This window comes from Antechinus flavipes, chromosome 4 (genome assembly GCF_016432865.1).
Source record: "Antechinus flavipes isolate AdamAnt ecotype Samford, QLD, Australia chromosome 4, AdamAnt_v2, whole genome shotgun sequence".
NCBI lineage: Eukaryota > Metazoa > Chordata > Mammalia > Dasyuromorphia > Dasyuridae > Antechinus > Antechinus flavipes.
This window is the reverse complement of record NC_067401.1, coordinates 1,938,056-2,060,739: the sequence shown is the minus strand read 5'-3', so window position 1 is coordinate 2,060,739 and position 122,684 is coordinate 1,938,056. Positions and strand designations below refer to the sequence as shown.

At 56.9% G+C, this 122,684-nt stretch overlaps 4 protein-coding genes across 8 annotated transcripts; 3 read left to right on the top strand and 1 right to left on the bottom strand.

Annotated features, from left to right (window-relative positions):
* The first annotated feature begins 1,045 nt into the window (after positions 1 to 1,045).
* Positions 1,046 to 25,105, top strand: LSS (lanosterol synthase). The gene is made up of 22 exons (XM_051998344.1): positions 1,046 to 1,170; positions 1,421 to 1,577; positions 1,722 to 1,860; positions 3,986 to 4,094; positions 4,257 to 4,378; positions 5,663 to 5,759; positions 6,754 to 6,889; positions 7,609 to 7,717; positions 9,504 to 9,622; positions 10,258 to 10,355; positions 10,707 to 10,734; positions 12,253 to 12,309; positions 14,783 to 14,854; positions 15,620 to 15,670; positions 17,012 to 17,161; positions 17,745 to 17,841; positions 18,155 to 18,260; positions 18,585 to 18,650; positions 18,802 to 18,885; positions 19,510 to 19,680; positions 20,339 to 20,417; positions 20,511 to 25,105. Exons 1-22 carry the CDS (start codon positions 1,157 to 1,159, stop codon positions 20,646 to 20,648), a joined length of 2,199 nt encoding a protein of 732 aa, XP_051854304.1. The 5' UTR covers positions 1,046 to 1,156; the 3' UTR covers positions 20,649 to 25,105.
* A 2,421-nt stretch (positions 25,106 to 27,526) lies between these two features.
* SPATC1L (spermatogenesis and centriole associated 1 like) lies at positions 27,527 to 44,020 on the top strand. 4 transcript variants are annotated; one of them, XM_051998313.1, is made up of 7 exons: positions 27,527 to 27,640; positions 28,996 to 29,228; positions 35,875 to 35,958; positions 38,854 to 39,204; positions 40,575 to 40,625; positions 43,173 to 43,324; positions 43,626 to 44,020. In XM_051998313.1, the coding sequence occupies exons 1-7, from the start codon at positions 27,549 to 27,551 to the stop codon at positions 43,950 to 43,952; spliced, it is 1,290 nt and encodes a 429-aa protein (XP_051854273.1). In that variant the 5' UTR covers positions 27,527 to 27,548; the 3' UTR covers positions 43,953 to 44,020. The 4 variants fall into 4 exon arrangements, with proteins under 4 accessions (XP_051854273.1, XP_051854276.1, XP_051854275.1 ...); XM_051998316.1 differs by lacking the exon at positions 35,875 to 35,958; XM_051998315.1 differs by lacking the exon at positions 40,575 to 40,625.
* Positions 44,021 to 45,673: 1,653 nt separating this feature from the next.
* Positions 45,674 to 60,202, top strand: FTCD (formimidoyltransferase cyclodeaminase). The gene is made up of 14 exons (XM_051998310.1): positions 45,674 to 45,786; positions 47,227 to 47,410; positions 49,322 to 49,450; positions 50,331 to 50,419; positions 52,407 to 52,586; positions 53,580 to 53,717; positions 53,995 to 54,126; positions 54,584 to 54,645; positions 55,130 to 55,259; positions 56,938 to 57,099; positions 57,914 to 57,957; positions 58,291 to 58,429; positions 59,122 to 59,217; positions 59,994 to 60,202. Exons 1-14 carry the CDS (start codon positions 45,733 to 45,735, stop codon positions 60,078 to 60,080), a joined length of 1,626 nt encoding a protein of 541 aa, XP_051854270.1. The 5' UTR covers positions 45,674 to 45,732; the 3' UTR covers positions 60,081 to 60,202.
* Positions 60,203 to 83,004: 22,802 nt separating this feature from the next.
* On the bottom strand, positions 83,005 to 114,344 carry COL6A2 (collagen type VI alpha 2 chain). Of its 2 annotated transcripts, none has more exons than XM_051998308.1 (28): positions 114,138 to 114,333; positions 108,317 to 108,466; positions 105,860 to 106,452; positions 105,641 to 105,661; positions 105,459 to 105,524; positions 105,127 to 105,180; positions 104,991 to 105,035; positions 104,094 to 104,120; positions 103,655 to 103,681; positions 103,529 to 103,573; positions 102,208 to 102,261; positions 101,660 to 101,722; positions 101,139 to 101,201; positions 100,737 to 100,826; positions 99,632 to 99,694; positions 99,012 to 99,074; positions 98,762 to 98,824; positions 97,736 to 97,798; positions 96,670 to 96,720; positions 95,927 to 95,962; positions 95,366 to 95,428; positions 94,879 to 94,941; positions 94,678 to 94,713; positions 94,145 to 94,190; positions 93,359 to 93,511; positions 92,571 to 93,029; positions 91,819 to 91,857; positions 83,005 to 84,921 (listed from the first exon to the last, which is right to left on the bottom strand). In XM_051998308.1, the coding sequence occupies exons 1-28, from the start codon at positions 114,151 to 114,153 to the stop codon at positions 84,323 to 84,325; spliced, it is 3,111 nt and encodes a 1,036-aa protein (XP_051854268.1). In that variant the 5' UTR covers positions 114,154 to 114,333; the 3' UTR covers positions 83,005 to 84,322. The 2 variants fall into 2 exon arrangements, with proteins under 2 accessions (XP_051854268.1, XP_051854269.1); XM_051998309.1 differs by lacking the exon at positions 83,005 to 84,921 and adding an exon at positions 87,518 to 88,957 and having other exon boundaries at positions 114,138 to 114,344.
* Positions 114,345 to 122,684: the final 8,340 nt, after the last annotated feature.

Here is a 122,684-nt window from a genome sequence, read left to right as displayed (position 1 = left end):
TCCTGGGGGGGCCTCCTGTGAAGCAGGAGCCAAGCGCCCCCTTGTGTTGTGGGTGGGGAAAGCGGGTTTGTTGAAGGCAGGCCTTGGCCCGAGTGACTGAAGGGACTGTGTTGACCAGGGAGGCGGCTCTGGGCTTGGGGATCCTCCCGCGGAGGCCGGCCCCGGAGCTCTGTTAGGATCGGGGCTGCCCGGCCAGGGCTTGGCCTCCGCCTTTTATTTTTGGGCAGGATTTGCTTTTCCCCTCAAGTCCACAGAAACCTTTTGCACATTCCTTCTCCAGGATGTTCAGTTCCACACTCTGACCCTCCTGACTCCGGCCGCCGCCTAGGCCCCTGGACAGTGTCAGCCCCCCCCCCCCCCAAGTGCAGGCTCTCAGGGCGGCCTGAGGCAGAGACCCCGGTCCCAGGACAGAGTCTGGCGGGGGGAGAAGGGGCGTGGGCCAGGAAGCACCTCCAGGGCAGCCGCTGCCCCCACTTTGGGGCTCTCCTCGGCACAGATCCTGGAGGGGTCTGTCGGGCTTATTTTACACAGGAGGAAACTGAGGCACCAGCCCCGGGTCACCGGCTACTCTGAGCACTTGAACTCCAGCTTCCTGACTCCCAGCCTGGAGCTCTACCCACTGAGCCATCCAAGCCCCCATTATACAGAGAAGGAAACTGAGGCCCAGAGGCTCCCGAGACCCCGCCGCCCAAAACGGGGGGGAGGGGCCAGGGCCGCGGGAAAAGAGCCTCCTTTCCCAGCCTCGGTTTCTCCGCTTGAGCAATGGGAAAGGGTTTATCAGAGATGGCCCCGCCCCCAATCACCCGCCTCCTCCTCCTCCTCCAATCCCTAACGTCCCCGCCCGCTCCACCGTTCTCAACTGTCCCGCCGCAACCATTGGCACGCGAGGTCTGCGGAGGGCCCCGCCCCCGGCGCGCTCCCATTGGCTCGGCGCTCCTCGCCTCATATGGCCCCAGAGTCGTCCGCGGGAGACTGGTGGGCTGGACTACAAGTCCCGGCGTGCCACGCGGCTGCCGGTTTCCACACTGGGAGCGCGAGCGACCAAGCCGGTTAGAGCCGTCACCGGCCGCCGTCGCTGCTGTTCGTGCCGCCGCCAGCCCGCGCCCGCCCCGCGCCCAGCCCGCGCTCCGGAGAGTCCGAGCCCCGCGCCCGCGCCATGACGGAGGGCACGTGAGTAGAGCCCTCGCCTGTGGTACAACTCGGTAGCCCAACGCTCGCCCGGCGCCAGTAACGCCCACCCCGCCGGGCTGGTCGGTCGCTCGCTCTCTAGCTCCGGCCTCAGCCCGGCCCGGGCCGCACACAAGAGGCGCCTGCTGTGTGCAAGGGACAACGGGAAGGACCCCGGCCCCGCTTTGGGGGTCCTGGGGCCGCGGTCTCCTGGTCCTTCGGCTCATCCGCCCTCTTCTCCCTCCCACCCCAGATGCCTGCGGAGGAGGGGCGGCCCCTACAAGACGCCCCCGGCTACGGAGCTGAGCCGCTGGCGCCTGGCCAACGAGGAGGGCCGGCAGCGCTGGACCTATGGCCCGGGGACGGACCCCCAGAGAGCCCTGGAGGCTCACGCCGTGGGCCTGGACACGGTGGGGGCCTGCTGGGGGCGGGGGCGGGGCCGGGGAGGGGGCGGGGCCGGAGAGGGGGGCGCGGCCGGAGAGGGGGGCGCGGCCGGAGTCAGGGGCGCTCCCGGAGTCTGAGGCGCTCCTGAGCTCCCCGGCCTCTCTTTGCAGACCAAATTCTTCCCGGAGCTGCCCCCCGCCCGCTCGGCCCGAGAAGGGGCCTGGAAGGGCATGAAGTTCTACTCGCAGCTCCAGGCCGAGGATGGCCACTGGCCCGGGGACTACGGGGGCCCCCTCTTCCTGCTGCCAGGTCAGTCCGGCCTTGGGGGCAGGTGATTGTGTGTGCGTGCCCGCGCTCAAGGGGGCAGGCGTGTGAGTGGGTGCCCGACTGGGCTCGGATCCCAGAGGGCTCGGGGCCGTCGGCCGCTCTGGGCTCGGACCTATTCCCACCTGCAACAGAATGGCCCCCGGGCAGGAATCCCAGAGCGGATGAAAGCCATCCCGCCCCTCCGGAAGGGCCGGAGTCCCGCAGGAGGCAGTTGGAACTTCTAACCAGAAACAAGCCAACGGACACCTAGAACTTCAGGAACTTGGGAGCGCAGACCCAAAGTAGATTCTCTCCCCTCCCCCCCCAGTCATGTCCCTTTGGGGGCCAGGGAAGCTTGCAGGAGTTTTCCCTGCTCATTAGCCCAAGAAAGCAGCAGTAAGACCGGCCCCATAATTCCTTTCAGGAGTGCGCCCCGGGAGAATGAGCAAACAAACAATACCGCCTTAGAAAAGCTCCTGCAGCGATGGAGCCCCTTAGAACAGGGACAGCCATGAGGAACCCCTGGGGAAAACAGCTTAGATGTGAATGCAGCTCCTGGTTTTGGAAGAGGACCCTGGAGCGACCCAGAGCCTGCCCCAAGAAAGCAACTCCCTGGAAACTGGTGTTCAGGAGGCAGCAAGAAATGTCAAGTCAAAGGACTGAAAAAATAGAAGAAAATAGCAAGCACGACAAAGCAAAAAGTGACCTAGAAAATGGGTAAAGGGAAGAGATTTTAAGAGCCCCTCAAGTCTTGACCAAAAAAAAAGCCCCCCAAAACCCCAAATCATATCGCAAGCCCAGAGCTCTTAGAACCAGAGGGCAAAGGAGGAAGTGGAAGCATCTATTGGTTACCCCCTTTGAGAAATCTCCAAGCGAAAACTTGAAGGAACATCTCAACCAAAACTTGAGCTCTCCGATGAAAGGAAAAAACCCGACACTGCAAGCGAGTGCTGAGGAGGCACAATCAGGACCATGGAGCATGGACTAGTTGCTAACATCCAGAAGCGAAGAGTCCAGAAAACAAAAGATCTGACTCCGGGTTCAGCCCTCTCCTCTGCACCACCCAGTAGCCGGGGAGTGGAAAGGGAAAGGCAGGGTCGGGGAGGAAAGGGAGAGGAGGAAGGACAATTACTGCATAGAATCAGGGTGCACAAGTACAAGTCATGTCAGAGAAAGGAGTGGGAGCATATTTGAATTTCTTGTCTGAACTGGTCAGGAGGCCCTTCTCCCCCCCACTCCTCTCGCCCCTGATCTCTCTCTCACACACATTCACTGGAGGAAAGGGGGCTAAGTGGCTTTGAGGAAAAATTTAAGGGAGTGTTTAGTCAGAAGCAAAACAGCCTAACCCTAACTCTAAATACGCGCTTTAACAGAATGTGTAAAAATAAAGGATTCACTTAATAATCATAGCTATGAATGGGATAACTGATAAAATGGTAGAGCATAGAGGAATAGCCACACTCCAAAAATGCACATGGAGCAGGGGCTTAAAGGGGCAGGAGCAAACTATGCTTTGGATGCAGCAAAATCGGGCCCAACATCTCTCAAAAAACAGCAAAAGTGAGGCAGTTACAAAAAGCAGAACTTAAATTTTGATGGAAGGTCCTGCAAAATGAATTCATCAGTACTACGTGTACCAAATGGCATAGGATCTAAATATTGAATAGCTTTTTAATTTCAAAAGTTGAACATTCACCTTTGCACACCCTTGTTCCAAATCATTCTCCCTTCCTCCGCACTCCTTCCCTTAGACAGCGAGTTTTAGAAGGCAATGGGACAGGTGAATGGGATGAAGACATAGATCACGTGAGCCCCTGGCTCTAGAGGGCGAATGAGAGCTCGAACCCTGAGGGGAGCTTGCCGCCCTGACAACCTTGAGCTGCACTTGGCAGGGCTCCCAGGGGTAGCCCTCTCTCCTGGGCTTTGAACACTTGTAAATAGAGCTTTTAAAAGACAGCAAGGAGCGTTGTCAGCTCCATTTTACAGACCCGGATACTGAGCCCCAAGTTCAAGGACTGGGCCTTCCCAGGTCATACTGATCACAGAGGCTGTTTGACCTCCCTATTTTGAAGTCTCGACCCTGTTCTTTGTACTACTTGCAATGTTAAATATGTTTTTGCTTACACAGGACTCCTGATCACATGTCGTGTGGCCAACATCTCCCTCCCAGCTGGGTACGGAGAGGAAATGGAGCGCTACCTGCGATCGGTGCAGCTTCCGGATGGCGGCTGGGGCCTGTGAGTCTGCAGAGCATCCCTCCCCTACTCGAAGCCCTCTTCCATCCAGCCTGCCCCGGCCCCAGACCTTTTGACTGCTCCCGTGCCTGGGGGTGGTCTCCCCCCGCCGGAGGCCGGGAGCCACAGGGGGGTCTCAGCATGTCTCCGCTCCTTTTTGCGCAGGCACGTGGAGGATAAGTCGACAGTGTTCGGCACGGCCCTGAACTACGTGTCTCTGCGGCTCCTGGGGGTGGGACCGGACGATCCCGCCTTGGTGCGGGCCAGGACCAACCTTCACGAGAAAGGCGAGTGTCGGGGCTGGTTCTGGGGCCTGACTGGCTCCTGGGGCATCGTGTTGGCTTTTTTTCTTTCCTCCCCAGTTACTTGTAAAAAAACTTTTCAACATTCATTTAAAAGGTTGAATTTCAATTCCCGCCCTTGAGATTGAGTGCGGCTGCCCCAGCCAGGTTACACACACGCAATCGTAGAAAGCATTTCCTCCTCGGGCATTTTGTAAAAAACAAAACTTTGACCTCCACCCCCAAAAGAAAGGCTGGAGTCCTGGGTGGGGGGTTCTGGGGGAGGGGGTGGGTCTTACCTCCTTGTGCTGGGAAGAGATTCCACAGAGTCCTCCCTCTGCCTCTGCTCTGCGGGCTCGGGGGCTGCCGCCAGAAAATGGGGCAACAGCAGCTGACACTCGGGTGGGGACGTGACCTTCCTAGTTTGAGGTTCCAATCGGCCTCGGGGATGGGGACTGGGATCACCCCCATTTTCCAGAAGAGGAAGATGTCTCAAATAGTGCCCCTCTCCCTCTTGGGCTCCTGAAGTAGCCCGTGGCCGGGCTGCCCCACTCGGCTTCATGAAGAGTGGGCTGGGAGCACGTAGGGAACCCTGCACCCCGCCTTCTCTGGCAGGCAGGCCTTGATTCCCCAGTGCTCCTGTCCACCTCACTGGGGGAGCCCGAGCCCAGAGTCTCTGCCCCTCAGGGCCTCCTGAACCCTCTTGAAGTGCTAGCTTGCCAGGCGAGAGCTTGTTGGACATTTGTTGGTCGTCTCCCCCCCTCAGAGGGCAGGGAGAGGTCAGGCCCCCAACTGAGGCGTGTTCCAGGGCTTGGGCGGCTTCTGGGGAAGCGTCCGAGCCCTGGTGTGGATGTGGGCATCTTGTCTCCAGGGGCCGTCAGGTGCCGGTTATACTGGACTGGCCTTCGAGGGGCTGGGGTATGCAGGGTTTCTGGGCAGGTGTACGGAGATCAGGGAATGAGCCTGGGACTTGGAGCCCTCAGCTCGGGCCAGAGTGGGCACCCCCTCCCCATGGTGGTTAGGAGGTAGGGGTTTGGACTCCGAAGGGGATGATGAGGCTGTGACCCTCCCTCATGATGCTTCGTTAGCTCGTCCTGTCGGACTGACTGGGGCCTTCTGGGCTGCCCGGTACTGGATGTGCTGCAGCAGGATCAGCTTTTTTGTCCTGACTTGGAGGCCACGAAGCTCAGTGGCAGCCGGACGTCCCTCGGCCCTGGCTCTGCGGCAGCAGTTGGGGGGGAGAGGAGGCGGACGCCGGAAGGCTGATGGCTGGTTCTTGGTCTCTTGTAGGCGGGGCTCTTGGAATCCCTTCGTGGGGGAAGTTTTGGCTGGCCATCCTGAACGTTTACAGCTGGGAAGGGCTGAACACCCTCTTCCCTGAGATGTGGTAGGTCGCCGGGTCCCCCGAGCTGCCGGGTCCCTGTGCCCCATTGGGGCTCCGCACTGTGCCCTGCTCCGCTCTGTGCCCCACTGGCAGGGACTGTTGGCAAGCTCCCAAGGCCGCCCTCCTGCCCCGGAGGCGTAGAGCCGATGGTCCGGGTCTGTCTGGTCTTGCTCTCCCTCCGGCCAGGAGGCTCCCTTCTTCCAGCTCTGCCCCCACATGTGCCCAGCTCTCCCTCCTGAAAGGAGCCTCCCCTTCCCCATCCAGCAGCCGGCAAAACTCCTTGCCCCGGGCGCACGCGGCACCTTGTTTCCTCTGCTTGTGGCCCACGCTCCCTCGGCACCCGGCTGCCGGGTCCCGGCCTGTTCCGCCCCCAGCCGCTGACCTCTGGCCCCGGGCCCAGCTGGGTGTTTTCTCACTGCTCGGAGGCTCCCCCATCATTCCCAGCGCCCTCTGACCCACGTGTCTGACTCAGTTGGCGACCCTGCTCTGGGTTGGACCTCTTGGTGATCTCTAGGCTCCTTAAGCCTGTTTTGGGCCATTTTGTCTTCTGCCTCTGGGACAGACACTCTGACTGATCCCCTTCCCCCCCACGGGGCATCCTTTAAGCCCAGCACAGCCAACTCGCTTCCTCCTCACGCTGTGTTCAAGGTGGGACGGGATGACCTTTTGTTGAGGACGTTGTCAAGGAGACACCTGCAGAGGCCCATCCCCGCCCTCGGAGGCCCCTGGCCCCTGCCCTAGGCTTCGGTGCTGGTCCCCCAGGAGACTGGGCTTCACGAGGCAGGGGCCGTCTCTCATGTACACTTGGCAGGCCCCTCCCCCCCCGCGCCCCGTCCCGTGCAACATCGCATGTGGTCAGTGTTGGCCTGGCTGCCCCCCAGGGGGAGCGGGGGGGAGGAGGGAGCGCTCCGCGCTGGGGGCGCCCTGTGCCGGTCAGACAGCTCCCCAGATGGCGCTTGACTCCCGGGCAGCAAGCGAAGGTTTGTGTTTTTGGCAGGCTCTTTCCTACCTGGGCCCCCGCCCACCCCTCGACGCTGTGGTGCCATTGTCGCCAGGTGTACCTGCCCATGAGCTACTGCTACGCCATGCGGGTGCAGGGCCCCGAGGACGAGCTGGTTCGGAGCCTCCGGCAGGTGAGGGCCTCGGCTACGGGCGCACGGGGCATCGGGCGGGAAGCGTCCTGGAGACTCTGGCAATTGGAGAGCGGCCGTTTTCGGGCAAAGCCCCCGGCCAAACGTCGAGAATTCTGATTGTCTCGTTACGGGAATCTCTGTCCGTGGTCCTGGGCTGTCTTCCCTATCCGTGTTTGTGTTCTGAAAGTGACCTTTATCTCGAAAGAAAAACGGTGCAAGAAAGCAGGGCTGGCTGAGAGCCGGGCTGCAGGCGGAGGCCGGGGGAGGCCTTGGGGAGGCCTTGGGCCTGCTCTGGCCTGGCTTGCCCTCATGGTCCCGCCACACCTCGGACCAGTCTCCCTGGCGAGGGGCCCAGCAGCACACGTGGCTGTGGGGCAAATGTGGAGGGCAGTCCCTGTCGGCCACCGGGCACCTGCTGTGGGCGGGCACCCGGCCGGAGTTAGGGAGGTGGCAAGCGTTTACGAGACCCTTCCTCTGTACCCGACCCCTCGTTCAGTTGGAGGAAGGCAGAGAGAGCCTGGATGAGCTCGCCCCTCACATGGGAGGAAAGAGCCATGAACAGGGCAGTGTGGGAGCAGGGGGAGAACCGTAGAGCTTGAGGGGCAGCTGTGGGACACCGGCCAGGAGGAGGATCATTGGCTGGGGGGAGGACCGGGGCCGTGCAGGAGCTCAGCTCTCGGGGCTGGATGTGGTCACTGATCTCTGGTCCTACTTTTCAGGAACTTTACATCGAGGATTATTCCAGCATAGATTGGCCGGCCCACAGAAATCACGTGGCCGCCTGTGACCTCTACACGCCCCACAGCTGGCTGCTCCGACTGGTCTATGGTAGGTTGGCCCCCTCCTCCCAGGACTCGTGCAAGGGGGGCTGGGGGCTGGTGTCTATTAACCTCAGGGTCAGCAGTTGCTGCCATGTGTCTTAGTGGGGAAATCACTGGTGTAGAGCCTGAGGGGAGTGTCCCCCCAAGGCCTGGTCTCATCTCCCTTGAGCTTCCGGGCAGATGAATGACTGGAATGAGGTGGAGGATGGGAGGCGGCTCTCGGCCCAACCCCAGTCTGGACCTCGTCTCGTGTGTCAGAAGCACTTCCAGGCAGGCTGGACCAGAGGGGAGCGGAGGGTGTCACTTCTGTCTGCGGGGACGTTGTGTGGGGAGCACGCAGCAGGAGTCTCGGGGGCCGGAGTCTGCTTGTCTTAGGCTAACATTGGAGGCCCCCGGAGCGGCCCAGACTGACCTCTGGGATCCTGCCGGGCATGGCTTCGATCAGGACAGATGGCTGAGAAAATGCTGAGGCTCCGGTGTTCTGGTCCTGCTCGCCTGAGCGCGCTTTGCCAGCGCTCTATGAATCTGAAGCCAGGGGGCTTTTTGCATTCACCAGCCATGATCTGGTTGCTGGATTCTGGCTGAGCCCCCGCCCCCACTTCCAGGGCTGTGTGACCAGAGTTTGTGTCTTGTTTTTGATGCCTCTTAGCCGAGACCCGGTTCTGTTGGCGGCTCCTTGGACGTGGGCTCCCCCGCAGCTGTAGTTCTCCTTTTTGGGCCTCTTGGCCCGAGGAACCCCAGCTGCTGAAGCTTTGCTGCTTCCCATGACAGCTGCCTGTCTACCCGCTTTGGGAATGGGCAGTGCTCATTCTGACCTGGAGGGTCGTCTTCTGTAGCCTCGGTCAGAGGAAGTGGCTGCAGGGTTGGTGGCTGCTCCCATTTGGCCGGATTGTGCATCTGTGGGACGCAAGAACCACCTCTGTCTCCCATCTCCCAAGGGCGCTCGGTGCGTTCTTCCTGGTTCCTGTAGTTTGTTCACATCATCTCTGATCTTGAGGGCGCTGCAGGAGGCAGACATCAGGGCCTCGACGGGAGGGGGCCCGGGGACTCGCTCCCCTGCAGTCCGGTGGCGCCACGTGCCTGTTTCCCCATCGGATGGTGGTGTTCTGGGGAGTTGGCGAGATCATCTTCTCCCCACGTGCTTATTCCCGCGATGTCAGCCCTCGGGAGCCCAACCGAGGCCTTGGCCGAAGCCTGTTTCTCTCTTGTCCCATGAGGCATCTCCCTCTGGGGGGCTCCCGTCGCCGTCTCGGAGCCTCAGTGCCTAGGTGGACGAGTAATCCTTTCCTCGCCCGTGAGAGGGGATCAAGACCACCTTCTGGAAGGGTGGCCTGCAAGCTGGCTGTTAGGGGCAGCCCAAAACACTTGAGGCCGAGGGGTGAAGGGATGTTGGAGGGCATGCTGGCAAAGGCCAAGAGGAGGGAATCAGGGTCCTGAGATCCAAGATAGGGGCTGCCTCTGCTGAATCCTGTCGGCCTTTTGTTCAGGGCACCCTCCTCACTGCCCCACATCTGCCATCCTTCTCGCACTAAAGGCCTTTCTTGGCACAGGTTCTTATCCCAGCACAGGTTCCTGGCCTGGCATGGGTTCTCTGCCTGGCACAGGTTCTTGGCCCAATGTGGGGTCTTGGCCTGGCATGAGTTCTCTGCCTGGCACAGGTTCTTCACCTGGTACGCGCCGCCAGCCTTACCTCCAAGAGGGTTTCTACCTCCTTTCCCCCCTTGGGGGGAGGCTGCCTCCCGGCTTCTCCCGAGGGAGCTGGGAACATGTCTTCTTGTCCCCCCTCCCTTCAGCGGTGCTTAACCTGTATGAGCGCTACCACCTCCCGAGCCTGAGGAAGCTGGCGGTGGCCGAGGTGTACGACCACATAATCGCCGACGACCGCTTCACCAAGTGCATCAGCATTGGCCCGGTAGGCTTCCACGTCTTCTCTGTCCTCGGCTGGGTGGTGGGGCTGCCCTGAGCCCCGGGGGGCTCACTGACGCTTCTGTGATCAAGAGACCGAGGTTTGGAGTTCGAAGCGGAGTGCCCCGTGGGGCCAGCTCTAGGAGCTAGCGAGAGGGGGCAGGTGGCCTGACCTTCTGAGCCTTGGCTGCATCTCTATAGAGGACCGAACTCCTGACAGCTTGCTGGTTTTCCTGGCCCCAGACCCCAAATGGCTGGGCAGTCCCTAGAGGAGGACTTCCAGGGCATTGTTGAGGCCTGTGTTGTGTTGGGGAGTGAGAAGGATCTTGGGGACGAAATCATCTCACCCTCCCTCTTGCCCTGTTTCCATCGGGAAGCAGTGGCCAGAATGGCGTTGGACCCCTGGCCTTCTCACTCCTCCACTCCAGGGCACGCTCTCCAAGTCACTGGCCCTTTTGGCTGGACATTCCCCAGATCCCAGGAGTGATCTCAATGTCAAATCTGTGAGCCAGAGTGAAGTTTTGTTTCTGAGGAGAAAAGATGTTTTGAGACGCGACTCTCCATGGAGGGGTCATTCAGAGGGGTGTGTCTGGTCACTCTTCAGCCATAAAGCCGCGGCCACATGTGATCTCTCTCTGGCAGATCTCTAAAACGATCAACATGCTTGTTCGGTGGTACGTGGATGGGCCAGCCTCGCCGGCATTCCAAGAACACGTCTCCAGAATTCCAGATTACATGTGGTAGGTGTGAGTGAGGAAAAGGCATTTGTTCTGCCTCGTCTGTTTGTACAGTGATGGATCATTAGAGAGAAGCTCTAGGGGAGGAGGGGCCATGGGGGGGCTTGATCTGTTGAGGGAAAGTGCAGAAGCGGGGTCACTCAGGGACCAGAGAGCAGACCGTGGCTGGTCAGGATGGCTGTAGGTACAGGATGGCTCTGGTGGATCATCCAGTGAGTGAGACTCATTGGCCAGGCCTGATTAGAAGAGTGCAACGTCTGGTTGGAGGACTCAGACCCTTGGGAGTTCAGGCAGGTGTTCTGCTTCATGTAACCACCTTGAGTAATCACTTTGGTTTTGTCACCTTCCTCCCAGGTTGGGGCTCGATGGCATGAAAATGCAGGTAAAGGGCCTTTGAAATGAGGGTCGTCTTGTGGGAAGTGGGGGGCTGTGTGAATTTAACCCCATGAATGAATTTTAGTTTTGAGATAGGGAAGTGCCTCCTTCAGGATCACAGAAGACATTAGGAAAACTTAAGGATGTTGGTGCTTTTATGTGTTAGTATGAGCTTGTTGGCTGCACATGGAAACTTGTTTGCCAGGGTAACGTATCGGCCAATTGACAGTAACAGATCCACAGTTACTTCTCTCAGGCCTAATTAATCACTTATTTCAATGGACCAATGCTTAGGGTAATAGTTTTCCTGATAATGAACCAGTTCTGCATTCCTGATATGAATCCCAATTGGTCACAGTGTTATTATCCTTCTAAGTTTCTGTAATCTCTTGCTAATATTTAAATTTTTTGCTGAAATATTCACTAGGGAGATTGGTCTGTAGTTTTCTTTGTCTGTTTTGGCCCTTCCTGGTTTAGGTATCAGTGCCATATTTGAATCGTAAGAGGAGTTTGGCAGTTTAAAAACTTTACCTGTTTTTCCAAATACCTTACATAGTATTGGAATTCATTGTTCTTTAAATACTTGGTAGAAGTTACTTGTGAATCCACCTGACCCAGGGGCTTTTTTCTTAGGGAGTTCATTAATGACTAGTTGTTTCTTTTTCTAAAATGGGACTATTTTTTCCTTCTGTAAGTATTCATTTGTTAAATTGTCCGACTTGGCTTCTAGTTGGGCAAAATAGTTCCTAATCATTAATTTCTCTTTCATTGGTGGTAAGTTCATCCTTTTCATTTTTGATGATTTGATTTTTTTTAAATCAAATTTACCAAAGGTTTATCTATTTTGTTTTTTCATAAAGCCAACTTAGTTTTATTAGTCAATAGTTTTCTTGATTTCTATTTTGTAGTTTCAGAATTTCTAATTTGGTATTTAATGGGATTTTTAAATTCTTTGTTTTTTTAGTTGCATGCCTAATTCTCAATGGACCAATGCTCTTTGGATACTTCCATTGAGATGATGGCTTGAGAAAGGCACTGGCTATATAATGAAAAGGATGAAGGGAGCAAAGCTGAGGATTTATCCATATAGCAGCCTCCTTGGATCCTCGTGAGAACCTGTCTTCCTCACATGCCTCTCTTTTGCCTTACCTGCTCACATTAAAGGACTCGAGGAAGCTCCTTTATGCCAGTTGTCAAATTGCTAACAAAGTTCCCACATCTTGTCCTTCCCAAGTTCTTGAAACTCTGGGATTTTAGCTTGGAAGGGAGGAGGTAGTGTTGGACCATGGAGGCCCTAAGTGGAGCCCTGCAACTGTGTCCAATCGCTTTTTCATCCAGAAAGTCTCTTTATCCCAGGTGCACCCAGAAAAATGATTTGAGATGGGCTCTTGTGGAACTGGTTTTTTCCTCATGAGCTTCCTGAGTAATGATGGGGCCTAGGTTTTGACTAGGAGAACCTGTCCCGGAAGAGGATTTCAGGCATCTTCCACACTGCAGACTCAATTCCTTTCCTTTCTCTCTCCAGGGCACCAATGGCTCTCAGCTCTGGGATACAGCATTTGCCATCCAAGCTTTCCTGGAGGTATTTTCCTTTTCTTATTCATATATATTTCCAACTTCCCTGTGGACTGTGGGCATGTGTCCTCCCAGTACTGCTTCTTTCTCCAAATGTAGAAGCACCAGAATAGGAATTCTTTTTTCTGTGTCATAGAACTCTTTAGCATTGTGCTGAAGGCTGTGGATCCTTTATCCTTTTTAGGATAAAGTTTTCAAATGCATTAATTAAAATACATAGTATTACAAAGGAAATTATACTGAAATACCATAACCAGATTGTTTTCAATCCAAGTTCATGGCCTCCAGGCCTTTTTCTCTTGTTTGGTACTGTTAAATGACTGTTTGCTTTAGTAATAAGTTGGGAATCACTGGCAAAGAGGAGGTGAAATTGCCCCCTTTTTGCTGACAAGCACAACACTTATTGACACAAGCCCCAGCTTCAGTGGAATGGCAAGGTACAAAAGAAGTCCTCACAAATCTACCACATTTCTATTTTACATTAACTCCCTAAGAGGAAGTCCTAGAATGGGATCCATCATTCAAAGTCAGCTTCAGAATGCTGAGAGGTCAGCTACATGGTGAACAAAGAAATAACTTAAATAATGGGAAGGGGGGAGAGAGTCGTTGTGCATGGTTAGACTGTGCCAATATAATCAATAAGCATTAAACGCTTAGAGCGTGTAGCAAGCCCTGTGCTAAGTGCTGAGATATTCCCTCTAGGAACTTTTGTTCTACTCATGGTACATACATGGGTAAATTTGAGACTTAATATTTGTATATATTTATAAGCTGAATTTACAGATTGACTCCTCTGGCAATCAGACTACCAAGATTCTAGTTCACAGAACTCAACAAAAAAGTAAGAAAAAGTGCAGGAAAAAAAACTGGGGTCTATAAACTCTTAGAAAAATCTGTTGACAGTTTGAGCCACGTAATCCTGTGTATTTTGTGCATTTAATAACACGGTGAGAAGAGGCCTGTCGGCTTCAGGAGCCAGATACTGAGCGTAGGACCCAGGATGGTGAGGCAGAGACTGCAGGCGACCTTGGAGCACAGGGACCCAGCATCGCATCACCTCGAGAGCCACCATCGCTCGGGGAAGATGAGGCAGAAATTCAGTGTAGATGAGGAGGGAAGGTCAGACAGATCCCTGACCTGCTTATTGTGAGGCGCAATCGGGAGAAAGCCCAGCCAGGCTCCTCAGGGAATGGGAAGCACCAGGCCGCGATTCCCCCGGGGGGGACCGGTTTTGCTGACCTTGGGATTTCCAACAGTGCCTGACACAGAGGGCGTTGAACCATTTCTCTCATATCCGATTCTTGGGGACCCTTTTGGGGTTTTCTTGGTCATGGAGTGCTTTGTCATTTTCTTGGGCTCATTTTGCAGAGGAGGACTCTGAGGCACACAGGGTTTAGGGTTAGGTGGCGGCTAATAAGTGTCTGGGGCCAGATTTGAACTTGGGAAGATACCCATGTGTGGCACAGAGAGGATCACCAACTCTGTGCTGGGCCAGTGGGTGTGTCGGGGATCAATTCAAGAGGCGAAATCGGATCGTTTTAATTACGTGAAACTAAAAGGATTTTGTCTAAAACAAAATCGGAGGAACTGGGAAAAGAAAGGAAGACTTGGACACAAGTCTCTGACAAACGTTTGAGAGACAAGCCAGGGAGGGAGCTGACCCAGACTCGCCATGTCCAAGATCAGTGGGTGAGCCCTTGAAGGACGTGAACAAACCGACATTGTTAAGCCCCAGATCGTGGCTTAGTCATCTAGAACAACATGAGGGTCTCGCTGCACGTCCGATTGTCAGATGCCAGGGGAGGACCGTCAGGGCATACTAATTAATATATTGTCGGAGCTGTGCATTGGTCCAGCCCCTCCTGTTTGTCAGGCATTGTCCTGAGCCCTGAGGGTGGCAGAGAATAAACGCCCCTGTCCTGAAGGGGCTCACGATCCAGTGGGGGGGAGGACAAAAAGGAAATACATGCAAGCTCTGTGCAAGATAAGTGGGAAATACTGAGCGGAGGAAGGCCCTGGAATGGGGAGGTGCTGGGGAAGGCTTCCTATAAGAGTAGGAATTTAAGGGAAGCCTGGGAGGTCAGCCCACCCCCAGGCAGAGGAGGGGCGCGTTCCAGGGGTGGGGATGGCCCGAGCGAGGGTCTTTTTGCACTGCATAAAGGTCTCGTCAGTAGACATTAATGACGGCTCTTTTTGGGGTGGCCGAGTACTGGGCACCAATCGGGGAAGGCCGGGGACTGTTCATGGCCTGTTGTGGGACATGTTGGGAATGGGGGAGATCGCGTATGAGCGAGGCCAAGGGAGGCCCGGAGAACGCGCTCGAGAAGACGCGGGGACTCCAGGGGGCGTGCAGGACAGATACGTGAAAATGGGGTGGGGCAAGAGCGGCCCTTGTAAGCCCGCCTGGGAGGCCTGGCGAGGAGCCGGACACAGGCTGCCCCGGTCCTCCCCTCATGCTCCGCTTTGCTGCTCTCTGCTAGGCTGGGGCTCACCACATGCCTGAATTTTCATCTTGCTTGAGGGATGCCCACGAGTTCCTTCGGATCACGCAGGTGAGTCCGGCTCCGGTCCATCCCCAGGACATCGCGCTGTTTGACTTCTTCTCTTACTGGTGGGGAGGGAAGCCTGACCTGGAGCCTTGGCCAAAGGAAGCTGCGGCGAGGGGCTTGTGGCCTGGCTCGTGCGCTCTCTTCCCCCTCTCCCCTCCCTCCCCCAAGCTGGTTTTCTTCTGGTCCTCAGCTCATTGGCAGCTGGGTCCTTTCCGGCTTGTCCAAGAGATAAGGCTCCAAATGGTCTCGGCTCTTTGCAGAATTCCGTGGATTTCTGTCTGGATTGAGTCTGATCACCTGCCATGGTAGTGGCTGCAGCAATGGGCAGCCTCCTGCCATACCCCTGACCTCTCTAGTCCCACTAAAGCGCCCCTCTCAAACCTGGTCTTGGGGGCCTGCTGAATACTAGGGTGAAAAGCCAGAAGCCCACTTTCCCTCATGGACTGGCCTTCCCTGTAGACATCACTCTTTAATCTTGTCCGGGTGATCCTTGTTCTATAGAGAATAGCCCTGTTAGCAAGTGTTGCCATTCTGCACAGCAAGCCCCTTTTTGCCATGATGGTATAAGCATTGGCTTCCAGGAAGAGTGGGTGCAAGGCAGCAGGGTGGGATGGCAACCGTAGGCTGGGGGGTTGGGGAGCAGTAAGGGGGAGGGTGGATGGGGATGTGGGGAGGACCTGGGGTGGGCGCCGGGGCAGGGCTTAGCGACATCATAGCATTTGTTTTATCCACTCTGAATTAACTTGTGTGATGTGGATTTTTGTCTAGATTCCAGATAATCCTGAAAACTACCAGAAATATTATCGTCAGATGAACAAGGTAACAGTGCTCGGGTGCGCCTCAGAGAGAATCTTGTTTGGGTTCTGAGCGTTTGCTGCCTTCTGTTGGTCGTCGACTCTGTGGCTGGGCATCCATGGGAGGCTCTTCACCCCCAAAGGGGTCCTTGCTGGGCGAGCTTCCCTGGCAGAGCCTGCGCCCTCCAAGGCCGGTGGCCGGCCGTCCCCGGGAACCTTTCCCATCGCCCACGACTCCCGTCGGTGTGGCCGCCTCTGTGAGAGGCGGTGACTTCTCTCATTTGGATGAGGGAAGGGCACCAGCATGTATGGAGCCCCCCTTGTATGCCAGGCACTGGGGATGGAAGAAAGGGCAAAGGCAGACCCTGCCCTCGAGAACCTCGCCCTCCAATGGGCAGACGTTACTTGGGAACAAATAGGCACAAACGAGCTCGAGACAGAACAAGAGCGAAGAGGGCTCGGGGAAGGCTTCCTGGAGGAGAGAAGAGTGCTTGGGGGCGGGGCGAGTGCTGTCTGGCAGGAGGGGGCTCGCTTGGGAAGGCGCCTCGCAGAAGATTTTGTAGGGGCCCAGAGGTGATGGGAAGTCACTGGAATTGATGGATTGGGTGGGAGGCGTACGGGATGTGCTCAGGTCTGAACTTTAGGGAGGTCTTTGCAGGGGCTAATGGAGGATGGACTGGAGGTCCACAGGTGAGATGATGGAGGTCTACACCAGGCTGGGGACAGGGTCAGAAGAGAGAAGGGGCTGGGAGATGGCGCAGGCTGGGAGGGGGGAAGCCAACTCAGAGGGATGAGACTGTCCAGGAGAAAATGACTCCAGAGGTCGAGACTGAGAAAAGGCCATGGACTGGACCTACCATTGGTCAGGGCAGAGAGAACAGTTTGGGGGGGGGGGCGGGGAGGGGATTAGGAGCCAGTGACTGGGAGGAGTGTGAGGATGATGAATCTCTGCGTGTATTTGGAAAGAGTGCGAGGAGAGACGGTAGAGATGGCGGCCTCTTTCCTGGAGGCTCCTTGAGCAGAGGAGGGGAGGTCCGGCCTCGGCCCTGCCCCCCTTCCCTTCCTGTCCGAGTTGGAAGCCCATCTGAACTCAGCCTGGTGGACGTTGGTCGAAGGTGTCGTGCCCGCTTGGGGTTAGCTTTGGGTCCTTTGGCCGTTCTCCCGAAATGACCGTTTCCTAACCTGTAAATTGAGTGGTCTGGTACAAGTTTCGGAGAGCTGCCAAACCGATGCTGGCTGGTCCTTGAGGCCGCCTCTTGGTGCCCAGGCTGACCGGCTCGGGCGGATGGGGGAGGAGGGCAAGAGGTCAGAGGTCGGGAACAGGCCCCCTTTCCGCGGGTCACATGGAGCTCTCTTTGACTTGTAGGGCGGCTTCCCCTTCAGCACACGGGACTGTGGCTGGATCGTGGCTGACTGCACGGCGGAGGGCTTGAAGTGTCTGCTCCTCCTGCAAAAGAAATGTCCTTTCCTCAGAGAGCCCGTCCCCAAGGAGAGACTCTACGACGCTGTCAATGTGGTGAGTCCCGCGGCCCCGAGCCAGTGCCCGAAGGCTTTGTCCCGCGAGGCCCCGAGTGTCCTGGGCAGCCCGGCCTGGAGGCTGTCAGGTCCCGACAGGCGGATGTGGCTAGAAATGAGTGGGAGCTGGGGTCTTAGCCAGGAACTCTCCCCTCGTTGCTCTGGATGTGGAGTGTCCAGCACAGGGCAGAGCAAGGGGCTCGGCTCTGGTGGTCACCGACTTGGCTTTTCCTAGACCCCAAGTCACTGAAGGTTCCCTTTCACCAGTAGCTCCAGCTTTGGTCAGCTGCTTCCATCTGTGGCTGTAGCCGCTGGGCCCATCGAGGCAGCTGAGCTTCTGCTGCTTAATGCAACACCCTGAGTCTCCTGCCCCTTGCTAGGAGCCCGGCCCCGTCTGCCAGGGCGTCCTGGCGCTCTGCGGGGGTCTCGGGAGCCCGGCCCCGTCTGCCAGGGCGTCCTGGCGCTCCGCGGGGGTCTCGGGAGCCCGGCCCCGTCTGCCAGGGCGTCCTGGCGCTCCGCGGGTTTTGGGTGGGAGTCTGGCCGGTAGGCTGCAGCCTCAGGTTCCTCCTCCCTCTTTGTTGTAGCTGCTGAGCATGAGGAACTCGGACAGTGGGTTTGCCACCTACGAGAAGAAGCGGGGCGGCCGGCTGTTGGAGTTACTGAACCCCTCCGAGGTGTTCGGTGAGTCTCCTTGTTCAGCCTCGCACAGGGGAGAGAGAATTCAGCCCTGCACGGCCCCCTGGGCCCCGGTTAGCGGCCTCTCGCCGCCTCCCCGTCCTTCCTCGGGGGGCTCCACTTAGGCCGGGGGAGGCGAGGGAGCTGCTCCAATCAGCTGTGGGAGTGGGGGCATCTTTGTCACCCCCGCCTTGGAGCTGGGAAGTCCCACTTGGGGTCGCAGGGGCCCGTCTTCCTCCGGATCGGGCCTCGGCAGTGCTGTGGGTGGGCCCCCGGCCACGCTGACTCGGGGGGTCTCGCTTGGACTCCGCCTTCCCAGGAGACATCATGATCGACTACTCGTACGTGGAGTGCACGTCGGCCGTCATGCAGTCGCTGAAGCACTTCCAGGACTGTTACCCCGAGTACAGGGCCGAGGACATCAGGTGAGGGTGGACGCGGCTCCTTTTTCACCTTTGTCATTCTCGGCGAGATGGACCCTCCCAGCCCCGGCCTGGGCGTCAGGCGGTCTCTGCTGGGCCCCCGGCCCCGTTTGGTCTCTTGAGAATCCGGACTTTCTCCAGACTCCGCCTTTGTCAGACTCTGGCAAAAACAAAAGCAGAAAAGGGCTGTCACGTCTACTCCCACGGTGCCTTTTCCCCCCTTCCTGGTGCCATGGGCTGCGGGCCCCCGGGGGCCCCTGGCCGGAACTTGGAGGAGAAGTGGGCCTTCGGGCCCGGCACTGACAGTTGTCTCTGTCCTTGGCCCAGGCTGACTCTGAGGGAGGGGCTGCGCTACTGCCGGCAGGTGCAGAGGGCCGACGGCTCGTGGGAAGGGTAAGTTGGGCCTTCTCTCCTCGCCCTTGCTCGGCACAGACGCTCTTAGGGCTCCCACGGGCGCTGCTGGCTGGGGCTCTCTCCCAGCAGGGGGCTGTGGGGGGGACTCGGGGCGTGGAGCTCCTGGGTCACCCTCTGTCCCTTCGGGCAGGTCCTGGGGAGTGTGCTTCACCTACGGGGCCTGGTTCGGGTTGGAAGCCTTTGCCTGCATGGGCCACACCTACGACGCCAGCGGGTAAGCGGCACGGCCTGGGGCCTGAAAGCAAGGGAGCTGCTGGTGGCGGTCCCGGGTTCGGGTCCTGCCTGTACCGGAGCCTTTTTTGCACCGAGGGCTTTCAGCTTGTGCTCTGCCCAAGCAGCCCCGCCCTAGGGAAAAGCTCTTGGGAGGATTTCTCTGGGCGGGACCCCGGGAACACCTGGGCCACAGTTGGTGCTTCCTGGTCAGCCAGCTGCTCCCTGAGGGGGGAGGCTGCTGTGGGGCGGCTCGGTGGCCATGGCATGGAGTGCCCCCTCGGGGCCTTGGCGTGCACGGGCAGCCTGGCGCTCCCCACCCGAGCCTTCCCTCCGCTGCCCTTGCACTCTCCCCGGGCTGCCGGCTTTTATCATCAGCTTCGACCCCCTCAGGTTTTCACCCCGGTCTCGTGGCTCATAAAGCTGCTGCCCCAGTGACCTCCCTCCGTCCCAGCTCGGGCTCCAGTGTTAGACTGACAGCACGGAGCAGGGGGCGTGGCGTGTGCGAGGGGGTCCCCCGTGAGGGGGGGTCTCGGCGGTTGCTGATTGGCCGCAGAGCGAAGCCTCCACGTGCGCAGGGGCCGAGCTCCCTGTGGGCGGGTGACTGATGGCTCTTGGCTCCGGGCAGGGAGGCCCCTCCAGAGGTGGTGAAAGCCTGCGAATTCCTGCTCGCCAAGCAAATGGAGGACGGCGGCTGGGGAGAGAACTTCGAGTCTTGTGAACAAAGGCGATACGTGCAGAGTGACCGGTCTCAGCTCTTCAACACCTGCTGGGCCCTGCTGGGGCTGATGGCGGCCAGGTAGGAGGGAGGGCCCTGGGGGCCCCCTGCTGCCTCCGCGGCCTACGCGGAAACGAGAGCTGCTCGCCTGGGTGCGAGGGGGAGGCGGGGAGGAAAGCTGGCTGACGGACCCTCCCCGAGGGCTCCGCCTCCTGCGCAAAGGCCTTGGGGCTGGGGTTCGGGACTCCCCGGGCTAGCGGTCGGGGGGCTGCGGCTTGGAGAGGCCCAAGGCCTCCTTTGTTTGCCCCACATCTCGCTGAGAGTGAGCATTTCCTTTAATCACTGATGCTGAGACACCTCCTGAGGTCCAGAACGACTTAGAAGCCCAGAAGCCCTGACCACTCGTGCCTTCTCCCCTTTGTGGGTTTCCCGTCTATATCTGCCAAGAACCTTGCCTCCCCCCCCCCCCCCCATTCCGGGGAGGGGGGCTACTTGTGGCTGCCCTGGATCCCTAGAGCGAATGACCCACTGACCGGGCTCGCGCACCCTTGTCGTCCCAGTCTTTGGCAGACGGGGTTTGGTCGGTTGATCTGGGCGGCCATTCACGCCGAGGGCTTTTCCTCTGGGGGTCTCAGCCCCTTGGGCCGGATCGCTGCGGGGCCCGAGTTGGGCTTGGGCCTGTGGTCTGCTGTCCCTTTGCTGGTACGGGGACAGCTGACTTCTTCCTTTTTGGGGGTAGGCATCCGGACACTGAGGCCATCGAGAGAGGAGTGAAGTGTGTGCTTGGAAAGCAGCAGCCCAGTGGAGACTGGCCTCAGGTAGGGCCCGGCCGGGGGTGTCTGGGACTGGGCGGGGGCCGTTGCGCCCTATGCTGGGCCTGGGGGACTGGGCTCTCCTGTCTCTGTCTGTAGGAGAACATCGCTGGGGTCTTTAACAAGAGCTGCGCCATCAGTTACACGTCTTACCGGAATGTGTTCCCCATCTGGACTCTGGGCCGCTTTTCCCGCCTGTATCCCCAGAGCCCCTTGGCCGGCAAGGTGGCGATGTGAGCCCCGAGCGCGGGCAGCCCCGGCCAGGGACCTTGGGACGTGGGCACCCCGTGGCCGGGGACCGAGGGGATGTGCCCTTCGAGGCCCGTTCTCCTGTCCCGCCGACGCTTGGACCTCTCGCCCCGGTCACCCTCCCCTCTGTCCTCTAGATGGCCCCAGGTCCGTCTGTAAGAAGGCAGAGAAGGGAGCGGGGGCGCAGCTCTAGAGCGGACCCCTCACCGTGAGCCCCTCGTGCGGCACGAGTCTTGCTCTCTGTGGGAGGCGCTCGGGCTGCCCGTGGTCTCACCCCTTGAGCGAGCGGATCCTTGCCGGACACCAACTGCAGGAACCCCGGGACTTGCCACGGAGTCTCTCGGACGTGCGCCTGAGGCGGTCGCCCGCTGTGGCCATCTCCTGTCCGGGCAGGGACTCTGGGCTTATCTTGTACTACAGCTTCTCCTTGACTTCCTCCGACCTGAGTGCCCAGGACACCCCAGACGAGCTCTCGGTGGCCCCCAAGATGCTGCTGCGGCGTCGGGCGGTTCGAACTCTAAGGCCGTAGCCTAGACTTGATCGGGACGCCATTGGCAGAGACCGTCGCCCGCCCAGAGCCTCTCTGGTGAATCTGGCTCTTTTAAGTACTTAACATAACATGCCTAAGATAGGGACGGACTCGGTTTGCACCGCCACGGGGCTCCGTTTCTGCTCTTTGGCCTGCTCCCGCTCCCCTGAAATCCTGCTGTTTTCTCTCATGCCAGGGGGTGGAGGGGGGTTTCCCCACTTGTCGCCCCCATGGAGAACACAATGAGAATCATTCTTCACTGCCCAGCAGGATGCCCGCTTCCCTGGGGAGCCTCGGCGGGAGCCCCCAGGAAGGTTTTACAGAATTATCCGGGGAAAGGGAGGAGCCCTCCCTCCTTAGGTTGAATCTCTTGATTGGAGACTCTATCGACGGATCAGTCTCGATGTAGCATCAAAAGCCAGACAGGTGCTGGGCAGCTGTGGAAGCGGAGCCCCCTCCCCTCTCTGGGGTGGGCTCTGGGGGCCTCCTCGGGCAGGGCTTCCCCCGGGGCCGCGCTCTGGGGGCCTCTGTTGTTGATTTTTCATGAGTCCATGTATCCTTAGGGTTTTCCCGAAGCCCGAGCGCTTTGTTATACACGAGTCAGGTTTTTTCCTGGGTGTCCGTGGAGCCCACGCGAAACTGGAAACCATCTTGTTTTCTTGACTCTGAGGATCAGTAATGTTCCTGAGCTCTTCGCGAGATGGTCCTCGAACACCCCCTGCCCCCATCCACTTCGTTAGTCGACCTCTGATCCAAATTGATGGAGACGCACCTCTCAAAGGCCAATGAGGTTTGTGCTCACTCCTAAATTCCCCAGCATGGTGAGCACTGCTAGAAGCGCCTGCTCCATGTTCCCTGGCACAGTGAGTGCCGCTCGGAGTGCCCGGGACGTATGCCCTGGCATGGTGAATGCCACTCGGAGTGCCCAGGACGTATGCCCTGGCATGGTGAGTGCCGCTCGGAGTGCCCGGGACGTATGCCCTGGCACGGTGAGTGCCGCTTGGTATGTCCGGGATATATGCCCTGGCACGGTGAGTGCCGCTCGGAGTGCCCGGGACGTATGCCCTGGCACAGTGAGTGCCGCTCGGAGTGCCCGGGATATATGCCCTGGCACGGTGAGTGCCACTCGGAGTGCCCGGGACGTATGCCCTGGCACGGTGAATGCTGCTAAAAGTGCCCCCCTGTATGTTCCCTGGTGAGTGCTGGCAGGAGTGCCCATGGTACATTCCCTGGCACAGTGAGGGCCTCTAGAAGTGCCCACAATTCATGCCCTGGCATGGTTGAGTGCTGTTAGAAGTGCCCTCTGGATGTTGCCTGGCGAGTGCTGCTAGGAGTGCCCACAGTATGTCACCCTGGCATGGTGAGTGCTGCTAGGAGTGCCCGCTGTATTGTATGTTCCTTGGCAAGTGCCCTTGTGTGCCAAGTGCTGTGAGGAGTGCCCAGTGAACATCCCTGACGAGTATGCTTGGGGTGCCCGCCGTACATGTCCTTGCTAGGAGTGCCCGCCGTGCCCACCCAGAGATGATGAATGCCGCTCGGCAATAAGTGCCCTGGGGTTTGTAGGATTCTAGGTCTAGAGCTGGAGCTTCTCGACGATTGCCCGTGTTCTTGTTTCAGATTCAGGGTCTCCTTTTATTATCTGTATTTTAGAACCTGCTGATTCTTGAATATCTCTGATTTTTGCTCCTCATGGAGTTATTTTGCTGTACCCCCCACCCCCACCCCCCGCCGGGTTCTTTTGAATGGGAGGCAGAGGGCATTTCTCCCTGGCAGGCGTCGCCAGCTGGGCCTTCTGAGCTCCCTCAGGACCTCGTGCCCTCTTGGGAATCCCCACTCCCCCGCCCTCTTGCACTGCTGCCTGGTGCCAGGGGAGGGGTTGGATCTGGGGGCCCGAGGGTCCTCTCATGGGCCTGGGGGCCCTCTTCGTTGGGCCTGGGGACCCTCTCGTTGGGCTTGGAAGCCCTCTCATTGGGCCTGATTGTCTAGGCTCTTCCTCCTGCGGTTGCTCTCTGCCCCCCGGCCCCGAGGCCGCCTGCTGTCTCTTCCCCAGAGTTCCTGCCGCTTGGGCGGGTGGGGATCTCGGGGCCTGCTGCTGCCGGCCCTTTCCCGGCCCTGCCGGCTCTGGCTCCGGCTCCCAGCGGTCAGCGCGGGGGGTGGTCGTCCCCGAGCTGGGCCGGCGCTGTCGGGGCCCAGAGTGTTTCTGGGCTTGGGAGGTTCGTCATGGAGCCCGAGGCTGTTAGCACCCCATCTCTTGATCTGTGGCTTCTCGGGACGGGAGCTGGAAGGGAATGCAGATGTCCACACCCCAGAGCGCCCCCCGGGCCGCGATTCCAACCCAGACGCTCTGATTCCAAATGCACCCTTGCCCCTGCCCCCTCTGTCCCCCAGGCCGCCCGTGGGGCCGGCCGGGCTCCCGGGAGAGGCCTTGGCCGGCCTTGGCCGGGCCGGGCTCCGTTATCATCCTCTTTGTCACTTCTCAGCAACTCCCCGGAGACGGGGGGCCAGAGGCGCCCCCAGGCTTTTGGCTCCGCGCGGAAGCTTTTTCTTTGGCTGCGGTTTTCTTGGATTTTGTGGCTTCTCGGGTTCCCGCCCGCTGCTTGGGCCCCATCGTCTCCTCGGCGGTGCTCCTTAGAAGTCTGCAGCCCGGGGTGGGCGTCCCCACCTTTGTCCCGGCATCCCAGAGGGAGCCGCGGAGGGAAGGGGGAGAGACCCCCACAGAGGTGGCACGGACTGAGCAGCAACGGCCCCGAAGGCTCGGGGTAACTGGGGGGGGGACCCCAGCCCTGTATGCAGCCCCGTGGGCGGTTAGCAACTACCTGGACAAGAAGCCGAATCTCCAAAGGTGGGGAAAGGCTGAAAAGCCGGAATCGGGAGCTCAGGGGTCAGCTGCTGGCCGAGGGGGCCCGGACGCTTTTCGGGGAACGCTTCCCTGATGACGCGTTTGTCTGAGACTGCTCCAACGGTCTGGGGGCCGTCTGTGGGCCGGTGAGCACGAGGTGGGGTCTAAGGGCGTTTCAGTCAGGTGATTGTAAATTCAGAAGACGAGCGGCTATTTGGGAGGGTTTTTTTCTTTTGAAAATGGTTGCCTGTTCAAATTCTTGGCCGTCTCTCGGGAATGGATCAGACTCTGCGGAGTTTGGGGTTTTTCCCTTGAACCCAGTACTTCCCTTTGCATTTTGGACATGCTCGGGCTTTTGCGGTTCTGCAGAGTTTCACAGGACGGGAGCCACCGGTCCAGGTTCCTTAAATTGACTAATTTGGTGGGAATTGCAAATGTTCCCACCTCCCCAGAATTGGCTTAGGGCAAACATGTCAGCGTCTAGGGGGGCCTTGGGTCCCTTGGATCAGTGGGTAGGGTGTGAGTTCTTGGGGGCCGGGTCCTGGGTTCTGGCTCCTGGTACAGTCAGATGATCCGTTTGGAGGTTGGCGGGGTGGAATGGGGTGGGGCGAGCTTGCAGATTATTTTGCTCTGTAGCTCGGTGCTGTTGAGCAGCTTAAAGGGGGAGAAGATTTCTTAACCTCTGTATTTTGGGGATTTTCTTGGATCGGTCCAAACCCTGCCAGGTTCAGGTCTCGAGGGCATGGCTGCAAATCACTGTGCACACGGTCTCCCTAAATGGCTCAGACAAACGTGATCCCTCTGTGTGGTGCTCAGAAGGAAACCTGGGTTTCCGTTCACGTTGCCTTATTTCCCAATTCATTTGTACAGCAGCTGTGCGATGTGGTCCTTCACGTCCCTCCCATCACTGCTGGACTCGTGGGTCTAGACCGGGCTCTTGACCTTTCTCTTTGTCACTCCCTTTGGGCTTGGGTAGGGTAATTGTGGGTTTGCTCTGGGGTTGTGTTTCACTGACATGATTGGGCTGTTAAAAAGCTCTCGGATACTCTAAATAAAATGTTGGATTATTTCACACAATTGTCTGTTTTTTGAATTCTCATCCCTGTGACCTCGTCCGATTGTCATGGGGGGGAGTGACTCGCCTCTCTCACTCCGCTCTTGACGGGGAAGCCTCTGCTCTAATCACTCTTGGTTTGAGGGAAGAACATTCTTAAAATCTTAAAATTTTTATAAAAAATCTTAATGAGGAAAAGCCTCGAACATCACACGAATGGCTGTTTTTTGTCCACAATCGTTTTCTGCCTTTTGATGTCGATATGGGATTTTCATGTTTAAAACATCGATCCTGTTGATCCCAATCTCCCACTCTTTGATTTTATCTGTCCCTATTTTTGCGTTGACATGGATGAAACTGGGCTTCTTTGAAAATGAGCCCCACGACCGGCTTCTCGGTGAACCTTCCACACTTCGAAGGCTCCTTATGAGGGAGAAGGAATGATTCTCGGGATTGGATCCTATCCGGTCACTGCCTTTTGGGTGCTTCTCCAGGGACGGCTTCTTTGGCGAGCTGGCTTCCCGGCCCATTGGGTCCTTTTGCATGTTTGCTGGCACTTGGCACTGTGTAATATATATATTTTTTCTTTCTTCACCGTTTCTTCCTTCTGACTGTTCCCTTGATAGTCACGCCTCTTTCAAAATTTTCAATTTTATAATGTTTTGGACCATAGTTAACTGTGGAAAACCGAACTTGGATCCAGCTCTTCTCCCCCCCCTTCTCTAGATAATCTGTCACCCTGGCCCACTCATGGGGAGAGGGTTCCACTTTTCCCTCCTTAGAACCTGGGGTTGGGGGCGGGGTGGATGGTGCTAGGATTCTGTCCCTCCCCCAGGAGTCCGTCCTGCCTGCTGGCAGACTTGGTGACCCCGTCGGCTTTCTGATGCGGAGCTGGGAAGGCGCCCGTGTCGTGTGATTTACCACTTTGGCTCAGGACTCGGTGGTTGTCCTCCTGTCACCCTCTCCCTCGATCCCTTGGGTCCCATGTTCAGGCCAAGGTGTCCTGCCCGCCTTCCCCAGACGTCTCCATCTGCAGTCAATGCTCCTTGGATCACTCCGGGGGGGGGGGGGGTCTCCCACAATGTAGTGCAAAATGTCTTGAGGGTCCTGTAATCCCAGCAAGAGTGGTCCAGTGTGCCCTCCCCCTCCCCGGCTCCCTGTTTACAAGGGGTTTCCAAGCTTGTTGGTGTAAAAACAGGCTATTCCCCCCCCCCAAAAAAAAGTGTCATCCCTCTTCCTGGGTCTCCTGCAAGAGGGGAAGGAAGAATCTTGTCCCCTGGCAAGCAGTTGGGCCTGCCCACCACCCAGTGCTTCCATGCAAAGGGCCCCTCTCTCCAAACTGGTCCAGGAAGAACTCGTGCTCAGGCTGAGCCTTGTACACGCCCTCATTCCTTGCCCTGCTGCTGGCCCTGGCACCACGGACGTGGCAGACTAACGCACTGAAGACGGCGTGCCCCCGGGAGCCTCGCCCAGGGCCCGTTCCAATCCTCAGTCCTCGAGTGCCCCCCACCTGCCTGATCAACTGTCTCTGGAACCGCCCACTTGTGCTGGCCCAACCAAAGCTCTTGACCAAAGCAGAGGCAGCAGGAGGGGGGGTACCTCACTCTGGAACACGGTCCCCCCAGCTTTCCAGCCTGCTTATCAAGCTTATTGAGCTTGCTGTCCACTAGGACCCCTGGGTTTCTCCAGCTTCCTGCCAAGCCCACCTAGCCCCCGAGAGGTGCAAGCGTGGATTAAATCAGGCTTTATGAATTTTTATTACCCCCTGGATAGCTAGCCTGTCAAGACTAGAATCCGCTCCCTCCCTACGGACCGATGCACAAAGCTGCCGCCTGTTCCTGCTGGGCTGGGACGGCTCCTGGGGTCCCGGCCTTATCTTTCCCACCAATAGGGACCACAACTAGTCGCCTGGGCTCTAATCCTGGGAAGAGAGGCGCTTGTCCCTCTCCCGGGCTCGCGGAAGCCAGGTTTTGGTGATAGTTGGGAAATGGGGCCAGTGTAGATGGATCAGGGAGAGGACGGAGCAGGAAGCTGGGGGACTGGCGTGAAGGAGATGGGTCCGTGGATACAGAATGGAGAACCCACCGTCAGATATAATTGGGGTCAAAGCTCAGTGGGTGGGGGACAATCACATTTATAATGTAAGCAAAAGTCATTTTGTTTAAAGGCAAAAAGAACTAGAGGCTGGTCTCGGGTGACTGTGAAAAGGAGAACCGTAGAGGTTCCCAAAGAGGGGGAGGCAGAAACGACGGGACACGTGAAGGGGAGGGAGAAGCAAACGCGGACCCAGCGGCGGCGAAGGGGGGAAGCCATTGGCCGAGACACAAAAGGGAAGAGGGATGGGCTCCATTTGGAGGGCCCTGCAGGCCACCCCAGGCCCAGGGGAGATGTGGGCAATTTGGGGGGCATCTGCACTGAGGTAATAATTGAAGCCGTAGGACTGTGAGATCACCAGAGTGGGGGAGGATGGAGGGAGCCAGAGGGCCAGGAGGACATGCACTTACTGGAAGGAGGAAGACCATGAGGGTACAGTGTCACAACAGCCAAGGAAGGAGCAGGTCCAGCACCTTTTGTCTTGTCTCCAGTTGGGGTTTTCGTTAGCTCGTGCTGTTCCGATTCATAGGAGTGGGGTGACCCAGGGAACGTGGTTGTGAAGCCCTGGGCTTTGGAAGCACCGAAAGCACTGCCTTGTCTCCAGCATTGCCGCTAGAAGGGACCCGCTCATTTGTCATCCACTTTGCCCTCCGCGTGTGGATGGCCGGAGCCAGCTCCTTCACGTTGGGTCCTGAGGGGGCTTTGCAGGCTTCTGGGGTCCTCCGTAAGAGGGAGAGCTTCACATCGGCGGATGGGGTTTGCTCCGCTTCGGACCCGTGTCAGAGGAGCCTTTGCTAGGCCCCGATACTGTTGGCTCAGAAAACGTGGGGACTCCTCGAGACCCCAAGCTCCTCAGAGTTAGGCAGTGGACGTTTGGCCCTCGTGTGCGCGGGAGTTTAGGTCCAACTGAGGACGGTAGAGGGGTGGGCGCTTTGGGGTTTTGGCCTTTTTCTAGCACACTGCGTCTGTCCCATTATCTAGATACTACACTGGTCTCCTTCATCGGGATCCAAGCATCGTGTTCATCTGCTAAATTCTAGATTCGAGAGAAAAGTAACCAAATCCCTCTGTCCTGGGGCGTGGTTCCGTGGCCCTTGAAAACCAGAACAGCAGAAAATCCAGGGTGTTAGGAAAGCTTTTGTCGAGAACCTTGGAGAGGGACGCCCCGGTGGGGTCTGAGTGGGGGGGACTCGGTGGCTCCCCAGGGGAAAGTGAGGAAGCCGAGCCGGGCAGAGCCTGGGGAAGGCTGACCGAGGGGTGGGACTGCTCCAGGTGCTGCTTTTCAAGGACCCGTCCGTATTTTCTCAAATGGCTCTTCTGTCTTTGAGCTCCTTGACAAGCCGAGCAGGGTCTGGGGATGGGAACGGGGACCTGGGTCCAAAGCTTCATAAACTGAGGTTTCGTGTTTTCACCTTTAAAATGGATGAGGAGTTTTTTGGTCCATCCAGTTCCACATGCGATTCTGTGGCTCAGGGGACCTCATCCCGTGACTCACCTTTGTACATGGACGCATGTGACGGTCGGGCCCACTTTCTGGGGGGCACCCGCTTTCCGCTGGCCAGCCGGACCTCCAGGGAGGTCTTCAAAATGTCCTCAGTCCTTGATGCCGAAAACCCAAAAACCCGGGGAGGGGGAGGCTTTGGGCTCCCCCCGGGTCCCCTGAGACTACGCCTGTTCCTTTAAGGTTGTGTGACATCATAAGGCCGCGGAAGCCCCATTACTTGTCATGGAATATTATTTGCCGACTTCCTGAGTATGACCTGAGAGCCATCTTTCCACCTTAAAAGTAGTCAAGTCGTCTTGTTTCATTCTCCTTTAGGGAAGAGAAGAAGGATATGGCCGAGGGGAATGAATTGATGAACAGGCTCATGAGCGAGAATGCCGACCTGAAGAAGCAGGTCCGACTGATGAAGGAGAACCAGATGCTGAAGCGGCTTCTCAACGAGAGCTGCCACGAAAACAGCAACCGAAATCGAGATGCTCGCGACAACCGCGACTTTATCTTCCCCAAAGTCCCAGGATACCCCGAGGCCTGCTCCCCCGGGGCTGGAGGTAAGCGGGGAGGCGACGGGGCGCAGGGGCGGGGGGGCCGAACTCGCCGAACACGGCACGTCTCGGTTTGGGGCCGTTCCTCGCTGACCGTTGTCGAGTACCTAGAGCAGAGCGCCGTGGAGGGTGCTGGGGGTACAGAGATAAAAAACCCCCAGGGCACAGTCCCTGTCTCAGGGAGCCTCCAGGCTCGTAGAAGCCGGCCCTTCCAAGGGACCCGGGGGGCCAGGTCAGAGGTCTGAGGAGGGATGATGTTTCCTTGAAGCAGAGAAGGCCTTCCCACGAACCCAGCTCGGAAGGGTTTCCGCAGAGGGCCAAGGGGTTGCTTCCCTTGTGGAGAGAGGAGGTGCTAAGGCGGGGGAGCCGCGTCTCCGAGAACTCGCCAGCGCCTGTGGGCAGTCGGGCCCCACCCGGAGAAGGGGCTCTGTGGGGCCCGCCGGGGCCTCGGAAGCCCCGACTGCGGCCGGCCGGGTTGACCTCACTGGGGGATTTCTTCCCGCTCCTCTAGGGCAAACGGATGCAAGGAAAGCCCACTGGTGCCCATGGCTTCTCGGGTTCTCCTCCCGCCCAGTCCCAATTCAGCCACACTGGACGCTCGCCTGCCCTCTCCCACATTGGTGCCTACCCAGGGTCACAGAATGAACAGTCAGGCCCTCTTGGGGTTGAGGGGAGGGGGGAGCATGAGGGAGCTCCAGGCACTGGAGCCTTTGCCAGTCTTCCTTCTCCATCTGCGGCCAGAGGTCCTGGTCAGGGTGTTAGTGCCCAGGTCTGCTCCCCCCCCCCATGAGTCTGTGAGCCCCTTGAGGCAGGGGCCTTTCTTTCTCTAAGAAGTAAGCCTCCAGGCCAAGTGGGGGCCCCTCCCACCACCCAAGGGCCTGGGGTCAGGAGCTCTGGAAGGGATGTTGGAAGTGGGTAAGTCGGCCGGTTCTGCCCCTTGCTGGCCCAATCTCTGAGATTCTTCAGCTTTCCCTCTCTAAACCGGAGTAATGGCGCCTGGCCTCCTGCCCTCCGGGGCTGTGGTGGGCTGCAGGGATGTACACTGAGGTGGGCTGGCTGCCCCCCACGAAAAGACAGGACCGGCCCTCCGGGGGCCTGGGTTGTGACGGAATGGGGAAGCGGGCTCTGCTTCCCCAGAAGCATTCCTGCCTTGGGGCCCACCCGTGGGACCCTCGCACGAGGCCGCGGCCTCCCTTCCCAGAGCTCCCTTCTTCCTGTGGGGCGTGACTGAGTCAGGGACGATGAGCCTAGTGACCTGTGCAGGGCCGCTCGCCGGGCCGCTCCCTCACCTTTCAGAAGGAACCTGAATAAAGGGACTTTTTCGTTAAGTGGCGGAGCCCAGTACTCGGGAGAATGCTGACCCCCAGGGTGCCTTGTGCTAACGCCCACGTGGAATCCAGTTGAGCCCGGGGCCTATTGGTTGCGTTCCGGCCCTTCCTCTGCCGCCATGCTTTCTCTAAGCTCATTTAGAGCCGTGGGGGCAGAGGAGGGTGGGCAGGCCCCGGGAAGCTGGGAGAAGCCATGGGCCCGACCGCCTGGGGCCCACATTCACAGCCAACTCATTGCCTTCTCTCCTCGGGAGCCCCAAGCGAGCCTGTGGAGCTCGGGTTGGCTCCTGGCCATGAATGGTTGCTTTCTTTCCGCGACCTGGATTGGGGCCGGCTCCGTGAGGGTGGAAAGGAGAAGCGCCGGCTTGGTCAGGGCCTGAGCTAATGGAGGGAGAAGTGCAGCAGGAGGCAGGGGCGGGCTTGTTAAAAATGTGAGTCAACTTCTGTTGGGGCCATCTGGGGGTCTTTGGGGCTCTGCGGGGACAATGCTGACCCCAACTCTGTTTTTGCAACTTTTGGCAGGATAGAGTGATTGAGTCAGGGATCTCGGGCTTGAGAGAGAATCTGATATTCTTAAGGGCTGTCATTTGGAAGAACCGTCAGATGCCGTGGGAGGACCCCTTTGTAGAATTTAAATAAGAACTAGTCCATGGTAGGATGTCCCGCCCCTTGAGGGCGTGGTCCTCATCATTGGCCAGAGGGTGAATAGCCCGCCCCCCAGAGAGCGTGGTCCCCATGACTACCAAGATGCAAAATGGCCCGCCTCTAAGGGCGTGGTCCCCATCACTGGCCAGAGGGCAAATGGCCCGCCCCCTGAGGGCGTGAATCCCCATCATTGGCCAGAGGTCGAATAGCCCGCTCCCAGAGAGCGTGGTCCTCTTGACTACCAAGATGTAAAATGGCCCGCGCCTAAAGGCTTGGTCCCCATCACGCTAGAGGTGGAATAGCCCTTCACCTGAGGGCGTGGTCCCCATGACTACCAAGATGTGGAATGGTCCCCATCACTGGCCAGAGGGGAAGTGATCCGCCTCCTGAAGGCTGGTCCAAAGAGGACATTTCAGGAAAGAGGAGGAGGAGGAGGAAGGAGATTGTGGGACCCGGGTGGGCTCGTGCTGAGAGGAGGTCCCTTCCACTTCCTGAGTGTCAATGACCTTCAGGTTTTAGGAGGAATCTGAAATAGTGGAAAGAGTTTGCCACAGGGTGAAGAGATGAATGAAGGGGGAAGGGGAGGGGCAGGGCGGGGATTTAGGTGGGCGGCGGAGGTGGCGGCAGCATTCAGAGCTGGCTTACAAACCAAGTTCGCGGGGAACCTTTCTGGCTTCCCATAAGGGGTTCCGCGGGGGCAGCGGAGGGTGGCCGAGTGCGGATCCCTCTAAGCGCTGTCTCCCTGGCCGCCGAATACCGCTCTGTTCTCGACCTTTGCGGGATCCTTTGCTGTCACCGGCATCCTTGGCAAGGCGGGGCTGCCAGTTGTTCCATTCCCAGAATGAACTGGGTCCTGAGCTGAAAAAGTGGTTGAAAAAGTAACCTGCACTTCCGTGTCCTTTTGAAAAGAACCGAACTGTTCTGTGCCAGCCTGGGAAAAGCCAGGGTTCTCCACAGATTGTCGGGTTCAAAAGCCTTGCGACTTCCTCCTGCTTGACCCGATCAGCCAGCCCCACGGGCTGCCCTAGTGAGACCAGAGGAACAGTAGGAAGACTCAGTTTCCCCAAACGTTTTTAAGCCATTCTGAGCCGAATTCCAAAGGGGGAGAACATCTTCTCAGAAGATCCCGGCTACTTGCTCATTGCCTGCGACATTTAAAAAAGATTAGCTGGGGGCGAGCTTTAGGCTCTCTCCCAGACGCCTCGGCTGGAAGCAGAGAGGGCTGCGCCTCAGTGTCCCCTCTCCCGGGTGTCCATCCAACGGGCCCTCCTACCACAGGACCTGCTTTTGGATTTCATCCTGGTGCCCCCCGCCCTGTCAGTTCGCTCGGTCCGCCTCAGTCCCAGCACCGTTTGGACCTGATGGGATGGTCGCCTCTTGAGACCCCTTTGCTCTTGTGTCATCTTCACTCGCGTTCCCCCTTCCTCCACTCCTGCCCTCGGGATTCCAAACAAGCATTTCAGGAAAATGTCAGAGAGACACCATAACTGGTCACATCCCTCAAGGAGATGAGCCTGGGGTGGGCAAGGAGCCCCCCCCAATGGCGTCCAGAGGCCGGCCTGCTTGCTTCTCAGCTGCCCGGGGTCTCCTTTACTTCTCAAACCCTTCCCCACCCACTTCCTCCCCTCCCCCCCAAGTCACCAGTCACACTTCTTCCAAATCCAGAAGTCCTTTCACCTTCCCCCTTGCTTCCAACACTGCTGCTAGTTTCTCAGGGAGCAAACACGGCCCGAAGACCTTGATCCTCCTGGAGGGGGCTCTATAGCCTCATTTTAGCTCCAGGAATGGTTTGGAGATGCTGCCCCAGTTCTCCATTCCCCTTGGACCTGGGCTGGAGGAGGAGAGCCCATATTCATGAGCCCCTGTTCTCCCGTTCCCCCGGCACCCCAGGACATTGTGGAAGAAGTCACACGAGAGCCCAGGCGGGGCCCTTGCCAGAACGTAGTCTTCCTTTACTTTTCCCAAACTGATTCTTCCCAATGTTCCCCTTTCTTACATGCCTCCAGCAGCTCAACAGAATCCCTGGTCTCCAACATTTCCAAGAAAACAGGGTCTTTCCCATGGCTCCCGAGCTTCCTTCTCCGAACCCCTCTATACTGTTGCCTTGCTCTCCTTCCTCAGAGACACGACCCTCGTCCAAGGCCCAGCCCGCTCCTTGTCCATAATGTCCTCCCCTGCCCTCACCTTTGTTTTAGATTTTTTTTTATTAAAGCTTTTTATTTTCAAGACATATGCACGGATAATTTTTCAACATTGGCGCTTGCCTAGCCTTGTGTTTCAGATCTCCCTCTCCTTCCCCACCTCCCCTCTAGATGGCAAGTAAGCCAATACATGTTCAACGTGCTAAAATATGTTAAATCCAATTTATGTAAACATATTTGTACAGTTCTCTTGCTGCACAAGAGAAAGCAGATAGAAAAGAAAAGAAAATGAATAAAAAAACAAAATGCAAGCAAACAATAAGAGTGAAAATGCTGTGTTGTGACCCCCCTCACTTCCCACAGTCCCCTCTGGTTGTAGATGGCTCTCTCCATCACAAGACCATTGGAAGTGCCTGCCCTCTCTCCTTTGGTCACCGAGATTTTCAATGTCTGGCTTCTGGCTTCTTCCCTGCTGCCTTACAAGCTTGCCCAGCTAGTTCTCTAGCTTGGCTCGAGGCTTCACTGGACGCCAACTTCTCCTCAAGCTGTGGAGCTCTCCTTCCCTTCTTTCCATCAGTCACCTGCACACACGCCCTCTGAGGACTGTCCTGTCTCAGCTTCTTGGGCCCCGCAGCCTGGGAGTCGTCCTGGTGTGTCCGGAGCAGATGACTCCGGAGGAGAGAGAGGCAGGCGACCTTGCCCAGCCCGCCTCCTTCACCAGCTCCCTCCCACTCGGGGCCTCGCCTCCCTTGTACCGGCTTCGTTGGGTCGTCCTCGGCGGTCTCTCGTATCGCTATCGATGGCGGGCGCCTTCTTCAGTTTGGTTTTTGTGTTCTCTCTGGCTCCCTTGAGTTCTCGCAGATCTCCCAACCCTCTGGCAAAGCTGGTCCTCTCCTTTTCTCCAATCAGCTCCCCTGGTCCCATTTATCCCCTCTGTGTAGATGATTCCTGGTCAGCGCTTGTCTCCTCATCTCCCATGGGAGACCACCAGATGTTTCTCTGAATATCCCAGAAGCAGCTGAAAGTCAGTGGAGTTCATCCTCTCCCGCAGGTGGTCCTGCCTTCAGGGCTGGCGCTCTGTCCACTACACGAGCTGCCCCCGCCTCCCACCCCTGTTCTCCCCTTCTCTGCAGGGTCTCATCACCTCTTCAGCGCACACACTCATCATTTTCCCTCACGCTCGACTCTTCCCCGTCCTTCACCCTTCAAGGCCACGTGGCTGTTGACAAATATCCAGAGGCAGTGCCTCTGACTGGGCGGCCGAGCCCTCGAGGAGCTCCCGAAGGCCCCCTAAGTCAGACTCCAGCCAGCTTTTCTAAGCTCGGTGGCCATCGCTTTCCCTTCATCTGATCCGAGCGCACTGGCCCTGCTCCCCGGCTCCAGCTCTGTGTCGCGGCTGCCTGCGGCTCCCAGCATGCTCTTCTTTCCTCCAGCTCTCGGAATCATGTCCTCCAGGAAGCGTTTCCCGAGTCCTGTAGTTGTTGGTGCTTCCCTTCCCCTCAAATAAGCATCCACAAATACGAGAAGGTGCACATATGTCTATGTATTTAGAAACCAATATTTGTGTGTAGCATATACACACGCGACATTTAAGTAAGGATTTACAGGGCAGCCAGGTGGGGCGATGGATAGAGCATAGCCCTGAAGTCAGGAGGACCTGAGTTCAAATCTGGCCTCAGACACGTCCTGACCGTATCCCTGGGCAAGTCATTTAACCCCAATTGCCTCAGCAAAAAACAAAAAACAAAAAAGGATTTACATACACTTATGTCTTACAAGTATATGTATATGTATCGCTATTTACAAACACACACACGCCACACGCACACACATGCAGCTGGTTACATGTTGTGTCTTCCCAGAAGAATGTCTTGTAGGAAGGAACTGTTTTCCACTTTGCCTTTGTACCCCCAGAATCTAGTGCAAGAGCCTTCCTTGCACACAGTAAGTGCTTAATTAATGCCTCTTGGGTTGGGGTGGTTTGGAGCCGATCCCCAAGGCAGGTGTGTTCCCTCCTTTCCGGGAATGACCCACCATGCTGTGTTCCTCATCTCGGCTTCCCTCCTGGCTTCTTGCAGGGGGGTCACCCTCCTCGGGGTCCCTGAGCACCTGGGCACGGCGAAGGAGACTAAGAGGGTCTCAGAGGACCTGGGCAGAGCCCTACTCTTCTCGGTGTCATTCAGGGCAGTCGCTTCTGGTGACAGCCCCATTCAATGCCTGCTTCGGGGAAGGTGCCCGTGAGGCATAGGGGGTGCAAAGACAAAGATGGCACAATCCTTGCCCTCAAGGTGTTTACATCCCATGGTGGGGGGGAGGACCGCTGCCGGACAAGCGAGCCAGAGTCATTTCAGGAGGGATGGAGCACCAACAACTGTGGGGATGGGGGAAGGCTTCCTGTAGGAGGTGGCACCCGAGCCGACTCTCGCCAAGCCAGGGGGAAAATGGGGCCATGGGGGGCAGAGCCTGAACGAGAGCAAGTCTGGGGGGCGGGAGGGAGAAGGGCGGAAGCAACGTCAGTCACTTCACGATTTTACCTAGGGCCAGCCTTGAGCCCGGAACCTCTCGTTTCCCTCCTGTGCACTTCGGTTCAGTCGTCTGTAAAACAGTCATCTGCCTCTCAAGGTATGAAACCTGCTTATCCAAGAAGGAAGTCTTTGTCTCTGTAGGTCTCCAAGGGCTGGCCATGAAGCCGGGATGGCGGAAGGGCCCAGGGCTGATGGGAGGGCCCAGCACTAACAGGTGGGGGGGCATCTCATCTCTGTAGGTCTCTGAGGGCTGGCCATAAAGCCCAGGGCTGATGGGAGGGCCCAGTACTAACAGGGGGCCATCTCAGCTCTATAGGTCTCTGAGGGCTGGCCTTGAAGCCCAGGGCTGGCAGAAGTGCCCAGTTCTGGTGGAAGGGCCCAGGGCTGACAGGAGGGCCATCTCGTATCCGTAGGTCTTTAAGGTCTGGCCATAAAGCTGGGCTGGCGGAAGGACCCAGCACTGATGGGAGGGCCGTCTTGTGTTCGTAGGTCTCTAAAGGCTGGCCATAAAACATAGGGCTGGCAGAAGGGCCCAGAGCTGATAGGGGGACTGTCTCGTCTCTGTAGGTCTCTAAGGGCTGGCCATGAAGCCCAGGGCTGACGGGAGGGCTGCTTTGTGTCTATAGGTCTCTAAGGGCTGGCCATAAAGCCTACGACTGGTGGAAGGGCCCAGGCCTGATAGGAGGGCCCAGGATGGCAGGAGAGCTGTCTCGTCTCTGTAGGTCTCTAAGGGCTGGGCATAAGGCCCAGGACTGGCGGGTCCCAGCGTTCTGACTCTGGCTGAGCCAGCTTTATCAGAGAAACCAGGAGTGACCGCGCTGGCGAGATTGTGGCTCTCAAATATCAGCCCAGCTCTAGGAGGAAGGCCTTGCTGAGCGCGGTTATTTGGGTCACTCCATGCTGGGTCCCAGGGGAACAAAGTCCCTCAGCGGAGCGGTCTCTATTGCTCCATATTGTCCAGTTGTGAGCACGTGGGATGGGGAAGGGGAAAGGGCAGTGTCTGCCCGGCACTGAATTAATCTCATGGAAGGAGGTGGTAGGGGGAGATGGCATTAACAACTGCTGGTGGGCGTCAGGGAGGATTCCCTGCGAAGGGCGGCCGCTGAGCCCAGGACGGGCAAGTGTGGGAGGGATGACCCATGCGAGTCGGGAAGGACTTAGCTCTCCTCAATGATACAATGATCCAAGACAACTCTGAAGAACTTAGGATGACAACGTGCTCTCCATCTCCAGAGAAACAACTGATGGAGTCTGAATACAGACTGAAGCAGACTTTTTTTTTAATTTAAAATTTTTTCTTGTTTGTTGTTTGTTGTGAGGTTTTTTTTGGCCTTTTTTTTTTTAATGTGGAAAAAGATGGAAATGTGTTTTTTTTTAATAACTTTATTGACAGTACATATGCTTGGGTAGTTTTTTTTACAACATTATCCCTTGCACTCACTTCCGTTCCGACTTTTCCCTTCCCTCCCTCCACTTCTTCCTCTAGATGGCAGGCGGTCTTTTACATGTTAAATATATCACAGTCTAACCTAGGTACAATCTATGTGTGCAGAACCGAATGGTTCTCTTGTTGCACTGGGAGAATTGGATTCAGAAGGTAGAAATAACCCGGAAAGAAAAACAAAAATGCAAGCAGTTCACACTCAGGAAATGTGTGTTATGTGACCTGTATCAAACTGTTTGCCTTCTCAATGGGGGGAAAGGAAGAAGAAGAGAATTTGGAACTCAAAATTTTAAAAACAAAAGTTAAAAAATTGTTTTTAAATGTAATCGGCAAAAAAGAAAATACTAAATAAATAAGCAGAAAAAAAAAGAGGCAAATCTGTAAACGACAACCAAACAAAAACCTGAGACCCACGGGACCAAATGTAACAAGAAGAAATTTCATAGAGAAAAATGTAAAATCTTATGCTTGGATCACAAAGAAGTCAACTTTGCAAGTACAAAAAGGAGGCAGTGCTTGGGAGCACTGGAGGATGAGCCGAGGCTCTGAATGAACCCCCAGTAGGAAATGCAGGAGGTCCTCAGCTGCCCTGAGAGTCTGCATGGCCGGGACCAGGGAGGTAGGGGTCCAGATGAAATCTGTGCTGTGGAAACATGGCCTGATTTGGGGGAACTCAAGACAGAGCTTGGACAAGGGAACACTTGGCAGGACCAGTGGTAGAGGCGTGGCTCGTGCCCTCCAGTAGAGGAACTGAGGGGGAGGGACCAAGCCATTAAATGTCAGAGATGGGATTTGAAGCCAGGACCTGAACTCTGCAGCTTGGACTCTTCTCAGAGGTCCCGCCTGTTCAGTGACAATCCCCCAAGGGCTGTGGAGGGAGTGGCGTTTCCTTGAAGACTTAGGATTGGGGGCAGTGAAGGGGAGGGATCTGCTGGGGGAAGTGGGGAGTGGAGGGAGTGGGGATGGGGGCAGATTCAAGCTGGATCTCAGGAATAAGAAAACTTACTGATGGTGAGAGTCGCCTCCAGGTGATCTGAGCTGCCTCAGGGTTGCTTTCCCTGGACAGCTTCTGGAAGACATCAAATGGGGCGTGTGTGAGTGATAATTGTGTGTATGTGTGACACTGTGTAACATTGTGTGCATGTGTACATGCTACTGTGTGTTACACTGTAACAACATGTTGTGACGTTGTATTGTGTTACACTGTAACATTGTGTCGTGACATTGTATTGTGTTACACTGTGACATCATGTTATGACATTGTATTGTGTGTTACAGTGTAACATTGTGTTGTGACGTATTGTGTGTGGCATTGTGTGACACTGTGTATGTACTGTGGCACGTATGACATTGTAACATTGTGCACATGTGTACCCAGTGGGTGTACGCATCGTGTGTGAGACTGTGTGACGCTGCGCGTATGTGTTGTGGCGTGCGGGACGCCGTGACATTGTGTGCGTGCGCTTTGTGCCGCCGCGCGTGTCCGGGGCGGGGGTGGCCCCTGCGGCCGGCCTGCCCGGTGACCCCCTCGTGTCCCTTCCGTCCCAGTTGCAGAATACGGGAGGCTCATCAACGTCCCCGAGGCGTCCACCCAGCTCCAGCCCTCGGCCCTGGAGGACCTGCTTTACTCCCACATCAACATTTCCAACGAGGAGGACACCTCGTCTCCCACCTGCAACACCCCCTCCCAGGTGGCTTTTAAGGGCTTCCTCAGCCCCCCCGACATCTACTCCTCGAGAACCACCGAGAGGAAGCTCAGCCAGCTGCTCAGCAACATGCAGGACTCCATGATCGATAAGCCCATGGCTGAGTCCAAGGAGATCCGGCAGAAGAAAGTCTGCTTCTCCGAGAGTGGCCTGCCCGGAGGGGACAAGATGAGAAAAAGCTATTACTTAAATGGTACCGGGACTTTGTAGGGAGCGGGGGAGGGGGGAAGGGGGGCTGGGGAGCACAGAGCCCCTCTCATCCAGAGGAGAGGATTCTGGGGTGGGGGGGAGGCTCCTGCCTTCATGGCGCTTCTAATCTAAGAGACGAGACTCCTGTGACAGCCAGCCTTTCTCCAATCCCTGAGAGGGAAGGGCCGGGAGTGACCAGGTTCACCTTTGACCTCTGGGCACCCTATCTCTGTTGGCACAAAGGCTCACCCTCTGGGTGTTTTGCTTCCCACATATGTGAGGTGAGTGCTCTGAAGCACCCTGAAGACCTCAGATGTCGGTTATTCCCAAGAAGGGCACTTAGGGTTCCCTCAGCAAGGCCACTTCTGGCAGGAGCCCCCCATTTGATCTTCCTGTCCCTGGGCCCTGTTCCCCAGGGCCTCCCCCCAGAAGCCTCTGTGTAGTCAGTTGGCAAACAGGAAAGGGGCGTATGGCATCTCTTCTGCCCTCCGACCTCTGGGAAGCCCCAGTCCCTCTAGTTGGGAATTCTGGGAGACGAAAACCCTCTGTCCAGCCCTTGGAAGTTGGGGGCCGAGCTGGCTGGGGGCTGAAAGGGGCCTGCCGGTGTGCTGCCCAGTGAGTTAGGAGAAGGGCAAAGGTCTAAGGATCAATGCAAAGTTTACACGTAGATTCACAGAAGCCTGGGTAAAACTTCTGAAAATGAGCTGAGAGGCTCGGGGCTGGGTGATGGGGGCTCGAGGCTGGGTGCCGGGGGCCCGGGACCACAAAACCAAATCTCCTTCCCAGCTTCATTAGTACGGAGGCCTTAGGACCCACCACAAACAGGGTGTGTCTGGGCTCCACTGTAATTCCCAGGAGGGGCCGGCAGAGGAGAGGCCGAGGGCCCTCCGGCCGCCATGTGGGAGGGCAGAGGGTAGAGCCCCGGGACCTCCTGTGGCCTTCAGCTTCAGGTCACACGTCCGCTTCCTTCACACACCGGTGACATTGTCTAGCACATTGTCTAGCCGGGGATTATTGGAATCTTTGAGTGCCGGACCTCAACCCGTCCAGATTTTACGGTGATTTGCCCAAGGTCGGAGGGCAGAGAAGGCCCCCTGGGGATTCCATGATCTTACCATGACAGCGTGGCTGCTTCGACAACCCACCTGTGTCTTTTTCCTTGACTTCCCCCCAACCATGGCTCCCTCCCTTCTCTTCTCCCCGACCTTCTTTCCCTCTTTATCCCTGACCCATTAATCTACACAGCTTAGTCCAGTTAATCTGAGTGCCCTTCTGTACCCCACCATGTCCTAAGCCACCTTGTCCACTCCCCTAAATCTCCAGGTCCTTCTACACCTCCCTTATGCTATTCTCTCCCGCCTTATTTCTTAATAGATTCTGGAGGGTGCTGTGCCCTTCGTGGTGCAGTGTTGTCTAGTAAACCAGGTGAGCAGGTTTTCGGGGTTATGAGCCCCCCAATGCCTCTGTGTTGGTTCTTCCCCTGCACCTCGTTTGTATGACCTAATGACCACTTCTACCTTTTCCTAGACGGCTTTGCTTTTCGAGTCAGAACATGCTCAGCTCTGTCCCAATCTTTCTTTTGAGCTGCTCAATTACTGGTCTGCATCTTAAACCTCATAAACATATGGTATACAGTTTGTCCATGTTCAGTTTCTTGAAATTGATCTTTGATATTGGCTTTTATATGCTAAATTTTCTATTAAGTTTGGGCTTAGTTGAAAGAAAGTCCTGAAAATCTACAAGTACATTGAATGTCCATTTCTTTTTGTTCAATATTATGGATAATTTTTATGAATAAATTTTTTGTCTGCAAGCCTAGTTCTTTTGATTGCCAGTATATGGTATCCTAGGATCCTGTGATCTTTTATTGAGGCTGCTGATAAATTCTGTACAATTCTAATTGCAGCTCCAGCATATTTGATTTTTTGTTGTTGTTGTTGTTTCTTGCAGAATTTTCCCTTTGATCTGGGAGTTTTATAACTTGACAATAATATTCCTATGTGTTTTCCACAAAGGATTTCTTTGAGGTGGTGATCCATGGATTTTTTCTATTTCTCCTTTCCCCTCCTGTTCTATCACTCCAGGACAATTTTTTTGATTATTTCTTGCATTTTTGTGTCAAGGTTCTTTTTCTGGTTACAGCTTTCTGGTACCCCAGTTTTTCTTAAATTTTCTCTTCTTGATCTGTTCTCCAGAATCGTTGTTTTTCTTGTAAGATGTTTCACATTCTGTTCCATTTTTCCATTCTTTATATTTTGTTTTGCTATTTCTTGGTCTTTTATAGCTTCACTGGATTCCCCTTGCCCATTTCTGTTTTCAAATAGTTATTTTCATCTTTAAGACTAAATCTCCTTTTCTAGTTGATTTAACTTTCTCCCTCTCTCTGTCTCCCCGTCCCCCCTCCACTTCTCTTTCTGTCTCTTTCTTTCCCTCTCTCCCTCCTCTGTTTCCCTCTCTCTTCTGTCTTCCTTTCTCTTCCTTCTCCCTTGACCGCTTTCTGTCTTCCTTTCTCTTTCTTCTTCCTTGACCGCTTTCTCCCATCCCTGATTCCGTCTATCTCTGGCTGTTTCTCTGTCTCCCTCTTTTTCTCTGTTTCTCCCTCTTCTTTCTGTCTCTCCCTTCTGCTCTTTCTCCCTCCCCCTCTTCCCTTCCCTCTCTTTACCTCCCCTTCTTTCTCTCCCCCATCTTCCTCTCTTCTCCCTCCCTCTCTCTTTCTTCTTCTTCTTCTTCTTCTTCTTCTTCTTCTTCTTCTTCTTCTTCTTCTTCTTCTTTTCCTCCTCCTCCTCCTCCTCCTCCTCCTCGTCCTCCTTCTCCTCCTCCTCCTCTCTCTCTCACTCGCTTCTCTCTCTCTCTCTCTTCTCTCTTCTCTCTCACTCTCTTCTCTCTCTCTCTCTCTCTCTCTCTCTCCTCTCTCTCTTTCTCTCTCCTCTCTCTCTCTCTCTCTCTCTCTCTTCTCTCTTCTCTCTCACTCTCTTCTCTCTCTCTCTTCTCTCTTCTCTCTCACTCTCTCTCTCTCTCCCCCCCCCTCTCTCCCCTCTCTTCTCCCCCCCTCTCTCTCCTCTGTTTCCCTCTCTTCTCTCTGTCTCTGTGTGTTTCTCCTAGAGAGCACTTTCTGTCTCTCTCTCTGTCTCTGTCTGTGTGTCTCTTTTCTCTCCCTTTCCTCTGTCTCCCTCTCTCCTAGAGAGCTCAAGTTCCTGTGCCCCTTGTCTCTTAGCCCACTTCAGGGCTGCTGTGATCGACTCTCTTCATGCCATTTGAGGGACACTGGAAGGAAGGTGGAGGCTTAGAGAGCCGGCAGGTGTAGACAGCTCTTTGTATTTGGCCCCAGAAGACAGAAGAAAGACCCCAAGGGGCTGATGGAGGTTGGATGTTGGGAAGAATTTGCAGACAACAGTCTAGCTGCCCTAGGGCCTCGGGGGCTTCCTAGAAGGTGCTGCCGGCCTCCTCCCCGCTCCTGGATGTCATCTCCATCCCTGACCCATTATAGGCCCCTAGAGAGTGAGAGGAGAAGGGGAGAGGAGAGATTGAACAAGCTTCCTCATCAGTAAGGGGCACTGTGGGGGATTTTCCCTAGGAACTTCCCAGGGTGCATTTGGCTACTGAATCAGGAAATATGGGAGAAAGCTGGCCTCGACACAGGAAGGGTGGTCTCCCTTCCTGGCTGGGTAGCTTCTTTGTGCTCTGGGCAACTCCAAAGCCAGCCTCTAGTTTGTAGAACCAGACTCCATGATGGGAGGGAATTCTTATGCACACAGTCCCTGTTATCAGCGAACAAGATAAACCCCAAACAGCCGATATTCTTAGTGTCTTGGCCATAGATTTGGCCCCTTTTGTTTACAGGACAGATTAGCATTTTCAGACAGTTTCTTAAAAGGAATACAATGAGTCCAGCGACTCTTCCCACGAGGATCCGCCCTGTCAAGGCCTCCCTCTTAGCCCCCTTTTCTCCTCTTCCCTCCCCACTCCTCCCAGAAATACAGAGTTTTACCAGTGCTGAGAAGGACGGGAGGATCGTGGGAGAGATCGCCTTCCAGCTGGACAGACGAATCCTGGCGTATGTCTTCCCGGGTGTGACACGGCTCTATGGGTTCACGGTGTCCAATATCCCTGAGAAGATCAAACAGGTAGGAGGCTGATGGAGGCAGGGAGGCTGGCGGGGGCAGGGAGGCTGACCCAATGAGCCAGTGATTCTCTCTGGCCGGCCTTGGGTTTGGGACCCCTGCAGCCTCCCAGAAGGTGAGCTGCTTCTGAACTTTAGTGTAGGAGATTGGAATTAGAAATGAGCTCACTGTGGTGGGGGCGAGGATGAACCCCCACAACCGAGCACCCTTCCTCTTTGGCTCTGAGTCCGAAGATAGTCTGGTGGGGGGAGGGGGGACACGCCCCCCCAGACCTCCTCACTCCGGCCGCCCCCCCGCCCCACAGACCTCCATCAAGTCCCTGGACGGCTCTGTGGATGAGAAGAAGCTGCGGGACCTGACCCACCGCTACCTGACCCTGACCACGCGCCTGGAGAAGCTGGGCTACAACCGCGAGGTGCACCCCGTCTTCAGCGAGTTCCTGATCAACACGTACGGCATCCTGAAGCAGAGGCCCGACCTGCGCTCCAACCCCCTGCACAACAACCCGGCCGCCCTGCGCAAGCTCGTCATCGACATCGTGCCCCCCAAGTTCCTTGGGGACTCCCTGCTGCTCCTCAACTGCCTGTGCGAGCTCTCCAAGGAAGACAGCAAGCCGCTCTTTGCCTGGTGAGCGCCGATGCAAAGCCATACTCAGATCCTCAATTTTTTTACAATACAAGTGCTTGAGTTAGTGTGCCAGCTGCGCCTGCTGGGATCATTGCGGCTCCTGCTGGGGGGCGGGGGGGCCACGAGCCGGGCCGGGGGACCCGGAACATGAGTCAGACCAGGGGACTGGGGGGGTCCAACCCAGGTGGGGAGATGGGGGGGCAGCTGGGCTGGGGGACCAGGAACATGAGCCAGGCTGGGGAATCAGGAACACAAGATGGACCAGTCCCCTGGGGGGGTACAATGCAGGCAGGGAGATTGGGGGGTGCGAGCTGGGCAGGGACATTGGAGGGTACAATCCAGGCCAGGGACATTGGGGCAGCAATCCAGGTGAGGGGATTGGGGGGCACTAGGGGCGCTGGGGGCCCTGGGCTCCTGGGGCAGAAGCAGCTTCAATTGCCGGAGGCACGTGGGAGGCCAAACCAAGAGACCCCTTCGGGCGCTCCCAGTGTGTGCGTGGAGCTGGCGGCGCAGGCTGCCCCGAGGCTGTTGGGCCCCTCGCTGGGCTACTCTCTCCCAGGGTGTCTGTCCTGACGAGAGCCGGGCTCCTTCAGAACCAGGATGGCCTCTCACCTCGTAGGGGTTCTGAGCTCTTTGTCATTCATCTATTTGCCATTTAACAAGTACGGGGGAAACCAGAGGTAAATCGAGGCAGAGAAAGCACAGTTACTCAGTTGCTCAATGGGGAGAGGCCCCTGCAGAGGAGGCCCCGAGTCTGGGTCTTGGATGGAGGCGGTTCTGGGGAGATGGCACCGTCTCTCTGGGGGGAGGGGCGGGCATCAGCGCGCCAGGGCCCGGAGTCCCCTTGGACGCGTCCCAGTCAGTCCTCGCCCGGGAGCTCCGGGGTCACGGCCGGCCGCTGGCAGGCGCCTTTGCTCCCTCGCCCAGCGTACCAGGTGGATGCCCGTGACCGATCGCCTGGCGCTTCCCAGGGGGCACAGCCGGCTCTCTCCCCACCCACCAGGGGGATCTGCCCGTCCTGGATGAGGGCCCTGGGGGCCGCCTGTGGGATTCTGGGCAAATCCTTTAACCATTCCCCATCGTCTGCCCAGGGTGGTCGTGCACAGGGGTTAATGTCTGCTCTGAGAGCTTTCGGGGCGGTTTTCCCATTATACAAAGAATGACCTGGGCGGGGAGGGCCAGCGTGACTGGATGAAGGTCGCCCCTGGGCGCAGGGAGCTCCTGGGCCCGCATTGCCCCCTGAGCAGCGATCCCCTGACCCTGCCTCGGCTACTGATACGGGGCCAGCGTTCCCAGCATCCTTCCTTAGACCAGGCCCTGGTGAACACCCGAGCGCCCACCAGCCTGAACTCTGCCCCCGCACGTTTGGCCCCAGCTTGGGGGGGTGGAGCGGGCCCAGGGACCCTCCCCGGATGCATCTGTCCCCTCTCTCCGGGCGACTCGGCGGCTCAGACCTCCTGCTCCTGCCTGCCCGGAGCCGCCCGGGGACCCTTCGGGGCCTTGGTCCGTCCCCTTTCCCGCACCCAGCCAGAGGGGAGGGCGCCGGCTCTGCCAGGGACGGTCTCTGCCCTTCCCTCCCCCAATGGCGTTCACTTGTTTGAACAAGGAAAGAGTCCGGTCTCTGGCCACCCTGTGGCTTCGGGTAGTTAATAAGAAGCCATGGGACGGGTAAAGTTTAGCGGGTCCTGCTATAAAGGAGCCCGGCCCCCTTGGGAGAGCTCGCGCCCGGATCTCAGCCGCTCCGCTCCTTGTCGGACCCCCGAGGCACGTCCAGGCCCCCCAGGATGTCGCAGCTGGTGGAGTGCGTCCCCAACTTCTCTGAGGGGAACGACCGAGAGGTGAGACGCGCGGCTTTCTCCCTGCGGCGCCTGTGAGGACCCCGGGAGGAGAGAGGGGCCCGGTGGTGGGCCGTTGGGGGTGGGGTCACGGTGGGAGGATTCACACCCAGCTCCCAGGACATGGGCGGGCCCTCACTTCCTCCTCCAAGTGGTGGGGTCAGCCTCAGTGACCCCACAGTTCTTGGTTTCAGATATTGGAGCCTGTGGTTTTGTGCCTGGGAGCCCCTCACTTTCTCTCTCTGACCTCAGTTTCCTCCCTTGTAAAACGAGTGGTTTGGACTGGACGGCCCTCGTCGCTCCGGGTGCAAAGCTTGGCTTTTGTCCCAGGGGCCCCGGAGCCGGCTCCATTCCCTGGTGGGGGCTCCAGGCCGGCTCTGCTCCCGCCTGTGCCCCCCCGCCCCCCGCCTGCTGGCCGAGGCCCGGCTCCAGAGGCAGCAAAGCCGGGATCGTTTCTGTCCCGCGAGCCCCGGGAAAGCCCGTGTCCCTGGGAGACTCTGGCTCCTCCTCGGCCGTGGCCGTGCTCAGGGCCTGTCTGGGCGCCACATCCGGGCTGGGGTGGGACTGCCCCCTCTCCCCCACCTCCCCCCATTACAGCCTCCCGGGGAAGCTTCTCCCGCTGGGGAAATCCTCCCCTGATTGGACGTTCCGGGGTGGGGTACCCCGGCTCTAGACAGAAATGACCAGAGACCGGCTCGCTGGCTCCCCTAGAAACGAGCACGAGCTTGATTTTTAGAGTCTCTCCAGGGCTCCCGGAGCGTTTCTCAGCGGGGGTGGGGCCAGGCTCCCTTGCCAAGCCGGGGTCTTCCCTCAGACGGTGTGGGCGGGAGAGTCTCTGGACGTGGGCGGGGGTCTGCCCCCACCAGGGGGTTGATGCGGATCCTTGGCCCTGGGCTCCCAGAAACGGCGGCCATGGCCGTGGCCGGGGACTCCCCCCCCTCACGCTCTTTGTGTCTGGACAAGCCTGGGGGCTCCGGGGGGTCCCCACAAGCTGCGGGCGCAGCTGGTGCTGAGAGGGCCCGAGGGAGGGAGGGAGGGAGGACTCTTAATCCCTCCCTAGTTCACGGTGCCCTCTCTGGACCTCAGCTTGCTTATCTCCTGGCTGGGGGAGAGTCGCTGGTCTCTGAGGTCAAAGGATCAGGGACAGCACCGTGTAAAGGCCCCTGCGCCCCTCGATTCTGCCCCGCGTGGTTGCAGGGAAGACCCGGCCCTCCCTCTGAGAGGCGGGGCGGCCCAATGGCTCCGACCGTGGCTGCCGAGGCCCTCCGGCCTCTCGGCTGGACGTTCCCCTCTGGTGAACTGGGCTCTGCGGCACCCCCAGGCCTTCCCCCGGGGACGGTCTGGGGGCCAACCGAAGCCACGCTCCGGGAAAAGGGATGATCCGATGGGGAAACTGAGGCCCGGGAGGAGGGAAGCCGGTGCCGGAGCTCCCGACTCTTGCAGGTCATCGATGCGATCGCCGGGGCCATCTCCCAGACGTCAGGCTGCGTCTTGCTGGATGTGGACGCGGGCCCTTCCACCAACCGAACCGTGTACACCTTCGTGGGCCCCCCGGAAGACGTCGTGGAGGGGGCCTTGAAGGCCGCTCGAGTGGCCTTCCAGCTCATTGACATGAGCAGACACAAAGGTGAAAGGGACACCGGGCCCCTGGGAGGGGGCATGTGGTGCAGTGGGGAGGGCGCTAGGGCCCAGTCAGGGAGATCTGGATTTGAATCTCACCAGCAGCATTGGGGGCCTTAACCCCTCCTGCCTTTCTTCCTGCTCATCTGCCAGGGCTCCAGTCAGTGTGTGGCTCAGGGCCCGTGGCTCCTCTCAGGAGGGGCCCTGGCTCAGAGGGGGGGCCCTGGCTCAGAGGGCAGAGCCCTGGCTCAGAGGGGGGGGGCCCTGGGCTCAGAGGGGGGGCCCTGGCTCAGAGAGGGGGGGCCCTGGCTCAGAGGGGGGAGCCCGACTCCTGGGAGGGGCCTGGATCGAGTGTTTTCGGTCTCCTGCCTCCTCCAGTGACTTCGGGCATTCCTCCTTGGACAAAGCTTAGCTCCAGCTCAGGGGGAGAGCACTGAGGTCCGGGGCAGGGCCTCTGCCTCCGCCTCGAGCGCCCCGCGTGCCCTTGGTCAGGACGTGTCCCCTTGGGCCCCTTCCTTGGTGCACTGAGGGCTGGGGCCGGCGCATCCTGGAGCGCCCTTCCCACTCGAGAGCCTGGAGCTGGACGGTCCCTCGTGCATCCCAGAAATAGGGAGGGTGACGGCCAGGGAGGACGGGGACTGAGGCAGGATCTCCGGCTCTGGGTGGGGGAGGAGCTCGAGCTCGATGGGGGATGGGGCCCCACATCTTGGCGTTTCTGGATTTCTTAGGCAACTGGTGATTTGGCGCCTGCCTGGCTGCTGGACCGCCACGTCCTGGGGCCGGAGGTGTGGGAAGGTGGGGACGGGGGGACCAATGGCCGCCGGCTGCCCCGTGCCAGCCTTCACAGCCAGGCTGAGCAAACAAGGCCTGTGTAATCGCTAGCCTGGCAGAAGGCCACAGGCAGGGGCTGGAGGGGAGAAAAGCAGAGGAGGAGCGCGAGGGACTCGCAGACAGAAAGGTTCCAAAGTCCCCCCGTGTTGCCTGGCCGATGCTGACGCTGGGCCTCAGGGGAAGTGATGGAGGGGAGAAGAATATACTGACAAGGATCGCTCTGTTCCCTGTGAATGACAAAGTCGCCGTTCCCCGGGGACCGAGGACACAAAGTCGCCGTTCCCCGGGGACTGATGGGCAGCGAATCCTGCAATCCCAGACCATGAGATAATCTGCAGAATCCAGGGGATGAACATCCCAGAGGCCCATGGGCCCTGCTGCCACCCCCGCCGCCCACAATTGCCCAGACGTAGCTTTGATCCACAGAGGTGACCGAGGATGCGGGCTCCTTTTCAGCCACTCTGTGTGTAACCTCTCGGCACCTGTGAATGTCCTTGCTGCCTCTGTCCTATTACAATAAAAACTTCTCGAGGGTAGGGGCTGTTGGGGCGCTTTCTTTGTACCCCTGGTGTTTAGTATGGTGCTTGGAACATAGGAAGGGATGAATTAATGAAATGAAGTGAATGAAAAGCTAACTCCTTCTGCTGAGACCATTTCCATCCAAACCCTGATAATAATAGAATAGGGTGGCAAAGCCCATCCCTCACAAGAACTCCCGGTTCCAGGATCATTCCCATCTCACAGATGCAACTGATGCTCTGAAAGCTTAGCAGATGTAAAGCTTTCAGCGACCTCAGAGTTCACCTTGTCTTTTTGATAGATAAGGAAAGGGAGGCACAGAGAAGGGAAGTCGCACAAAAATTGCTAAAGCTGAGATTCAATTCCAGATCTCCTGAGTGGGAAGAGGACGGGTCTTGGGTCTGGCAGCCTAGACCCAATCTCAGCATGGCTCTCCCCTCTGCACCCGGAGGTGGGGAGGCAGACCCCTCCATTTCTGTGTTTCTGTGATCCTAGCTTTCTTTTCCTTTCTTTTCCACCCGTGCCCCCCCCATTGCCTTGTCCATCTTCATCCCGATTCCACACATAGGTGAACATCCCCGAATGGGCGCCCTCGACGTCTGCCCCTTCATCCCAGTGAAGAATGTCACGATGGACGAGTGTGTTTTGTGTGCTCACGCCTTTGGCCAGCGACTGGCGCAGGAGCTCGGGGTGCCAGGTGAGTCGGGCAGGAGATGCGGTCTGCTCCCCATCCTGGCTTGTTACCTGTTGGTTGGAGAGTCCAAACGTAAAAGTGGCTCTTATTTTGCCCCTGGAAGTCATTTCCCCTTCAGTCCCATCTCCCACCTTGGAGTCCTCCCTCAGAAGAGACAGGTTGCAGTGACCAGACCTCCCCGGCTGTCTCTCTTTGGTTTTAGTTTTAGGTCTTCTGGACCAAATGTGGCCATGACAGGGAACTTGGCGCTTTGTGTGTGGTTTTTATTTATATTTGGCTAAGAACTGGCTACTTTGTTCCGGTTCCCCTTTCTTCACCTGGTTTCAGACTGGTCAAAGCTGAGGGGAGGCTATCACCAGGCACCCTGATCTAGCCATTTCATTTCCCATACCCTCAGATGAATTAGACTCCATTTTACAAGAGACTTGTGCCAATGGCAGTCTGTTTTTCTCCTCCTTAAGCTTGTAGGGGTCATGGAAAAAGCCTGTCCTGGGCTCCTGGCCCAGGTTTTGGCCTTGATGTGGCCGCTCACTGGCTGCGGGACTCTGGATCATGGACCCTCCTGTGAACCAAATCACCCCTCTGGGTGTCCCCATCTTAAAATGAGAGAGATGAACAAGCTAGTTTCCAGTCTCTTCTTCCTGAGCCTTCTGTTTTTTTGTTTTTTAAGCAGATAGCAAAAATAATTTCATCTCTGCTCCATCCCAGAGAGTGGGTCTAGTGGCGTCCAGTCAGTCTGATCACTGTCAGGGGGTCCTCTCATGATGTCCATTTAGGTCGTCCCACATGGTTCCCTAGTGGCGTCCTACAGGCTGTGCTAGGAGGCTCCCTGGTGGTGTCCTGCTAGTCTAACCACTATCCCGCAGTCTTTCTGTCTTCACAGTTTATTTGTATGGAGAAGCGGCTCAGCAGGAACAAAGGAGGACATTGCCTGCCATCCGAGCAGGCGAATATGAAGCTCTGCCTGAAAAAGTGGGTTCCCTCTGGGCTGTGGTGCCACAGTGTGTATATGTTGGGGGAAGCATGGAGCTGAAACTTAGAAACAGTTATCAAACATTAAGTCCCCCATTAGTCCAGCGAGGGAGACAACAAAAACTATGAATAGCAAGATATATACAAACAAACTCGGGATCCTCACCAGGGGCAAGGCATTAGTTGGAATGTGTGGAAATGGGAAATGACACTTGCAGAAGATGGGATTTGAACTGAATTTTGCAGAAGGCCAGGTGTTGACTTGCTGAAGAGAGGAGCATCTTAGGCAAGGAGAGAGCTGATGTGAAGGGAGGGATTTGGGACTTTACCAGGAGCCTGGTGTTCCTGGATCACAGAGTATGAGAACAGCGTGGGATAGGAAGGGGGCCTGGAGGGGGCAAGAAATTAAGGGATAATAACATTGGAAATATGGGAGGGCACCAAGTTGTGAAAGGCTTTAAGAGCCAAGAAATTTGATACTAGATCCTGGAAGTAATTGGGAGTCACAGAAGTTTATTGAGTATATGTGTGTGTGTGTACTGTGTGTGTGTGTGTGTGTGTGTATAGGGGCTGGGTGGGATGAAACAGACTGGAGATTTAGGGAGATCACTCTAGAGCTGAGGGAAGGCTGTATTGGAGGGGGGAGAGATGAGGCAGGCAGTCGCCCCAGCAGCTATTACAATAGTGCAGACATGAGGTGTTGAGGGCTTGGATCAAGATGTGGACAGCGCTAGAGAAGAGAGAAGGGAATGCATTGGAGAGATGCTTCAGAAAGATGTGCAAGGGTGAAATCGACAAGAGATGTTGCTACAGAGCTGAAATCTACAAAGATGTAGAGCTGAAATCCATAAGAGATATTACAGAGCTGAAATCAAAGACATAGAAGGTGAAATTGACAAGAAAAATACAAAGGTGAAATCGACAGATGTTGTAAAAGTGAAATCTACAGAGATGATACAGAGTTGAAATCCACAAGAAATGTTTCAGAGATGTATCAAATGAAATCCAAAATGTAGAAAGGTGAAATTGACAAGATTGCTAAACTGAAATCTACAGACCTGAAATTCACATGAAATGTATCTATCAGAGATGAAATCAAAAATGTAGAAAGGTGAAATTGTCAAGAGAGCTAGAATCTACAGATGCTACAAATCTGAAATCCACAAGAAATGTTTCAGAAATGAAATCCAAGATGTAGAAAGGTGAAATTGACAAGAGATATTGCTAAGCTGAAATCTATAGAGATGCTACAGAGCTGAAATCCACAAAAGATGTTCCATATGTGAAATTGACAGGCCTTGGCACCACATGGGGGCAATGAGAGTCCAGGATGATTCCGAGGTGGTGAGCCTCAGGGACTGGAAGGATGGGGAAGATAAGAGGAGCAGGATTTGGGGGGAAAGACTAACTTCTGAGACAGAGAAAGAGGAAGCAGGGAGAGAGAGTCTGGGGGACAGAATTGCAGAACTGCATCATCTTAGGTCTGTGAAGGAACTTGAAGGACCAGCTAATCTACCATGTTCTCCTGATATTAGCTCATGAGAGCTAAGCCAGAGTCCTGGAGTTGGAACCAGGGGAACTAAACTGCAATCTCACTTATGCTACTTACTGCCTGAGTGGTCTTAGGCTAATCTTTCCCTCTTTGAGCCTCAGTTTCCTCATATGTAAAATGGGAGTTTGGGGGTAGATTGAGTTTTGACTCCAGCTCTGACTCCTTGGTTCTATGGCTTGCTTGGTCTCCTGAGCCCTATCACTGTGGGGCCTGGAAAGAGCTGTCCTTTTTCCACGTGCTTGGAAGAGAGCTCAGATCATAAAAGGCATTTGGAGAGGGACAGACAGGGGTGGGGTGAGCAGGGCAAATGCTGGTTTTCAGAAGCATGTCTTAAGATTTTATGGCTGATGGACAAACAGGTCCACAGCCACTCCCCAAACTCAGACCCTCCTACAATTCTGGGTTCCTGCACTCCAATGCATTTTGTCCTTACAGCTCAAGAAGGCTGAGTGGGCTCCTGATTTTGGTCCCAGCACCTTTGTGCCCAGCTGGGGAGCCACAGTTACCGGGGCTCGGAAGTTCCTCATCGCATTCAATATCAACCTTATCTGTACCAAGGAGCAGGCCCATCGGATTGCCCTGAATATCCGAGAGCAGGGACGGGGGAAGGACCAGGTGAGGGGACCTAAGGGACCTCAGTGGAGCTTCACATAATCCTGCCTGAGGAGCAGCAGGAGCTTCCTCGGGGAGGTTGCCATGATGGCATTCGACCTATGGAAGAGAGGCTGTGAGAATACTGAAAATAATCCTGACTGGGACCCTCTTGGGGACCTGGAAGACCCTCCTAGTCCAGGCTCTTTTGGTAGCTAGCTGTGTAACTGTGGGCAGGATCACCGCTCTCTGGGTCTCAGTTTGAGAGAGTAAAATTAGGGTCTGGACTAGTCAGCCTTTAGGGCCCTTTCCATCTCCCTAGATCAATGATCAATATGAAGGAGAAGCGCATTCTTGTTAGATATAGAAAGGGAAGAATACCTGTCTGAAGTTAGTGAGGAGAGAAGCACTCACAGGGGATGTGAGGGGTGGGATGAATGAGTTGCTATGGCTCATTTTGCCCAATCTGTGACTATGATCCAGACTCCCTTAGCCCCAAGGTCAAGGATAGCACTGGAATAGGGTGGTTGGCTACTGTATTGTTCCCTTTTTTAATACTTAAATCTGTTGAGATCCAGGCTGGAATTTGTGACAGTCTATGGCCTGATATTGAAATCTACATTTTCTTTTCCTCCATATTTGATCCAATTTCCTCAACAATGTTTAGTAAATAACAAAGCCTTTCTTGAGTTTTTTTGCCCTGGGAACGCTGGGCACCTTTTGATTCTGTTTGGGGCACTGACGTTCTCTCTGGTCTGCTTTTTGCTCTGTACATCCCTGTCCTGCCCATGCCAGAAGCCCGTCAGGTACTTTTGTACAAAGTGGGTCGGGGCCAAACCGTCCGATCCAAACAGCCTCTCAGAAAGGGACAAGGAAGCAGACCTGTGGTGGGAAAGTCCCTGGGCTCAGTAATAAGAGAAAGGAAGTGGATTTATCACAGCCAGACCTCCTTGAGAGCAAGGCAAGGGGAAGGAGAGGGGCACACCCGGGATTTGTGACACAGCTTTCCTTTTGTAGCCTGGGCGGCTGAGGAAGGTTCAGGGCATAGGCTGGTACCTGGATGAGAAGAACATTGCCCAGGTGTCTACCAACCTTCTGGATTTCGAAATCACTGCCCTCCACACTGTGTATGAAGAGACCTGCAAAGATGCCCAGGTGAGCCCCAAGCTTGGCACAGCTGCCTGCCTATTGCCATGCAAGTGAGCCCCAAAGTTGGTGTAGCTGAATGCCCTTGCTTCCTAAGTGAGCCCCAACATAGATGCACTGGCTGCCTATAGGCATGCAAGTGAGCCCTAAATTTGGTGCACTGGCTGCCCTTTGCCTCCCAGGGAGCCTCAAGGTTGGTGCAGATGGCTGTCCCTTACAGAGGGCCATCGCAGGCCCTCTGAGCCTGGAAGTGCCTTGCTGATGTGGTTTCCTTCTGGCCTGCCAGGAGCTGAACCTGCCGGTTGTGGGCTCTCAGCTGGTGGGCCTGGTTCCTCTGAAGGCCCTGCTCGATGCGGCAGAGTTTTACTGCAAGGAGGAAAGCCTCTTCATTCTGGAGGAGGAGCACAAAATCCGACTGGTAGGCCACGCCCTGGCTGGGCTTAGCGTGAGCCACAGACTCCTGGGAAGGGGGGTTCTAGCCATTGCCTTTTGCCATAAGCTGGGTGGAGGGTCGTGGTGTCAGGATCGGAGTCTGGCCTAGACCCAGGTTTCTAGCTCCTGGCCCAGAATATGGGGTTAGACATGGGGTTAGATGGGGATAGACGCATCCTTAGTGTTTATGGTTGTCAGGCCCTACCAGGCAGTGCTTCTGTCCCAGTGAAGGGGGCCCATCCTTTCCATGGCCCCACAGCTCATCCCACCGAGGAGCCTAAATGAGCCCCTTGCCCACTCTCCCCCTTGTCCCTGCGCCTGGAGTCTTTACTCCCACTCTGTCTCCCTCAGCCCCTGAGAAATGCCTGGTTTGGGGGCCTCCCATGACCTTGCGCTCTCCCTTGGTTAACGAGGTGGCTCCGTGTGGTCTCTTGTCATTTCAGGTGGTGAATCGATTGGGCCTGGACTCCTTGGCCCCCTTTCATCCAAAGGAGCGCATTATTGAGTGAGGAGCCCCCATCCCACATGCTAGAACGGGGGGAAAGGCCCGGGACTCCCGTGGCTGGTGTAGCCCATGGGCAGGCCCAGAGTCATTGTTACTGCCTAGAGGAGAGAGCCAGGGCCAGAGGTGCTGATGAAGCCCCCCTGCACCCCCCACCCCGTCCTTCCAGGGTCAGAGCCTAGGATGTCCAGATGCGGGATTTGAGCCATGCGACCCTGGACAAAAGGCCTCCATTGTGAGGGGGACGTGCCTTTCAAGCTGGATGCCTCAGGACCAGCTCGCTCTCAGTGTCTGGGCAGGACTTTTCCTCCCGAAAAGGGAGAGGGAGAAATCCCCAGCAACCTCTACTTCCCTAAGTGCTACTTCCATGGCCAGTCAGTGAGCATGATTAAGCACCCACTATGTACCAAGTAGCTCACTATGGGGACACAAATGCTTCAGTGGTGTACACTGGGCCCTCACTTTTCTCTCACCTCTCGGCCCTTAGGTACATGGTACAGGATGGTGCCGCGAGCGGGAGCCTGGTCTCCAAGTCGCTTTGTGCTTTTGTCCATGATGTCGGGGCCCGTTCTGCAGCTCCTGGGGGTGGCTCTGTGGCCGCAGCTGTGGCCGCCATGGTAAAGACTTCCCTGGCCACGGGCCGGACCTGACTTTCTGTCTCTCATACACTGACTGCTCCCAGGAGTGGTTGTCCCACCTTGGTTAGCCTTCTGGCTCAATCCAATTCAGCAAATAGTTATTAGGCCCCTTGGAGTGCTTCAGAAGAATGTTTTGGTGAGGTGAGATCCCTACCTTTATGGACCTTGAAGTCTTCTCTTCCCCAAGGCTGTCCTGGTCCCCCAGAGCTAACCCATACCCTTGGGACTCCTAGCCAGAGTAGCCAATTTGGTGATCTCCCTCTGGGTAATATTTAAGTGACATTTGTCATGGGGCTCATGGACTGCTGGAAAAAAAGCCAATTTTTAAAAATAAATAAAAGAGCAAAGTGTGGGGACCAAACCTGAGATTACATTGGTGTAGGAAACTGCCTGGGGTCAGAAACTATCCCAAGATGGACGGCCTGCCTAGATGGATCTATATCTATAACCATATCTATATCTATATGTTTCTTTATATCTATTTCTATATCAGCTTTTATATCTATATGTTCCTATGTCTATATCTGTATCTATATCTATATGTTTCTATATATCTGTATCTATTTCTATATCTGTTTCTATATTTGTATCTGTATCTATATCAGTTTCTATATCTATATCTGTATTTATATCTATATCAATAGCTGTTTCTATATATATATATATCTGTATCTATATCTATATGTTTCTATATCTATATCTGTATCTATTTCTATATCAGTTTCTATATATCTGTATCTATTTCTATATCTGTATCTATATCAGTTTCTATATCTATATCTGTTTCTATATATCTGTTTCTATATCTATATGTGTTTCTATATCAGTTTCTATATCTATATCTGTTTCTATATATCTGTTTCTATATCTATATGTGTTTCTATATCAGTTTCTATATCTATATCTGTTTCTATATCTGTATCTATATCTATATCAGTTTCTATATCAATAGCTGTTTCTATATATATATCTGTATCTATATCTATATGTTTCTATATCTATATCTGTATCTATTTCTATATCAGTTTCTATATATCTGTATCTATGTCTATATCTGTTTCTATATCAGTTTCTATATCTATATCTGTATCTATATCTATGTATCTATATCTGTATCTATATCTGTTTATATATCAATTTCTATATCTATATCTGTTCCTATATCAGTTTCTATAGCTATCAGGAGTCAACCTTTGGGAGATCATATATAAAGAGGCTTTTTGCTTCGGGTTAAAGAGTTTTTACTTCAGAACATTCCCAGGGGTTGACTTCTCCTTCTGGAGGCAGGGATTAAGGGAGGTGTGAATTCGGATAGCTCATACTAAACCCTGAGATCTCCCAAACATGTGAACTCCAATGAGTAAAGGTGTGAACACAAGCATTGTTTCTCATTTCCACTTAGTACCTTGTTTCTTCTGGCCCATAATATCTCCTTGTAGGATCAGATCAATCATACTGAACCACGCTAAATTAGATAATTATTGTCTCTATCAACTCTAATGACTTGACACTTTGTAAAGATTCCAACACAGCCGGTTCCAGCTTCCGGTCTCTGTTGGACCTTCCCTACCTCCACTACTTAAGCCCCATGTGAGGAAAGGAAGATGGGCTAGTAGAAAGAAGGAAAGCAGTGGGTAAAGGCCACATCTTTTCTCAGGGGGCAGCGCTGGGCTCCATGGTGGGGCTGATGACCTATGGCAAGCGGCAGTTTGAGCACCTGGACCCAACCATGAGGAGGCTCATCCCTCCTTTTCATCAAGCAATGAAAGAGCTGCTGGTGATGGTGGACACGGACTCAGAGGCCTTCAATGGCTACATGGCAAGTGATGCCTCCTGGAAGGAGTCTTTGGACTTAAGGAAGAGGCTTCATGCGGCACCTAGGAAGCTGGGCATCCTGGGTGATAATGGGAAAGGGCTTTGGGCTAGAGGCCTCGGAGAAGCCCGGGATCTGAGAGTAAGAGCTGGAGCTGAGGACCGAGGTCTCCTTTCACTGACCAGAGAGGTCATGTGGGCGACCAGCCAGAGCTGAGACCCAGGTCAAGCTCCTCAGAATGCAGAGCCAGTGTTCTAGGCCCGAGACCCAGGCTGGGAGTGTTGTGGTCATGGCTACCCTGGTCAGGCCAGAAAGTGACCCTGGATCAGGGGGTTTCCCCAAGTTCTCAGTGTCCTTTGCACCCCTCAGGTGGTTTCTCAGACTTTATTGATTCTTGCTAGCTGTGCTGCCTGGGAGTGGGGCCCTGGCCTGGCATCTGGAATCCTTGCCCCAATTGATCCAGATGGTCCAGCTTGTCCACAGCAGCCCCATTCTGGGAGCTTCCTGGAGTCGTTACTTTTCCCATCAGTAAAATGGGCACCATTCTCTTCAAATGATGGGGTCTTGGCCACTCTCCACCGTGGGCCGAGCTCCTTCCCTCCAGGGTTGGCTGGGGCCGTGAGCCTAGGGGCCGTCCCGCAGTTGGTCACGACGTTGTTCCTGATCACTCCCCAGAACATTCTCTTCTGCCACAGCGCGGGTCCTAGAGGCAGGGGCTCTTGATTCCTGGTGACTGGCAGAGTGCCTGGTGCATGCCAGGCCTGGTACCAGCTGGGAGGCTGACTGATCTGCTGCTTTCATGGGGTTTGTGTCTTTTCAGGAAGCGATGAAGATGCCCAAAAACACGCCCGAGGAGAAGGAAAGGTGGGTGCGGCTATTCCCGCTCTGGGGAGATGGCCAGGAACCTGCCGGGAACGGGGGGCTGCGGGGGGAAACGCCAGCAACGAGGGAAGGGACTCCTCCCCAGCTGGCTAGAGTTCCGTGGTGTGAACTGAGCCAGATCTCCGTCCTGGGAGAGAGTTAGAGTTCTTGCTAAGCCATTTTAAGGGGAAGAGCCCCTTCCCAAGCAGATCGAGTCCCCTCTCGCCGGGTTCTCCGTCTGGAGCTTTGGGAGAGCAGATTCTGGGCGGACGGCGTCTGCTCTTTCGTGGCTCAGACTCGGGCTGGCGATGACGTGGCCACCCTCTCTCTCTCCAGGCGCTCGGCCGCCATGCAGGAAGGGCTCAAAAAGGCCGTCGGCGTCCCCTTGGGTCTGGCGCAGAAGGTGAACGCCCTGTGGCCCAGTGTGAAGGAGATGGCGCGCCATGGGAACTTCTCGTGCAAATCGGACCTGCAGGTAGTACCGGGAGCAGAGCCCGCCTCGCGTCCCTGAGGAGGCACCATGGGATCGGGGAAGGGGCGAGCCTCTGCCGGGGCCTCCTGGGCCCTGGCCTTCAGCCCCAACCCGCTCTGGCCGGGCTCTGCCACGAGCTGCCCGGGCCGAGGGCAAGTCGGCCGCCTCGGGACTTTGGTGGTGGGTGGGCGAATGAAAGCAAAGGGAGTCACACGGTGAGGGAGGGTCACCTTCCGCCTTGGGAGGGCTCTAGGGACTGCGAGGGACCAGGGAGACTCCAGCTCCCTGTGCCGGATCCCTCCCGGGGAGCAGAGGGACAAAGCCGACCAGTGTATCCCAGGGGCTGGGTCCCTCTGGGCAGCAGAGAGACAAAGGGAGAGTGCTGACCAGTGTCCCCCAGGGGCCGGGTCCCTCTGGGCAGCAGAGAGACAAAGGGAGAGCACTGACCAGTGTCCCCCAGGGGCTGGGTCCCTCTGGCTGGGAGCCCTGTGGGAGATGCCCTGGGTGGGAGCAGGAACAGGTTCTGGGGCCCGCGCGGCCCCTGCAGGAGTGTGTCCAGATGAAGGAGCCGGGCCCGGGGAGGGCCGTTTGCCAGGCGCGGGGCCGGGCCTGGAGGGAGGTCGGAGGGGAGAAGGCCGCCCGCTGCTGCCTGGGGAGGCTGTGGGCTCCAGGACGCCTTCTATGCCCTGTTGCAGGTGGCGGCCAAGGCGCTGGAGACGGGCGTTTGGGGCGCCTACTTCAATGTCCTCATCAACCTAAAGGACGTCAGTGATGAACGCTTTCGGGCCCAGGTAGGAAGGGGGGGCCGGGCCGACTGGGGCCTGCGACGAGGGATCTGGGAATGAGAGGGGGAAACCTTGGGGCCCCCATTCTCCAGATGTGGGGCTCCCTTTCCTGGCTCCCAGCCCCCTCCCAGGAGCCCATTACATGGGTTCCCCCAAGTCCTCCAGTGATCCCACCTCCCCCCATGGAGCCCCTTCCTCCGCTGGCACCCGTGGGACCCCCGCTCCCTCCTCAGGACTCCCCTGAGGCCCCCTGAGGCTGGACCTTCTCCCCCCTCTCCCTCCTCTCCAGTCCTGCCCTTCCCCATCCCAGGTCAGGATTCGAGGCCTGGAAACTCCTTCCCCTTCAGTTAATCCAACACGGTCCCTGCGGGCTCCTCAGACGGCCGATGGTCGCTGCTCCTCACGCAGTCCCATGGGCGGGCACTGAGGGCGCCCGGGGCCTCTGCCTGCCCAGCCCCGACACCCAGAGGAGCCCGGGGCCGGCCCACAGCCTCTCGCCCCCTTCTGTCTCATCTCTGGTCTGTTCGCTGCCTTCCCGGGTGCTGGGGCCCCGTGACTTGGGGTGGAGCCCCTGCTAGTGTCCCAGCTCTGGACCAGCTGAGGAAAGATGGGGGGGCGCCCCGTGGCACCGTGGGGAGCCGGACCCCTCCCACCAGGCCCGGGCCGCCCTCCCTCCATGCCGGCTCCCTTCTCCCCTCATCCTGGGGCTGCCGGCTCCCTTCTTCTTTGCTTTTTCATGTTTTTAGCCTGTTTCTGAAAATGGCTTAATTTATCCCGTCCAGATGCTCGCAAGCATTTCTCACCTCCTGGAGGAGGCTCAGAGCAGCGCTGCCTCCGTGCTGGAGTCCCTGGCGGCCCGGACAGAGTGAGAGCCGAGGGCGAGGGCGCCCCCCGCCAGCCACGAAGCCCTGGCCCTGCTCGGGGACGCGCCCATGCCAGGGGAGGGGGCAGGGCTCAAAAATAAAGGGGCTCCCCGAGCGCCGCCCTGGAACTTGGCTCTTTTTAAAGCGTCGTTAAAGACTTCTGAAGACCCAAACGTCGCCACTGTCTTCTTCCAGCTCTCTCCTCCTCCTCTTTCCTCCCACCTCCTCTCCCTCCTCCTCTTCCTCCTCCTCTCCCTCCTCCTCCCCCCCCCTCCTCCTCCTCCTCCTCCACCTCTTTCTCCTCCTCCTCCCCCTCCTCCTTCTCCTCCTCCTCCTCCCCCCCTCCTCCTCCTCCCTCACCTCCATCCTCCTGGACCTCAGTTGCCCCGTGTGTAGTCCACGAGGGTCAGACCCAGGGCCCTCCCGGGCCTTTCCCTCTGGCTCGCCCCCGGCCCAGGGGCGACTCCAGGCACTAGGCCCAGGCCTTCAGCGCCGCCCGCGGGGTCACCTTCACCCAAAAGCCGGTTTCCGGGCGCAGCGTCCCAGCAGGGCCCGTTTCCAGGGGAGGGCGCTGACCTCTGAGGGAGACTCGCCCTGAGGAGGGGGTGGGGCTGGCCAGATGCTGAGCTGGTGACTCACCGCCCACAGGGAGTGGGTTCCCCTCTCCCAGAAGCCCCAGGGTGTGTGGGGAGAGGCCCCACCTCCCCCGAGACCCCCAGGCCCCCAGACTCTGTGCCCGGAGCACTTTGAGGGCCGCTCCTTAGCCCTCCGGGCCACAGCTGGGGGCTCCCCGGCTCCTTGTCTGTACTTGGGCGCAGCGGGGCAGGAGGGGGAGCAGGGACTCTGCTACTCAGTGCCCAGGTCATCGGGACTCCCTGGCCTGGGACCGGCCCTGGGTCACAGAGGCCCCGGGGGCTGCAGTCGAACTGCTGCTAATTGGAATAAAGAATGAAAAGGGAGCACGGGGGAGGCCCTACTGTGCGCAGGGCTGGGGCCCAGATGATGACCTCTGCCCTCCCGGAGCCCCTGCTGCCCCAGCACGCTGCCCAGGCAGAACGGGGCCCCCGTCTCCCGTCTGTGCCGTGCTCCAGCCCAGAGTGCCAGGCCCCCTTCCTGGGGCCCCCCTTTTGGGCCCCCCCAGCCCCGGCTGGCCCGCTCCTCTCCTCCTGAGCCTCCCTTTGTGATGTCCCAAGAGGCCCCCCCCTTCCCCCCCCCCCCCCCCCCCGTGCCGGAGCTGCCTGCTCCTGCCCGCCATGTCACGGGTACCCCGGGGGTGCCCGCCCCATGCTGAGTCACCCCTTATCGGGAGCCCTGTGGGCCCAGGGTGGGGTCCTCCTGGCACACGCCTCTCCCAGCGTCAGTGGAGGCGTGGTTCTGGGGGCTGCCCGTCCTCCCCGGGGCCAAGGGCATCTGGGCTTTTCTGAGGCTTCCCATTGGCCGGGCTAAGCTGCCTGCGGAGGCCAGCCCGGCATTTAAGGGAGGCCGACCTGCGAGCAGGAAGCTTCCCACCCAGCCTCGGCCTCGGCTCCCATCACTTCAGAGAAGGGACCAGGTACTCCGGGACTTCGTCTGTGCCATTGGGGGAAAGTGGCAGAGGGGCCGCGGGAGCCCTGAGGCAGGGGGAGGGGGTTGCAGGGGAAGGAGGGGCCGAGGCCTCGGTGCCCGGGCTGGCTCAGCTCCTTGGTACCTTTACGGCCCTTGCTCCTGGGCCCCTTCTCTGAATGGCAGCCCTTGGGCCGGGCGGTTCCGAGTCCCTGAGCTTGGCTGGGTCACAAGGCCCGCGGGGCGGCCATCCTGCTCCGGGGGGCCCCGTGCCCGACACCGAGGCTCCGCCAAGGGCGGAGAAGGTGGGGCCTGGGGGAGGAGGGGCGGCAGAAAGTCACAGCTGGAAAGAAAACTTGGCCCGGCCTTTACCCCCTCTCAGGAACCCCAGGAGGGGGTGGGCACCGGAGACCAAGCAGGGCCCAGGGATGGGCACTGGGGGTGTTTGCTTGGGGAAGCAAGGGGAGGAGAGGGATGGGCTGGTGGACTCTGGGAAGAGGCGGAGCCTCCCATCCTGACCCCCTTTGTCAGGGAGGGGCCCGAGAGGGTGTGGGCCAGGGGCTTCCGCCGGGTCCCACCCAGGGGAGAATGTTCAGGGCCGGACCGGAGCTGGTTCTGCTCTGCGTGGCTCGGGACCAGTTTCTGCAATCGGGGGGACTCCTGGTCGGCTCCCCAGGAAGGGGCTGCTCCGTCCCCGGGGGCAGGGCTGAGACGCAGAGGGCCCGGGGTCTGCATTCGCCGCAGGAGGACCCCGTCCAGTTCCTTTCAGTTCATAGGCTTAGAGGACGCAGGCTTAGAACTGGGGGGACCGGGAAGTCCGCACCCATTTTGTAGATGAGGAAGCTGAGGCTCGGAGCGCTGAAGTGTCTCACTGGGGCACCCACAGGTTAAGGACGGGCCATGATTCAGTCAGGGCTTCCCGAGTCCCCGCCCGGCCCCTCCCTTCCATTCTGGAGGGATCTTCACGGAGCTCCCCCGGCTCCGGCTAATACATAAACGTGGCGAACGTTCCGGGGCCCCTGGGGCTGTGGGAACGAGGGCTCCTCGAATCACTGACTTGTTAGCGCCGGGAGTCCCTGAGCCGAGCTGGGGGTCTGGGCGGTCCCGCCCCTCCCGGAGCCTCGGGTTAACGGGAGTAACGACCCGCAGCATTCCTGCAGCGCCGCGGTTTTCGGGGCGATTCTCGCGGATTATCTCGGTTGGCGCCATGGACGGCCGAGCTGCTCCCGGGGTCACCGGCGCCCCGGGATCGGGCCATCGCCTCAGTCCCCGGTCGGGATCGGCAGCTCCGGCGTCCCCGGGCTGAACGTCCACCCGTCCTGTGGCTGGGATCGCGCAACTCTTTGTAGGGTCAGGTCACTTCTGTCCGCTGATCTCGCGGAAGCTCTCGGGAAATCTGGTCCCCTGGCGGGACCCCCGTGACGGAGCCCGGCCGGACCGCTGGGATCGCTGCTTCCTTCTCCGTGCTCACCCCTGTGAGAAGGCGAGGGGGGCGCGCGGCCCCCATTGGCACTCATCCCCCCCCCCCTCCGGGCACTTGGGACCGCCCGGTCACGCCCACCTGCTCGGAAGCTTTCTCCCTGTCTCCCTGCTTGTCCAGCTTCCAGCCCCTGGGTAGCCGAGTGGCCCTTCCCAGTCCAAAGTCCGTATTCCTGGGCGGAGGGAGCAAAGTCTGAGTGCTCCCTGGGGAAGGATCACTCCCGGCTCCCTGAGCCCCCAGGGCCGGCCGCGGGGCAGGCGGGCTTGGAGCTGGGGAGAGGGGGAGGATGGGAGTCAGGAGGGTCACCCCGGAGGTCCCAGGTGGAGGTGGGCGGGGCAAAGGGAGACCTTTGCTCTCTTCAGAGTTTGCCCTCAGGGCCCGTGCCACAAGGCGGAATCCCCGGGGATTTCCGGAGATGCTTTGTCCCGGGGGACCAGGGGCAGCTTGGAGGCCCTCTGGGCTTTTACTGCTGCGGGCGCCCCCTCCAGCACATGGATCGCAGCCTTCCACATCTGGGCCCTTTCCCAGCCCCTCCTCTACATTCTGTGTACCTGTGTGCACCGTCTCCATCTCTGCTTTCCCATCTCAGGGCCTAGCACAGGGCTCAACACACAGTAGGCGCTTAACAAATGCTGTGGCCAAAATGATTCTGGAACTCAGGCGGCCCCCCCCCTGCACAGAGCGTGGCTGGCCGGCACCAGGGGCTTCTCAGCTTGTAGGACCCCCCCCCCACCAGTCTGCATCCCCCGGGCCTGAACCTTCAGGCATCAATCAGAAAGAAAGCACTTACTCAGCCCCTACTGTGCGCCCAGGCCTGGGTGGTGGAGACACAAACTGGAAGCAGTTCTTGTCCTCGTGGGGACCTCCAGGGGAGGCAGAAACGGGCTGCCACAGGGCGGCCTTCCAGGGAGGGTGAGTTCGGCTTCATCTTCTCTGCCCCCGAGGCCGGCTCGAGAGCTCGTCAGTCCTTCTCTTCTGCCTCCTCGAGGTCCTCCTTGGGCACAGCTGTGACCCGGGTGGTCACTTAGGTAGACCAGCAGGCCCCACAGTAGGGGCTTTTTCGACTACTTGCAGATAGGAAAATGTGCCGGACCTGAGCCATGACTGAAGTCCATGATCCTGGGAGTGGGAAGCTGAAGCACTAGGAGGGAGCAGAGCCCTCGGGGGGCACTGCGGGCACAGCTGGGTTGGCTCAGTGCCCCGGGTGCCCCAGGGGGTGGAGAGAGCAAGTGGCTGGGGGGAGCCATCTGCTGTTCCTCCGGTCCCTGACCCGGGGTGGGTGGGCACGTCTGACTCCCTGCTGCTACCTGGGGAGCCCACCTGGACAGTCAGACCTCTAGGGGCCCCTGGGAGCGAACCTGCTGAAACGGGCCTTTCCAACAGTGCCACAAGTGGAGAGCTCAGGTTCTCCATCGTAACCCGGGATAATAATTTGCCCAAGGATGGGGTTACTGACAATGAGCAAGAGCCGACCGCGCGCTTGCCTTCCCCGGCGGACACTTGCTCCCCTCCTTTACTCCACTCGCCGTCCACGATGGCGGGAGATCATCCCGACATTTCTAAGTGAGGAAGAGGAGAAAGGACTGGATGTGCCCTCCGAGGCCAGTGAGAGGCAAGGCTTTTCCCTAATGTGCAGACCAGGTCATTGGGGGGGCGAGGTGGAAAGAGTGAACGAGGATTGCACGACGCCATAACCACAATGTCCTTCTGTGTTTTAGGTGAAAAAAGGAGGAGCAGAATGTGGAATCCCCGTCCAGGTACGGCTGCAGGTGCCTGCTGGCTCCTCCCTCGGGGCGGGTGCGAGGGAGGCAAAGTTCTTGCAGGGATGCAGTACATGGTTCAAGGTGGCACATTTGGGGAGCTCGGGTGGGTCTGCGAGCAGCGGCTCTGGGGGCGCCAGGAAGGCCGTCCGGGAATTATCGAGGAATTTTTTTTGGTAATTTCCACCCAATAAGAGACCGGTGAGGAGTCTAGTGCAGAATAACGGACGGTTAGAGAGGGGCCTTGGAGTCCCTAAGACGTAATTCTCGGGCACGTGCCCCTTTGGCAGATACAACCAGGTCTCCACAGGGAGGATTCCAAGGAAGGATCCCCCAGAGGCTTCCAAAAGCCGCCCCCAGGGCCCGAGCAGGCAGCCATGGATTGGAGACCTTGTTGCAAAGTTCAGCATCTGCAGGAAGGTCACCTGACCCCAGAAGGCCTTCCTTAGCTGGGCCCTGCCATTTTTCTCTCATGGGGATGTTGTGAAGGTCCGATGTAAGGGGACTGAGGCTTGTAGGAGCTGAGGGGGAGGGAGCCTCTGAGAAGGGACCTGCAAAGCCAACCCTGAAAGTTTGCAGATGAGAATACTGCGGTCCAGAGGGGCCGCTGACATGGTCTGGGTTTACTTAGCTGGGGAGAGGAGATGGCCAATGGCCTCATTCTTCTTCTTCTTTGTTTAACAATAGGAATGTCACCACCGTTTCTCCAAATCTGTCCTCCCCATCCATCCGCGGGCCAGCCATGCCCCCCGCCAGGTTATCCTGGATCTGCTCCTTGCCCCCCTCCTATTTATCCTGGTTGTGCCCCTGGGCAAGGTGGGCACCCCCCTCATTGGCACCATGCCCACGGCCACCCCCACCATGGCCACCCCCACCATGGCCATCACTCCCATGGCCACCCCCACCACGGCCACCATCAGCCTGGCTGTCCCCCAGCTGGCCCCGGAATGATCCCAGGAGGACCCCACTGCCCACCCCCACCAGGCTGCCATCCTCCTCCTCCTCCAGGTTGTCCCTTCAGGCCATAGCATCACAAGCAGTACAAACATGGCCCTGGACACCATTGCCATAAGGTGAGTCTCCAGGGTGACTCTGGGGCAATTTGGATAGAGGGCACATCCTCAGAAGGAAGCGGGCAATAGCAATGGGGTGCATCTTATTCACTGAGGACTCCACCCCCATTTACCCCTTCTCTATTGAGCCCCCGGGCCGGCAGCTCAGGCAAGGACCTTCCTGTCACAGGGATGGAGGCCTGGAGAAGAAACAAGAATCACTTGACATAAGGATCTACTAGCTGTGTCTGAAATGGGATCAGGACCCACCTCTCCCAGGCCCAAATCCACCCAGCAGGCTCCTCACCCACCAGTGCCAGGGGAGGGCAAAGGGCTTCAAGAGCATGTCCTGGAGAACCAGGAGAAGCAGCTGGGGCTACTTTATTTAGCATAGAGAAGGCTTGAGTGGGGGGGACATGACAGCTACATGTGTCTGAAGGATGGTGGGAGGGTAGAATGTGCCCCTGATTCTAAAAGCTGGCTTCCCCTGCAGGGCTCAAGCTCTGTCTGTCTGCCTGTCTCTCTCTTTCTCCTTCTCCCCCTCTCTCTGTCTCTCTCTGTCTCTGTCTCTGTCTCTGTCTTTGTCTCTGTCTCCTCTCTGTCTCTCTGCCCCTGTCTCTTTCTTTCTCCTTCTCCCCCTCTCTCTGTCTCTGTCTCTATCTCTGTCTCTGTCTCCTTCTCTCTGTCTGTCTCTCTCTGTCTCTGCCTCTGTCTGTCTGTCTCTTTCTCCTTCTCCCCCTCTCTCTGTCTCTGTCTCTATCTCTGTCTCTGTCTCCTTCTCTCTCTCTGTCTCTGCCTCTGTCTGTCTGTCTGTCTGTCTCTCTCCTTTTCCCCCTCTCTCTGTCTCTTTCTCTCTCTTTTTCTTTGTGTGTGTCCCTCTCTCCCTCATCTCTGTCTGTCTGTCTCTGTCTCTGCCTCTGTCTGTCTGTCTGTCTGTCTCTTTCTCCTTTTCCCCCTCTCTCTGTCTCTTTCTCTCTCTTTTTCTTTGTGCGTGTCCCTCTCTCCCTCATCTCTGTCTGTCTGTCTCTGTCTCTGCCTCTGTATGTCTGTCTGTCTGTCTCTCTCCTTTTCCCCCTCTCTCTGTCTGTCTCTTTTTCTTTGTGCGTGTCCCTCTCTCCCTCCATCTGTCTGTCTGTCTGTCTCTGTCTCCCCTCTCCCACTTAAGAGCTTCCACTCCCCCAGCCCTGTCCAAGCTCGCCCGTGGCCTTTCTGCCACCAGTCTCTATGGCTTTGTAGTCCCCATCCTGCCGACCCTTCCCGGACAATGGCCGCTGCTGGCCGTGCCTTCTTCCCTCGCGGCTGCTGCTCCCTGTCCCCACCTGGGGCATCCCCCAGACTCCGTTCTCTGTCCCTTTTTAAAATTTCCCCTTTCCAAACTCCATTCCCAAGCGGGCAACGAGCGGTCGCTTTTTTGAAGCCCCCTCCCACAGCCGTGTGTCCGCCAGACTTTCTCCCTGGAAAAAGCCTATGTCTCACCCTCTCCTCCGGCTGCTCCTCCCAGGCCGGGCTGCCGGCACTCACAGAAACCCCGCTTCCTCCTCGATGTCGTCCTCTCCTTCCAATGCTGCCTCCTTTTGGTTTCCGCCGCTACCAACCTTGTACCCAGCTCCTGGGCCCCATCGTCTCTAGGGGAAGGGAAGGAACCGGGGAGCTTGTGGCTAGGGTAACTCCCCTATTCGTGCCAGTGGGCACCTTCCTTGTAATCTTGGGGTTCTCCGGACCCTTCAGAGGCGACAGTGGATCGGAGGGATGTGGACCCACGTCTTCCTGGCTCTGACAGCGCCGGCTCACTCCATGAAGCCTAGGCTGCCTGTCATCGCCTCTCATAGCATCCCACGTGACCTCTTCAGGTTGGGATTGAAAGCCCCCCCTCCACAGCCTGGCTCCCTCCCAACTTGCCTTCCTAGTTTTATTCTTTTTTTAAAATTTTAAATAGTATTTTATTTTTCCAAATCCAAGCGAAAATAATTTTCAACATCCACCTTTGCCAAACCTCAGGTTCCAAATTTTTCTCCCTCTCCCCTCCCCGGGACAGTCCGATATAGGTTAGACTTGCGCAGTTATTCTAAATATATTTGCATATTTGTCAGAAAAATCAGACCAAAAGGGAAAAAACATGAGAAAGAAAAAAAAAAAACAAGCAAACAACAATAACAAAAAGGAGAAAATACTCGGCTTTGATCCACATTCAGTCTCCTCAGTTCTTTCTCTGGAAGCACGTGACTAAATATCCATCACGAGTTTATTGAAATTGCCTTGCCCGAGAGTGCATAGGAGCTGATGGTCACATAATCTTGTGTTTGCTGTGGGCGGTTTTCTTGGTTCCGCTCTCTTTGCTCAGCATCGTTCATCTAAGTCTCGCCAGGCTTTTCGGGAACCAGCCCCTCATTATTTCTTACAGGAAAATAATATTCGTATTCCGCCCTTGCCAGCTGATGGCCTTCCACTCCGTTTCCAGTTCCTTGCCCACTGCAAACAGGCCGGCCTTCTCCTTGGGATTCCCTTTCTCACACTCTGTATTACAGTGAGACTGGACTGCTCCCAGCCGGCCCCGGCCCCCAGCCCCCAGCTCCGGCCCCCTGCCCCCAGCTCCGGCCCCCGGCCCCCAGCCCGGTAGATCTGGGCAGCTCATGCATCGTCTCCTCCCGGTGACGTTCATTCGTCCCTTTATGGTCCGCGGCCCTCCCTTCAGGGGCCGCGCGGCCCTCTCGAGCCTACCCAGAAGCGCCGGCCGCCTCCTGCCGAGACGCTTCTGAGCCTACTTTGTCTGGGCCGCCCCCCGCCCATCCCTGCCTCGCCCTGTGCCTGTTCCTGGGTTCAGGGCTAGGCTTCTTAGGAGCCCGTTCCCTCATTGCTCCCGCTCCGAGGGCCTCGTGTGCACTTCGATATCCTGAGAATGCCTCAGCTCTCCCTTCCCCGGCCGTCGTGTAACGCAGCAATGACAGCATGTGGTTGTTGAGCGGCCCCACGACCAAAGGGCTCATTGCCCTGTAGGTGACGTGGTGATGAATGAGTCTCAGGCACCCGGCCCACTGTTCCTCACTGGGTCTAGAACCTGAGCCTTTCTGGTTTGGAAGAATCTCCCAGAAAAGCCACTAAGACCCCAAGGTCATCTTCATGCCACGAGAGCCATTGCACAGAATGGGTCCCCAGGAAACATTTGTCTCGAGTTGAGTTGAATTGTCTGAGGAAGGTTAGAATTCAGGGGTTCGGTTCGTTAGGCCGATAGACTAGAAGGGCTTTGGGGCTGATCCAGCTCTGCCATTATGGAGCCGGAGGCCTTTGGGAAGTCTTCGGTTTCCTCACCTGTAAAATCTGGGGGTTGGACTGGAAGACTTCTAAGGTCTCTCCCATTGATACCCAATGCCCACGGGGCTCAATTTCAGTCCATTTCAGACTTTCTGAAACAAAGATCAGGCCCGGGGGTACCATCCTGCCCCCTGACCCTTTGGTTCCCGATTCTGGGTTCTCAGAGCCTTCTGCGAGTGCCAGAGGGAGCCGATCCAAGGCCCGGCTGTTAAAACCGCCTCTCTCTTCCAGCATCGTCTCCGCTCGTATGGCTCGGATTCCGATTCAGACTAAGGTGTGACAGACAGCCCGTGGAGCCCGAGGGGGGTCGGCAATGGCAGAAGCTGAGCACTGCTGTTCTTTCTGCTCTCCCACGATGATTAAATCTGCATTGAGATTAAACTGAATCCACATCTGGGCCTTTTCTGGGAGCTCGATTACATTTCACGGGTGCTTTATGACCCTTGAGTGGGAGACCTTCCTGGGGGAGAATAACCCCGGGACGTCCTGAGGGCCCCCGCCCGCCCCACACTGGACTTCGAGGCTGGGACGGGGCAAGAGGAGCCTTCGTGTCAGGGGAGCTCCATGAGAGTTCCCGCCCATCCCCGCACGTGGGGTCTCAGCAAACAGTGAGCACGTGGCAGCTGACCTTTCTCCGCCGGCCAGATGGGCGCTGGCCGGCTGCGTTCTGGGTTCTGCCTCTGGTGCCTGGGAATGTCACGTCACCCCCGCTTGCCCACCTGTCAGCTGGGGGGGCAGAAGCCCTTATTTGGGGGCAAAAGAGCTAACAAATAGAAACTGTCCCTGTCAGCTCTTACCCCAGCCACGTTTACCAGGCTTAGGTCACTTCTTCCTCCCGACGTCGCTTTGTGCCATCCGGAAGCGTCCGTTTGCTGCCATCAGGATGGGCTGCTTTTCTAGCTTTCCCTTGGGAACATTCAGCTCACCCGCCAGCCACAAGGACTCGGGACGCACCCGAAGATAGACTAGGGGGCATTTAAGGGACAGGAATGGGGTTTCGCCAGTTCTAGTTGTTAAGGAACCGGCTCCCCCAGCGGCAGGAGACGCCCCAGCGTGAGAGGACCCGGCTTGCAGGGAAGGCGGCATCCAGGCGCCTCCTTTCGTGCCGCCCGGAGCCTGGGCACCGTGGTAATGGGCACGTGGCTCGTGCAGGAGGCGCGCTGCCCATGCTTATTTCTGCGGCCCCTGGCTTGGCTCAGGAGCCCTTGGGATGTCACCACGTCCCACCCCAGCCCAGATGTCCTGCCATTCCCCTCCTCCCCAAGCAATTCTGTCTCTTCCATTCAGTGTCTGCCCCTAGATGTCATGGCATGGGGGGAGGGTGTCCTTTTCAACCGGTACCTATGTGGGGCAAGCATTTAATCTCTACGTGGGGAGAGGGCAACATTTGCACACAACGTGGCATCTGAGCTCCCCAATGGGACTCCCAGCCTGGGAATGGGCTTGGATGTCGAAACCAGAGCTTTCAAACAGGGTTGTCAGCTCCTTGCCAAAGATGCCAGTCAATGGTAAAAAACGGAGTCTTGGAAGGAAATCTATTCAAAGTCTCCAAAGGGCTTTAGAAAATCACACACACACACACACACACACACACACGAACAAACTCATGCGTGCATCACACTCACACACACACTCCCAGAGTGTTCTCTATCATAAGAGAAGAGAGTAACGCTGTAGGAAGAAGAAGAATATAGAGATCTCGACTCTTCATGAGTGGACAGCCCAAGTAACAACAAAAGTAGCCGTGTGTGTGTGTGTGTGTGTGTGTGTGTGTGTGTGTGTGTGTGTGTGTTATGGTGTGACCTGGGAATCAGGAGGAAGGATCTCTCTGTGCTTTTAAATTGTTTTCCGTCTCCTCCGCCCTCTTTTCCCAGAAGACAGTAGAGTCATTCCAGTGATGGGGGTCAATTTTATTTTATTTTTCTTTCCAATCATGTCCATGGCGGGGGCGATTCTGCCGCTTGATGTCCATTCAGTCAGATCTTTGTGTGTTCCTCTGTATTCTCTAGTTTTCTCATTTCATAAAGCACAATAGTCCATTCTATTCATGTATCACAATTCGTTCAGTCATTTCCCCATCGATGAGTTTACTTTGTTTCCAGTTCTTTTCAATCATAAAAAATGTTGCTACAAATGTTTTGTCATACATGGGACTGTTTTTTTTTTTTAAATTTCTATCCCTCTCCTCCTTGGAAAATATGCCCATTGGTGAATCAAAGAGTATAGATATTTTACTTAAAAAAAAAGCATAATAATAATGATTAATTTTATATTTTATTTTATTTTATATTTTTTATAATATAATAATATTTATATTTATATATATACAATTTATATATTTATATATAATATAAATTATATTTATTTTATATATAATTATTTTTTAATATATTATATATACATATTTATTATATATATAAATATATAAACATATAAATTATATATAAATATAAATAAATCAAATATATTTATTATATATTTTATATATAATATAAATTATATTTATTTTATTATATTTTATAAAATGTTATATAAATCATATATAATAATTATTATTATGAGCATAATCAAAAAAACCAAAATTCCAAAATGACAGGGCCACCTCACAGTTCCATCAACAATGCATTCATATTGTCTCTAACATTGACTAATTGCATCTTTTGTTCTCTTTGTCAATTTGCTGTGTACAGTAGGATTTGTTTTGATGTTCATTTTCTCTATTACTAATGATTTGTTGTTCATTTGGTACTGATGATTTGTTGTTCATTTCCCTATTTTTACTGATTCGGTCCTAGTGATTTGATGTTCATTTCCCTATTATTATTGATTTGGTCCTTGTTAAGTGTTATTTTCGCACTCAACGACCGCTAATCAATCCTGGTTCCCAGGTCTAATCAGAGAAACTCTGGCAAATATTACAAATCCTACCTCTGTTTTGAGGTCTCCAGAATCCTCCGGCCGCTATCTCATACAGACGCACTTTGAGCACAACAGAGCGCCCGAGAGTTTATGGCAGACAAGCTTAGACTTTATTCATGTGGTTTACACCTCACTCTATGACCTCCAGCACTATCTTAGTATCTCTTCCCAAGGCTGGAGGTCCCACCCACGAAGGCAGTCCCTATGTTCTCATACCCAATCACATCCGGGGACCTCGAGACCATTGGTCTACTTCCTGCACTTCCTGACCTTTCTAATGGACCCTTACAAATCCCCTCTCTTTCAAAGCAGGACCGCTCATCTCATTTCAAGCTACTTAGCATCACCTAGTATCATGCTCAAGGAGGTAGGAAGCCACAGACCAATAGGCAAAGGTATAACAGTGAGAACTAGGCTCAACTGTTGCCATAACCAAACCTGGGTAACCTGATATTTAACCCACTCAATAGAGTCATGCCCAAGGAGAGAAAGATACCAAAGAAGCAGGATGTCAATGAGATAGGATGTCACCATGGCAGGGTGTCACAATTCTCACAATTCTAGTACAATTGTCACAATGCTAGTTCACAATTCCAGCCTGTCACAATTCTAGTGCACTTGCATACATGACACTCATCACAATCTATTGCACTTGTCACAATTCTAGATCACAATTCTAGTCTGTGACAATTCTAGATTACTTGCATACATGACATTCGTCACAATCTATTGCACTTGTCACAATTCTAGGTCACAATTCCAGCCTGTCACAATTCTAGATCACTTGCATACATGACACTCGTCACAATCTATTGCACTTGTCACAATTCTAGATCACAATTCCAGTCTGTCACAATTCTAGATCACTTGCATACATGACACTCGTCACAATCTATTGCACTTGTCACAATGCTAGTTCACAATTCCAGCCTGTCACAATTCTAGTGCACTTGCATACATGACACTTGTCACAATCTATTGCACTTGTCACAATTCTAGATCACAATTCCAGCCTGTCACAATTCTAGATCACTTGTATACATGATACTCGTCACAATCTATTGCACTTGTCACAATTCTAGATCACAATTCTAGTCTGTCACAATTCTAGTGCACTTGCATACATGACACTTGTCACAATCTATTGCACTTGTCAGAATTCTAGATCACAATTCCAGCTTGTCACAATTCTAGATTACTTGCATACATGACACTCGTCACAATCTATTGCACTTGTCACAATTCTAGATCACAATTCCAGTCTGTCACAATTCTAGATCACTTGCATACACAATACTTGTCACAATTCTATTGCACTTGTCACAATTCTAGTCTGTCATAATTCTATTGCACTTGTATACATCTTTTGAAAGAAATCACAGATAAAGGTGCACATAAGCAAAGTCATGTCCGCTAACATTGTCTCAGTAACATTGGCAGGTGGGCATGTTGTCACAATTCTAGATCACAATTCTAGTCTGTCACAATTCTAGATCACTTGCATACATGACACTCGTCACAATCTATTGCACTTGTCACAATTCTAGATCACAATTCTAGTCTGTCACAATTCTAGATCACTTGCATACATGACACTCGTCACAATCTATTGCACTTGTCACAATGCTAGTTCACAATTCCAGCCTGTCACAATTCTAGTGCACTTGCATACATGACACTCCAAATGCCATCCAGGCCTTTCCACATCAGTGTGGAAAGAAAGTTCTTGTCAAAAAGACAAACAAAAGTCAGACAAAAGTCAGTCAGTCTGTCACTTAGCTGCACTTTCTGTGTGTACCAGAAGTACATTGCTAAGGTAAAATCCAAAGAATTTAAAAATGTAAAACCAAAAGAATTTTAAAATGTAAAACCAAAATACTTTAAAAATGTAAAATCAAAATCCTCTAAAAATGTAAAATCAAAATAATTTTAAAATGTAAAATCAAAATAATTTTAAAATTGTAAGCAATCACATGTATGCATTGCCACATCTTGTGCATATCCCAAAATTCCCTTCTCTTGTTTAAAAGAGAACATCTTGGGTATATAAATAGTCTGTCCAGTAATGACGTGGCTAGTAAGATGATAAGAAATGCCAATGAAATGGGCAAAATCAAATTCAATGCAAAAAGACGTAAAAGCAGAAGATTTATAAGCCAATCCATAACCTGTCTTAAATTCCTATAATGGAAAAATGGTTGATCCCATGCCAGCTGCTTCTTGAGATTGGAGTGAAATCATAGAGGATGTATATCCACGTAACATGGATGCTCTGCCTCTTAAAATAAGTAATGTCCAGTGGTCATAAAACATTAAATTTCAAACCATAAGGGTTTTGTCCTATAGGGAGCACAGGAAGTGAAAAGAGATACAGCCTTTTGCTGTGCTCCTAGCTTCCTTTTTAGTTATCACAATTTGCAGATCTAAGGCTCTAGCACCCTGATTATAAAAGATATGATTTGAAAGTAGGATATGTTTACCTAAGTGCTTTCTTACTCGTTCTTGAAGTTCTTTAAAGAGCTGTTATATATTAAAAACTACAAATTTTCTTTGAGCTGTGGCAATTCTTTGTACCACTTCTACTGAATAAGCCAAATTAAAAATGATTGTTACGTACCCACGTGCAAGGCTTGGAGCTGTAGCCAAGAAATTTTTCCACTCTGGGATGGTTTCACATCAATTTGTGCACTGATATGAGAGCTATATAATTCACCAGGTCTTGTCCCACATAATGTTACTACTTTCTCAATGGCTTTTATTGAAATTCTAACCACAAGTACTGGGTAAAATTTAAATTTTTTATCTGATTGTGCTGGGAGGTTTTACCCACTTCATACTGTCTCCTTGATGAAGGATTGCTATGGGTACCCTTTTTGTAACAAAGTTTGATATTTCCAATGCTTTTTTAGTTATTTTTTCAGCCATATCACACAGGGGATGCACAGGGATACAGCCGATTCAATCTCTTTTAGAGCCTCTAGAGTTTCTTTTATAAGCTGGTATTGTGAGTCTAAAGCACTATTTCCTCTTAAAGGCAATGCCACCTTAACTCTTGGAGACACCTTTCTCACAGGAGCAAGGTCAGCAGCCAAATGCCTTTGACACACAGGGGAACAGTTCTTTTTTTTTTTTTTTTTTCCCTTTCTTTTATTTATTTATTTATTTATTTTATAATAACTTTTTATTGACAGAACCTATGCCAGGGTAATTTTTTACAGTGTTATCCCTTGCACTCACTTCTGTTCCGACTTTTCCCCTCCCTCCCTTCACCCCCTCCCCTAGATGGCAAGCAGTCCTATACATGTTAAATAGGTTGCAGCATATCCTAGATACAATATATGTGTGCAGAACCGAACAGTTCCAGAACAGTTCTTTTTTTTTTTCCCTTTCTTTTATTTATTTATTTATTTTATAATAACTTTTTATTGACAGAGCCCATGCCATGGGAGTGCTTTAGCAATTGATCTCCCTTTAAGTTAAATGGTTCCATACGTTTTAATATCCTAGTAGGTGCGATCCCAGGTGTGTGGTCTGAGAGTCTGATTACTAATCTACCTCCAGCCTTAGGTTGTACCTCAGTCATGTTAATGTTAAAACCCTCAGCTGCATTCACCAAATATTACACATTTCTCATCGAGGCCTGATCCCACTCTATCTAGCCTGTTTTTGGGGTCCTCGGGACTCCCCCTCTGCAGTTTTCCTGAACTGCAGCATCGTTTCTCTTCCTGGTCCTAGAAAATTCTGCCACGTGGCCGATCTTGCCCCAAACAAGGTCAAAGCATTTCCCGCCCCCTTTTGGCTGTTTATGGCTTTGGGCTTGGAGAGGTCCTTTTCTGCCAATTATAGCGTTTCTTCCCTTCTGCCCTCCTGTGCATCCCCTGTGTGATTCCCTGAGCAAGGCCGAGGCCATGTAACAACAGCTCGTAATCTGCTCCATCGCACCTCTCTATAACTTCAGAGACAGGAGCTTCTTTAGAGTCCAGCCCTATTCTCTGCCCCCGCATTCATTCCCTCTTTTAACAGTTGCCCGAAAAGAAGGTCAGACACCGGGCCTTGAATAGGTTCTCGGGGCCCTGTTGTACTGCAGATGCTGCTGTACCGGCCCCTCCTCAGTCACTCTCCCCCAAGGCCGCCGAGCACACTGTGAGGCAGGAGCAAACATCCCGCAATGTCTGGGCCCGAGTTATGGAACCGCGGCCTGAGCACGGACTCTTCCGGTCCGATGGTCACTGGCTAGAGCGCCTTTCGGAGCCGATTCAGTACATTCGGATGGCCACGCTCCCACTGACCGGGCGTGAAACAAGCAGACGCCACAGTTCCCAATCATTCGGGGAAAGGGCGCATCTGCTTGATGTCATTTGTAAAATCTCACAGTATCGGGCGGGTTGGGGCCGGAGCTTTCACGAGCTTCTTTAATCTCTTTTAACATTTTAAATGGGATCGGAACATGTGTCCGACCTCCCGCCCCATTGCCCTCTACGGGATAAGCCTGTAGACCCCAATCAGCAGCAGCTGCCTCCATTAAACCTTCCGGTAAAGCGGTAGGGGGGTGTTTTTTTCTGTGCTCAATAGGAAAAACAGCTGGTCTTTGCAAAGCAATCTCCCGCCTCTTCTCCTGCTCAGTCTGTGGCCAGAGCTCTTGCTTTCTTCTCTGTTCTAACTTCCTTTCTCTGTCTTCTACCTAAGTTTTTTTTTTTTTTTTGTCCGAACTGTTGTACTTCCTGGTCTAATTGCTGGAACCTGGCCTTCCCCTCATCTCCCAATTCTGCTTGAAGGCCAAGTTCCGGCAGCTTTTGTTCCACCCGTTTAATCCCCTCCCCGGCCTCTCCGGCTGAGCTGTCCTTCAGGGGTGTGGGCGGCGGTTTTCTTTATTGCCCTGTTCACCTGGAGGCACATATCCCGGTAAGCCTCACAATGAGGGAAAAATGCTCTTTGGCGTTGGGGAGCACTGCAGAGCGCTCCAGAGTTCTGGCAGACCAGCCCAGACTTTATTCACGTGATTTACACCTCACTCTATGCCCTCCTGCACAGTCTTAGTATCTCGCCCCAAGGCCGAGCTCCAAGTGGAAAAGAGACGGAAAAGGTGGAAAAGAGAGATCAAGTCCCTCCTCCTCTGAGCTTATCTAGGGTCCATGAGGTTACAGGCACAAGCCAATCAATGATGGAGATTACATCCTGAACTTGACCTCAGATCAGCATAATTAGGATTCCCATCTGCTGGAGGTTCTACTCACAAAGAAAGCCCCTATATTCTCCTACCCAATAACATCGGGAGACCTCCAGACCATTAGCCGACTTACATCCCGATTGCACTTCCTGACCTTTCTAATGGACCCTTACAGGTACTGGCCAGTTGATGTTCATTTCCCTATTGTTATTGATTCGGTCCTAGTGATTTGTTGTTCCTTTCCCTATTATTATTGATTTGGTATTGGTGATTTGATGTTCATTTCCTTATTATTACTGACTTAGTAGTGATGATTTGATGTTCATTTCTCTATTATTACTGATTTGGTACTGGTGATTTGATGTTATTTCCTCATTATTACTGATGATTTGATGTTCATTTCCCTATTATTATGGATGTGGTACTTGTGATTTGATGTTCATTTTCCTATTACGGGTTTGGTACTGGTGATTTGATGTTCATTTCCCTATTATTACTGATTTGGTACTGGGGAGTTGATGTTCATTTCCTTATTATTAATGATTTAGTACTGATGATTTGATGTTCATTTCCCTATTATTATGGATTTCGTACTAAGGATTGGATGTTCATTTTCCTATTATGGGTTTGGTACTGATGATTTGATGTTCATTTCCCTATTATTATTGATTTGGTACTGGTGATTTGATGTTCATTTCCCTATTATTACTGATTTGGTACTGGCGAGTTGATGTTCATTTCTTTATTATTAATGATTTGATTTGATGTTCATTTCCCTATTATTACGGACGTGGTACTTGTGATTTGATGTTCATTTTCCTATTACGGGTTTGGTATGGGTGAGTTGATGTTCACTTCCTATTATTATGGATTTGGTACTGATGATTGGATGTTCATTTCCCTATTATTATTGATTCGGTACTAGTGGTTTGATGTTCATTTCCCTATTATTATGGAAATGGTACTGATGATTTGATGTTCATTCCCTATTATTATGGATTTTGCACTGGTGATTTGATGTTCATTTCCCTATTATTACGGATTTGGTGCTGATGATATGATGTTCATTTCCCTATTATTATTGATTTGGTATTGGTAATTTGATGTTCATTTTCTTATTATTACTGACTTAGTACTGATGATTTGATGTTCATTTCCCTATTATTACTTATTTGGTACTGGTGATTTGATGTTCATTTCCCTATTATTACTTATTTGGTACTGGTGATTTGATGTTCATTTCCTTATTATTACTGATGATTTGATGTTCATTTCCCTATGATTATGGATGTGGTACTTGTGATTTGATGTTCATTTTCCTATTACGGGTTTTGTACTGGTGAGTTGATGTTCACTTCCCTATTATTACTTATTTGGTACTGGTGATTTGATGTTCATTTTCCTATTATGGGTTTGGTACTAATGATTTGATTTGATGTTCATTTCCCTATGATTATGGATGTGGTACTTGTGATTTGATGTTCATTTTCCTATTACGGGTTTTGTACTGGTGAGTTGATGTTCACTTCCCTATTATTACTGATTTGGTATGGGGAATTGATGTTCATTTCCTTATTATTACTGACTTAGTACTGATGATTTGATGTTCATTTCCCTATTATTACTTATTTGGTACTGGTGATTTGATGTTCATTTCTTATTATTACTGATGATTTGATGTTCATTTCCCTAATATTATTGATTTGGTACTGGTGATTTGATGTTCATTTCCTCATTATTACTGACTTAGTACTGAAGATTAGATGTTCATTACCCTATTATTACTGATTTGGTACTGGTGATTTGATGTTATTTCCTCATTATTACTGATGATTTGATGTTCATTTCCCTATTATTATTGATTTGGTACTGGTGATTTGATGTTCATTTCCCTATTATTACTGATTTGGTACTGGGGAGTTGATGTTCATTTCCTTATTATTAATGATTTAGTACTGATGATTTGATGTTCATTTCCCTATTATTATGGATTTTGTACTAAGGATTGGATGTTCATTTTCCTATTATGGGTTTGGTACTAATGATTTGATTTTCATTTCCCTATTATTATTGATTTGGTACTGGTGATTTGATGTTCATTTCCCTATTATTACTGATTTGGTACTGGAGAGTTGATGTTCATTTCTTTATTATTAATGATTTAGTACTGATGATTTGATGTTCATTTCCCTATTATTACGGACGTGGTACTTGTGATTTGATGTTCATTTTCCTATTACGGGTTTGGTACGGGTGAGTTGATGTTCACTTCCTATTATTATGGATTTGGTACTGATGATTGGATGTTCATTTCCCTATTTATTGATTTGGCACTGGTGATTTGATGTTTATTTCCCTATTATTATGGATTTGGTACTGATGATTTGATGTTCATTTCCCTATTATTATTGATTTGGTACTGGTGATTTGATGTTCCTTTCCTTATTATTAGTGACTTGAAACTGATGATTTGATGTTTATTTCCCTATTATTACGTATTTGGTGCTGATGATATGATATTCATTTCCCTATTATTATTGATTTGGTACTGGTGATTTGATGTTCATTTCCTTATTATTAGTGACTTGAAACTGATGATTTGATGTTCATTTCCCTATTATTATCGATTTGGTACTGGTGATTTGATGTTCATTTCCTTATTATTACTGATGATTTGATGTTCATTTCCCTATTATTACGGATTTGGTGCTGATGATATGATGTTCATTTCCCTATTATTATTGATTTGGTATTGGTGATTTGATGTTCATTTCCTTATTATTAGTGACTTGAAACTGATGATTTGATGTTCATTTCCCTATTATTATTGATTTGGTACTGGTGATTTGATGTTCATTTCCTTATTATTACTGATTTAGTACTGATGATTTGATGTTCATTTCCCTATTATTATTGATTTGGTACTGATGTTTTGATGTTCATTTCCCTATTTATTGATTTGGCACTGGTGATTTGATGTTTATTTCCCTATTATTATGGATTTGGTACTGATGATTTGATGTTCATTTCCCTATTATTATTGATTTGGTACTGGTGATTTGATGTTCCTTTCCTTATTATTAGTGACTTGAAACTGATGATTTGATGTTCATTTCCCTATTATTATTGATTTGGTACTGGTGATTTGATGTTCCTTTCCTTATTATTAGTGACTTGAAACTGATGATTTGATGTTTATTTCCCTATTATTACATATTTGGTGCTGATGATATGATATTCATTTCCCTATTATTATTGATTTGGTACTGGTGATTTGATGTTCATTTCCTTATTATTACGGAGTAGGTATTGATGATTTGATGTTCATTTCCCTATTATTATGGATTTGGTACTGGTGATTTGATGTTCATTTCCTTATTATTACTGACTTAGTACTGATGATTTGATGTTCATTTCCCTATTTTTATTGACCTGGTACTGGCAAGTTGATGTTAATTTCCCTATTATTATTGATTTGGTATTGGTGATTTGATGTTCATTTCCTTATTATTAGTGACTTGAAACTGATGATTTGATGTTTATTTCCCTATTATTACGTATTTGGTGCTGATGATATGATATTCATTTCCCTTTTATTATTGATTTGGTACTGGTGATTTGATGTTCATTTCCTTATTATTACTGATGATTTGATGTTCATTTCCCTATTATTATTGATTCGGTACTAGTGATTTGATGTTCATTTCCTTATTATTACTGATGATTTGATGTTCATTTCCCTATTATTACTGATCTGGTACTGGCGAATTGATGTTCATTTCCCTATTATTATTGCTTTGGTACTGATGATTTGATGTTCCTTTCCTTATTATTAGTGATTTGAAACTGATGATTTGATGTTAATTTCCCTATTATTACGGATTTCGTACTGATGTTTTGATGTTCATTTCCCTATTATTATTGATTTGCTACTGGCGAATTGATGTTCATTTCCTTATTATTACGGATTTGGTACTGATGATTTGATGTTCATTTCCCTGTTATTACGGATGTGGTACTTGTGATTTGATGTTCATTTTCCTATTATGGGTTTGGTACTGGTGAGTTGATGTTCACTTCCCTATTTTTATTGATTTGGTACTGGTGATTTGATGTTCATTTCCCTACTTTTACTGACTTAGTACTGATGTTTTGATGTTCATTTCCCTATTATTACAGATCTGGTACTGGCGAATTGATGTTCATTTCCCTATTATTATTGATTTGGTACTGATGATTTGATGTTCCTTTCCTTATTATTAGTGACTTGAAACTGATGATTTGATGTTAATTTCCCTATTATTACGGATTTCGTACTGATGTTTTGATGTTCATTTCCCTATTATTATTGATTTGCTACTGGCGAGTTGATGTTCATTTCCTTATTATTACGGATTTGGTACTGATTTTTTGATGTTCATTTCCCTATTATTATTGATTTGATATTAGTGGTGTGATGTTCATTTCCCTATTATTATGGATTTGGTACTGGTGATTTAATATTCATTTCCTTATTATTACTGACTTAGTACTGATGATTTGATGTTCATTTCCCTATTATTGATTTGGTACTGGTGATTTGATGTTCATTTCCTCATTATTACTGATCTGGTACTGGCGAGTTGATGTTCATTTCCCTAATATTAATGCTTTGGAACATTCTTTCATGCGGTTGATAAGTTTGTGATTCTTCTTTGAGAATCATTTGTTTCCATTTGGACATCTCCACTGCAGAAGATTTCTGGTCTTACCTATTTGCAGTAATTCCTTCAGCATCTTGCCTATCAGAGCCTTATTAGTCTTCCCCTTCTCCCCTTTGGGGGGGGGGTTCTCTTTAGCTACTGCTGCTAATAATAATGATAATGATCATTAGCATTTTTGTAAGACCTTTAGATTTGCCAAATGCTTAACAAGTATGGTCTTAATCCAGGGAAGTAGCTGCTATTATCCATTTTACAGATGAGGAAACTTGACAGAAGTCAAGTGACACAGTAAAACGGACTCCCCAATCCTCCAGATATGCTCTAAGCAGGGTGTCGGGCAGTGAGCTTATCACTCTCCTGGGTTTTAAGCATTAAGGGGCCTATACATAGCAGGGTGTAAGATCTTATCTCCATTAGTGGGCCTGTTATGCTGATGCATTTGGGGCTTGTAGTCTTTCTTTCCATAGAGAACCTTTTCTGCTTAGAGTTTCCCGATACTGTATTTGCGAACGACATTTTCTGAACCCGTGCTGAGCTCACACTTTCTCAGATTTCCTCTTAGCTGACCCGACCTCCATTTCTGCCCGCCAAGACTTTTTGGACTCTCCCTGCCTTTGGGTGGGCTAGCTCTCCCACCCCTTTGCTAAGCCTTCCTGCCAAAACTGCCTTCTTTCCCGGCACCGGCAAAAACAAATGTTGACCAGCAGGGATTGCGAGGCACTGGGCGGAAGACCTTCACTTGCCGTGATCCAGCTCTGCGTTAAGGACTCTTTGTGGGCCCAGGCATTCTCCCGGCTCTGGGCTACATGCCCTGCATCTGACACACAGGACAGTAACAAGGAGGACAGGGGATGAGTCACCTGTGGATAAATGGGGCGGAATTTCTGTGTGACCCAGGATTCACTCCTCAGCCAATAGGAAAATGGACCAGGAAAGGTGCCCCGGGTCTCAGCAAACCTATTTCACCCTCCAGAACCAATGAAAACACTGTAAGCTGCTTTGTATTGGGAGGTAAGAAAAGGTTTATTGGTCAATTGTCACAAAGTTTTTTTCCAGAAGACGTGGGCTGGATTTTAGTTCTGTGGCTGAGCCCTCCCTCCCCCCCCAGCATATGTAATTATGAGGGGGCAGCATGGGGACCCCGTGGCTTCTCATGGGTAGGAATTAAGGCCGCCCAAAAAAAAGGAGGCCCCCGCCCGGGCAGGGTTTGTAGTAAGGCGCTGGATGCCGTGGGGGTCTTAACGAGCGCAGTGTCAGGAGTTACATCCCCAGGCCCAGGGCAGCCACAGCCTGAGGTGGCCCGCCCGGCTCGGCCGCCCTTTCCGAGGGAGGCTTGAGCTCACTCCTGAGGGGCCCCGGTGGTCGGGCGAGGGAGGGCAGACCCAAGGGCTGGCGGGAGCAGGAGGCCGGGGAGCTCCCCGTGGCTTGCGCTGGGGTGAGGGGCGAGTCAAGCACCGAGGGTGTGCAGCACCCCCACTCCGAGAGAAGTACGGTCCTCTCTCAGCACCGAAACGGGGCGGCTGAGATCCCTAAAGGGAAGGCGCCAGCAGGCGGGCACCCGCGGGGAAGGCTGCGTGGGAGCAACAAGAGGTCGTGGAACCATCGGAGGAGGAGGAGGATAAAGGGCCACGCGGGCCTGGATCCCACAGCGGGGAGGGGGAGAGCAGAGCGGCAAGGACAGAGCAAGAAAGCCGAAAGCATCAAGTCCACGCACTGTGGACCTTGGTGAGGAGGCTGCTGGGAAGGAGGGGGCGGGGTTTGCAGGTAGTGGTCTCACTGTTGGGAGTCTTTGGAGGGGAGGCGGGAGGCCCAGGTGAGCTCCCGGAGGCTGGCGTGGGGAGGTGGCGGGACGACCTCGGTGCGCCGGGAAGCCTTCCGCCTGCTCGCGACTTGGCTCGGAGGCTCTCACGGCCTCCGCTGGTTCGCTCGTGCTCTGGGGACCTGTGCCCCTCTCCATCCGCAGGCCCGGGCTACAAGAACCCGCTCCGGAGGTGAGACTGGAAGGTCGGTCATCCGAGGCAGGGTGGGAGGAGGAGGGGGAGGGCGCCGGTGACCCGGCTCGGCCTCGGGTTTGGAGCTGGGAGACCCCGCGCGGCCCCCTCACTCACCCGCGGGGCGGGGGGGGGGTGACTTGAAGAGGCTTCGTTGGGGTCACGGGCGCCGCCCTCGCCCCTTCGCTTTCTGTTAGCACCATTGAGAGGTTGGGACTAGTTGCTGTTCATTAGGAAGAGTCCAGGCCGCGGGAGGGGAGGAGGAGGAGCGCGTGTATAGCGGGGGCGGGGCGGGGCGCTCGGGACTCTGGAGCCGCGGGCAGAGCTAGCAGATCCAGCGGATGAACCTGTCGAAGAAGCTGGGCTGGGAGAGGCTGTCGTAGTCCTTCTCCTGGAAGATGGCGGCCCGGTCCCCCAGGCTGATCTTCAGCAGGAGGTCCATGTCGACGTCGCCGCCCAGCGCCAGCACGGTGGGCACCACGTCCTGCTTGCGCATGGAGTGCAGGGACTCGTTGAGGCTCAGCTCGCCCGTGACGCCGTCCGTGATGAAGACGAAGGAGAGCTCGGCGTTGCGGCGCGCCCCGGCCTGCGGGTCCATGACGATGTTGTTGATGGCGTGGATGATGCCCGTGCCCACGTGCGAGAAGGAGTTGAGGTAGCGGATGCGGCTCAGCGCGCCCTGGATGGCCGTCAGGTTGGAGGTGAGCGGGAAGACCACCTCCTGCTCGCGCTCGTTGCCGTACTGCAGGAGGGCCACCCGCGCGTTCAGGGGGTCGTTGTGCCGCCGCGCCAGCGTCAGCCGCCGCGCCACCTCCTCCACGAAGCGGTGCGCCTTGTGGAAGTTGCGCTCGCCGATGCGCTCGGAGCCGTCCAGCAGGAAGACGATGTCCACGGGCCGCTGGGTGCACTGGGCCACGTACAGTTCTGGGAAGGAAAGGAGAGGTTCAGTGACGGCCGGTGGCGGCAGAGGCGGCCCGTGCGGGAGGCGGGGAGCCCGCCAAGAGAGCTGGGACGCCTACGGGACCGACCGCACGAGCGTCGTGGAGAGGGGGCGCGGGGCTCTGCAATGCCCGGGCTCCCCTCCGGGGGCCCGAACGCCATTCCTAGCCACCTGCCGGCAGGGCCAAGAGCTCCGGGTGGACGCAGTCCCACGGAAGATGAGTGACCCGAGTGGAGAGAGCCTCCTCCCCTCCCCCATTCCTCGCCACCTGCAGTCAGACTGAGAGCTCCGCGCTGAGGCGGCCCCACGGAAGCGAGACAACAATCTGGTGCGGGAGCGGCCGTGGCCTAATTTCCCTGAAATCATAGCGAGCGTTTGAGGGGACGCTGGCCACGGAGGAGAGTGAGGAAGAGGGGCTGGAATCTTGGCCCTGACCGTCCTAGGTGTGTGACCACGGAAAGTTAATCTCAGTTAACCAACTCCCTCCGACTCCATTTTTTGGTAAATTGCCAGTCTGCATCAGCAAAAGGAATTTCCACACCGGGAGGGGATCACAGTCCAGCCTGAAACATCCCCACCTGATCCCAAAGGGAACCTCTCCCCCAGCCCCTCGGCAATCAACGAATCTCCCCTTGCAGTGGGCAAGAAGGGAGCCTCTGAGCTCTGGAAGGCAATTTCCAGGTGTTCCCCTCTGTGCATACCTATACAACCTTCCAGTCAATTTCAGTCAACCCAGCCAGCACTTATGGAGCACCTACTGTGTGCAAAGACAAAGCCCTTCTCTTAGTTTTGGCCATAAAATGAAATCTACAATACACTTTGGAGTCCACAAAACAATAGGAGGAAAGCTCACGTGTTCTGAAGCGTCACTAGAACATAACTGGGGAGATGGATCTCCTCCATCTTTGGGAGCCATCAGGCTGCCAGGCAATGGCCTGGGAGGAAATCAGATACAGGAAGACAGAAAATCATGGCCCAGCTTCCTACTCTTTATCGACCAGAAAAGCAAACCTTTCTCCCAACTTTGTGCATCCTCAATCTACCCTCTGGTAGATTTCCCCTCCAGACGGCTTCTATTCTTCATTTTAACCCGATAATGAAGATAGCCACGCCCTGGGGCTCCCAGAAGAGGGGAACCCCTCTTTTTAAACTTATGCCTGTAATTTCATGGTTAGAGGGAGCTTCCTTCGAGAAACTCGCCGTGTCCATGCAGGCTGATGACTGCTCTGTCTGGGGCAATGGGAAGATGATCCCCATCTATCTCCACCTTGGCTCTCACCAGCCAGTAAGTGTCAGAGGTTGAATTTGAACCCAGGCTTTCCTCCCTCTGAGGCTAATAGAGACCAAGCTCCCTCGGATGACTCTCCTTTAATTCACCTTGCAGGAGATGACCTTCCTGAAAGTCAGAGAGGGTGGGGAAGGCCTTTCCACACTGGGAAATGGCTGCGTCTGCTCGGGGGTGGCCGTTTGGCTGTCGGGTCACAGAGAAGACGGAGCACTCGAGCCCCGGTTTGGATTCCAGCGCGGCCCCCGGCGGACCTGCAGAAGCACAAGCGGCTCCCTTTGCTTATCTGGGCCTCTGTTTACTCCTCTGTAACACAAGGTGGGTGGATGAGATGATCCTGAAAGTCAGTGACTCTCATCGGGCAGAACGGTAGGATCACTTGGACGCGCCCAGCAATGGTGCCTTCCTGTTGGCCCCCTACGAAGAACTCCCAGCTCTCCGACGTCTGGTGTGGTGGAAAGAGTGAGGGGCCGGGAGCTGGAAGACCTGGGTTTTTCAGGCCCTGGCTCTTCTGGGGAAGAGCTGTGTGCCCCGGGACAAGCCTCCTGCCTCTCTGATCCAATTTTCTCTCCTTCCACCTGCTCGGCAGGTCCTGGGAGATGCAGATGGCATCCTGCGCCCGGAACCTTCCCCTCACCAGTCTCTGTCTTGATGGAAATTCTTTGGATGGAAAAGTTTGATGGGAAATTCTTTGGATTGGCCAAGGCTCCAATCGCACTTCAGGTTCTGAGGCCCTTCCCTGAAGCCTCATCCCAGCCTGAACACCATCCTGGGCTCCTGGTGCCGTATCTGACCGGGCTCCTGGTGCCATATCTGACCGGGCTCCTGGTGCCGTATCTGACCGGGCTCCTGGTGCCGTATCTGACCGGGCTCCTGGTGCCGTATCTGACCGGGCTCCTGGTGCCGTATCTGACCGGGCTCCTGGTGCCGTATCTGACCGGGCTCCTGGTGCCGTATATGACCGGGCTCCTGGTGCCGTATATGACCAGGCTCCTGGTGCCGTATCTGACCTGGCTCAGCTCAGCATCCGCAGGAGTCGGCCCGAGGAAGCTGCCACTGTGGAACCGCTTCCGTCCTGCCCTCTGTGATCCTTCGGTTCAGACCCTCACGCTTGGAAGGAGCGTACCACAGACTGAGGGGTCTGTGTCCGAGCTGCTTTCAGCCCCAGTGGGAAAGCTGCCCTCTGACCCTCCCTGATGCGGTCTTGGGACTTCCCTTCCCCTGCCACACCAGCGTCCTCCCCCACGACACGCGAAGACATGGCTTCCCACAAGAGAGACACAGACAACCAGAGAGCAGCTTTTGTTAACATGTTAATGTACATGGAACATACAAAAGACAAAGAGGTTCACATACAAGGTTCCCCGCAGGTGAGATGAGCTCCTGGGGCTCCCTCCCTGTGGGGGAGAACGTTCCTCAAGATTCGAGAGTAGCACCGAGGAAGTCACCAAACAACAGGTAGAACACGACACAGAAAAGGCACAGACAGTCACGGTGGAAACCGGGTGGAGAAGGTGCACAGAAGCACCCGGGCCCACATCAGGACTCGAGCGACCGGCCGCTTTCTCCTCCGACCTGCCAGGAAAATCTCCAAAGAATAAATAGCAAGTGCAAAAACGGGCCGTGAGGCTCCAGGGAGGAGTGCTTCGCTCGGAAAGGGGGCGCCGTTTCCCCCACTCCACTGCGCGCCGAGGGCCACTCTGCGCTGCGTGGCCACAGACTCCAAGCCGAGACCGCGGCGGCGGCGGGGAGTGGCCGGGGCTCTCGTCACCTGTATTTCTGCCCCAGTACGTCAGCCACGTCGACCGGTCTCGGGCTTCGGCCGCCGCCGGCTCCTTTCCAACAGCCAGATGTCCGCTGCAGGGCCGGTTGGACGGGGACTTTCTCCTTTGTTCGACGGCCCGGCGGTGGCGGCTGCCCGGGCGTCCCGGCTTTGGGAAGGGGGCCAGAGGTTTCGGGGACGGCCCAAAAGCTGAATTCTGAATTTGACGGCACAGGAAGGATTCTCTTGCCCTGATTTATTTAAATAAATAGTATATAGCGCCTGAAATGTACACATCACGTCCAAGGGGAACCAGCTTTCTACGCGGTCCCTCATCTGCAGCACAAACATTAGCTTATTTAATGGCACCACCGGGGGATGTTCCCCGGGCCGTTGAAAGGCGATCCCTATGTAAATCTACTCATATAGCACTTTTGTCTACGTGTAATACATGTTGTAAAGTATAGGCCACCGATATGCGACGTCCAGCCTAGACTCGTCACCTCACCCTTCCTCCAGGCTCCCTCGGAATCATGAGAGGGCGGGTTTCCCTTCCCCTGGATCGGGCCTGGCTCTGGCTGCCATACTGCTGCCAGGGAGGCGGGTGAGATAACGAGACCCAGCCGCACACGACATATCCTGGCTACGGGCGCCGGAAGCGCGATCTAGGGGGCCCTTCAGCAGAGGGCTAGCACCGTCTCCGGATCGCCCACGATGTCCCTGTGCACCATCTTAAACGTGTCGATGAACAAGTTCATCCAGTCCTGCCTCTCGTCTCCGGTGGCGAACTTGGCGCGCTCGGCTGTGTAGACCAGGACCGCCACCAGCTGGGAGTACGCCGCGGGGTCCTGGCTGTGCTTCGTGGAGTTTAGCAACTGTTCGATCAGGGGGATGGTCCTGGGGAAAGATATGGCGGGCCCTTCTTCTGTGCGGAGGAAAGTGACTGGGATTTCGCCGCTAGGCGGCTCCCCATCTGCAAGTGAGCGTCAAAAGTAGATTTTAGGGCATTCCCTGACCGCTTCCGGCCTGATGGACGGCGGGCCCGAGGCGACGGCGGTCCCCCGATGGCGGGGGGAGCTCCGCCCCCGGTCCCCCGAGCCGCGTGGGCCACACGGTCAGGCTGCGAGAGGAGAGGGGCCGGAGGCCGTGGAGACTTATCTGGTCCAACCTGCTCGTCGTTCGGGGATGGAAACTGAGGCTCAGACCGGCGATCTGCCCGAGATCACAGGGCCGGTGGGGACAGAGCCGCCAGCGGCACGCGGAGCCTGAGACGCGGACGTGTGCAAACGGGTCATGGGTCTCTTGTCTTGGGGCGCCCCGGGCGGCCTGGAGCTTAAAGAAGGGCCTCCGGGGCCCGATGTCCTGCTCTCAGCCACCAGTAAGGCAGGGACCGAGGGAGCGGGCCGAACTTTCTGATTCGGGCTCCTCTCATTGCTGGGAGGCGTCCAAAGCAGCTCGGCCCTCTCCGAAGCTGGACCCTGGTCAGTGAAAATCCACCTGGGCCGCAGTGGGGGCAGGGGAGGGCGCAGATGGTCCTCAAGTGGACCATGAGTATTCAGCCCCCAAAGGTCCCGGCCTGCTCTGGCTGCGTCTGGGCTGCCAGGAAGCGAGCTGGGCTGGCTCCTTACTCAGGTGGCTGGGCGCGGCTGACCTAACTCTATTTTGATAAAAAAAAAAAAACCCTCAAGGGTTAATTTGATTTTCAATGAAAAATAAAAACCAAACTATTTTCATCTAGAAATCAGTTAACCCCATCTGGGGGCTTTGGGAGAGGGGGGCTCAGCTAGGCCTTTGGCCACGTGGTCACTGTCAGTAGGTGCCACAGGCAGGCGGCACGGAGGAGGGCCGGGCGACGCTTCTCAGGTCCCTCCGGCTGCCGCTCGGCGGCACACGGTGCTCACGGGGTGACGGAGGGCGGCCCGTGGGGCTGCTCGGTCCCATCGGGCCCCAGTCACGGACTGCGGCCCACGAGCGCCATCAGTCATACCGTCAGCGAGGAATCGGGATGGGGGACGGGCCCTGGTCAGCGAGCAGCCCCCTCTGCTGCCGGGGGAACCGCCCCGAACTCGCAGCCCCAGCTCTGGGCACAAGGGGCGGCCCATCCGAGGAGGGGAGCCCAGGAGCCAGAACAGCCGAGCCCCTGAGGGAGCTGAGCAGGCTAAAGGGGTGTCAAGGGCTGGCACAAATCCCCCAGGAAGGGCCCTGGGAGCCTCCAACTGCAGTCTGCCTCAAGCAAGGGGGAGCCCATTGAGGGGCAGCTGCAGTAGCAGGTCACCTCCGCAGAGAAGACGGCCTCTGTCCGGAGCGAGCGGAGGGGGCTGTGGAGCAAACTGGGGGGCCCTGTCTACATTCTGCTACTGGGTTTGGGTGGCTCTGGCCTGGACTCGGGCAGAGCGACAGGCACCTTGGAAGAATGAAGGAAGAAGTGTCCTGCTGGGGAGGGGGCGAGCATGGGACCCCAAGTCTGGGCTGGCAAAGGGCAGCCTCCGACCGGTCCCAAGCTGTGGCTCTGCGGCGGACAAGGCCTTTGTTCTGCCTTTAGCCGGCACCAGACCTCCCCTCCATGCTCTGGCTCCTGCCCAGACACCTGCCGGACCTGCTGCCCCGGAAAGGTGACGGCGACCCCCGGACCCGAGCTGACTACCAGTGCAAGGGTAGGAGCACTTTGGGGGCCTGGGGGCCCCGAGTCAGCCTGGCCATCCCCCCGGGGCCTTTACCTGGCCTGAAGTGACCCCAGGTCTCCCACACTCCCTACAGAGGCTGCCCAGAGACTTGAACCAGAGCAAGCCAGACAGACAGGGTGGCCTCCATGGGAGTTGGGGGGCTGCACGTCTGCCGGGGGCTGCCCTCAGGGCTTTATGAGCCGATCCCGAGCCCCTGAGTTACGGTGGGAGGACCGGATCTTGGAAGGTGCCTCCCTGGGACCAGCCTTCTCTCCCTTCCCTCCCCTCACAGCCCCCCACACTCTGTACCAGCTCAGTCCCAGGAATGGGCCGGGATCTCTTCCCGCCCTTGACTACAGGAGCTCTGCCGGAGAAGACTCCCCCATCCCCATGAGTTTGGGCCGGCCTCCGGCTCTCAGGCTAGCCCCAAGTCCTTCTGAGGCTACCCCACCAACTCCTTTCCCCCAGAACTGGGGGGTTTTGAGCAGCAAAGACTCTTCCAGGAGCCCCTGCCGTCTCCCCCAAGGCCTGACCGAGCAACAAGAGGGAAGCCCGGGCTCTGAAAGCGGTTCTGACCCCCTTGGAGCCGGCAGTTGGGGGCCCAGCGGGCCCCAAGACTCCCAGAGGCAGCAGGAACCGGCGAGAGCCGAGCCCGTGTCCGGGAGAGCCGCCACCCTGTGCCCCCTGGGGGGAGGGGCCCAGACCTGAGCACGGCCGAGCTCTCGAGGGATAGAAGGGGTGGAGAGATGGCGGAGAGAGGGCTCCGGTGAGGTCGCCCGTCCAGCCTCCCCTCCCCCTCCGCAGGCCCCCGGGACACAGACCCCTCCTCATTTTGTGCTTTGTCCCTGCCCTGGAGGCTCTGAGGGGCTGGCAGGAAGCTGCGTGGGCAGACCCCCCATCAGTGGGAAGAAGCAGCCTGGGGTCACAGGCCAGGAGCAAACGGGACGAGACGGCCACGAACTACGGTCACGTGAGCCAGTCGGCACCTCCCCTTCGCTCCAGAGAGACTGTGCGTGTGGAGACAGACGGACAGAGGGACGGGGGACAGAGGGACAGAGGGATGGAAGGACAGAGGGACAGGAGGACAGAGAGACGGGGGGACAGAGGGACAGAGGGACGGGGGGATGGAGGGACAGAGGGACGGAGGGAGGGCGAGGCGCCCCGGCATTACCTGTCTGGCAGGGGAGATCAGGGCAGACGATCTGGGGATCTGGAAGAGCAAAAAGCGCGTGATGAGGAGGGCCCTTCTCCGGCTCGTGCCCGGGCGGGGGCTTTCTCACCCATCCGCGGGGGTCGTAGGTTTGGGGCCAGAGGAACCTTGGGAGCGCGAGCTCTCCTTTCCCAGGCGGGGACACAGAGGCCCGGAGGGGAGGAGCCTGCATGTTTACCTAACCAGGGCACGGCTGCAGAGGGGCAGACGAAGGCCTTGGCGGCCGGTGCCCCGCCCGTGAGCCCCGCTAACTCTGCTTTTTCTGCCCCTCCTTCCACCCCCCACCAGGGGAGCACCAGGGGAAGCCGGGGCCGAGCTCGCTTGTTCTGGACCCCCCTGAGCCCCGGGTGTGGGTGGTCCCGGGCTCCTGGACACGGGGGGAGGGGGGTGATGTTCCCCTCGCTGTAGCGGACGGAACGTTAGGATGGGAAAGTCCCGAGTGAGAATCCCGCCTCAGACCCTGACTGGCCATGATGTCGGCTTCTTGGTCTGCCCACGAGGCCCATCGCGGCTACGGGGCCGGGCGGCTACGGGGGCCCTCATCACGTCGGGGGGCGGCCGGGCCGCGGGCCAGCCCAGGGGTTCTGGGTTCAGTCTCCCCTAAGTCTCAGGGCACAAGACCCTCCCCCCCGCTCGGTCTCCGGGGCTGGGGGCTGCATCCTTCTTCTGGGGACGGCCCCTCCCCGCCGGGAGCAGAGCCCCGGGGCACCGACCTGGGCACAGGAAGGTCTCCATCTCGTCTATGAACTTCTCGGCCACCAGGTCGGAGAAGAGCGTCATGTTGCGCACTTGGCCCTTCTGGTTGCAGGCGATGGAGCGGAGGCTCTCGCTCTCGTGCTGCTCGTTGAACATGTCCCCGATGCCGATGGCGGTGACCACGACGTTCTCCACCGTGTTGCACAGCGCGGTCAGCGACTGCTCGTCGTCGCGGGGGTCGTGGCGCCCGTCCGTGATGACCACCGCAAACACCTTGGTCTTCTTGCGCCGGCCGCCCTTGATGAGCTCGTTGTAGGTGTAGTTCAGGGCCGAGGGCGTCCACGTGCCCCCCGCGATCCACTCCAGCTTCTTCACCTCCTCCTTGAACTGGGACAGGCTGGTGATGCGCTCGTCGTCCAGCTTGATGGCCTCGAAGGTGCCGTCGTGGCTGTACTGGACCACCCCGATGCGCGTCCCTGCGGGGGCGAGAGCGCAGGCTGGGGGCGGCCCTTCCCCTGGGGGGGCGGGGCTCCCCGACCCCCATCGTCCGGCCCCTGGGGCTCTCGGGGCCCTGCAAGCTCTGGGAGCAGTGAGGGCGTCCACACCCGGAGAGGGAGGCTGACCTGCGTCGGGGGAGCCCCAGGGGGGCGTCTGGAGGGAGTCCCAGGGGGGCGTCCACACCCGGGGAGGGAGGCTGACCTGCGTCGGGGGGAGCCCCAGGGGGGCGTCCACACCCGGGGAGGGAGGCTGACCTGCGTCGGGGGGAGCCCCAGGGGGGCGTCCACACCCAGGGAGGGAGGCTGACCTGTGTCGGAGTTGGGGTCCTTGGTGATGGAGCCCAGCCTGTTGACCACGTTGATGACAAAGTTCTTCTCCAGCGAGAAGTTCGTGTAGCCGATGCTCTCCGAGCTGTCGATGACAAAGATGATGTCCAGGGCTCCGCAGTGTTTCACGCAGTCTGGGGAGGGAAACCGAGGCAGGGAAGGGGGAAGGGGGAGGGAGAAGGGGTCCAGGGTCAGCGGCGGGCGCCGAGGGGGCGGCTCCTGCTCCCGCCCCTGCCCTGGGCTCTGGGGGACACCTGAAGGCTGGGCCCGACCCCCAGTCAGGGGGAAGGGAGAGGTCAGAGGGCAGTTGCCGATGATGATGGGCAGCCCAGCTCGTGCCCAGGGTTGGGTCAAGGAAGGGCCGTCTCTGCCCCCCCATCCTCTGCCCGGTCCCGCTCTGGTTCCCCCCTGTCCTGTCGCCCACTTGGGACTAAATACTCCAAGTTTATTTCGGTCCCGGCAGCGACCCGTGACCATTTCCTCCGGGCAGCGATTTCCCAGGGGGCCGATGCAGCCTTGGGGAGCCCCAGGAGGTCCGTCCTGCTCGGGGTCCCCCGGCCGCTGAGAGGATCCCTTCCAGACCCCGTGGCCAGCCCCTACCCACCGCGCTCCCCTGCCTTTCTCGTCTGCCTCTGAGCTGGCGCCTAACGAACGCCGGCTGTGGAACTGAACCCCGCCCCGGGCTCATTGCCAGGAGGCGCCCAGTGCCCGGGCAGTGCCAGTCAGGTCTGCCCAAAGGAGGCTGGGAGGAAAGGTGCCAGACTCACCGCAGCATCCGCAGGTCTCCCTCACGTAGGTCATGACGTCACACTCCTGGCAAAGAGCAAAGGTCGAGTCAGCCTCCTCTCAGGCGGCATCGAGCCTCCACACGGAGGGCACCGAGCCTCCTCATGGGTGGCATCGAGAGGGCACCGAGCCTCCTCATGGGTGGCATCGAGAGGGCACCGAGCCTCCTCATGGGTGGCATCGAGAGGGCACAGAGCCTCCTCATGGGTGGCATCGAGAGGGCACTGAGCCTCCTCATGGGTGGCATCGAGAGGGCACCGAGCCTCCTCATGGGTGGCATTGAAAGGGCATCAAGACTCCTCATGGGTGGCATCGAGAGGGCACCGAGCCTCCAGCTGCTCCCCCCCAAGCCAAGGCATCGGCTGGGGACTAAAGGGGACTCCCCCGCCCCACAGGAGGAGAGGCCTTCCCAGGACAATGGCCTCAGAGCCAGGCCCTTTGGTCCCCCTCCCCCGCCCTCCCGAGGAGGGGATGTTGGGACCAAGCCCCTCCCTTCCACCTTAGGTTCACATACCGTCAGGCCGGGGTCTCCAGGGGGACCAGGTTCACCCTAGGGGAGGAAGAAGTCTGGGATTAGGGTCTTTGCCGGCAGCTCGGGGGGGCCCAGCAGCCTCCTCTGCACAGGGGCCGAGGCTGGGGGCTGGGGGACACGGCGCTGGCCCGCTGGGGGGCCGGGGGCCTGCAGACTCTTGGGGCCGGCATGGGGGGGCAGTACCTCTGGGCCGGGGGCTCCTTTGGGGCCTCTGGGGCCAGGCTCTCCAGGGGGGCCGGGATCTGCCTGTAAAGGAAAGGTCCCAATGAGTGGGCAGCAAAGAACACCGAAATCTGGCCCGGGGGGAGCTCAGTGAGCACTGAGGGAGGCAGGGAGGCCAACTCCTCCGGGACGGATGTGGCCACGGGAACACCCCATCCCGGTGGGCGGCCCCCCCCCAAGGTGGGGGGTCACAGGGCAGGGGCCGGGGTGGTGGAGGCCAGAGCCCGAGGGCCAGCACCAGCCACCCGCGGCCATGCCGGCCGAGACCTTCCCGCCCTGGCCCATCTGCTGCCTCCACCGGGACCCGGGCAGGCCTTTTTCCCTGCCCGCTCGGTGAGGGTCCGAGCTGAGATCTGAACCCAGGACTGAGGCTCCTCCCCCACGCGGGCCCTCCCGGCCTTCCCCGTTGTGTGGCTGCGGGCTTTGGGTCCGGGGGCTTCGGACTCACGGGCTCTCCTTTCTCTCCTTTCTTCCCGGGCGCTCCTTTGATGCCGAAGTCACCTCGTGCGCCCTGTGGGTACAAGAGAACGCGGTTCTGGGGACCGGGGCGCCCCTCGGAACTCGGCGGCGAGTGTGGGAGTCAGAGCCGTTTGCTGGTCCCAGGGAGACTGACCGAGGGGCCGGGGGCCTCAGGAAGCCCCTGGCGCTGGGGGGGAGGCCCCAGGCCCAGAGGGAGGGGCGAAGCCTGAGCTCGGGCAGGAGAGATGAGCACCCGCGGCCTGGAGACCAGCCCAAGCCCCGACAAATGGACGCCTCCCCATGGGCTCCATCCCCCTCGGATCCTGTGATCGCTTCCGGGCTCAGCCAGCACGGCCTCCCTGGGATGGAGCTGGTGCGGGCACTGTTATCCCCAAGGTACAGATGGGGAAACTGAGGCTCAGAAAAATGACGCCTCCGGCCACGCGGGGGACAAAGGTCCGAGCTCCTGACTGACCGCCCCACTCCGGGAGAGCTCAGAGACCCCTCCCCAGACCCTCCCAACTCAAGGCACAGAAGGAAGGCACCGTACCTCGGGGCCGGGGGGGCCGGGCTCGCCTTTTTCTCCCTGTGAAATTAACACACCAAGTGAACGACGGCCAGAAAGAAAAGACACCCCCCTCTTCTGGGGGGCTGGGGGACAGAGCTTCTGTGGAGACCCCCCCCAGAGCCAGCCGCCCCTCCCCCCCTTAGGCAGCAGGGACGGGGGTTTGATCACGCTTCTGTCCCAGCCAGCCCTCAAGCCCTCGCTCCCTCCCTCCCTGTCTCCTTTCTCCCTCCCTCCCTAACTCCTTCCCTCCCTTCCTTCCTCCCCCTTTTCCTCCTTTCCTCCCTCCCTCCTTAACTCCCCCCCCTTCCCGGAGTGTGCAGCTGGTGTAGACGGCCAGGCTCTCCCACCCGGGTATTGTGGCCCCACGAGTCCCACCCGCCCCGGCCGCCCTGTAACTGCTGACTTCCCTCCCACCGGGAGGGCTCCCCCCGCCCTGGCGGCTTCCCTCCCTCGTGTCTGCTGCGAGGAGGATCGGGGCTGAATTGCCCGAGGGCTGGGCCTGCAGGTCCCCCCTCCCCTCCCCCCTCCCCAATCTCGGGCCCTTCCCCACCCGGCCCAGGGAGGTTTGTTCTCAGGGCTTCGCACTTTGGAGGAGGGTGTCAGGGCCGCCCGCTCTCTGGCCCGCTCGATGCCCCGCCCCTTGGGTCCGAGAGCCCCGGCTGAGCCCCGCCCCCCCTTCCTCTCCCCCCAGCGAGGTGTTTTTCTCTCGCCAACCCAGCGCTCACCGGCTCTCCTCGAGGTCCGGGGTAACTGAAGCCGGGTCGCCCCCGGTCTCCCTAGGGGAAGGAAAAGTTTGGGTGTTCGCCCCGTGTGGCCGCTGTGACGTTGCGGGGGGGGGGGGCTTTGAGGACGGGGGAGTCAGGCCGGGCCGCCCGTGGCCAATCCACGGGGGGGGCAGAGGAGGGGGGCCCAAGCTCCCCTGGGAGAGCGCGCAAGAACTGCTTCCCTGGGGGGCGGGGTCTTTAGGAGGAGGAGGAGGAGAGAAGGACAGCGGCTCCCCAGAGAGAGGAGATAGCGGCTCCTCTCTCTGGGCGGGCTCAGCCCCGAGGCCAGAAGAGGATGAACATGGTCTTGTGTATGTGTGTGTGTGTGGGGGGGGGAGGCGGGGCTAGGGAGGCCGGTTAGTCCAGTGGTCTCTTCTTAGAGGGAGCCCACCAGAAAGGGGAGATGGCCAGCCACCGAGCCAGGGTGCGCCCTGTTATTTGGGTGCTATCCAAAGTAAAAGCTGTGTGCTAGGGACTCTGGGGGGGGGGGACTTCCTCCCGCGGGTGGTGCTGCGGACTCTGGGGGGGCTTCCTCCCGCTGGTGGTGCTGGGGACTTTCGGGGGCTTCCTCCCGCGAGTGGTGCTGGGGACTCTCGGGGGCTTCCTCCCGCGGGTGTGGTGGGGACTCTGGAGGGGGGGACTTCCTCCCGCGGGTGTGGTGGGGACTCTGGAGGGGGGGGCTTCCTCCCGCGGGTGGTGCTGGGGACTCTCGGGGGCTTCCTCCCGCGGGTGTGGTGGGGACTCTCGGGGGACTTCCTCCCGCGGGTGGTGCTGGGGACTTTCGGGGGGCTTCCTCCCGCGGGTGGTGCTGCGGACTCTGGGGGGGGCTTCCTCCCGCGGGTGTGCTGGGGACTCTCGGGGGACTTCCTCCCGCGGGTGGCGCTGATCCTGTGGCTTCCTGGCTCACAGCTGAGGAACCAGGGCCCTCTTTTCTGCCTCCGGCCCTCAGAAGCCCCAGCGCCCCCAGCCTGACCCCAAGCTCTCCCAACTGAGGGGCAGCCACAGGCTGGGCCGGGTCCACACCTACCTTGGGTCCGGGAGGCCCTGAGTCTCCTCTGGGACCAACATCCCCTGGGTCTCCGCGGGATCCCTGAGGGAAAGGATGAGAAAGTGGAAAGTGAGGAGCCCCTTCTCGCTGGCTGGTTCTTCCAGTGGGTCCCGGGCTGAGCTAGAGCCCCGACGGGCTGACCCCTCCCTGCTCTGCTAGGGCCGCCCTCCCCATCCTGAGGAGTGCGCGGGGCCTGGGGCTGGGGGAGGCAGCTCCTGGAGGTGTTTGGGGATAAGCATTTGGAGGCCGCTGAGCCGGCGCCGTTGTCCACGGTGCTGATCCCTTATTCTAGCTGGGCAGGGAGCCCCCTGGGGGAGGGGAGGGTCTCTCTATGGCTCCCCTGAGCCGAACACCGCTGTCCGCGGTGCTGATCCCTTATTCTAGCTGGGCGGGGAGCCCCCTGGGGGAGGGGAGGGTCTCTCTATGGCTCCCCTGAGCCGAACACCGCTGTCCGCGGTGCTGATCCCTTATTCTAGCTGGGCGGGGAGCCCCCTGCGGGAGGGGAGGGTCTCTCTATGGCTCCCCTGAGCCTGACACCGCTGTCCGCGGTGCTGATCCCTTATTCTAGCTGGGCGGGGAGCCCCCTGCGGGAGGGGAGGGTCTCTCTATGGCTCCCCTGAGCCTGACACCGCTGTCCGCGGTGCTGATCCCTTATTCTAGCTGGGCGGGGAGTCCCCTGGGGGAGGGGAGGGTCTCTCTATGGCTCCCCTGAGCCGAACACCGCTGTCCGCGGTGCTGATCCCTTATTCTAGCTGGGCGGGGAGCCCCCTGGGGGAGGGGAGGGTCTCTCCATGACTCCCCTGAGCTGAGGCAGCTGGCCTGGGTTAAGGGCAGGCAGCTCTGCCCCAATGTGAGGAGTTCAGGGGCTGGAGGTGAGGAAAGATCCCTCCGGGCACCCCAACTCCCCCACTTTCCGGGGGCTGGCTATGGGGCTCCACTTGGCCGGGGGCACTCCTGGGGCTGGGAGTCTCACCCCCCAAAGCCGGGCTCTTGCCCCAAACTCACCTGCTTCCCTGGCTCTCCAGGGCTGCCCTGAGGTCCTCTGGGTCCCGGCATGCCTCGGTCTCCCTGTGCAGAAAGGGAAGTGTCCCTGGTGCTGATTCAGGTTCCGGGCCCAGGCTCAGTCCCACCCCTCCGCCCAGGGCCTGGCCCCTCCTGCCCAACAAGGACAGCGGTTCCGCCAGTGGGACCAACTCAAATGGGAGGGGCTGGGGTGGGGAGGGCGGGCTGTGCCCCCCGGGGGCCGCCCACTCACCTTGGCGCCTTTGTTCCCGATCTCTCCCGCCAGGCCTCTGGGTCCCTCGGGGCCGGGGTCTCCCTGTCAGGGAAGAAGAGCAGGGCACTTGAGGCTGGGGAAGGGCCAGGGGCGCCCGGGGCTTGGCTGGACCCTCACAAATCCCGGGAGAATCAAGGGGCCCAAGTTTCCTCTGTGGGTGGGGGTGGGGGTGGGGCAGCTTCCTCCGTGGGCGGGGGCTGAAAGGGCACCCTGGGGCCCCGAGAGACCCCACCGCAGCCCCATTTAGGAGGAGGTGAGAGTGGATGTGGCAGAGACAGGCTTGGGCCCCAGTGACTGGCTCTGGCCCCAAGAAGCTCCTGGAAGTCCCTTCTTCCTCCCTGAGTCACAGAGTCACAGAGTCACAGTGGGAGAGCTCAGCCCCTCACTGACATATGAGGAAACTGAGGTACAACGAGGCACACAGACCTCACATGTGCTCTTTCATACTTGCTCCATTTTACAGACTGGGAAACTGAGGAGTGGAAGGGCCAGTGATGCAAATCCCAAAGGACTTGGCCGAGGCTCTTGGAGGGGGAATTGGGGGGGCTGAGGGTCCGTTCTCTGGCCCTGACCTTCCCTCCGTGCCCGGGCTCGCTCACCTTTTCTCCCTTTGGCCCATCATCTCCTGGGCCACCTTTGGCCCCTGGATCTCCTCTACGGCCCTGGCAGAGAGAAATGCCATTGAAGGGGATGGTCCCCTCCTAGCGACCACAGGCAGCAGCCTGGGACCTGGCTATGTGGAGGAGGGGCGTCTGGGCAGGACTCACAGAGGCTGGGATGGGAGGGAGGAGTAAGGGAGGGGGCTGAGGGGGCTTCTTGGCCCCTCCAAAATCGTCCGCCTGGCACAAGGCCCCATGTGCCCACCCTAGTTATGGCTCCAGAGGCACAAGAGCTCAGATGTGGGCCTGGGGAGCCCTCGGGGGATGGGGGGCAGATGCCGTGGCCGTCAGCTCGGGGCGGGGGCAGCTCCTGTCACCCTCAGGGTGCAAAGGTTCTGAGCTCTGTGCAGGGCCACAATGCGGCGCCAGCCGGTACTTCCCGGGCTCTCTGGAGGCTCAGGCGCCCAGCGCTTAGTGAGTGCTGGTTATACGCCAGCAGCTGCGGCAAGGGGGGCAGCCCCGTCCCCTGCGGCTTCCGTTCCCTGAGATTGGGCCTGGGGACTCGGTGTCCCTGAGGAGGGAGCGGGAGACCCCTGGAGGAGGGGGTCTGACTCTGGGCCTGGAAAGTAGGGGAGGACAGCACTCGGGACACGGGGCAGCACTTCAGACATGGGGCAGGTGGGCAGCACTGGGCAGGGGGGCAGCACTCTGGACAAGGGGCAGCACTTCGGACACAGGGCAGGTGAGCAGCACTGGGCAGGGGGGTAGCACTTGGGGCATGGGACAGGTGGGCAGCACTGGGCAGGGGGGCAGCACTCTGGACAAGGGGCAGTACTTCGGACATGGGGCAGGTGGGCAGCACTGGGCAGGGGGCAGCACTCAGGGCACGGGACAGGTGGGCCGCACTGGGCACAGGGCAGGGGGCGGCATGGGGCAGAGGGCCAGCACTCTGGACAAGGGGCAGTGGCCTGGTGAGAAGCTGGCTAACAGCCCGAGGACCAGGGGGAAGTTGTGAGAAACGAGACTGGCGGGGAGAGGGAGGCCGTGGCTGTGCTGGAGGACTGCCTTCTGGGGGGAGAAGCCCCCGGAGCTGCTCGGGGCCCACCTGCTCTCCACGAGGTCCTCGGGGTCCCGGCCCCCCCTTGGCTCCCTTCACGCCTGGGCTTCCAGGGGCTCCGTTGTTGCCTTGGTAACCCTTTGCCGGGAGAGAAAACCGGGTCAGACCCTGGGGGCTGCTGGAGTCTGTGCCGGGAGCCGGTGGGGGAGGGGCAGCCCAGAGAGCTTGGCCAGCTTGGCCTCCAAGTGTGAGCGTTCACCTTCCTGGGAGGCTCCGAGAGGGCCGGGGGGGGGGTGGGATTGCCCAGGATCACACAGCAAGTTGAAGGGGGAGCAGGACTAGAACCCAGGCCTTCCTTTGCAGACTACCCGCTCTGGGGTTCCCCGTTAACCGCAGATGCCCATGGGGGTGTCATTAGTGGGGCCCCGCCCAACAGCCCCCGGTACTTGCCTTGCTCCCTTTCTCTCCATCGGGTCCTGGGGGGCCTCGGCGGCCCGGGCGGCCAGAATCTCCCTGGAGGCAAAGACAGACTTCAGAGCCGGCCCCCAACGAGCCCGGGGGGGCCCTGGAGACCCGGGGCCGCCACCACACAGGGAGCCCGCCCTTAGGAACATCAGTGAGGAGCCCTGGGGAGAGAAGGGGGGGAAGCCCGGGGGATGGGCAGGAGGGGGAGGGAGGGTAGTGGGAGGCAGGGAGGCTGGGGGATTGGACAGGAGGGGGGGAGGACGTGGTGGGGAACAGGAGGCTGGGAGGCTGGGGTTCTGGGGGAGGGGCGAGTCCCATCAGCCTTCGCTTCTCTTCCAGCTGCAGCCCTCAGCCCGGCCAGGCCCAGGAAGGCTCGCTGAAGAAAGGCCTCGGGGGCGGGGCTTCTGCCAGGGTTGGAGGGCACTAACCTTGGCCGGGGCCAGGCTTGAGCCCCACCCCCTTTCCCCCTCCCCCCCGGCCTGCTCGGGCTGGGGGACGCCACCTACCTTGCTGCCCTGGTCACCCCTTTCTCCTGGGCTCCCGGCCTCTCCTGGGTAACCGTCCAGGCCCTGTGCAAGACACGGTCAGGGATGAGGAGCCCCGGCCAGTGGGGGGGGGTAGAACCCTCCTGAGCCCCAACCAGTGCGGGGTGGGGGAGGCAGCGCTCCGGCGGCTGCGCTCCAGGCCCCTCCCGTGGGCTGCAGACAAAGCGTGGCCCCTTCCCCCAAAGCCCCCGTTTGGGCCCCTCGGGCTTTGCTTTCCTCGGCTGAGGCTCCTCTCAGAGCTTTGAGGCCTCCAGCTATCTGGGTGTGGCCCCGCCCTCTGCTGGTCACAGCCCTAAGGGGCTTGGGGGCCCCTGCCCGGGGCCCTGACCCAGAGATGCCACATGAGCTGCCCGTGGGCCCGGCCACGCCCGTGGGGGCTTCTCCCTTCCCATTTCAGCATAGCTCCGGCCTCCCTGCCTCCGAGGGCCTTTCCCTGTGCCCCGGGGAAGGGCCCTGGGCTTCTGGGGCGTGGCCTCCCTGTCATGGGGAGCAACAGAAGAGAAGCTTACCCGGTCACCGGGGTCCCCTTTGCAGCCGGGGGGGCCGATGCGTCCCCGCTTTCCCTAGAGCAGGAAGAAGGCAGAGTGAGGAAGTAGCGGGTGAAGGGTCCCCGCGGATCAGGGACTCCCCTGACCTTGGAGTCTCAGGAGCCGCTGGGGCACTGAGAGGCCGTGGGACTGGCCAGTGGAGGCCCCAGAGCGCCGCCCCCCGGACTCCCCTGCGGCTCCCGTGGGCCATCAGCCCCCAGTAGCTTCCTCTGGCTTGTGGCCTCCTGGTGAACGTTTGGATGAAACAGGCTCCAGAGCCTAACTCAGCCTGAAGAACTGCCCTGTGAGTGGGCATGGGCCGGGGCCTCGGGGCCTCCTCGGGCTTCTGGGCCTCCTTGGGCCTCCTTGGGCCTCGGGGCCTCCTTGGGCCTTCTTGGGCCTTGGGGCCTCCTTGGGTCTCGGGGCCTTCTTGGGTCTCGGGGCCTCCTTGGGCTTTCTTGGGCCTTGGGGCCTCCTTGGGTCTCGGGGCCTCCTTGGGCCTCGGGGCCTCCTTGAGCCTCCTTGGGCCTTGGGGCCTTCTTGGGCCTCCTTGGGTCTCGGGACCTCCTCGGGCCTCCTTGGGCCTTTGTGGGTCTCGGGGCCTCCTTGGGCCTCCTTGGGTCTCGGGACCTCCTCGGGCCTCCTTGGGCCTTTATGGGTCTCGGGGCCTCCTTGGGCCTCCTCGGGCCTCCTCAGGCCTCAGCCGCCTTTTAGAGCACAAACCCAGAGAGACTTGTCCAAGCGGATGGTCATCCCCAGGTCAGAGCTGGAAGGAACTCCATTGTCATCAGAACCACCAGCCCATGCTATAGGTGGGGAAACAGGCCCAGAGAGGGGGATGTGCCCACATTAGGGGGACCCCCATTTTCTTATTCTAAATCCCTGTCACAGACTCGTCCCAAGAAACGTAAAAACCACTGACAAACTTTCCTCCAGTGTTTGGGGGGCGGGGGCACCCACAGCTGGGCTCAAGCAGCTTCCAGAGGAACATGGCGGCCCCTCCAAAACCCGAGGCGAGCTTACCGCGGGAGGGACCGAGAACCGAGAGACACTCTGGTCTCGCGAGGAGGCGGATCGCCCGGCGGGGGCCGGCAGCGGGGCGGAAGGAGGCCGGGGCCCGGGGGGCCTCCCTCCCCGTGGGGCTTGTCCTCCTAGGCACAGGCTCTCCCGGGGCTCTTCCCCAGAGTCTGTGTGTCCAAAGGCGCTTGGGCAGAGCCCGGCCCCCCCCATTTGTGCCGTCCGTCCCGCGGAGGTCCCGCGGGCAGCAGGGGGGTCCGTCTGGCTCCCAGCGCGGCCACGTTACCTTCTGTCCGTCTGTCCCGTTCTTGCCGGCCAGCCCCATGGCTCCCTGGGATTAAGAAAAGGAGGTTAGGCCGTTGTCGTGGGCGATTCCTGGGCCAAGGCGCAGCGGGGACGGGCGCCGACTTACCCTTCTCCCGTCGCCGCCGTATTCACCCTGCGCACAGAAGGACATGGTTAGGCCGGCTCGCGCCCCGCAGCCCGGTCACTCTCTGGTGTCCACAGGAGGCAGACCTACAGCTCGCGACCCCCCTTGCCCACGTCCCACTGCAGGAGACGGGTATCCGGGGAGGAGGCCCCCCCAACTTTTGGCACCCGGGGGTGATAGCGGGGGGCCTGAAGCCAGGTCCTTCGTCTCCACAGCCAGGTCCTTTCCCTGTACCTCACAAGGCCCCAAATGCTCAGGGCCCCCCCGCTCACTCCTCCCCATCTCACCCCCCACTGATCTCCTCAGGAGCAGAGCTTTGCCCAAATGTCCCTGTTTGAAGGAAAGGGGCTCCCCCGCCCTCGGAGGCTCTGCCTGAAAAGGAGCCCCCTCCCCCACCAGTGACAGCCCAGAGACACCTTACCTTCTCGCCCTTCAAACCAGGGACGCCCTAGAGGCGGAGAAGAGACAGAGAGTTACAAAGAATCCCAGCTTTCTGTGGACTAGCTAAAAACCCCCAAAGGGAGTGGGGGAGTGGAGAAGAGCCGAGGGGAGGCCCCGCCTGCGAGGTGGGCAGGGAGGAAGGGGAAGGAGCAAAAGGAAAAGAGGAGGAAGAGTGAGGGGAAGAAAGGAGAGGAGGAAAAGGGGGAGGACCAAGAAAGGGGAGGAGGAAAAAGGGGGAGGACCAAGAAAGGGGAGGGAGAGAAAGGGGAGGAGGAAAAAGGGGGAGGACCAAGAAAGGGGAGGGAGAGAAAGGGGAGGAGGAAAAAGGGGGAGGACCAAGAAAGGGGAGGGAGAGAAAGGGGAGGAGGAAAAAGGGGGAGGACCAAGAAAGGGGAGGGAGAGAAAGGGGAGGAGGAAAAAGGGGGAGGACCAAGAAAAGGGAGGGAGAGAAAGGGGAGGAGGAAAAAGGGGGAGGACCAAGAAAGGGGAGGGAGAGAAAGGGAGAGGGAAAGAGGAGAAGGAGACCATGTGCGTTCCCACAGAGGGCTGGCCAAGGCCTGGGGAGGCGGTCGTTCCCATTTGCGAAGGGGAGGAATCCCGGGGCACGATGGGGCAGAGTTCTGCCAGGGAGAGCCGAGGCTCCCCCCGATCTCCGGGACTGGTGCCGGTGGGGACAGAAGCATGCTTTGGGTCAGGCCGAGGGAGGCCCCCAAGGCCAGTTAGGAAGCGGAGTCCGGCCTCAGGGGGCTTGTCCAAGAGCCCGGGTCTCAGCCGGGCGGGATTCGGTCCAAGTGCTCCCCCGATGCAGAGCGGCCCTTGATGGCTTCCTCCCTCCCTCCCTTCCCCCCCCCCCCCCCCGCCCGCACAGAGAGCTTACCTTGGGGCCTGGGAAGCCGATGGGGCCCTCGATGCCGGGGTCTCCCTGCAGAGAAGAGAAGGAGCAGGTGGGGGATGCCCCGGGCCCGCAGCGCCCCGGCCCCCCGGCCCTCGGGAGGGGGAAGCCACGCACTCACCTGTCGCCCTTTCTGCCCAGGCTCGCCCGGCTCGCCCATGTTCCCCTTGGCTCCCTGGAAACAACACGGGAAGAGCAGTGAGGAGACCAGGCCGGCTGCCGCCCTCGGAAGGCCGCTGGGCCTGCACTTGGCCGGAGGCTCCCCTCCCCTTCTCTGCCCCCCTCCCCCACCCCCAAGCACCAGCAGAGAGCCCCCTCCCCCAGGAAGCCCCTCCCCTGGTGGGTCTGTTTGGAGCCGTCTGCACCGAGGGCGGGGTGGGCGAGGGAGGGGGTCCCTGACCAGAAGGAGCAGCTGAAACGCTTCCTGAGCTGGGCCGACCGCGCGGGGCTCACCTTCTGTCCTCGGTAGCCCTTGGGGCCGGCGGGGCCCGGGATCTGCAGGCAGCTCACTTTGTAGCACTGGGAAGGACCAGGAGAGACCGTCCGTCAGGACGAGGAGGGGGCGCCCTCCCCTCCCCCCCCAGCCTGCACTGTGCCGGTCACCCCCCTCCCCCCTCCCCCTGGAGGCCACGTACCTCAGAATACGCTTCATGTTTCTGCCGGGAAGGAAACGAGAAAGAAAAACTGGTCAGTGGCCGCGGAGACTCGGGGCCGCTGAGGCTCCGAGGGGGACAAGCAGCCCGGGCTCCGCGGCATTCCCGCCGGCAGAACGCCGGGGCCGGGCTCCCCGTCTCTGGGCGGGGTCACGGAGCCCCCACCTCCGTCCTGCGTCTCCCGCCCGGGACCCCCCTTACCATGACCTGGATGATCCTGTCGATGGTGTCCTGGTCGATGGAGGAGTCCTCCCTGATGGTGAGGTAGTTGTTGCGGTAGAGCTCGTGCGGCAGGTTGGCGATCTCCCGCAGCCCGTGCTCGTTCTTGTTCTGGTTGAGGGCCACGGCGAAGAGCTTGATGCCCGCGTCGCGCGCCCTCTCGGCCTGCAGCTTGATCCCGCCGCAGGGGCTGCCGGTGACGTGCCCGTCGGTGATCACGATGGCGAAGTTGACGCCCTTGCTGGGGTTCCTGGTGATCTCCTGGGTCATGTTGGAGATGGCGCAGTCGGTGAAGGTCCCCCGGCGGAAGGAGCGGATCTTCTGCAGCTTGGACTTGAAGGTGGCCTCGTCGCTGCCCAGGGGGCTGAAGATCTCCACCTCGTCCGAGAAGTGCAGGCCCCCGTAGTGCCAGCTGATGGCCACCTGGCCCTGGTACTTGAGGTTCTTCAGCTCGCTGGTGAACTGGAGCAGGAACTGCTGCGTCTGGCTCAGCAGGCTGTCGATGGGCGACTGCATGGTCACGCTCTCCGAGGTGTCCAGGACGAAGTACACGTTGATGGGGCAGTCCGTCTCCTCTGCGCGGGACGGAAGGGGGGCCGTCGGGGACCCGGAGCGGGGGAAGCCGCTCGGCCCCTTCTCGCCCACCGGTCTCCTCTGGGCCCTGGCTCTGACCTCAGAGGGCCGGGTCTGGCCCGACTGCCCCGCTGGCCAGGCCGCCTGTCTGACCTACCTATGCAAGTTACTCTGCTAACTTACCCACGTGCAGGTCACCTAGTCTATCACCTAGTCTATCTACCTGTGTGCAAGTCTCTTAATCTACCTACTGTGTGCAAGTCACCTAGCCTGCCTACCTGTGTGCAGGTCTCTTAATCTACCTACTGTGTGCAAGTCACTTAGCCTACCTACCTGTATATGTCACTTTACCTACTGTGTGCAAGTTGCTTCATTAATCTACTTGTGTGCAGGTCATTTAATCGGTAGATAGCGGGTCCCTTAATCTACCTACTTGTGGCCCTCAGCTTCCACATCTGCTAGGTGAAGAGATGGGATTATGCGACCTTCATAGTCTCTACCAGTTCTAAGTATAGGATCCTATGAAGTCCCTTGTCCTCCCTGGGCCTCAGTTTCCCTCCCAGAGCTAGAATAAGCAAATGGCCACTGTGACGGTAGCCCCCGGAGCCACCTGACGCAGGGTGGGGATGTGGAGCTGCCCCAGGTGAGGGGGGCCCTGGAGATCTCCGAGCAAGGGTGGTATGGCCCCCTGGAGGCTGTGGTAGGGCGGAGCTTCTTAGCCAGGTAGGGCTGGGCCACACCCCTTGTCAGAGGTCGTCAGACCAAGGCACGGGATCCCTTAGTATTTGGTGATCGCCATGAAGTGGGTGCGAGGGGAGCTGCCAATAGCAATGATGCACAATGTGGCTGCTCCAATCTAGCGTGGCGACTGGTGCGGACCGCTCAGAGGGAGCTGGCTTTCCGCTCCCTGACTGACGGGGATCCCCCGTTTGGTTGCAGGGGTTGCCCGGACTTAGCCTGTGACATGTTTGGTATAAAGCCAATGCTTTCATGGACACCCTTGGCCAAAGGCGCCGGGCTCTTCGTGGCCCTTCTCCCATGGGACAGCCGGGGGGGAGCCCGGCCTCAGAGGCCTGGGACTGGGTGAGAATCCTGGCTCTCCCATGGCCCATGGCCTCTGGGGCACCTCACCCAGCCCAGATGAGCTGAGGAAGAAGCACAAGAAGGGGGACGAGGAAAAGACACAGAAGGAGGGGAGGAGGTGCAGAAAAAGGAGGAGGGGGAGGAGAAAGGAAAAGGAGGAGAAGGAGAAAGGAAAAGGAGGAGAAGGAGGAGGAGAAAGAGGAGGAGGAGAAAGGAAAAAGAGGAACAGGAGGAGGAGGAGAAGGAGGAGGAGGAGAAAGGAAAAAGAGGAAGAGGAGGAGGAGGAGGAGGGAGAGACAGAAGAGACTTCCCTCAGCACCATGGGGGCACCGGGGCTTGCTCCCTGGCCCTGTGGGCTGGAGGACTGCCAGGCTGAAGAACTTGCCCGGAGTCCTGCACGGCTAGCAGGAGCCTGGGCTTAGGGCCAGGAAGTGCGCCTTTGATCCTGGCCCTGCTGATTGTTAGTGTGGGACCTTGGCCACGCCCCTCGTGCCCCTCGGGCTCCACATGCTCCTCCTAAACTCTCTAGGTTTGGGTCAAGGATGGGAAGAGTGAGCAGGAGACCCGTGGGGCCGGGGCAGGAGGGGCCGGGGCAGGAGGGGCCGGGGCAGGAGGGGCCGGGGCAGGAGGGGCCGAGGCAGGAGGGGCCGGGGCAGGAGGGGCAGGAGGGGCAGGAGGGGCCGGGGCAGGAGGGGCCGGGGCAGGAGGGGCCAGGGCAGGAGGGGCAGGAGGGGCCGGGGCAGGAGGGGCCGAGGCTCAGGGCTCCCGGGCCCGGGCTGGTACCTAGGCAGCTGCTGGCTCTGTCCGTGGGGCCGCCTTCGAAGAACGCTGACTGCTGCTGAGCATGGAGGGAGCCCAGGAGGCTCCAGACCAGGAGCGCGGGGAAGAGCTTTTGGAACATCTTGGAGGCTCCTCCGCACAGGGATTCTCCTCCTGAGAAAAAGAAAAAGAAAAAGAAAAAGAAAAAGGTTCATGGCAGTTCCTGAGGGGTGGCCTGGGCCCGGGGCCGGGGTCACCTCCTCCTGTCCCTGCCAGACTGGATGGCGTCGCCTCCGTTAAGGGCTCCTGCTCCCTTCGAGTCCCTCCCTCCCAGCGTCCCTCTGTCCAGGGCAGACAGCACGGTCCAGCCAGGCCCTCCCCGGGGGCAGAATGCTGCTCTCCCCCCCCAACCTCACAGGTCCTTGCCTCCCCCTCCCCCCTCACTGCTGCTGCCCCTGTGACTTTCCTCTGGCCCGGATCTGCCGAGGGGGGGGCGGGGGGAGGCAGTCTGTACCAGCGACGAGTCCAATATAAGCTCTCAAGCCCTTGCCAAGCTGCTCCCGACCATCCTCCTGCCCCCCCCCTGCCCCGTCCAGCCAGCTCCCTGGGCTCTCTCTGCTCCTCCCCGTCCCACTGTCCCTGCTGGCCGCCCCCCACAGCCGGCCCCAGCTTCCTGGGACCCTCTCTTCCTTTAGGCCTGGGTCCTGTGTCCCAGCAGCCCTGGGGCGGTGCCCTTGGGTCTCTCGGTTTATATTTATGTGGTAAAAATATTCACAGGCGCTTGCTCGCTCTCCCATAAAGCGGCTCCTGGGAAGAAGGGATCCCTTTGTTTGTTGCACTTGTGCCCCCAGTGCCCCTGTGCCCAGCATGGTGCCCCCAGTGCCCAGAATGATGCCCCCAGTGCCAGGCACATAACGGGGCTTGGCCAGCCTTGGGCCCACCTTGGCTCCCACGTATCACCGTCCCTGGCCTCCTTATGGTCTCAGCAGGGAGGGCTCAGCCCGGACAGTTCCCCAGCGCCGGGGTCACCGTGCCGTACCCCACAAACGGGGCAGGGGGGCTTCCGGAAGGAGCCTCTGAGTGGGGCTGAGAGACAGGGCGGCCCGGTGGGCAAACAGCTGGCGGGGCTCCCGGGGCGCGGCCCTCACTGGCTGGGCCCGGGAAAGGCCACCTGGGGGTGACCCGGCTCTGTGTCGGAGCCTCTGTTAGGCCTGGGGGGAGGGGTAAGACCTAGGAGACCAGAAGTCACCCCCAGTTTCAGCTGGTGCAAAGGGGGCGGTTGCCGGGAAGAACCGGGTCTGGCTCAGAAGAAAACCTGAACCTCGGGCTGATCCCATGCAGCTCCAGCCAGTTCACCGGCCGTCACTGAGCTATGTCCCATGTTCCCACGGGCTCCCGTTCTCTCTGGGGATCCTTCCTCCCAGCCAGCGCCCAGGGGTTCAGACTCCCTCACCTGGGAGGGGGCTAGTTTCTGTCCCCCCCCCCACGAGGGAAGCGGAAGCAGGGCCCGAGTTCTGGCCGCGGCCCCAGGAAGACCACGGGACGGGCCCAGCCTGGTTATGGGGAGGGGGGCGGCCGCCGCCCGAGGCCGGGGCTCCCCCGATGCTCCTTGGGCTCCGAGCCTCTTTCAGGAGGAGAGCGACCTTCAGGCGAGGGAGGCCCCCGGGCTTGTGTCCCTGCCCCGCCGCCTGATCCTTCCAATCCCAGTTCCGGACCTCAGGCCCCCCCCCCCCCCCCCCAGTGTCCCAGACTGGGACCCTTCCCCTGCCCTCAGGGAGGCCTCCTCTCCCCCCTCGGCAAGGAGGCGTTTCCAGAGTTGGAGCCTCTGTCCCGCCCCCTCTGGGGGTGAGTCACCCGTGGTCTGTGGGTGGCTGGGGGAGCTGGGAGCCCCTCCCCTTCCCGCCCGCCCAGCACTTCCAGCCAAGGGCACTGGGCGCTCCCCGGAGCCGGTCAGAGCCAGAGGCTGGGATCTGTACTTGGCTCCACTCTGCGGCACTGGGGGAATTCTGGGAGAGGCCGGGAGAGCCCCCCCTCGTGGCCACCACCGGGAGCGCCGCATGGGCTTCTGTGCCCAGGGCCAGCGGGCGGGGGAGGGGGTGGGGGGTGGGGCAAGAGGGCCTGTGGTCAGACAGAACAGTCACTGAAGCGCCCACTGCACACTCGCCCCGCCCCCCCACTCTGTGCAGTCCCCCTCAGTGTCTCACGCCCTCACACACTCGCTACACACTCCCCACATGCTCTCATCACACCGAGACACGAGCATCCGATCCCAGACACACTCCCTACACCCTCACACCCGTACCTGAGCACGCTCATTATCCTCCCACTTCTCTCACACTCACTCACACACACTCACACTTATCACACACTCACACACGTCTCACACACACTCACACTCTCACACACACAGACACACACTCTCACACACACACTCACACACACATACTCTCACACACACTCACACTCTCCCCCACACACACTCACACTTATCACACACTCACACACGTCTCACACTCAGACACTCACACACACTCACTCACACACACTCACACTTATCACACACTCACACACGTCTCACACACACACTCTCACACACACTCACACTCACACTTATCACACACTCACACACGTCTCACACACACACTCTCACACACACTCACACTCACACTTATCACACACTCACACACGTCTCACACACACACTCACACTTCTCACTCACACACACACTCACACACACACTCACACTCTCCCCCACACACACTCACACTCTCACACACACACACACACTCACACACACATACACACACTCACACACACATACTCACACACACACACACGTCTCACACACTCACACTTATCACACACTCACACACGTCTCACACACACACTCTCACACACACTCACACTTCTCACTCACACACACTCACTCTCTCACACACACACTCACACTCTCATACACATACACACACTCACACACACACTCACACACATTCATACTTCTCACATACTCACACACACACAGTGTTTCTCACAACACACACGAGCACATGCACTCTCCTAATACTCTCAGTGTGTATATATATTTAGTCTTTACTTTGCGCATTCATGCAATACATACATCACCTGATTACTCACTCACACACTCACTCTCACACACACACACTCACACTCAGACACTCACACACACACACACTCACATACACTCACACTCTCTCACACTCACACACACACTCACACATTTCTCTTTTCACAGAGGGGGAGACAGACCCCGAGGGAAGCCCTTTCGAGGCCCCGGCCGAGTGGCCAGAGCCAGGGCCTTGGGCCGGGCTCTTTGCGGGCTCCACCCTCTCTCCTGCCTCCAGGTGGAGGCTCGCGGCCGCGTTTTCCCGTGGGTCCCTGAGAGCTCCGCGTTGGCGGTACACGCTCTTTCTGACTTGGCGTCGGGTGCTTGGGCTCCCCCCCTTCCCCCGGAGCCCGGAGCTCTGTCAGGCAAAGAAAGAGCACGACCGCCCCGGCCTGGGCGCCCGAGGGCCGAGTGTCGGGGTGGGGGGGGAGGGGAGGAGGTGTGGGGGGGCTGCCTTGGGAGGTCGGTCCCTCCCTCCTGCCGTCAGTCTCCCGCTCCACAGAAGGGCCGCATGGGAGGAGGGGCTGCCGGGGGGGGGGCTGGGGTCCCCACGGAGCGGGTGCCTGGTGCTCAGCAAGCACGGCTTGGCCCCGACTGCTCGCTCCCCGGCTCCTTTTTGGTCAGACTCCTGTCGGAGCCTCGGACTCCAGCGGGCTCCCAGGTACTTCCCTGGCGCAAATGTCCCAGGGGAAGAGCCAGGAGAAGGAGGGAGGCTCCCTCCCAGCTGCTCCTGGGACCCGTGGGCATTGCCTCCAGAGCGGCAAAAGTGAGGGGACTCGCCGAGAACCCGCCGGCCCCCGGGGACTCACGGAGAACCCGCCAGAACCCGCCGGCCTCGGGGACTCACCGAGAACCTGCCAGAACCCACCGGTCCCCGGGGACTCACCGAGAACCTGCCAGAACCCGCCGGTCCCCGGGGACTCGCTGAGAACCTGCCAGAACCCGCCGGTCCCCGGGGACTCGCTGAGAACCTGCCAGAACCCGCCGGCCTCGGGGACTCACCGAGAACCTGCCAGAACCCGCCGGTCCCCGGGGACTCGCTGAGAACAGGGCCTGGGGGACAGTGGAGATCAGTGACAATGGGGGTGCAGCCGGGTTCGGCCATGGCCACATCGGGCCTTAAGGCAGCTCCCTCTGGGGCTCAGCATCCCTTTCCTTTTCTGGTCTGAAGCCCCCAAAGTCTGCCCTGAAACCCGCGGTCTCGGCTCCCTCACGGAACCACCGCCCAGGCGGCCAAGTCTCTGAGCACCAGCGGGCTCCCGAGCTCAGCCAAAGAAGCCCCTCCCCCACCGCCTCGGCAGCTGACTGCACCCCCCCTCCCCCAGTCGGAAATATGGAGCCCATCAACTGGTCCCCACCGCCACATTCTGTTGTGCTTTAAAGCTTGCGAAAACACTCCCCAGTTACTCATGTGAACTTTACAACAATCATTGAGGTAGATAGGACAGGTATTGCTGAACCCGTTTCACAGATGAGGAAACTGAGGCTAAGTAGCTCGTCGGGCTAGTGCCCCTCAAACTCAGGTCTGCTGGCTTCTAAATGAGGCAACATCAGCCACACTAGGAGTTCCCCTTCCCCCCACTAACTCAACTCTGGGGAAAAGCAAGGACTGGATTTTATTTCAGTCCCGAAAAAAAAGCGGAGTCCTCCCCCTCCCCCGTGCTCCGTCCCGGAGTGATCCCTCAGCGCCTCGCCCGGACCCAGCCCCCAAAGGCTCGGAGCTGTCACCAACCCCTGGGCCCGGGCCGCGGCGGGCGCCCTCACGGAGTGTAAAGCTTTGGGGCAAAGCCCAGGGGAGGGCGGGGAGTAACGAGGAGCTAATTGCTTGGAGGGGACCCAAACAGGGCTCGGAACTCGGTCTCCTCCGCCCCCAGATGAGGCGCCTGGACTGGACGCCCTCCCGCCCTGGTACCCGGGATGCCGTGGGCAGAGAGAGGGTCGCTCACTGCCCCTGCTGCGGCTGGGGCTGGGGAGGAGTGGGGGTGGGAGGGGAAGGCAGCTCGGGCTCTGTCCTAACCTGGGCAGCCCCGGCAGGGGCAGCGGCTGCGCTCGGCGGGCGGGTCCCCGGAGCTGCGCTCAGCCCAGCCTTCCCAGCCAGCCTTGGACGGGCTATCTCCCTCCCTCCCTCGGACGGGCTGCCTCCCTCCCTCCCTCGGACGGGCTGCCTCCCTCCTCCCCTCGGACCGGCTTCCCTCCCTCCCTCGGCCGGGCTGCTTCCCTCCTCCCCTCGGACGGGCTGCCTCCCTCCTCCCCTCGGACGGGCTGCCTCCCTCCCTCGGACGGGCTGCCTCCCTCCTCCCCTCGGACGGGCTGCCTCCCTCCTCCCCTCGGACGGGCTGCCTCCCTCCTCCCCTCGGACGGGCTGCCTCCCTCCCTCCGGTCCCGTCACCCCGTTTTCTTCTGTCCCCGAAGGTTTTCTCTCCACGGCCGCGGCTCGTCACTTTGCAAACTCTGGGGCAGTCCCGAGAGCGTGAAACTGATCCAAGGGGCGCGGGGGTGGGAGGGGGGGGGTTGAAATTGACCCGGGAGCCGGATTGGCCGGAGGACGCCGTCCGAGTCTCCGCACTCACTATCTGCCTCCCGGAGCGCCTCGGACCGGGATAGATCCACAGCGGTCTCCGAGGCCGTCCTCCTCCCGCCTCTCCCCCTCCTCCCCATCCCCTTCTTTTAAAAGAAAATGGCTCCTCGTCGCGCTTGTGCGTGGCCGTGGGGCGCGGGTACCTGGCAAGCTGGGCATCCGAGGCCCGGGCCCGGCAGGCGGCAGGAGCAACTTTGTGGAACTTGGCGCCTCAGAAGGGCCCGAGCATCTTCTCCAGGAGAAAGGTCGGCTCCGTCTCCTCCGCGCTGCTCTCGCGATCCGAATGGACTTTTTTTAAGAGGAGAGAAAAGCTTCTGGGAGGGGCCGGAACTCCTGCTGGCCCAGCGAGAGCTCGCCTGGCTGTCTGGCCCCCAGCTAAGGCCCTGCCTCCTTATAACTCTCCTCCTCTCTTTCCCCAGGTCACGGCTTTGGGGGCTGGGGCGGCCTTAGCCCGCTAAGGCCGCTGGGTGTCGCTGTGGGTCCACCGATTCTGCTGGGCGGCCTGGGGCTGGGGGCCAGGCTGCCCCCTCCCCCGCCCGCCCCTGCTCCCGGGGTGGGGGAGGGAGGCGAGGGAAGGGTGGGGTTCAGCTGGAGAACTGTAGTTAGATCTTCCAAAGCGATTTTTGGAAAAAGCCAGGAAGGAGCCTTTCCCCCTTCGCGGGCCCCTTCCCCCGTTCTGAAACGCTTTGTCCCGGACCTGCCCCGACTGTCAGCTCTGTGCCGCGTTCCTTTCCCCGCTTCCTCCGGCCAGGCCGGCCTCCCACGGAGCCCATCTCCCTGTAGGTGCCCGGGCCGCGGCCCCCCCCCCCCCCCCCCCGTCCTGGGCCAGTGTGGAGGTCCTGCAGAATCTCCTTGCGCGTCTGTCTGTCCGGCCCTCCTCCTCCTCCATCTGTCCGGCCTCCACAGCCCAACAGACAGCCCGGAGGCAGTTGTGGGTTTCATTTGAAGACCCCCAGTGGGCAGAAAGGCCCGTTGGGAACTTTTGGCCCGGGCACGGAAGGCGCTGTGGGAAGCGGCCCTGAGGGGGAGGGAGGGCTGGTGGAAAGGTGGGGGAAGCCCTCCCCTCTGCCCTGCCCCGGACCCTTCTTCTCCCACCTGCCCCTCCCCTCCCCCATCCTCCTAACGGCAGCCATCATGACTTCCACCCTTGTGGCCCCTTTCGGTTTATGGGCCCCATCTCAGAGCAGTGGCCAGGAATGAGCCAGACTCAGAGAGGCCTGGGGCTTGTTCGGGGTCAGGCGGGCGCAGCCAGAGCCCCTTCCCCCAGCCGCCCCTCCCGGGACTCTGCTCCCTGGTGGCCCCCCCAGGGCCGTGCTGGGGCTTCTCGTTAGAAAGCTCTTTTCCCATGTCCCGGTGCCCCAGCCCCCTTTGGCAAGGACTCGCCTCTCTCCGGGAACAGTGGAGCCCGGTCTTGCTCTGTGGCCGGCTCCGGAGCTTTGGCTCCTGGGGGTTTGCTCAGTGAGGGGGATTTTGGGAATATCTCCAGTAGCCCAAGAATGGCTAGAAGGGCTGTGACCCTTCCCAGAGTCGGGGGACCCCTGTCAGGGCCCAGCGGCAGTGGGGGCTCCATGAGAAGCAGGCCTTTTATACATGTTTCCTCTAAAATCCTCTTCCAACATCCCCTTCCTTTGTGCGAGGGCCCTGGAGCCTCTGCCAGGGAGGTCCTGGAGCTGGGGGGCCCAAGGCCCATGAGCCTGCGGAGCCGCCTCTGGAAAGGTTCCTTCCCTAAGGACTGGCTCAGAGTGGGGGCCTCTGCACCAGTGAAAGCAAGTGGGCCCACTTCTCTTATGGGTTCTTATGGGGGGGTAGTATGCAGGGCCCAGGGGAAGGAGGAGCAGCCCCCGTGTCAGAGAACCAGGCAGTGGGGGGGCGGGGCAGCGGCAGGGGAGGCGGGGCAGCGGCAGGGGAGGCTCCAGTCCCACCTTGGACACCTGCTAGCCGCGTGACCGTATATGCCCCCCCTTTAAAACTGAAGTGATGGCTCCGGTCTCTTCCTGTCCTAAAATTCCGGTCCTTTGTATGGCTACCCCTGCCACAGGCTAGAGGTACCATTGTCACCATTTTACAGATGAAGAAACCGAGACTCAGAGAGGCTAATTGGCTTGTCCTTCCTCATACAGCTAATAAAATAAAATGAAATAATGCGTGTATAGCATTTCTCAAAGCCTGGAGGATAGTTAAATGCTATTATTATTATTATTAGTAGTAGTAGTGATGGTGGTGGTAGTGGCCGTAGTCGGAGGCAAGATTTGAACCTAGATTTCTCCTGAGTCTAATTTCAGAAGGGAGACACAAGCCCCTTCGGTAGCTGGAGAACCATCGTCCCTGGAAATCCATTTACGCAGGAGCCCTTAGTAGTGAATCTTCCCGAAATCGGCCGCCCGCTCTCGCGGGGGTTTGCCCCGCCCCTAGCGCCTCGGCCGTCAGCGGTTTTGTTTTGGTAAATAGCATTTCGCTTTTTCCATCTACACGTGAAACCAGTTTCCAACGTTCCCTTTTTAAATAAGATTTTGAGTTCCAAATTTCCTCTCCCTCTTCCCCACCCCTTCCCAGCCGAGAGGGCCAGCGATTGGATGCAGGGGATACAAGTGCAATGAGGGAAACAGGCTTCCGCATTTGTCGGAAGAAGAAGCAGGACAAAAGAGAGAGCACGGAAGTGTTTTTGGCGCTGGCCGGACTGTCCAGAGCGCGGCTCCGCTGGCCCAGCCTCAGGGAACCCAGGGTCCTCTGCACACGGCGTGTGACACGTTGCAGCAGGTTTCCCGGGGCGAGCACATGTGTCAAACGGACGTATTTGGGATATCGGGAAGCTCCATTCTCTTTGGAGAGTGACATAGTCACGGGCAGGGGAGGGAGGGTGGGGGGCGGGAGGGGTAGGGGGGGAGAGGGCGGGGAATTCTCAGCTTCCGACCTCTCCTCCCTCCCAAACTGGAGCTGGCCGTGAAGCTGTTCGAGGTACCAGGGGTCCTCTCCTCAGGACCCACATCTCGCCCCTTGGGGACTGGGCAGGAAGCCTTGGGAAGGGCCGTTGAGTCCCCAACAATGAGTCGGGCTCCTGGCTTTGGTTAGGGAGGGGCTCAGGTGGGGAGCTGTGTGTCCGACCCACAGCAGGAGGGAGCCCCCTTCTACCCTGTCCCGTTGGAATCTTTACAAACTGATAGATTATTGATCTGATCTTACAAGAAGATGTTTTGGGCCAGAACCTGAAACAAGGTAATAAGTAGAACTAATTGATACAATGCTTGTGTTCACACCTTTACTCATTGGAGTTCACAAGTATGAGAGACTCACAAAGTTAACTGTGTAACTTTGTGAATTCACACCTCGCTCGAAGCTCTTAGGGCCAGAGAGCACTCTGGGAGAAAACCCACAGTCCCTCTCTCTTGGATCCCACAATTCCTCTCTCTCGTACATAAGAAACAGATGGAGGCTCTCGGAGGGAGATTCATTCCATTTTCCCCTTGGCTGGCTGGTGGCAGAGGGGAGTTTGGCTGAATACACTGGAGAGGGAGCTGAATTGGAGGCTGAAGAAAGCAGAGGCAGAAGCAAAGGACAAAGCTGCAGGAGCTCTTGGAAGCAAGCAGAGGGAGAGGCCTCTAAGCTAACCGGGCTACACTGAAGGCAATAAAAGATCTGAACTTCTATCGCCTGGCTGCATTTGGGGTAATTATTTACTCTCAACTGAAACTCAGGCTGCCTCCAGAAAACTTCCCCGAGAAACCTGCTCGCTCCCAGAAAGAACCATCTTATATATTATAAAGAACAAGAACTCAACACTAGCCAACAAGCAGCCCCTAGCCTGGAGCCCCCCACCTCCCCAGGTAGCCCCATCCTCTCTGGGACAGCCCTCAGGGTCAGCTCTTCCTTCCCTCGAGCCTAAGTGAACCCTTTGCAGCTCCTGCAGCTCATGGGACCGAGCAGGGCTTCCCAAGTTGCTGCAACCAGGAGAATGCATCCTCAGGGGTCCAACGGGCTTCTGACTCATCCTTGAACTTCATGGGGGGTGGAACCCACTCTGGGGTGCAGGACTTGGAGCTTTCCCAGCCTGGGAAAAGAGCCGCAGTTTGGACTTTGCAGGAACCTTGAGCTCCCACTTCTGGGAGCTGGCTGCGTGCTGGGAGGAAGCCGCAGAAAGGGCCTGACTGGAGCCTGTTGTTCGAGGAGCGTCGGGCCGCAGGAAGGATTTGCAGATGGGTTTCGAGAGGAAATCGTCACTGGCCTTTCCCCAAAATAGGGAAAGACTATAAAGGAAATGTGGAATTTTATGAAAGCTTAAGCAGGAGAGGAGAGGGTTCCCGGCCCAGAGAACAGGTGGGATGTCAGGAGGGGCGAGCGCTGTGGCAATAAGAAAATGGGGAGATGATTACAACAGCTCAGAGGCACCCTCACACTCCTCAGACTGGCTCAAATGACAGGAAGAGACAATGCTAACCGGGTGCAGATGTGGGAAAACTGGGCACTGATGCATGGTTGGTGGAGTTGCCAACTGATCCAGCCATGATGGAGAGCGGTGGGGAACTGTTCCCTGGGGGCTCTCAAACTCTGCATAGTCTTTGATCCAGCCTCGTGTCTACTGGCTCTGCCCCAAAGAGGGCCCCAAGTGTACAAGCGTTTGGGGCAGCCCTTTGTGCCTAGCAAAGAAGTGGAAACCGAGCAGATGCCCCTTCACTGGGGAATGGCGAAACAAGTTACCCTAGAGGAAAACAGCGGAGTGTTACTGTTCTATGAAAGATGACGAACAAGCTGATTTGGGAAAGGCCTGGAACGGTTTCCATGAACTGATGCTGAGGGAAACAAGCAGAACCAGGAATATGTTGCACCCAGTAGCAGCAAGAGTGGGCGATGACCAATGTGAGAGACTTGGTTCTCCTCAGAGAGCCAAAGCAAGCCCGAGAGAGACTGGGTGGGAAAAGCCATCTGCGTCCACACAAAGATCGAAGGACACCCAATGGAAATGCGATCTTCCCATTTTGTCTTTTTTTCCAGTTTTTTTCTCTCGTGGTTTTCCCCTTTTGTTCTGATTTTTTCCCTATTGTGATTCATTAAGAAATGTGTACTTAAAAACTTAATGTACATGTATAACCTGACAAGATAAAACCATTAGAAAAAGAAGATGGGAAGGTGTCCTGTTTCACAAAGAGGGAGGGAAGAGAGAAAGGAATAGAATTGGGAACTCCACACTTAAAATTAAAGAACTGTTTTAACATGTAATTGGGGAAAAATAGAATATATTTTTAAAAATTTTAAAAAGAAAAGAAAACCAAAAGATGGAGAAAGGAGCCAGGGCCTGGCCTCAGGGTCCAGTGAGCTGCAACAGATGGCTAGGATTAGGAGATAGGAGGATTTAATGGAATTAGTCCCGCATTTGGCTCCCAGGTTGACCTCAACTTTGACCCAAAGTTAAAATGGTGGAAAAGTGTTGCAACATTGATAATGGAGAGGGTGGATTTTCCTTCTTGCTCTGAAGGTTGGAAATCATTTTAATTGCTGAAGGGTCTGCTTCTCCCCACCCCACCCCAAATAGGTCCTGGGCACTGGAGAATATGAAATGAAAGGATGAGTTTGAACATTTGGAAAAGATTCAATTTAATCCAAAGCATTTATTAAGCCTGCATCAAACTCTTGTCCTTGGCACTGGGGATTAAAAGGCAAAAGTGAAGCAGCCCTTGCCCTTAGGAAGTTTATATTCTGCTGGAAGGAAGACAGAAGTCAGTAAGTCCAAGGAAACCGAGTGGAGGACCTCAAAATGTCACCTAGGGGATGAAACGTAATCTGGCAACATGTAGTTTTGGGTCTGCCATTATTGTGATGTTTCTCAAGTACTTCTTTTCAGTGTTTGGGACACAGTAGGAGCTTAATAAATGCCTTTTTTGCATTTATCCATCCCGGCAGGAAGGTAGACCTGGATGTTGGCCAGCTTTTAGTGTGGAGACCAGAGCCCAGGAAGGCGCTTCCCCGTGGGGATGATACGGGGGACTCAGTGTCTCAGCCTGTGCTCAGGAGCCCAGAACAAGCAGAGCTAATTGAATAGCCGTTTATCCCTAGCACCCTGGCTATCCCATGTGCGTTTTTCTTAGCCGCTTCAGTCCAGGAAGCCTGCTAAGGCACAGAGGGGTCGGGAGGCCCCGTTGCCGAGCCTGGCGTCTCCAGGGTTCGGTCGGCTCTCCCCGAGCAGTCCGTGTGTTCCGCACATCTCCCCGCCAGTCTGGAGCCCCTCCTGGATGGAAAAGTCCCAGGGCGTTTGTGGGTGGGGGTTTCTATGGTCACTTTGTTCAGTCTCCAGTCAGCAGCGAGGATTCTGGGTGGTTTGGGGTGTTGGCTCGGGATTTATGGCCCGCGGAGACACGGAGTCCGCTGAGCCCATATTTTGCTTTCAGACTTTCCCTTGCTCATTTATGTTCTGCCAGACAGAAATACCCTTCTCTTTCCCCCTCCTGAGGAGCTCTCGCTTCCATCAGGGAGGACCCGGGAACCAAATTAAAACCGTACGAATTCCAGCACGAACCAGCAATAACACATGACTCAGACGGTGTCACGGCGGCTCCGAGCTGCGAGGCCGGACCTTTCTGTTTCTTGTTTTTGGCAGGACGGTTGTTCTTAGTGGGATGACTGTGTCCTGGGACTGCTGATGGCAGCGATAGCCGCCCGGGTCTGGTCAGGAAGCAGAGGCTGCGGACCCTGGGATGGGACCCCAGGGCCCGTGAGACAAGGGGCCTGAAGCGAACGGACGGACGGGAGACACAACCCCTTGGGCTCACATTCAGACACTTTTCTGCCTTTCTGTAGAAGTCCCATTCCCTGTTTCTGGTGAGGGCAGAGCTGAGCTCAGGGAGCACCCGATGGGAAGCAATCCCAGCCCCCTGCGAGGCTCCCCCTCCCTCCCTTTTGTAACCCTGGGGTCTCCCGGCACCGAGCATCCGTCTTGGCTCCCGATGAGGCCCTCGGGCCGTTGCCCCCGTGCCTCACCAGAGACTCAGTTGGAGTTTGTGCTGGCTGGGTGGGCTCCACCCTGCCCAAGACCTTGGAAGGAGCCCTGTTGTGTCCGGGAGAGCAGGAGTCGGGAGGCCTGGGGGTCAGCCCCAACTCCGATAATGATAATGGCCGCCCCACCTGGGACTCAGCAGCCTGGCCCATCCTGTGTCAAAGGAGGCGTTATAATCTAACAATAAACTCTGTTTCTCATTGAAATGAGAACTTTGCAGGGTTTATCGGCAGGATAGTTCAAATAAGGAAGCAGAAATCCCATCAGAAAACCCCTGTGGGGGTTGGGCTTTAAGCCTTCCAACATCATTCCCCAATACAAAGAGCAGAAGGTTCCCCAAACTTCCCTCACTACAGTTTTGATCAGAGATATTCAGAGGATATCATGGTTTGGGGCCCATTTTCACTTTATTTTTTACTCTGTTTTATTGATTTTACTTTATTTACAAATAAGGAAACTCAGGCACAGGGAAATGAAATGATTTTCTCCAAGGTCCCAGAGCTTGCTAGCATTAGGACCGAGAATTTGACTTTGCCGTCTTACAAAAGTCAAAGGCTTTAAGTCTGGAAGCTGAAAAGCACCTTAGAGGCCCCTCAGCCAAACTCCTCGTTTACGGAGGGGGAAATTAAGGACCGGCGAGAGAGAAAAGCACAGCCACAAGATTCCACAGGCAACACTGAGTAGGGTGGGGGTGGAACCCGAGCCTTGATGGCAAATCTTTCCTTTCCACGCTGCTGATTGGTCCCAATTGGGAGAGCTAAGTCAGTGTTTGGTAGAGAATGGGTGCTGGGTGAGGGGAGTGGGGATCAGGCAAGCAGAAAGCGGGTCTGCTGGGTCAGAGCCGGCTTAGGAAGGCTTGACCGGTCCAAGGCAATCCCAGTAAGCTTTGGGTAGAAAACGCCATGTGCAGCCAGAAAAAGAACTCTGGAAATTGAATGTAAATCAGCACATGCTATGTTTTTCCCCTGCTTTTGTTCTTCCGTCATGGTTTTCCCTTGTTTTTTCTGATTTTTTCTCTCCCAATATAATTCATAAAGAAATGTGTATTTTAAAGGTTGATGTACATGTATAACCCGAAAAAACAAGCCCCCAAACCCAGAAGTCACGGCCTTGGGCCCTAGAGTTCCTGGGCATTCGGTGTCCCTGTCCAGCACTTTGGAGAGGTCCTGGGCCTCAGCATGTCCCGATTCAGTTTCCTGAGAGACACTGGGGCCCTGCATCAAATGATGGCCACGGTGAGCATTTATATTCGATCCCCATAATCGGGCTTAGGGCTGTTATTATCCTCATTTCCAGATGGGAGAACCGAGGGGCAGAGACTTGCAGAGGGTCACACAGCTAGTAAATGTCTCCGGCCTTCCTGACTCTGGGCCCAATGCTCTGCCCAATGTGCCGCTTAAATACCTAACGAATGAGAAGGACAAGGGCAGAACCCGGCCCAAAGCGTCAGGATGGGAAGATAGGAAGCAGCGTCTATCTCCTGGGCGTCGTGGTGGGCGTCAAGCTCAGGGTGACTCAGCTGGCACCGAGGCACCAAACGATGCGAAACATTGATTTATGTTGAGTTTGAAGAGAAGTGATTGAGGGGAGGAGGAGGGGAGGCTTCGTGGTCCCCCACCCGGTCAGGGCCGCTCAGTGACAAACTGGGATTAGAGACCCCGCTATGCGTAGTGGTAAACCGAGGTAATTAAATAACAACATTATTCGC

Coding starts and splice junctions, on each gene's coding strand:
- LSS (XM_051998344.1), top strand. Junction 17,162..17,744: donor TCTACGACGCTGTCAATGTG/GTGAGTCCCGCG, acceptor TCTTTGTTGTAG/CTGCTGAGCATGAGGAACTC. Junction 18,651..18,801: donor GCCGACGGCTCGTGGGAAGG/GTAAGTTGGGCC, acceptor CCCTTCGGGCAG/GTCCTGGGGAGTGTGCTTCA.
- SPATC1L (XM_051998313.1), top strand. CDS start 27,549: ATGGAGGGAGCCAGAGGGCCAGGAGGACATGCACTTACTGGAAGGAGG. Junction 35,959..38,853: donor ACAGTCATCTGCCTCTCAAG/GTATGAAACCTG, acceptor CTTCCGTCCCAG/TTGCAGAATACGGGAGGCTC. Junction 40,626..43,172: donor AGTGTTGTCTAGTAAACCAG/GTGAGCAGGTTT, acceptor CACTCCTCCCAG/AAATACAGAGTTTTACCAGT.
- FTCD (XM_051998310.1), top strand. CDS start 45,733: ATGTCGCAGCTGGTGGAGTGCGTCCCCAACTTCTCTGAGGGGAACGAC. Junction 50,420..52,406: donor ATGAAGCTCTGCCTGAAAAA/GTGGGTTCCCTC, acceptor TTGTCCTTACAG/CTCAAGAAGGCTGAGTGGGC. Junction 59,218..59,993: donor ATGAACGCTTTCGGGCCCAG/GTAGGAAGGGGG, acceptor TATCCCGTCCAG/ATGCTCGCAAGCATTTCTCA.
- COL6A2 (XM_051998308.1), bottom strand. Junction 105,181..105,458: donor AGGGCTACCGAGGACAGAAG/GTGAGCCCCGCG, acceptor TGTTGTTTCCAG/GGAGCCAAGGGGAACATGGG. Junction 96,721..97,735: donor CAGGGCCTCCCGGACCCAAG/GTAGGTGTGGAC, acceptor TCCTTCCCCTAG/GGAGACCGGGGGCGACCCGG.